Here is a 122566-nt window from a genome sequence, read left to right as displayed (position 1 = left end):
GGGCAGATCAGGAGGGTTCCACACAGACATTCCTGCTGAGGCCTGAAGAATGAGGAAGCACGTAGCAGGCAGATGAGTGGAGACGGTGTTCCTGGTATGTTGTTGTCAGGTTGCCAGACCAACACCCAAATGTCAATTTAACACCTACTTAAACTGCCAGTGGCACAGCACTCTGTCAAAGATAGAAATCAAATAGGCTTTTGCAGGCAGCCCAATCTGTTAGTGTTAAGAGATTCATCTAAGACCTTCAATAAGACAGAGTTGGCTCTGGGCTCATGTCAATACACACACACACACACACACACACACACACACACACACACACACACACTGCCATTACCACCACTCACTGGGGCAAAGAAGCAATTCAGCATTAGGAGGAACAATTCTTGTGCTTTCACTTTCTTGCAAAGCACTAGCTGATCCTGTGAATATAAGGTCATGAGCACACAAGATAGGTGTACACCCCAAGGAGCGTAACAGCTAGCTGTGTAGGCAAGATTGGTGCATTTAAAATAACCAAGAGCCCAAGGCAGTAACTGCCAAAAGAATGACACATACTACAAGAACTATGCTCCTAACCATGGCTGCTTTGTTCAGAAGATAACTCAGTTTAGTTCAACGAGTGTTTTACATTAAATGCCCACTTCAGGTCTACTGATGATGTAAGGCAGCATTCTGCATTTCATAAGGCAGTGTCCACCAAATTCTGTAAATGCAAGTAAGTTGTCCTCCTAAATGTATTAGATTCAGTCAACTCTAGAAGGACTCTGGGGGTGAGGGTGCTAATGAATAGAAATTCTGATTTACTCAGTATGGGAAACACATCAACACTGAATAGGTATGAGAAAGAATTTCCCACCAGTCAGAGCTGTCCAAATTACAATGAACTGCCTTGGGGGTAATAAGTTTCCCATCAGGCTAGATAATTACTTGGCTGTGATTTTGTAGGGGTGACGCAAGCATTCAATGACCAGTAGGCTCCCTTCCAATCCTGTGATTGTAAACTTCTAAAGCCCCCTTAATAGACGAATCTGGGAAGTCACCCTCCAGACTGTCATGATGCTAAGATAAGCCATGAGTTAGGCTCATTCAGGATACCCAAGCCCAGTCTGAATGGTGGTGAGGAGCAGAGGATGGGAAGATACAACTTCTACCAAGAGCATGACCAAGCTCCCAGGTGTAAGAGTGTCTGGGGAGAGCATCAGAATGCCAAACTCACTAGGGCTCAAAGAGCACCATGGTCATTAGACAAAGGCCACCACAAGACAAAAACCTAACAAAAATGTAGCCCCCCTCCCCCCAAAGACAAGATCTGTAGGATTCTACAGTATTTTGAAAGGCTTTTCTGATGCCAGTTGTCCTAGTCCCCATCACAAGGGTCCTTTGTGGATGTTACATTAAGATTCTTGGGGAACTTCAAGCAAGGGTATTGTCAAGATGTCCCAAGAAGAGTGCCTCCAAAGGTAAACAAGCTACAGGTGAACAAACCAAAGTCACATGGGTCTTCTGAGTATAAGATGCAGTCACAGGGATGGTAAGTATAAAAGAAGGCCATAGCCTGTGGGTCCTGGAAAGCCAAGGAACAAGATGTTTCAAATCCTGACATTACTGGGTACATAGAATAAACTACGAAGGATATAATTCACTGAGCTGTAGGTTTCCTGTGCCTAAAACAATGTCACTGCACTGATGTACACCAGGTATGTCTGTTGAAACACAATCAAGTAAAAAAAGGAGCCCACAGTCTGCTCAACCAATTCTTAGTTCAGTAACTTAGGCAGATTTTTTGTGGGGAGGAGGTGTTTTAACTCTTATTAGCTTCAAAGAACAGGGGACTGAACCAGAAAATTTTCACCAAGTCCTTTCCAACTCAAATGCACAAGTGAGAACATCTTACAGGAGAAGAAAGCGGTTAGCAACATGCCATCTCAAATCAGGCTGGAAGAAACTAAATAAAGCAAAAAAAAATTGATTCCTATATTTCCATCTCTGACTTCTCCTTTTTTCCTTTTTTTTTTTTTGACTAAATTGGATTTAAGTAGTTAATCCAAGAGAATGGAAGTGAAACCAATACACAGCACACCAGCAGTATTCTTATTTTGTGGAGAAAGAAGGCAAATGTGTGCTATTTGATCATGTAAGGGAAATAAATCTACTAAGCATCCATAGGCAAAACCCCATTAAATCAATAGAGGTTCTGCCCAGTGCCCAGGGAAACCCATCGAGAGGAGCCAAATTAATTCTTTTTTAAAAAGCTATTGATTTAACATCACAAATCATTTGCTACTCTCAAGAGAATTGCCTAATATTGCAAAACTTGATAATTACTGATTCATGAGTAATTTAGGAAAAACATGGGCTTAAGTAATCAGGCCAGAGCACTGCTGCTGACCACAGGGCTGGCAGGAAGCGAGCCTTTCTTTCATTATTCCTTTCATAAATGTTTAACGTTCTACAAGATTGAGCTTTTAGCATATCACTAATGGTTGGCCTTTTCAAAAACTCAGAACATACCAGTTATGTGTTCTCAAGCACCTGCATTTTCTCTGATCTTTCTTCAAGTATCGCTAACCTGAAACCCAGGAAGTTATTGAGGTGATTCCAGAAATCAGGGTCGGTAATTAATGCAAGGATTGTTTTCTGTAAAATATCAGATCTCAGACTCTTTGAAAGGGCACTACAAACACACAACATCTCTTCTTTAAACTGACAGTATGTTCTGTATAAGTGATCAGGAAGAATTTAATTTCTGTTCTATGTTAACCCTACACACCACAGCCACACACACCTGCATTAGAGCATGGCAGGCATCTCTCACAGAAGCTTTGATGGGTCCACTTCATTTGGCCAGCAGACAGCAAGCACATCAGGTGTTCTTCTGCACATGCTCCTGGGGAAATGTATTCTATAAGGTTATGTAAATCCCCTATCTGCAAGTAAGGAAACCATTCCCTCGCTGCTGGAATTGTTTTTCTACTTAAAATTAAGAAATTAAGAATATTTTCCTATCATTCAGAGGAATTACAGAGAAATGCTGCCAGGAACTATCTCACAGATTCAAAGAGACTGCCTCTAAGACCATATCAAGTCTTCCTTGCTGACATTCTACTTCCAAGTAAACATGCTTTTGCTAGAAAAAGGCACTCTTGTCATCAACTCAGTTTCTACCATCAGTCCTTAATATGTATGTATCACAAAAATATCTAAATTGTAATCTGTTTTCTATAACACACCATTAATATTCCTTTAGAAAACAACAGTCAAGTATTTAAGGCGTGGGAAAATTTAAGTAAGAATTTTAGCAGGGCTGTGGTAAAAACAGATCATTGATGTATAATTTAGTAGAATCTTGTCACAAGCAATTTGACAACATAAGATTTTAAGTATTTAGACCTTAGTGCCAAAAAGTCCACTTTGAGGAATTTATTATTGAAATTTTAAGTAATTTAGATTAACAAAAATCGTTGTCTCCAAAGATATTTACTACAGTACTGTTTATAATGGAAAACCAGAGAAGCAAAATTTACTTTGAACAATAGGAAAAAAGTTAAGGAAAATATTATGTAACCTCTCAACAGAATACTATATGGCCATGAAAAATATCTATGAACATAGGTAATAACATAAAAATGCTTAAATTATTACATTAAAAATCAGAAGATAAGCATTTATTGTATATATACACACATGTAAAATACTTGCTTATCACTATTCTTATATTCTTAGTTTCTTATAAAACTAAGCAATTTCTCCATATTAAATTTATAAAAGAAAATATTGGGCAATTTTTTCCACCTTTTTTTCTGTATATTCTTCTGAATTTTCTTCAATGAGCTCCTTAAAGAAACATTTAAAATAGAATAAGAGGAATTCTAAACAGACATGGATTAGAATAAAGCTCAATATTCCTGACCAAAATTAGATAAGACATGAGGGAGCTCACATGTGAAGAAAGCAGTTAATAGAATTAATTCACCTAAAGAATAGTTACATAACCTGTCTGAAGGAGAGAGGGAATCACAGAAGAAGTCCTGAAACCAAGAAAGTCTTCTGTGCACAATATGCAGCAGCAGGAAGGATACACCCTGGGGAGACTGCGATGTAACTTAAGAACTGGAATAATATAGTGCCAAAGAACTCAGACGAAGAGAAACTTTCAACAAGGCAGAGAGGAGCAGAAATGTGAGTGCTGCAGAGGCACATTGAGGTGGAGGAAAACAGAGAGAGACAAAAGAGCACTGAACTTTGCAAGTGTGTGTGTGTCTATGTCTCTGTTTTCTCTTATAAAGACACCAGTCATTAGATTAGGTCCCACCCTAATCCAATCAGTATGAGTTCATTTTAATTACAACTGCAAAGATTCTATTTCCAAATAAGGCAGGAGTGTCACGTTCTGGGTAGATACGAAATCTGAGGAAACACATTCAGTATAATTCTCATCCATTCCCTGCAGAGGCCATTTCCATGTGGCCTCATCTACACCCAATCCATCTCCTCTTCTCATGACCCTGAAATCTATGTCCCCAACCCCAATCTCAGATCCACTCTCCAGATCCATAGTTCCCACTGCCCACTGGACATAGTTTCAGTGGAAATCCACAAGCCCTTTAAACAAAACAATCACTTCCAAAAGAAAACCCAAATTCCATTGTCCCTTGTGTATTTTCCGTCTTAATTCATGATAAATCCATCTGGTCTCCCAACTTAGAAGAGTCAGCATTATCTTTAGCTTTCTCTTTTTCCTAATTACCTCTCATTACATGGGATCAGACAATAGGCCCGATGAATTCCATCTTACACCCCTCACTCACATATGGCCTCTTGTTTCCACCTCTATAGCTAAGGCCTGAGTTTGAGCTCACACCCTTTCCTTGGACTATTCAAACAACAAAAACTTCAATTCAGGAAAATATTCTAGCGCATTATAGGTACCTATAGTGGCATACCAAAGGGAATTACACACAATCTTGTCCTTGTGTGACTAGTTGCTCTCCTGCCACCAGACTTAAATGCATTTTCTTATAAGAAAAAAAAATCTCTTAAAATCGTGGTGTGGCTGCCAGCTCTCTTTTGACTCCCCTTTTCCTATGAGAAGAAGTGCAAACTGTCTCCTAAACATGAAAGACAGTTCACAATCTCCTTACATACACACACACACCATACCCCGATTTGCTCAGCCTTTTGTCACTATCATGGTGGGCTTCTTGCCTTTTCCAGACCCAGCCTGGGAGGAGTGCTTTCTTTAAAACACCCTTTCTCCCTAGTAAGCCCTTGCCTATTTTTAAAGTGCAGCTTAAATGGTCCATTCTTGCTTCCCTTCAAAATCCAACAGGGTTCCTCCATGCTCTGTACCCCACAGGACTTTGTTTAAATGTCTTTAAATTGAAGACATTGCATTATCTTTTTCCCATCTAGCTCCATTACTCACAGCTCACAGAAGGCCAGTACCAGGTAGTGTGCATGTATCCCTGACTGACTATGTACACTGCCTGCTATATGGGAATCCTACCCATCCTTCCATTCAGTCCCCTTCCTGAGCCTTGTCAGGCCACTCGCTCCAGGAGGGCCAAGCATGTACCCTCTATCCCACCAGCGTGGAGCTTATAACATAGTACTTTGAGCTGCTGAAGGTCCCTGTTTTCCTTTTGATCTGCTTCAAAGCTTCTTCTCCAAAGCTTAGTCCAATACTTTGCATCATACTTGGTGCTCTGTAAATATTTGTGAATTGACTGATGGAGTCCTAGAGGAAATGAGAAGCGGTGATCCCAGGATGGATGGTGGTTGTATGAAACAGGGAGGGTATATTTCTTCCCATGAAACTAAAAAGATGAAAAGGAAAATATAAGTAAATGATAGAGGGCAATACCAAAGTCCTAAATAAGGTAGCCTCAATCTTAAAAAAGGAAAACTAACATGCTGAACTAAATATACTGCACAAATGTCAAATACAGCCAAATAAATGAGCAATTACTGTTCATGAAGAAATAGAAAAGAGGAGGCAAGAGAACGTGTAACTTAGCGAAACACATCACACACACTTATGTTACTTATGTAAACCTGCTTAATGGAAAGGGTGAGAGAAAAACAACTACAAAGTGTGGCCAATTCTTCTCTCTGTTCCACTGAAGGAGCATTCACTCCCCAGATCCCCTCACAGTACAAGCAGCTACTTATACTGAGGCTGATTGTCAGGCTTCAAAATAAACTCAAGCCAATTTCTTCAGTGATACATTTCTACAGAAAGGAAAACACTAATGGTACAGAAACTGTTAAGAGAGAGACATGTGTCTGTCCAGTGTAGCACATATTTGTGACTTTATATACCAAAATTTATGAGCAGTTTAATAGACTTCCAATTTACTTGACTTCACGTAACTATTATTCACGTATAAACTATACCACCTAACCTCTTAGTAAGATGCAATTCCACTGTCCAGGTTAAATGCCCTCTACAGACACTTAACCCCTGTAAGGAGCTCTGATGGTACTTGGTACTTACATTACTCATATCTGGCATTTAGTCATAAACTGTCTTCCATTGTTATTTAATTGGATGTTTGCATGTAAATATGATCATGATCATATACACTGCCACCTCATAAGTTGGTGGCAGAAATGACATCTTAAGCATTTATACCCTATCATACATAGGGTATAAATACAATGCCCAGGACAAAAATATTCTATTTTTTTTCTTGGTACTGGGATTTAAACTCAGGGCATTATGCTTGCTAGGCAGGTGCTACCACTTGAGCCACTCTACCAGCCCATTTTTGGTGTTGGGTATTTTCGAAATAGGGTCTCAAGAACTATTTGCCCAGGTTGGCTTCCTGTTCTCTGCTTCCCAAGGTCACTAAGATTATAGGCATAGGTCACTGGCGCCTGACCAAAAGGGCTTCGTTATTAAAGGGCCAGTTTTTTATGTCATTGTCTTCACAGTCAAACTCATCATCTGAAGTGAACACCTCAATTAAGGTTTAGTACGTTTTCTCCAGTACATTTGCAGCTGCAGGATGAATGGCCAAAAGAGAGAGGCTTTTGTTTGACCCCAAATTACTCATTAAATATTAAACAACTGAGTGTTATTATATTCAATTGAGAAGGGATGGACACTCAATTTAAAGGGTAATAAAAAAAAAGATAGTGTCATCGTATTCTTCTGCAAAGATAATAAAAAGTCACTTGAGAAAGAGGCCTGTCTTTATCAATGGCCTGCGAGGTAACATGATATCAGGCAGAGACCCACCTACTCCTCTAGAGAAAATAGAAAACAAGAGAGCAACTCTCCCCGGATTAATCAACGAAATATAGATATGAGAGGAGATTAAGCAGGATTTCTTCATGTTTAGCTAAATTATCATATATCATCTTTAACTTTTACAACATTTTTAAGTAAAATGAGCCTTCCACTGCTGATTCCCAACTCACCATTTCCTTAACTCTTTTTATTTCATTCATTTAACTCAATCCACAAGGCAGCAGGGGTCAGGGGAAACCTGAGCAATTACTGGATGTCATGGAATTATCAAGATCAGCTATTTGCATAACATAACCAAAACAAAACAAAAAAACACCACTCTTTTTGCCTCCAGGGTAGGCTCAGGGAGCTGTATTACTCAGATAATTTGTCCAGCTTACACCTGGCATTAGCAGAGAAGACATCCTAAATGTGCTTCTGACACTAGGAAATTATTTCAAACTGTTTCAACATGCTCCATGATGGAGAGATGTAAGGTTAAATACCATCCCAGTTAAAAGTTAAGTTTGCTGCTATTTTTACCTTATTGGTCAGCTTAGCTCTTTTTAACTCCTGGGTCAAAGTTTTTGAACATTAAAACAAATAAATTCACTCTGTTTTTTCAAGCATAAATGATATGCAATAAGTCTCTGAGAACAGAGGTTCCTCATTCTGGTTATGTTTTACTTTCTTGCAAACACATACTCATGCTTAATTGAACTGCCTCCAAGTGATTTTTAAGTACTAAAGGTGAACACAGTCCTCCTTTTTCAAGGCTATTTTTGGGCAGCTGTTGTAAAACAAAATGCAAATCAGTTTTTAAAAAGGCTGATGTAAAATTAAAAAAGCACTGGTCAAGAAATCACCCAAAGTTGAAGCTCACATACAAACAAACTAAAATGAATGATGAGTGAACTCCTCGCAATGCTGAACAAGAAAGGTCTTTAAAACACTTGACAGCAGACTCAGACTTCCTGACCTAGACCGAGTCCCTTTTCCACATCTTTTCTAAATGCCATCAGATCCTGTTTTCCCTCTACAATAAACTGTCATTTACCTACAATGTAATCTACCAGAAAGTTGAAATAGAAAGGGTGATGTTTTCCCATCCACTCCTTTCCATTAATTCACAGGTGTTTATTGAATGCCTACTCTGTCCCTAATACTGTGTTGGAAATGGGGGCATATGAAAGATATCACAAACAGTGACATTATGAGAATAAAAAGCACAGGAAAACAAGCTTCCAGAAATACAGTCCATAAAGCAACTTCCAACATATCTATAAAAGCTATCTGCCTGTTTGTGTATAACTACAGGGCTAGGCAGCAACAGCCAAACCTCTAAATGTAAGTGAAAAATGGTATGAAATCCAGTAGCACCAGAGAAGGTCAAGTCTCTTCCATATACTTTCAGCTTCAAATATATTTCTATGTTTGCACTCCTTTTAAATATGAGTAATAATTCTTATGTTCTATTAATAAATCTAACCCTAACTTATTCCTCCACATTGTAAATAAAGGAAGACTGAATTCTCTTTCTATCCAATGCAACACCCAGCATGGAATTTCAAAGGGTCAACAAATAATTGCTGAATGGCTGAGATTGTTTCCCTTATGCAAAACCTACATTATTCCCAGCTAGGTCTGTGGCCATGTAAGCTACAGGTTTCAATTGCAAATTTAATTTTACTTCTTAGTGAAGTGAATTTCTACTTAGCATGGAAATAATTCCATAGAGAAAAGAAATCTTGGTTAGAGAGCACGAATTTAATCCATGAAGAAGAGCCTTATTGCCTTCCATGAAGGTTATCCACATACCTCTCTCTCCATACTCATGGCCTCCATCTCTAGAGAAATAAATAAGTCCAATGTTCCCCTTGCAAATTAATGTGTGCCTGTTTCCAATTCTCTACTAGGCCACCAATAATTATGTCACAAGGGGGAAATTCAATAAATGCAAGATTGTGATTTTAGAAAAACAGAAAGAATATATACACAAGGTCAGCAAAAATCTTTAGCTCCATGCAGTCTCCTATTTTCATACCCCATTTTTACAGTATCCTGGGAATTTTTTGGAAAAAAGATATCTTCCACAGTAGATGCTGGCAAATAACCCAAGGAATTAAATGCCTGTCCTCTTTCAAAGAGTGCAAAGGATATTAAAATACTTTTAAAAACTAAACACTATTCATTCTTTGTTTTCCATATTATGCAATGAAAAATTATACTTATAACTTCTGCTCATACACAATGCTTTTCATTGGTAGTAATGTTAGCCTTTGTTATTTTACATTTGTATTTTTTTGACAAACTACCCAGGTGTTGGGACAACTTAATTATGTGAGCAATAAATAAATTAGATTCCTACTTCTTATGTTTCATCAAGATAAATTCCAAATGAATTAAATATTTAAACATTTAAAACATGAAACCATAAAATTACAAAAAAAGAAAATATATGTGAACATTTGAATGTTCTTGTAGTAGAGTAGGACTTCCTAAGCTTAACACAAAAATTAAATGCATAAGAGAAAATGCATTCAAATTCTTAAATATCTAGATTTATAATTCCAACAATATGGCATAGTCCAAGGAATGTTTCTATACAGGACAACTAAAAATTCTGAATAAAGCATCTTAAAACCTTTTTAGAAGCATATCTTACATACCAATAAATAAATGAATAAATAAAACAAAGTAATTCTTCAAAAATGACTTAAAAGCTAGAATCCATAAAAAATAACCAAGCACTAAACTGTGCAATTGCTAAAATGTGCATTTTAAAGTTTGCTTATTTCTGAAACTTTGGAGATTTCTCTTTTAATGTGGAACAAGAGACAGAGTCAACAGAAGTTAAGGCTGCCATACTTTCATACAGCTGAAATCATGAAAGAAGATACTCTCAAGTGAAAAGGTTTATTTTTAAAAATTAAGCTATTCCCTTCTCCACCAAGTAAGGGTTCTAGATTCTGGATTCTGCTAAAGGAAAAAGAGAAGAAAATACTTGAGAATTCATAGTCTCAGGAACTTTCACTTGTCTTGGAAACAGAAGTCAAATTATCCATATGGCCTGGAAAAAAATATTAAAATAGATTAAAGTGGTTCTTGATTTTGTAGTGTCACAACTTTCTTACAGAAGCAAATTACAATTCTCTCTATAGAAGCTACCTTTAACTCAGGCCTCATAGACTTCCATGGATAGAATTATAATAATTGGATGCTCACAAACAAAAATAATAAAAAATATGGAGACAAGTCACTATGAGCAAGAGACAACAAAATAACCAAGCCACTCAATCAGAACTCAGGAATTACTGATATTGGAATTACTAGATACTAAATTAAAACATATATGAACTTAAGCATTTAATGAAAATGATGAAGAAATAAACTACAAAAGTAGAAAGGATTAAAAAGAGAAAATATTAGTTCTAGCAGAGGAAATCATCATAATTAAGATCAGAAGAAATGAATCACCAATCTGACCTGAAGAGAGAACCAGTGAACCCAAGAATAAATCTGAGTCTCCATATGCAGCAAGGGGAATTAAAGATTGACATATGAAAGAGAAGTCAAGAAGCATGGAGGAGAGAGCTAGAAGACACAGGTACATCTAACAGCACAGACAACATAGTAAACAGAGAGGAAATGCAACACAATTGCTAAAATTATAGAAAGACATAAAACCTCAGATTCAGGGGGTATAACACTGGCAAGAGGAATAAATAAAAGTAAACCCATACCTATAAACATTATGAGAAACTATAGCATTCCTTAGTTTAAGAAGTCTTAAAAGAACCCCAAAAGATTATTTACAGTCAGTGAAAATGACTGCTGACAAGTTAGAGTAGCAGTTGAAGCTGGCAGATTATGGAGCAATATTTTCAAAATGCCACATGGCAATGCCTTCAACCAGGAATTATACACAGCAAAAGGAACATTCAAGGTAAGCATGATGGAGATATTCTCAGATATCCCAAAATGGAGAGTTTACCTCCTACATGTCCTTACTAGAAGAACTTCAAAAGGAAATACTCTAGAACAAAACCCCAAAGAAAGATCTGATATGCAGGGGAAAATATAAAGAGAAAATAAAATAAACATGTGAGCAAAATTAAGAAAACATTCACTGCAATGAAAATAATGACTGTCTTATGGGATTCTTTTTGAAAAATAAAATCAAAAGAAAACAAAACAATAGTACAGAAGATGGTTTTCAAAATTAAAGTGTTGTAGCCAATTGCCAATGGCTCACACCAGTAATACCACTATTTCAGAGGCTGAGATCAAGAGGATCATAGTTCAAGGCCAGTCAGAGCAAACAAAGTTTATGAGACCCCCATCTCAACAGAAAAAACCTTGGTGTGGTGGTTCATGCTTGTCATGCCAGACACAGCCAGAAGCTTAAAATAGGAGGACTGAGGTCCAGGCTGGTCTGGACATAAATGAAGACCTTGTCTCCAAATAACCAGAGAAAAAGGGACTGGAGGCATGGCTCAAGTGGTAGAGTGCTTCATGCCTAGCAAGCATGAAGTCCTGAGTTCAAGCCACTAACTTAAAAAAAAGAGTTAAAGTTTAAAATACTTATTCAGGAAGAGAGTGAAGATAGTGATACCTTTGAACATTTTAAGTGAAATATGTCTAATATAAACTTGAGGATCACCACAAAATTAATGCAAATGATACACACAATGAAAAAAACTAAAAAAAATGTAAAATGAAGAAAGAAAATTGCATAATAACATGCCAAGCCAAAAGAAGCATAAAAAAAAGGAGGAGAAAATAAACATAGGAAAAAGTCAAACAGAAATTGAAAGTTAAAGCAATAAGAATGAACTCAAAATCAGCAATAATCAATATACATAAAAACGACTTAACTTTCTCTTTCAAAGAAATACCAGGCAATTATTACCCAAAGACTAGAGACATTACTACACTACTGGTCGATAAGAAAGACAAGTGGTTTTCATACAGGAAGAAAATGAAACTGTATCAGAGTATCAGTTAACTACTGTCACAGAAGAAACCCCCTCAAACTCAGCCCTTAAACTACTGTCAAGACTACAAGTCATCTGTAATTCAGTTGAGATCAACTGAGTTCAATGTAGGCTGCTTGGTAGGACAGCTCTCCTCCTCTTGGGACTGGTAGAGAGGCTCACAGTACTCTCCTCATAGTACCCCAGCACTGGGGGAATCTGCTGATTCTCACAGCAGTTGAAGAAACAGAAACATGTAAGACCTCTAAAGACTGGGATTCAAAACTGATGTCTTTCCTGATCATTTAGTTGTTCAAAACAAGTCACATGACAAATGTGGGGAAATACCATCTAATTTTATGGGATAAATTTGAAACCACAAGTTTATCAGGAATATGGATCCAGGGAGTGACAGAGAATTGGGATTGATGATGCAATTGCCAGGCCACACAAAACTATTCATAAAATTTCAGACGAGTGGAAAACATAAATATGAGAGCCAAATGTCATGTTTTTTAGGAAAAAACAGAGAAGAATATATTTATGTCTTCAAGGTAGAAGAGACTTCAAACAAAAAAAAAAGCAAAAATAATGAAGTGAAGCTTTATAAAATTATGACATAAAAAAAAATAAGATGTCACATGATATGTGCCTATCATCTCAGCTATTTGGGAAAACACAAACAGGAGCATCACAATTCAGACTAGCCCAGACATAAAGAGAGACTCTATTTCAAAACTAACCAAAGCAAAAAGGACTGGCTCAGTGGCTCAAGAGGTAGAGTGTCCACTTAGCAAGTGCAAGGCCCTGAGTTCAAAGTCTAGTTGCACCAAAAAAAAAAGTCACAAACTGAAGAGAAGGCATTTTTATAGATAAACTCACTTCAAATTACTATCCAAAATATATGAAGAATACCTCTGATCGAAAAAAAAAAAAGACAGCCCAGTACACAAAATTCCTGAGATGGGGATTTACAAATGACCAGTAAATATATGAAAAAAAAATGTTCACCTTATTGGTAATCAGAGAAATGAAAAGTTAAAATTAAACCACAAGATAATATTTCATAGCCATCACTGACTTTTTATACTTACACTGACAGTGTTTATGAGTGCATTGTTACACATTCTTGTGAGTATTCACATATCTAAACAGATCTACACTCTGGAAAGCTACAGTACAATAGTAGATGATAGGAATTTTCCAACTCCATTTTCAACATCATTCAACCACTAGATACGATCCATCACTGACCAGAGTATTACAATTGCCTACAATATGGACAATTCCTAAACAATGTATTCAATTTTGCACATTTGAAGCTATGTAGAAGTAGAATTGTACTTTATGAATTCTTTCATGACCTCATTTTTTCAAAACTAAACATTATTCATTGAGAGTCATCTATGTTTATTTTAATGCTTGAGTGCTATTAGACTATATAGTCAAAATTCCTCCTGCTGAAAGATCACTCATATTCAGCAGGAGGGATTATTTATTATTTATTTATTTTGAATCTTAGGAAATTGTTATGTATTTACACTTCTTTTTTTGTTTTTGTTGTCCTGGGGGTACATTGTTGCATTTACAAAAGTTATTATAATAGATCAAACATATCATAGTTGAATTCACTCCCTCCATTATTCTCCTTTATTCCCCTTCCCCCATTCCTGGAATAGTTTCAAGAGGTCTCATTTTTTCCATTTTCATACATGTGTACACAATATTTGCACTATATTCACCTTCCTACACCCTTTCCCCAACATCTTCCCATCTCCCACTGGTACAACTCTCCCCAGGCAGGACCTATTCTGCCCTTTTATTCTCCAAAATGACATTGTTGTTTGTTTAAGATAGCTATACAGGGAGTTTCATTATGACATGTCCATGAATGTATGTATTATAACCCGATTTGGTTCATATTCTCTGTTTTTCTCCTTTCTACCTTAGTTATCTTCTTATGGTGATCTCAACAGGTTTAAAAATTCTATATCCATTCTTGTATAGGGAATATATCAGCCATATTTGCCTTCTCAACTTCCTTCTTTTACCCTCTCCCTCTCTAGTATGTGACTTCCCCTGAGCATGAAGGAGGAATTATTTATTCTTTTAATATTTCTGAGGAATTATTTGGCAACAGATATCAAAGTCTTAATTTGTGCTTAATAACCTGGGAATATGATTCTAGAAACTCACTGTAAAAAGTAGTCAAATGAACAATATTTATGCATAAGGACACTGATTAGAAAACCATCTATATCAATATAAAGTTGGAAACAATTTAAATGATCAGTCATTAGGGATTGGCTAAATTATGGAAACCTACACAACACTGCATTATACGAACATTGAATGATAGTATAGATACCTAATTGTGGAAAGGAAATTAACAATAATGTTAAGTGGAGAAAAAAGTTACAATGTAAGTATGCATATTGTGACTCTAAGTAACAACACATGTATGTATAAACAGAAAGCTATTAAAATGCTGACATCAAAATGTTAACACTTGTCACCTCTAAATGTTTAAATTTGAGATGATTTTTAATTTATATCTTTTGGCTTATTATTTTTACAATTATGTATAGTGAATAATACAAAAGAAAAAAATCAAATATAGTACTCAGAAAAATAATATTATGTGTAAACCACATCAGATAATACAGCTTTTATAAACTTTATACTTTTATTTATGGAAAATCTGGCGCTTTTCAATAAGAAGAACTTAAGGCTTGAGGAACGTGGAGTCCAATGCAAGAACATTCAACCATAAGAGAAGATGGAGGTCACTAGTGAAATGATTTTTAAATGCCCTAAAAAATGTGGCCATAGATTTAATATAAAAGAGCCAGAAAGTCATAAAAATTAAAATTCAGCATCAGGAGAAAATCTGCAGAAACTTAACAAATTAAGAAAAAGTTATCCAGAGTTCAATGATAGCACATATTAAGTATGAGTACCCTACAATATAAGATGAGGAATTTTTAGGATATAATTCATTTATACAGTGTGCCTCCATTATGGGAATATGACATATCCCCTGACAATACATAGTTAATAATGTAATAAGAAGAAAAACAAAAGGAACCTAAGAGGCCATGGAGATTAGTAATAGGACCTAGGGACTTTCACCACTAGTTCATTGTTTGGAATTTAGCCCAGATCAACAATGACTAAGAATTATAACCTACACTGTATTCTCACCAGTTGCATGATCCACTTGCCTGGAGAAAAAGTATTTAATCCAAAGAGCTACCTACCAAGGAGGTGCTTCTACCAAATCTTGCAAATGCTGTAGAAATGAAAGATCAGTTCTGACTTTTCCCTTTCTCTAAATACCAAGATGGGCAAAAAAAAAGAGGAAGTGGGGGACAAAAACTTCCAGAATGCAGGTGGCTTAAATGCCAAGTCCTACCATTGTTTCTACCTTTTCCACAAGTGCTGGAAGTTTTCACTGGACATCCTGAAATTAGAGGGCAAACTTGATCAGTCCAAAGATACTTCAAATGTCTTTTTAAATTTGATGCACTAGCCTAAAAAGTTCAAGTTTCTGTTACATCCTAAAGTAGGGCTTATACCTTCCAATGAATGCCTATCGATGAGTACCCTACACTCACACATTTTATGTTTCCTAGCAAAACACTTCCCCTTACAAGTTAAAAGTTTTATCACCAGATAATGAACAATTACACTGCAACTTGCTAACAAACGTTGGTTACAGCTCTTTAGGGTGAAGACCCCGTTAGTTGTGCCTGGTTGACTCATGCTGGCTTCCAGTCAGAGACCGAATTTGAGCAGCAAGACCTGTTCTTTCCCAGAGATATGATTTTGAATGGTGATTGAATAATGCTAAGTACATGGCAAGGATCCCAAAATCTGACAAATTAAGATGATTGCTTATAAAAATTTAAATTCCATTTGAGAGCATCTCATAGTTCCCAAGGGCCATCACAAACTGTTATTTATTCATAACTAAATAAGACAAAATTAGTAGGTAGGGGATGAGGGGATTGGGGTGGGAGGTTAGGGGAAGGATAAATCTGCCAGCTATTCAGGGGAAACAACATTCAGAAGCAGTTCTTTCAGCTATAGATGATTTGGTAAATTTTTAACAGGAGACTTTTTGTTTTTTGGTAATTTACCACATGCAAAGTTCTAAAAATAAGAAAGAAAGAAAACACTATGGAGTAATATAGAGTGTTAAGAGCCCTTAAGATTCCTTTGTTTTTAAGGGAGGGGGTGGGGGCAGGGGGGAGAAATGAACCAAGCCTTGTATGCACATATGACTAATAAAAGAAAAATGAAAAAAAAAAAAAGATTCCTTTGTTTCAAACCTCTTTTTTACCAAACTTCTCAAGAAAATTTATAATCAGAGAGAATAAGAAAAAAAAAGAGAAAACTAACCAAAGCTATTTAAAAGAAAGATGATATTAAAAATGACCCCAGATGTTGACTTTCTATTTTTTCTCAGAATCAGAGCTCAGATTTAAAATATGGGAATAAACTATGTTTGGAGCACCAGGTGCTTTTTAAAAATAAAATATTGCTGTGGAGAATATAGGAGGGACATTAATAGTCTGGAAAAAGCCTATGGTAAAAAGCTAAATCCTTTCCAGGCTTCTAGAAAGAATTCTGAAGACTAGGGACTAGCCTGAAAACACAATCATCACAAGGATTCAATTAAATACACTCTGAGTTTTGCAGAATAACATGATTCCAACAGGGTAATATAAATGCTTTGTCAGTTGGGCAAAGAAGTTGGATGAACTATTAATACAACTACTGGTATATGACTTTAGAATAATAGTGTCAGGTATGGTAGTCACACCTGTAATCCCAGTCACAGAGGAGGCATAAGTAGGAGGATCACAGTCCAAGGCCAGCCCTGGGCAAAAAGCACAGGACCCTGCCTAAAAATTAACCTATAGCAAAAAGGATTGGAGTGGCTCAAGTGGTAGCGTGCATGCTTACCTAGAAAGTTCAAGGCACTGTGTCCAAACCCCAGTACCACCAATAAATAAATAAATAGCGTTCCCAATTTTGACTATGTCTACCTCAAGCTTATGCACACTACTTAAGTGACAAAAAATGGGCTATTTTATGACAACAGGTATCTGTATCATTAAATAAAAACTATTGAAGGAGTTTATCGGATAGTTCATTTTCCTCTTTTTCCTGTGACCATAGTTTATGTAAGCTTATCTCTTTCCTTGTGTTTTGTCAGAAAACTTTAGCTTTTCTCTTTCTCTAGAAAAACAACTAATCAATAACCATTGATATGTATTTAAAAGATTTTGATTTTTGACAAACAGTGGATTTTCAGTGTTTTGATGCATAAACAAAATAATAAAATTCCTTAGGTAGAAAAACCATTATCTAAAAATACAGAAAAATCCGAAATCGTCATTTGTTATATGCCAGTAGCTCCAAGACAAACTGACTCAAAGAAACATAGGTTTAGACTATTCCTGCACACGAACCACCACAGCCTCTAAGGGTTCCATAGGACCAGCAGCATTTGGCATGAGATCCATTTCTCTAGGAAGCGTAGGTTTATTCAGGTGTCAAACAGACAACACTTACTACTTTAACAGAGTGTGTTGACCATGTGAACACACACAGCAAAGTTAAACATACGCTTAACAGGCAGGCCCTGGCTTCATCATCTGTATAACGTTTACAGTAATAGATCCTACTGCAAAACATCACCATGATAAAGTGAAACCTCGCTCACAGTAAACTCCAAAATTTGTCGCCTGTTACCAGATATCAAAGGAACACAATGTTAAAATACCTTAGTTGTAGCAACTTCTTGCTTCGCTGGTCTTCAAGAATATTCTCTACTGATTAGCACCTTTTTAAAATTGAAGTGTGTTTCTCCCTTTCTCTCTTCACTAGTTTACTTCTGGTTTCTTAATAAAGTTCAAAACAGAAGCTTTAATAACTACCTTGAGATTCTTTAAGGATTATCTATTATAGAGAAATCACAGGCAGACCTAGATTTTTATAGGTTTGAAACCTAAACAACTCAGAGAACATTTTAAAAAATGGAATATGGTATAACTAAAATTAAGTTGCAGAGCCTTAGAAATTTGAAATGTAAAATTAGGTAGGAAGCTGTGCAAATATGTGCCATGAAGTTCCATCACTTCATGGTAAATCCACTCTGGGCAGCAGCTGTAACTTCAGAAGCAAGGTCTGAATTTCATTTTTAGCATTTATAGCCTGAAAAAGACAATTTATATTGAAAAGTAGACAGCACAGTATTCATAATAGAAATTGGATGCTTTATACATTATTATGCAAAGCATAATTACAAAACTCTTAATTAAATAATGTTTATGTATAGGAGAACCAAAGAATTCCTAGAGCCAGTATTTGTTATAATGTCAGTAATTCTTGAATGAAATTAGTAATCCATTTTTCAAAATTAGATTCCTGTGACCTGTTTGGTTTATGGCAGTAACCATAACCCACCTTATTTTTTTTTTCTTTTTTGGTTGTACTGGGGTTTGAACACTGGACCTCACACTTCCTAAGCAGGCGCTCCACCACTTGAGCCATCCCTCCAGCCCTACTTTTTAAATTCTTTCAATTAGTCACTATGAGACAGAACTTGTCCTATCTCACATGTACCATGATACATAAATGGAAGCCATTAGCCTTGATCATAAAAAGACACTTCTTTATGGAGGAAACATTTTTTATCTCCTAGCATAATTATTTTCCTCATAAATAGTCTTAGCAAACAAAAGTCACATATGTTAAGAGAGAGATTTGATCTCCTTCTGTAGCAGCCATAAACCCCAAGCACATTTACTCCGGCTCAGAATCCTCCATCCTTATGCAGTTAGGAAAACAATTAAAATTAATACCTGACAGGAAGTTAACACAAACTATTGTATGCAATGGTAAACCTATCATTTGTTACTATAGTAAATCTATTATTTCATGCTAATACTTTATATATAATAACGTATACACTTGAAATGTTTCATAAAACAAATAACTTCTTCACAATGACCACTGTTCTTTATCATTTTTTATTCAGTCTTCAATATACGGCAGGCAGTCTCTTTTCCATTTCCACTCATACACACACACAACTGTTCTCTTCAAGGTCAAAAATTACCTTTTTGAGAGTTCATGCCTGCAATAATAGCATTCAGGAGGCTGAAGCAGGAGGATCTCAAGTTCAAGGGCAGCCTGGTCTACACAGAAAGACCCTGTCTCCTGAAAAAAAAAATGCCTCTGTTTCTAAAGCTAGCCTATAGTTTTCAATTGAAAACAAATCTACTCAAAGCCCACTTAGACAGTACCATGCAGCCCAGTTTGTCTAGTTTGGCAAACAAGTGTCCTCATTACCCAAACCCAGCTAACTGCTCCAGTCTTCCCTCCTTTTTCCCACTCCTGATCGCTCAACTCCATTCATTCTGAAAGGCACAAAGATGCTGCAAAGGCTCCCTGAGTCTTTGTAAAGCTGCTTCCTCCCTTGCCCTGGCTAAGTCATGCCAGACTCACATCAGATGTTCTTCCTGGGAAGCACCATTTCCTGACTTCCCAAGGTTGAGACAGTCCCTTCTTCCTGCACTCTCTGTTCCTTCCCCCATGGCATACACCATAATTGCCTGCTTAAATAGATGTTTGAGCCTCCATCCAGAATGTAATATCTTAAAAACAAGGTGGCAAACCCAATGGTTGGTGCATAGTTTGTGTTGTACAAATATTTGTAGAAAATCTAAGGGACCAATAAAATCTTATTAAAATAAATGAATAACTTTAGATATAAATAAGTAACATTCAAAATGACTAGCAGAGAGGACTTTGAATGTTACCAACACAAGGAAATGATAAATGTTTGAGTTGGTAAGTATATCAATTACCCTAATATGATCATTATGTATTGTATGTGCATATTGAAATATACTATATACAATAAATGCCTAGATTATGTGCTGATAAAAAATTTTAAATATTAACACATATGCACAAATCATTCATATGAATTTACATACTTGACTAAGTTTTATTTTCTATCCATGAAGCTCAGTTATAGCAACCAAAATGTATTTAATAAAATCAAGTAAAATGCACTAGCAGTTAGCCAGCACATACTTAATTAAATCCAATCACCATATTAAACACTGGTATAGTAGTAACACTGATAATTTAGTCCACACTACTGCCCTAAACAATTTGATTATTAGGTTTTATTTTTTTTCACAGAATTTACTGGCTTAATGGGATGCTTGAAGACCATAAAGAGCTTTCAAATGATTGTGTAACTTAGGAATGCTCTATGAATGAGTTTCAAATATATAAGATCCATCTCATATAAATGTCATTTTCACAAATTGGAGGCTAGTCCAACTTAAAGTAAGTACAAGTGATATTAGAATTACAAGTTCACTTTAATTTGCAAAAAAATTGGGGTTTGAGTGTACCTTAAATATTCTTAAAATCTTACCAGTGTCCAAATGAAATAGGAACTCAAAATAATAAAGCATATTTAGAAATGTTCATTTTAAGAAATTGGACTGAGGCATGGGTATGGTGGCTCATGCCTGTAATCCCAACTACTCCAGAGATAAACATCAGGAAAATTGTGGTTTGAGACCAGGTTAGGCAAAAAGTTAGCAAGACCTCATCTCAACCAACAAGCTGGGCTTGGTACTCATTGCTGTGGTCCCAGCTAAGCAGAAGGCAAAGGTAGAAAGACTATGGCATGAGGCTGACACAGGCCAAAAAAACTTGAGATGCTACCTGAAAAATAAATAAATAATTTTACTGGTAAAGAATAATACAGAAAAAAAAAACAAAATTAGAAAGAAAAAAAAACAAGCAAAATGGGTTTATGAAAAGAAACTGATGAGCACTATTGAGCTAATCACTCTGGAAAGGGGAAAAGGGTGTAGGCAAACTCCTTGACAGTGTCCTCATAGTGTGTGTTCAGTGAGATTCTGCAACTGAACCTCAGCTCCCAACACAAACCTCACTATTCATTCAGCGATTCACCCAACACATTTTTGTTGAGAATGTCTTCCATGACAAGCAGTAACTTAGAAGCAGCAACCCCCCTATGTGGAGTTCAGAGTCCACTGTAATGAATGTTTGATACAAGCTCATTGTTGAAAAAAGCTAATAAACTAAAAGCTAAATCTCTTGACTCTTACCCCAATAATGTGCCTCTTCAATAATGAGCCTCTTCACTTTACTCTGTTATAAACTATTATCCATGCCTGGATAACTACCTTTCAAATCTGTATTATGAGTCTTGGAAGATAATAGCCAGTATTTCAGATCCAGTTCCATTTGGGGGAATAAATAGTCCTCAAGACTCAGGAAACTTCATCAGCTTCTCTCTTCTTTTTCCATTCCCCATCCTCAATCCTTATTCTTTCCATTCTATTTCTTCCTTTACCAATTACACCACCATCCACCTTTCTCCCAAGAAAGAAACCCAGGAGGCATCTAAGTTTTCTTCCACTATCATCATGTCCTGAACAGCCCACCTCCTTAACACCCTTAGCTCTGGCATCTTCTCTCTACCCATGACCCAAAAATTCAAATAGGTTTCCAACTGCCTGGAACCTCACACTATCCCTTAAAAATTCATCCACTATCCTTTCTACCACCTATGCAATATTTGTAACATTTAATTCTGAGCCATCATCCCCTTCCTAAATGCTTAACCAGTGCCCATCTATCACAGGGCAAATCCAAGCAACTCCTTAGGTCTCTGGAGATCCACCCTTTCCTGGATTTTCAACTTTATCTCCCACCATCTTGCTCTACTTTGTACCCATAGTTAAGCAAAACTCGAGTGTTCATGAGTTCCAGAAATAAAAAAAATATGATGTGCCTTTGTATACACTGTTTCCTCCCTCTGACACATCCAGCCTTTCAGTACTTGCTTGGTCAAACCATATCTTCCTGTGAAATCTACTTCAAGCATCAGTGGCTCTAGTAACCTTGACTCCTCAGACAGAATTAAGCCTGTCTGACTACTCTTTCAGATAAGGGTGAGTCAGAGACTGGGTCTTTTTTGTTGTTGTTTTTGTACTCCCCACACCCAACCCAGGGCCTTGAACATAGCAGACATAAATAGTCTTTAATAGTGAGTGGAAGAATGAATATTACATGGGATAAGACTCAAGAAAACAGAATTCTCTAATCCTAGCACTTGGAATGCTGAAGAACAAGGTTCAAGGGAGGGAGGGAGGAAAGGAGGAAGGAATGAAGGAGGGAAGAAGGAAGGAAGAAAAGAAGGGTGGGAGGGAGGGAGGAAGAGAAGCAGGGAGAGAAGGAGATGTGTGATGAAGTAGCAGGGTGGGCTTGCAAAGGTGATTTGTACTGGAGAACTGAGGAGTTTCCTAAGGAAAAACCCAAGCTTGATCCCATAACAAATATGGTCATTGGGAAGAAAGAGAGAAGGCTGCATCATGGACTGAGCAAAGTGCTGTCATGCAGATTTAACCCCTTGTCAAAGCCTTAAGCATTGCTTCTTAAAGAAAGGTGCTTCTGTGGATAGACTGGAGAAGTTGTTTCTGCTATTTACTGTATAAACACCGATCCCCACTTCAATGCCATGCTAGCATCCATGTAACAAACTATAGCTCAGGAGGGAGCAAGAGACATTTCTGTCACTTCTGCATGGAACCAGAGCAGTTTCAGATTACTGGGGACTCTGGAAAATAGCATCACTTCAGAACCTCCAGAGCTGCTGCAGCCCAACTATGGGAGCCACGGTGCTCAGTGAAATACCTCACACTTTGCCTAGGGAGATATGCCATTTTGCAGGCTCAGCAGCAATTAATTAGCTGTCAGAAATTCATGAGTCCATGTGACCCTCAAGGCTATTGTACTCAGAAGGAGACACTTTAGGACAGAAGTCTGATGGTAAAAAACAAGTACGAAAGCCAGAAAACACTATTATTCTCAATGTTGGACTCTCTGCCACCTGAAGTAACTATAGTAACAAGGAAATTAGTGGGCCAGGCCTGCAAGAGGCCTAGGCTCCTCCTGTATCAGACCACTCACTTGGTATCCATTTCTTAATGTCTCTTTAACAGTTAGGGTGTAGGTGGAGCAACAACTAGAACCACCCTGCCAAGAGTTGAGGATTAATATGACCTGGTCCATCCAGGAGCTTTTGGCAGTGGGAACACAGACACACAGACCCACATATACGTGGAAATTATGGACTATAGGTTAATATTTTAAAAAGGAAATACATGTGGTGCTATCATGGTAAAGACACATATTTAACTCAATCTGGAAGAGTCAGAAAATGGGAGGAGGCAGAAATGGTGGCACATATCTTTAATCCCAACATTTGGGAGGTAAGGCAGGAGGATTTCAAGTTTGAAGCAACCAAATTGGGCTACATAGTGAGATCTTGTCTCTACGATCGAGAGAGAGAGAGAGAGAGAGAGAGAGAGAGAGAGAAAAGAAGAAGAAGAAGAAGAAGAAGAAGAAGAAGAAGAAGAAGAAGAAGAAGAAGAAGAAGAAGAAGAAGAAAAAAGGAAAGAAAGAAAGAGAGAGAAAGGAAGGAAGGAAGAAGAAAAAGAAAGAAACAAAGAAAGAAAGAAAATCTGAAGAATAATTTTCCCACAAAAGCCAGATTTTCGATCAACTAAAGTAGAGCCTGGTTATTATCCAGGAAATTATAGCAGTCTAATTTTGTGATGAACAAAACCTAGAGCTGTAGATTGTTCATAGAGAAAACCAAATATGAACTTTACAAAACATTACACAATGTGCGGAAATGTTTGAAGTAATACATTGTCGAGCAAGAATAAAACAACATATAAAATCTTATAAACAGGTATGATCCATGTGCTCCAAAATGACAGTGTTACCTATATTTGCATATATACCTACAATATATATGAAGAGAATGTGTACATATAGACAAGTCTGGAAAGAAAGAAATACAGTCCTTTTAACAGAAGTTGGTTCATAGGTTGATAATATTTAAGTCATTTTTATACTTGATCTTAATTTGTGTCTTTTTATTTTTCTATTTTACAAAATGTCTACATTGAGCAAGTACTACTTTTATAACCAGTGCTTGACTGTGCTGTAACACAATAATACCTGAGACTTGGTAATTCATAAAAGAATAGATGTTTATTTAGCTTACTGTTCTAGAGACTGGGAAGTCCAGAGCACAGTGCCAGCTTCTGCTTGATGTCTGTTGAGAGCTTCTTGCTGTATCACAGCATAACAGGGAGCATCACATGATGAGAGAGCACACGTGCCAGAGATTCACTTTGATAACAAAAGCACTCCCTCAATAACTATTAATCCACTCCTCCATGGAGATCCATCACCTCCCTAAGGTCCTACCTCCAAATGCCATCAACATACGAATTTGGAGATTAAGTTTCCAACACATAAACATGGAGGACAACCCAAATCCTAGCAATCAGGAAAAAACACATACAACTGCTAAAAAGTCATTCGGAAGAAGGAATCTATAGAACGATTGGAAAGACGATAAATTGATTGTTAGACATTGGCAAACCACTGAAAATGAGGTTGTCAATTTTAAGCCTGTTGTGATATCCCTTCTACAGAAGGAAAATAGGTATAATTTTGTCTAAAATGTAGTTTATTCATACATTAATTTTAAATTGGCAGTCTTTTGCTATCAATTAGCTCCAGCCCAGGATTTCTGAAAATGTTCGAAAGACTAAGTGGTAGAAACTCAGTGTGTACACACAGCACATCTCTGTTTTCTTCACTGAATAAATAGTTACTTGGAGAAAAAAGAAAATAACTCCTAAGTCATAAACTTATACTCAAACTAAGTCTTTACAACACACAAAGGAGGAGAGAAAAGTGGTTTTTCATATGATTTGCCAGATATTTAAACCAGCTCTCTAGAAGTTCAAGACTAAGAGTATCTTAGTTTTCTGTGGCTAGCACAGAATGCCTGAGTTTGGGTAATTTATAAAGAAAAAAATTATCTCTTAGAATTCTAGAGGTTGGGATGTCCAAGGCCTAGGGGCTGCATCTGCTGAGGGAACTTTTCCTGGTGGAGACTCTCTGCAGAGTCCTAAGGCAGTGCAGGAAATCACATGATAAGGGAACATACAAGAGATAAAGCCAAACTGGCATTTATACCAGACCTGCCCAAGAAATAATCCATTACCCTTTCATCCATTGTGGTTTCATTTATTCAGGAGGCAGAGCCCTCATGAGCTAACCACCCCTTAAAGTTCCCATCTGTTCCCATCCCTTACTCTCTTACAATGAGGATTAAACTGCTACATGAATTTTGGTGGAGATGTTCAAAACATAGCAAAGACTAAGCATATGTATCTAAGTGTGATTCATGTTTCCTGTAGGCTGGAGACATGCCTCAGTCAGATGCTCAATGTGTGTTGCATGGTTAGATGATGATAATGAAGATTAGTTATGTCAAATAGACAAAGGAGCTGTAAATTAAAAGAGGGGGCAGGAAAGTGGGGAGATGGAATGCTCCAACTGTGAAGAGCAACATGTGGTCCTAGTCCTTGACTCTGCCACTAACTACTGTTAACTTAAGCAAATCGGCTAAGTTGCAAATTCCATGAGGAAGTGGAAGCAAATGGTTGCTAGTATCCCCTTTTTCTTCTCTCTCCTTTTCACTATAAAATGAATTCTGTGTTCTAAAATCAGACTGGAAAGTCCTTTCCGATCCTGCCATTCTTCCAACTACATTGAACAAATTCAAGTGTTTTTATAACTCTTGGCCCTTTAAAAAATCAACTATAATGAGAGCATCTGCTTGAACAGAGATCTTAAAGAAAAAGAAAAAACTTAAATTCCAGCAATGTCCTTGAGATATCTCTCTTGTGGATATGTAAACTTATAACCTCTTACCTTGAATAGCATTTCCACATTTTCCCTATTCAATCAACAACAAAAGTCAGATATGTCATTCCTTACATTTTATCCATTAGCAGCTACTATAAATTCAAAATAGAAGGGTTTTGTTTGGCCTTTCCACATTCTACAGTGAGAAAGAAGTTAATGCTAGTTTATCAAAATAATTTATGTTTTAAAATTCCTCAAAGAGCGAGAGAAAATAATAATGTCTGTTTTTAGGCCTTGGTCTCAGGAGTTCCATTGTTATAGGATATGACATACTCAAGGAGAAATCATAAATTCATCTTATTAATGCTATTACACATATCTTAACTTGTAGATGTCAACATACACAAAGTCTTTATGATTTTATTTGAACCATTGTGCCCTAAAATTTTAAATATTTTCAAAGCAATTTCATAAACCCATTTTGTTACCTAAAATTAATATTAATATATGATTAAATATTCACTAAAGGACACATGAGGAGTGTCTCTATTGTAATAAAAATGCACAACGTGGAGGAAAAAATAATTCAAGTAAGGTAAAATAAAGTCACAAACACGTTGAAAACACTAAAAAATCAACAAATATAATGGAAAGGTTCCAACCCAGCAAAAGTGGAAGAGTGATGATCCACTTCTTTAAATTGCATATTGAAATAAAATTACTAATTTCCAGAGGGTTTCATTTCTAATTTCATTCTTTGTAATTCAATCATCTTGAGCCCACTATCAGCCTTGATTAGCCAAATGAAGATGCTGGAAAAGCTAAGTTTGAAAGGCGGAAGGGGGGAACTTGTGCCAAAAACAAAAGAAAACTTCCCATCTGTGTCAGCCTCTGAGGTTGCTCTGTAAGGTCTGATAACTTGTTAGAAAGCAATCTTTTTTGCAAGGCAATGGATTTACATCATATGTTTTTATCTCTCCAAGGAAATTCTAATTACTGGTTCCAATCATTTCAGATCGATTTGACTTTTTTCATCCAAGGTATTTTTTGCTCTATGATGAAATCAAGTACCTAATAAAATTCCAAATATTTCTGAACAATTTACAAGCTCCAGATGACCGAAAGTTTTCTCATGTTCAGTTGGTATTCAGAAAGAGTTCAGTGAATATATTTGGAAGAATGATATATCTGGAGATCACTAAAACAAAGAACTCACCAATGACATACTTGAAGCCAATTAATGTTGCATAAATGCAAATTTGTCAATATTCTTTGAGGCTCATGCTTACATACAACCATAAATATTTTAATGAATCCTCTTCTAAAACACAGGCCACCAGGCACATGGGTTTGTGTTTGGAGGACAATTTAGCAATCAATTAAAAAAATACACATTATCCTCTGTGTACAAGTTTATGATTACTTATATATGTTATACATTCATATATATATGAATATTTGTTTTGTTTTATTTGTTTTTTTGAGACAGGGTCTCTACATAGCCCAGGCTGGCCTTGAACTCATATACTCCTGGTAATTAAAGGAAAAACCAAAGAACTATTAATTAAACAACTCAAGACCTGTGAAAAGAAAATGCAAGAACTCACAGACTCCATCAAAAGACCAAACTTGAGAATCATGGGCATTGAAGAAGGAGAAGAGGTGCAAGCGAAGGGAATGCGTAATAAATTCAACAAAATAATAATGGAAAATTTCCCAAATCTAGAGAAAGATATTCCCATGCAGATCCAAGAGGCCTCCAGGACACCAAACAGACCAGATCAAAATAAAACTACTCCACGACATATCATCATTAAAACAACAAGTTCAGAAACTAGGGAAAGAATATTGAAGGCTGTAAGAGAGAAAAAACAAGTAACATACCAAGGTAAACCTATCAAAATCACAGCAGACTTCTCAACAGAAACATTAAAAGCAAGAAGAGCGTGGGGTGAGATCTTCCGGGCACTGAATGAAAATAACTTCAACCCCAGGATACTCTACCCAGCAAAGCTATCATTCAAAATAGATGGAGCAATAAAAGTCTTCCATGATAAGCAGAAACTAAAACAATATGTGACCACAAAGCCACCACTACAAAAGATTCTGCAAGGGATTCTGCACACAGAAAGTGAAACCCAACTTAACCATGAAAAGACAGGCAGCACCAAACCACAGGAAAAGAAAAAGCAAGACAGTAGAGAGTAACCTCAACTTAGGTACACACAATCAAACCTTCAAACAACTAAGACAACTAAATGACAGGAATCACCACATACCTATCAGTACTAACACGTAATGTTAATGGACTTAATTCACCCATCAAAAGGCACCACTTGACAAAATGTATTAAAAGGGAAGATCCAACAATTTGTTGCTTACAGGAGACCCATCTCACTGACAGAAATAAGCATAGGCTTAGGATGAAAGGCTGGAAGAAGATTTGCCAAGCAATGGCCCCCGAAAATAAGCAAGAGTAGCAATATTTACCTCTGACAAAGTAGACTTCAAACCTACATTGATCAAACGAGATAAAGAAGGACATTCCATACTAATAAAAGGGGAAATAGACCAAATGGAAATAATAATCATCAACCTGTATGCACCCAATGTAAACGCACCCAATTTCATCAAACATACCCCAAAAGACCTAAAAGCATATATTAAGAACAACACAGTGGTTGTGGGAGACTTTAACACCCCATTATCATCAATAAATAGGTCATCCAAACAAAAAATCAATAAAGAAATCCAAGATCTAAAATATGCAATAGATCAAATGGACCTTCTTGATGTCTACAGAACATTTCATCCAACCTCTATACAATATACATTCGTCTCAGCAGCCCATGGAACCTTCTCCAAAATAGATCATATCCTAGGGCACAAAGCAAGTCTCAGCAAATATAAGAAAATAGAAATTATACCGTGCATACTATCTGATCACAATGCAGTAAAAGTAGAACTCAACAACAAAAGTAAAAACAAAAAACATGCAAACAGCTGGAAACTAAATAACTCATTACTTAATGAACAATGGATCATCGATGAAATAAAAGAGGAAATTAAAAAGTTCCTGGAAGTCAATGAAAATGAAAACACAACCTACCAGAACCTATAGGACACAGCTAAGGCAGTCCTGAGAGGAAAGTTTATAGCCATGAGTGCATATATTAAAAAGACTGAAAGATCCCAAATCAATGACCTAATGATACATCTCAAACTCCTAGAAAAACAAGAACAAGCAAATCCCAAAACAAACAGAAGGAGAGAAATAATAAAAATAAGAGCTGAAATCAATGAAATAGAAACCAAAAAAACCATACAAAGAATTAATGAAACAAAAAGTTGGTTCTTTGAAAAAATAAACAAGATTGATAGACCCATGGCAAACCTGACTAAAATGAGGACAGAAAAAACCCAAATTAGTAGATTCAGGAATGCAAAAGGGGAGATAACAACAAACACCATGGAAGTCCAGAAAATCATCAGAGACTACTTTGAGAACCTATATTCAAATAAATTTGAAAATCTTAAAGAAATGGACAGATTTCTAGATACATATGATCATCCAAAACTGAACCAAGAGGAAATTAATCACCTGAATAGATCTATAACACAAAATGAAATTGAAGCAGCAATCAAGCATCTCCCCAAAAAGAAAAGTCCAGGACCTGATGGATTCTCTGCTCAATTCTATCAGACCTTTAAAGAAGAACTGATACCAACCCTCCTTAAACTGTTCCACGAAATAGAAAGGGAAGGAAAACTGCCAAACACATTTTATGAAACCAGTATTACACTTATCCCAAAACCAGGAAGACACCTCCAAAAAGGAGACCTATAGGTCAATCTCCTTAATGAACATTGACACAAAAATCCTCAACAAAATAATGGCAAACCGAATTCAACAACACATCAAAAAGATTATTCACCACGACCAAGTAGGCTTCATCCCAGGGATGCAGGGGTGATTCAACATACGAAAATCAATAAACGTAATAAACCACATTAACAGAAGCAAAGACAAAAACCACTTGATCATCTCAATAGATGCAGAAAAAGCCTTTGATAAGATCCAACATCATTTCATGATAAAAGCTCTAAGAAAACTAGGAATAGAAGGAAAGTTCCTCAACATTATAAAAGCTATATATGACAAACCTACAGCCAGCATTATACTTAACGGAGAAAAACTGAAACCATTCCCTCTAAAAGCAGGAACCAGACAAGGATGCCCACTATCTCCACTCCTATTCAACATAGTCCTGGAATTCCTAGCCAGAGCAATTAGGCAAGAAGAAGGAATAAAAGGAATACAAATAGGTAAAGAAACTGTCAAAATATCCCTATTTGCAGACGACATGATCCTACACCTTAAAGACCCAAAAAACTCTACTCAGAAGCTTCTAGACATCAGCAATAGCTATAGCAAGGTAGCAGGATATAAAACCAACATAGAAAAATCATTAGCATTTCTATACACTAACAATGAGCAAACTGAAAAAGAATATATGAAAACAATTCCATTTACAATAGCCTCAAAAAAAATCAAATACCTAGGTGCAAACCTAACAAAAGATGTGAATGACCTCTACAAGGAAAACTACAAACTTCTGAAGAAGGAGATTGAGGAAGACTATAGAAAGTGTAGCGATCTCCCATGCTTTGGATTGATAGAATCAACATAGTAAAAATGTCTATACTCCCCAAAGTAATCTACATGTTTAATGCAATTCCCATCAAAATTCCAATGACATTCATTAAAGAGATTGAAAAATCTACTGTGAAATTTATATAAATAGCCAAGGCAATACTCAGTCAAAAGAACAATGCAGGAGGTATCACGATACCTGACTTCAAACTATATTACAAAGCAATAACAATAAAAACAGCATGGTACTGACACAAAAACAGACACGAAGACCAGTGGAACAGAATAGAGGACCCAGATATGAAGCCACACAACTATAACCAACCTGTCTTTGACAAAGGAGCTAAAAATATACGATGGAGAAATAGCAGCCTCTTCAACAAAAACTGCTGGGAAAACTGATTAGCAGTCTGCAAAAATCTGAAACTACATCCATGTATATCACCCTATACCAATATTAACTCAAAATGGATCAAGGATCTTAATATCAGACCTCAAACTCTAAAGCTGATACAGGAAAGAGTAGGAAATACTCTGGAGTTAGTAGGTATAGGTAAGAACTTTCTCAATGAAACCTCAGCAGCACAGCAGCTAAGAGAGAGCATAGATAAACAGGAACTTATAAAACTAAAAAGCTTCTGTTCATCAAAAGAAATGGTCTCTAAACTGAAGAGAACACCCACAGAGTGGGAGAAAATGTTTGCCAGCTACACATCAGACAAAGGACTGATAACCAGAATATATAGGGAACTTAAAAAACTAAATTCTCCCAAAACTAATGAACCAATAAAGAAATGGGCAAGTGAACTAAACAGAACTTTCTCAAAAGAAGAAATTCAAATGGCCAAAAAACACATGAAAAAATGCTCACCATCTCTAGCAATAAAGGAAATGCAAACTAAAACCACACTAAGATTCCACCTCACCCCTGTTAGTATAGCCATCATTAGCAACACCACCAACAACAGGTGTTGGTGAGGATATGGGGAAAAAGGAACCCTCTTACACTGTTGGTGAGAATGTAAACTAGTACAACCACTCTGGAAAAAAATTCAGAGGCTACTTAAAAAGCTAAACCTTGATCTACCTTTTGATCCAGCAATACCACTCTTGGGGATATACCCAAAAGACTGTGACACAGGTTACTCCAGAGGCACCTGCACATCCATGTTTATTGCAGCACTATTCACAATAGCCAAGTTATGGAAACAGCCAAGATGCCCCACCACTGATGAATGGATTAAGAAAATGTGGTATCTATACACAATGGAGTTTTATGCAGCCATGAAGAAGAACGAAATGTTATCATTCGCTGGTAAAGTGGTATCTATACACAATGGAGTTTTATGCAGCCATGAAGAAGAACGAAATGTTATCATTCGCTGGTAAATGGATGGAATTGGAGAACATCATTCTGAGTGAGTTTAGCCTGGCCCAAAAGACCAAAAATCATATGTTCTCCCTCATATGTGGACACTAGATCAAGGGCAAACACAACAATGGGATTGGACTTTGAGCACATGATAAAAGCGAGAGCACACAAGGGAGGGGTGAGGATAGGTAAGACACCTAAAAAATTAGCTAGCATTTGTTGCCCTTAATGCAGAGAAACTAAAGCAGATACCTTAAAAGCAACTGAGGCCAATAGGGAAAGGGGACCAGGAACTAGAGAAAAGGTTAGATCAAAAAGAATTAACCTAGAAGGTAACACACGTGCACAGGAAATTAATGTGAGTCAACTCCCTGTATAGCTATCCTTATTTCAACCAGCAAAACCCCTTGTTCCTTCCTATTATTGCTTATACTCTCTCTACAACAAAATTAGAGATAAGGGCAAAATAGTTTCTGCTGGGTATTGAGGGGGTGGGGGGAGAGGGAGGGAGCCGAGTGGGTGGTAAGGGAGGGGGTGAGGGCAGGGGATGATCCTAGCCTTGTATGCACATATGAATAATAAAATTTAAAAAAATCAATAGACTAGAAATTGAAAGCTAGATTCTGAACCTTGACATGCTTGTTCTGGTGGCACTGGCTCTTCTACCCTTACTTATATTTTTGTGCCTAGAGGTTTCCCTTTTGTGTAGGCTTAGGGGCACTCAATAGACAGACCTGGTCAAGACCTATGACTATAGGAATTGATTTCCAAATGACAACCAGAATACTATTACTAGAAGAAGTAAGAACAAATGAGAAACAGGCAAAAACAATGTGATGACTATAGAAAGTAGGATATGATAACAACAGGCAAATATAAATCATGAGTACAGGTCACTGTTGTCAAAATACATGCAGGACTGAATCCAAGAACTTGGGTGAGTGCCATGGTTAGCATGGCAAAGTCCAGGCAAGAACGCCTGGCTACATGTCCTGTTTTCTTTGCACTATACCTTTCCACTACTGGAACCTTTTAGTTTGCTTAGGACTGAGATCTTTCCCAGGATACAGAACTTTCAGTACAAAACCCAGGAAATTCCTGAGAAAACCAGAACAAGCAGATCACCCTATAAGACCCCATGTAACTGTTTCATCTTTACTGCCTTCTTTCTGAATTCCTTATTCTCACTGACTTCACTTTTCCACATACCAGTGAATATTCTTTTTTTAATTTTTAAATTTTTATTATTATATAATAGCTGTACAGGGGGAAATACTGTGATATTTATATATGTGCTTATAGTCTATCTTATTTAGACTCACCTCCTCCATCATCCTCCTTCATTCTCCTTCTCCCTTCTCAGAACAATCTCAACAGATTTCGTTCTTCAGTTTTCATATATCATCTTTCCCTTATGCCCATGCCCCCCACTGGTCCTCTCCCCTGGAAAAGACCTGTTTTACCCTCTTGCCCTTTTTTTTTTTTAAAGTCCAAGGGGGTTTTGCCTTGGTACTTCAGGCCTGTCTATATCATGCTTTAATCAAATTAATCCCCCATTACTCACTCTATCACCATGCTCCCCTGATACTAGAGAATATTCTTGATAAGGTTTTAAACAAAAGACTTATTGACTCTATGACTCAATTAATTAAAGACCATGTGGGGTCTTGAGACTTCTAATTATTTTCAGTGGATTTTTTTTAAAAAGGTAAGTATTAGCTGGGCACAGTGGCTCATGGCTGTACTATCAGATACTAAGGAGACAGATATTTAGAGAATTGCAGTTCAATCTCAATCCTTAATCAAAAGTTAGTAAGACCTCATTTCAGGCCTATCATGCCAGCTACATGGGAAGCATAAATAGGAGGATCAGAGTCCAGTTCAGCCTGGGCATAAACATGAGACCCTATCTCTTCCACCAAAAATTAACTAAAAGAAGAAAGGGCCGGGGGTGTTGCTCAAGTGGTAGGGCACCTGCCTAGCAAGTACGAGGCTCTGAGTTCAACCCTTTCTACCACTAAAAAGAAAAGGTAAATATTAAAGAATATACTCTAATACATTATCTTTTGGGCTATGTGTATATAATATCTGTCAAACTGGGAGCACAAGGATCCCTTATTAAAGGTGTTCATTAGTTACTTTTCAAATCCCATTAAGCCAGAACTGCCTTCCTGAGGCAGTGACTACTAAAGGAGGAAGTCATATCTTAAATCTTTAAAAATCACACACACACATTACCCAATACAGAAGCTGATCTAAGCTGCAAGTCTCTCCTGAGAAACACCCAAGTTGTATCACTTCAGAGTGCCAGATCTAGACACATCCCAAAGGCCAGAGCTCCCTGAATAGATGATATTCTCAGCTAACAGTGAGTACATTCTTTTCCTGAAAGAACTGAATAACTGACTGAGACTGACATGAACCATAAGGGAGTATAAGCTCTCACAAAACTAGAGTATAGTGGTAAGACAAAGGCTATATTTGGCTGAGTCAGAACCTTAACAGTCACAGCTTCATAATGGCTTCCATAGTGCCAAGTTACCTCTGTCTTCATGGGTCCCTTACATCATAAAAAATTATATTTTACAACTGCAATAGTACAAAGACAAACATGATCTAGACAGAATATTTTTTCTTATGATTTTTTTAAATTAAAACTTCATGGAGAATCACTAAAAGTATCATGTATGCTGGGATAAGTGGGACCCAGATTCTTTCCATCTGTTGACCATGTACAGTGTATATCAACTGTGGCCTCAGGCTGGTGATAGAGCTCTTGCCTAATGCATGCAAGGCCCTGAGTTCAATCCCTAGCACACACACACAAAAAAAAAAACTAAAGAGAGGAGAGGAGAGGAGAGAAGAGAGGAAAGAACGAAGGAAGGAAGGGAAGGGGGAAGGGAGGGAAGGGGGAAGGGAGAGAAGAAGGAAGGAAATACTCAAAAATATATAACTAACAAAAGACTTGCAGGAAAACTATTTTTTAAAAATCTTACAACTAATAATAATAATTGGTTTTTACTGGACAAAAACCAATAAGGAAACAATGAGAGATTTGAATGGGCACTTCAAAAAGAAAGATATATCAATGGACAATAAGCATACAAAAAATGTCCAGCAGTAGATATGAGAGAAATGTAAAACAAAACTACAATAAGATACCACTTACTTGGCCACAGAAGGGCTCACATTATAAACATTTGATGACACCAGGTGTCAGCAAGGATGTAGAGCAAATGTAATTTCACATACTGCTGGTGGGAATGTGAAATGATACATCCACTTTGTAAAATACCTTAGCACTTTCTTATAAAGTTAAGCATACCTCTACCACATGACACAGCAATTCCATTCCTGAAGTATTTACATAGGAAAAAAGAAAATATATATCCCCACACAAATATTTCTACATGAATGTCCATAAAAGATTTATTCATCAAGAATCCCAAATATGGATCAACAAGTGAGCAGATAAGCAAATCAAGGTACAGCTACACAATGGAATGCCACACAGAAATAAAGAATAGACTTCTAATACATCCAACCACAAGGATGCATCTCAAAAACATGCTAAGTGAAGGAAGCCAGACTCAAAAGTGGGTATACTCTAAGATTTTATTCACATGAACTGCTGAGATAAGCTGGCCGGGGAACAAGGATGTGAGCAGGGAGACCAACTAGAAGGCTATTGCAATAATCCAGGTGGAAAATGGCAGTGTCTTGGGCAGGATGGCTGCAAAGAAGGTGATAAGTGGTCTAGTTCAGGATTCATTTTGAAGGTGAAGTCAATAGAGCTTTTTTCAAGGCATGAATGCAGAATGCATGAGAAAAAAAGAAGTCGAGAATGTCTCCCTGGTCCTGGATCTGAGCAAATAGAAAGCTGAAATTTCTGTTAATTGAAATGGTGAAGCAGTTGGGTGGGGTAGGTTGGAGGCAAGGATGAAACAGCAGATGTGCTCAGTCTGAAATGTCCACTCCATGTCTAAAGGAAGAGAACAAGTCAGCAGTTGTATGTACCCAAAGAGATTCAGCCTAGCAATAGAAATTTGTGAGTTTTCACCTGATTTTTCTAGAGAAGGGTCTAAGAATAGGTAGAAAGAGTTCAAATGAAACAGAAGCAATCACCTGGATAGATCTTTCTACTGTACAAAAAGCAAAGATCCATTTTCAAAAAGTTTGGAAGTCATTAATGACCTGGGTGGGATGAAACTCTATAAATTACCTAGTAAAAAATCTTTACTACAACTAGCAAAACCTGTATACTCAAAATAAGGTTCAGAGAGGATCTTGTGCAGTATCTTATGGCTTGCTACCTCACTGGCAAGGTCTGGGCAACCCACTGGATATCCTGGAGATAAGGGGAGCAGCTTCCACCTGACAAGTTCTCTCTCTTGCAATCTCTACCACCTTCCCACCTCTGGTCAAACCTCTGCCTTCTGCTCCTGGCCAATTAAATCCTTAACCCCTTCAGTTTGCTGGTTATTTCACCAGTGAGATTGTAGTTGGCAGTTTGGTTCTTAAAAGGCACAGCTGCTGTGGAAGCAAGCCATTAATCTGGCATTTGAGTTGGAGTTCTCAGAGATAACTGCAATCTGTGTGGTATGATTTGACCAAGCCAGGGGGGTGGGGGTAGTTATTTTTCTCTCTCCACATTCCTGAAATTCCTATGAAAGGTGGAAGTGAAATGCCCAATTTTGAATGAGCAGAACTGGAGACTCCAGCAAGTGAACCAGTGGAGAAAACAGAAACTGTAGATGAGAAAGGAAACCAAAAACAACCCCACCCCACCTCCGCCGCCCCTCCACACACACATACAGGATTTTTGTTAGCGTGAGTTCCACTTTGCCCGTTCTCAATTCCCCGCACATAGTAGGCCACAATTGACTTCATTAAGGTTTGTTTTTTTTCATCTGAGGAAGCAGAATTCATTCCCTTCAAAAATAATCAGAATAAGTGAAAGGACTAGCTTTATGAATAACTCCCTCTCCTAGGATTCACTTGTTGGGGAGAGGGGAGGATTTTTACGCAATTTCTGGGGTCCGCAGAAGCTCTCTAAAGGAAGAGATGTTTGCCTCCAGTGGGACGCTTGAGTAGCCCTGAGGCCGGGGCATCACCGAGGCTGATTCAAACCTAGGACATCCCATCTCAACATGCCCTCTGTGGCCTGGGATCGGGTGAGCTGGGGAACCGAGGGGATGACAGGGGAGGGCGGGTCCTTCCGGGCGGTGCAGATGGCCTCAGAGTCTGGGCCGGCGCGGACCCAGCTGCACCGCGCTTTCCCCGGGCTTGCAGCATGGCTCAGCGATCGCGCCTCCCTCGGCTCTCTCCTCCGCCTCCCTCCACCCTCCCATTTCCCTCCCTTTCTCCTCCTCCTCCTCCTCCTCCTGCAGCCGCGCGGCTGCCAGACCTCGCCAGTTCAGACCCACGGGGGCTGCCCTCTCCTGCGCACTGCCCTCGCCCAGAGCGCCGCGGCCGCGCAGGTAGGAACGTAGGAACTAGCCGGGACCCAGGGTGGCCCCAAGCGCGCCCTGAGCCTGCGGGGAGAAGGTGGGGCGAGCTGCAGAGCACCCGGGAAATGCTCAGGGTCTCTCCAACCCGGAGGGAGGTGGAGGTGTGCAGTCTCGGAATGCGATCTGTCAGCGTGTACGAGTATTTGGGTGACATTTGTTGAGATGGGCATGTGTGTGCGCGCCGACCACCTACTGGCAGGATTTTGCCGGTAAACGTGGTTTTCAAGGTTTCGGGGAACCATGTGCAAATGGAAGCCGCACCTGGATTTCACAGGAGCTGCTTAGAAACTGGAGCGCTGAGCAGTCCGAAGGACAGATGCCTGTTTAACGTACAGTTAAGAAAGGGGGTCTCTCTGGCAGGCGCCGGGTCTACCACCTCAAAACCGGTACCCCAGGTTGCAGAACTGGTATCCCAAGCTGCCATCGGCAGCCGGGATCCTGAAGGTCAGAGACCAAGGGATTGATAAGATTCTAGAGAATCAGTCTTTGGGCTGCTCGTATGCACAACCTGGAGCTTCCAAACAGTGGTGCTCAGGAAGCAGCATGGAAATGCAACTTTCAGAGTTTTGCGGGAGGGTGTGAGAAGCTCTAGTGTTCTAGTGGAAGGAGATTGCTCTCAGAGTTTTTGTTCTTTTTTTTAAGTTCAAAGCCATGTAGTTCATATTGTTTCGCAGGTATTTTTGCTGAGCTGTGAGTGTGCAAGGAGCTTCACTAGCTTGGAGTTGGGCATATAGGAAATCTTTCAAGTTCAAGGGAACAGAGATTTGCTATCCTACTTCCACCCCCAAAGAAAAAAATTTGCACCATAGCTTTTGAAATTGACTACATCTTATTTTTCCTTTTAAACACCCCTTTCCTGAAGCCTGCGGCTAGGAGTGGTGTAAAATACACGCTAAATGTCCTTTGTATATGTTTGGGATGGAGTAAAGTGAAATGCTGTTCTGTGGAGAGTTTTTTAGGTCTTTCATGCATGGTTGGAAGGTTGAGGAGCGGGAAAGGAGATGAGAAAGTAAATTGGATATTGGGTATCTTGGAAGCTAGGCCTCCCCACTCTCCCTTTCTTTTTTACTTCCCTGTAAAGTTTTCTTTCCCTGCAGCGATAATAAACATGGATTTGTCCTGTGTTCTCTTTGAGATTCACAATGTTGAAAGTCGTTTTCCTAACCATGCTGATTTTGGCACTGGTCAAGTCACAGGACACAGAAGAAACCATCACTTATACGGTAAGGGGTGATGGAATTTGAAATAAGTGCACTCAGCAGATTCTATGACACAAGAAAGACTTTACCCACCCCTGCCAGTGTATGTAGGCTTTACTATGTTAAGGTAATAAATTAAACACTTTCCTATGGTTTGCATTTAAGATTTGTTGTAAATTTCCCTCCATCCATTGAAAAGTTCATTTAGACCATCAATTGACATGGGGACCAACATGTAATGATTTGAGCAAGGCCCCAAAAGGGGACTCTCTTAAAACTAAAATTAAAGTCAAGAACATGTTCTCAATACATTCAATAAATTAACGGGTGTAAAGAATTGGGAAGCCTTGATTCCTATGTAGGTACAGGATAACACTCAAGGCAAATAAGAATGTTAAACATCACATAAGTACAACACCCCATGGTCCATGTGACTTATATTCTCATGGAAGTGGCCTCTATCGAATTTATAAAGGCTGTTCTTCCTTTATAGTACAAGTCACATAAGTACCCTTCAGATAAGTTAGATTTAAAATGAAGGGTGTACTCAGTTTTCCATTTTCTGTTAATATCTCTGATATTTCCAAGTAATATTCGATTAGTTTGTTAATTGCATGAGCATAACCAATACTTAATTGAATATTTAAAATATCATCTGACCACTTCCACTGCCAAAATTAGATGAGGTAAGGACAGAGCAAGGGAGTACTTACCTCACCTGGGCTGAGTTTCTTTGCACCCTGTGTTTTCTAGTTTTCAGTGTGACATTTGTCCAGGATCATGATATGAAAACTACATTTTTTCCTTGCTCTCAATTTTAAAAATCTAAGTAATCTTACTCAAAGGAATGTGAATATTTTTAGAAATAAAACTCTTAAAAGTGAGCTAATGTCAATTACTGATTAATAAACATTATCTCACTTTTTGGTGCCACATTATCCTTCAATGTTAGTATACATCTGGCAAGTATTCCTTTCTGTTGTTAATATCAACTATAAATAAAATAGTTTAATGTAAATATTTTGCTAACTTAATGTTACATGCAGTTGCTTCCTCTGTTGAAGATAAATAAAGCAAGAGAAATGAATGCATGTGCTGTTTATGTTCAAATGAAAATGTTTTGTTACTCAGGGTAAACTCACTACCTTCTCAGGGAGCTAAAATTAAATTTGCAATCTGCTTTTATAATCATCAAATAAAAGATTTTATTTCTTTTAAAATTGCTTATCTTATACTCTTTTCCCTTTGCTAGTCACTTAAATCTTACTCATTTTTAACAGAAAATGTTTGCTGTGCATTAGTCACTATAGTTTTAAGTCTACTAACTAGGGTTCACTTATTATTGCAACAGGTTTCCCAGATATGATACCCTTTTGTGCTAAGATTAGGTCTATTGTCTTTTGAGTTATGTATGACTAAATGCACAGTTAAAGAACAAGATATAACTGTTCTCCTCGGGTACCTCATTGTAGAGACACTCAGCATCCTTTCAGCAAAGTTTAAGGTGAGTAGCATTGGCCTTCTACTGGTGGCATAGCTGAAGAGGAGATAGGGGCCTGCCTTGCTTCAGGCTACACAGCCAGCAAGTGATGAAGCTGAGTTCAATCTAGGCTTGTTGACTAGCAGACCCATCCCTGAGGTAATGAGTAAATACCAACAACTACAAGTCATTCCAGTTTACCATGCAAATTATTCAAATTAACTGCCATTTTTGCATGGTTTGAGAGGCACTCTCCAGAAGGATAGGTTTATATACACAAGACAGCCTCACATTCCCTTTCCATAGTAAAGATAGGGTTCCTTCAGCTCCTTCCTGGACAAGAATCTGCATAAGCAACTCTCATCACTATCAAAAGAATTTTAAGTGTATTTGTTTCCTGAGAAATTCAGCCTTCTAATTCAGGATGTTTACCCTGGGAAGACACTGTTGAACACTACAAAGTTCCTAAGCAAGTACAAATAATAATATTATACAGATGATACAAATCGCTAAAGAAATAGAAAAGCAAAGAGGTGATTAATGTTGGTGCTGGCATATTAAAGAAAATTGAACTCTGTGTTGGTTCTTGATGGAGATTATGACCTCAGATTGATCTAGAAAAGCCAAAGAGGCATCTGAGTCAGAGAGTGTGACATAATCAAATGCTGTGGGTGAAAACAACCAAGACAAGTCCAGGAGGCGATCAGGTCAGAATAGTTGGAGTGGGTGCTGGAAAGACCTGGAGACTGGAAACGGTGATAATGAGAGATGAGAGGTTTGTGACTGCATGAGCTCTTAGATGGAGGAACACTTAACCAAGAAAACAAAAACAACAACAACAACAAAAAAGAATGTCATGGGTGCTGTGTACAGGATATAGACATAAAGGGCCTTGCCTCCCCATGAGGGCAGGAAGGCTATAATAATAGATATAGAAATAGACACAAGTAAGCAGAGCTTGAAGAAAATAACAAAAAGTCAGAGAATATGTTCCTGAATCCTGAGACAGGTGATAGTACCTTGGATGGTGTTGGGAATTAGTCAAGGAGATAACGTGAGTTTAGTTTTCACCAGGGGAAGTTTCAAACATCAGTAAAATAGCTAAAGTGATCTCCCTGCCTCAGTTCAGCTAGTTACTTGCCAAGCATCTGTTGCTTGCATAAGCAATTCTCAGTTCTATTAAAAGAATTTAAGTTTGTTTGTTTACTCCACTTTTGTGCAATCCATCCTGAAGCATCTTCTTCACAGTGACTCTCAAATAAGCATCTGATAAAATTGCTTCCTGAGCTAAAAGGTCTGCAAGGATTTCTTATCACCCATAGCAATGTTTCTCAAAGGGATGCCATAGACAACCTATATGGGAATCATTTGGGTTAACTGTTAAGGAATTCAGATTCCAGGCTTCCTATCTAAACCTTCAGAACCTACTCCTTTGGAGATCCTAAAATGCATAGGAATCTGCATTTTAACAAGCACCCTGGATCATTCTAAGGCATTAAGAGCTTGAGATTCACTTACTTTTGGGGTAGAATTTAGTCCTTCCCTGTCCCAAGGAAAGACTTCCTAGATTTGGCCCTGCCTACCTTGCTAACTTCATTGCCCACCCAGAACTACATGCATCTTGTTTCCTCTTCAACAGTTTTGTGCGTTTGCTCACAATGGTCCCCCTTTCTAGAATTTTCACATCTCCCCGGAAAAATCCTGCTCATTCTGTAAGGCCCAATTCACTTGTCACCTACTCTGTATAACCTTTCCTTCTGCCTTGTCACACCCACACCAGAGTCCCTCACCTCACCACTTGTACTCATACACTTGTGCTGCACTGCTGACATCTTGTTCCAACTTGTCCACCTGTCCATCTCCTCTTCTGGCCCACGGATAGCTTGACGGATACAAGGTCTTCACCATCTTTACATCCATAGGGCCTGGAGCAATGCCTGGTGCGAGAAGGTGCTGGATAGAAGGGTTATTCAGTGAGTGAACTGGAGAGGACCCATGGGACATGAACCTGGAGGAGGCAGGTCAGGGCATGAAAGGAAGGTCAGAATGGTGAAGGAAAGCCAGGAGTTTAGATGTTCAAGAGGATTTAGGGAGAGAGCAAAACATTCAGGGATAGAAAAAAAAAAGAACTTGGTTGAATTTTCTTTCAATATGGAACAAGAGGGCAAATAAAAAGAGAGGTTGGAGACATCTCAAGACAGAGAGAAAAAACTCTAAAAACTGGTGATAGGAACTGTACAAAACCCAACAGAGAAATGGAGGCAGCTGACTGACGATTGAGAATGGACTCCTGAAGCTACCAAGCACAGACTTGTCTTAAAGGAGAGAAGGCTAGAGAATGCATAGACCCATCTCATCACCTAGCTAGGGCTCTAGCACAAAATCATTGCAAGAAGAATGGCGCTTTTAGAGTGGCTTCTTAGGGAAACAACTTCTCCTGCTCATCTGTGATTTTTGTTTTACAGCAATGCACTGATGGATATGAGTGGGACCCTATAAGACAGCAGTGCAAAGGTAAGCCTGCTTCTAAGACTTCCATTTGAACATAGCTTTCGTCTTCACCTCCTGTGTCACTCTTCTTGTTCTGTTTTTATTATACCAAAAAGTTGTGTGCACATATTTGCATGTCCATTTTCCCTCTAAGATAGCTGACTTGTTTTATTACTGACCACAGATATTGATGAATGTGACATTGTCCCAGATGCTTGCAAAGGTGGAATGAAATGTGTCAACCACTATGGAGGATACCTCTGCCTTCCTAAAACTGCCCAGATTATTGTGAATAATGAACAACCTCAGCAAGAAACACCAGCAGCAGAAGCATCCTCGGGTGCCAGCACTGGGGGTGTAGCTGCCAGTAGCGTGGCAACCAGTGGCATGGTGCCTGGGGGTGGTTTTGTGGCCAGTGCTGCTGCAGTCGCTGGCCCTGAAGTGCAGACAGGCCGAAATAACTTTGTCATCAGGCGGAACCCAGCTGATCTTCAGCGCATTCCCTCCAACCCTTCACACCGGATCCAGTGCGCAGCAGGCTATGAGCAGAGTGAGCACAACGTGTGCCAAGGTGAGCATGACTTATTATACTAACAAGAAAGTTCTTGACCAAGTCCACCTCCTGCTGAGGATGATAATAATAACTCACATCTATCAAGGGCTTCCCATGGGTTGGACATTGTGCTAAACTAAGCTCTTTGTATTCATTAGCATATTTAATCATTTCAATAATCCTAAAAGGTAGTTACTGTCAATGTCATTATCATTTTACAAATGAGGAAATTGTGGCTCAGAAAGTTCATCAGTGTTTCCCAACCTTAGATGCCCCTATTTATTGTCCCTTAGGAGCCTTTAAAACTTCTCAATGGCCAAGCCACACCCTAGCACAATTAAATAACAGTCTCTGGGGGTGAATTCCAGGCATCAGTATTTTTTAAAGTTCCCAGCATGGTTCCAGCATGCAGCCAAGTTTGAGAATCAGAGGTTACACAGGTGGTAAGTGCAGAGCTGGCTTTCAAACCCAGGCAGGAGGGTGCCATTACAGCTGTCAGAAGTAAAAGTCAGATTATTCATTTGGAATTTGAAATTATGCTGTCCAACTACTCCATAAATGTTCCCCTTTGTTTTCCTAAGCTTTCTGTCATTGAACTTGCCACTCATTTTCCTCATTCAGGAATAAAGAAATGGGACTCCTTCATTATCTTTACCTTGGAGGGAGGCTCTGCTCCTCACATTTCTCTCTCTTTTAAAAACTCTCATCTGAGCACATTTCGCTTGCATCACTTGCACAATGGCACTGTCTGCCTTGGCGTCTCTGTTTATTTTCACAAAGAGTACACATCACTGTGTATTCTAGAAACAGCTGTAGAGTCATGCTAGCAACGTGATAAGAATCTCAGACTTTGAAGACATGTAAGATATTAGCTAACTGGACTATGCTAAGGGATTTTGTTTCCCCTTCCTCTTTACCAAACCCTTTCAGAGATGCATGGGATGAAGATCATGTTACTGAGATGGGGTAATAGGAATCCGTAGACTCCTTTCACACTGCCGGTAGCTGACTGGGTAGACCCCAGATGATGGGGCTTCCTGTCACCACCACACAATCACCTGGTAATGGAAAGGGTCCAGAAACTCTAACCTTCTAACTGATCCTGGGGTTAGGTTAGGTGAGTGAGGAAGATAGCACACTCCTCCCTCACACAGTTGGGAACTTCAAGCTGCTGCATTAGTGGAAGATGCATCTCCTAGTGCCCTGGAATCTCTTCCTTCTCACCAATGCTTCATTTTTTATCTTCTGTGTAAGCAACATTAGGCTTTAAATGGCTTATAAATGAAGTCAGGAAACTAGCATGCTCTGGCTTTTATTATTTCATGTTTTGTGTGCAAATTTTAAGTTACCCCACATCAAGAGCTGACCCGTGTGGTGATGGTGTCACTTTTCAGAGGGAGCATCATATGAGCATCTGTTTTGTGTTACTGTCATGAGTCAGAATTCCAATATTGATGATGAATGTTTCAGCATCTGCTTGATATTCTGATATTTAATTTAAGGATTATGTCAAGGAGATAAACTGGTGAGGTTATTCTTATACATGTATTTGGGTGAATAGTGATGAAAATGCTTGAGTTTATTTAGGATATACCAACTTTAATTGTGTTATTTAAATATTAATATTAAAGATTTAAATATTCCAACTTAGGTTGGAAAGTTTGGTGATAATTTTTCTGAAATTAAAAAAATTGCTGAAATATTTTTAAGTATTGACTTTTATATTCTGAGTCATTTTTAACCCTTCAGACATTGTATATTTTAATGGTACTTGGGAGGGAAAGAAACAGATAAATGAATGGGGTCATTTCCCAGAGTAGTTTATAGTCCATCATTGACCATTGTGGTTGACTTTAAGAACAATGCCTAAAGCAGAATGAAGAAGAATAAAATATAGCAAAACTTATAACACCCTTTTTTACGGTAGAAACTATACTATGAATAATGAAAATCAAATCCTTCTTTAAAATGTCCAGACTACCTTACAGTTATTTTTCATACATTAAAACGTATTAGCCTCATTTCCTTGGGAATTTCTTTTAGTTATAAACTAAAATTATTAAGTACTTTGCTTATGGAGGAGGTAAATACTTACTGGTTCATTGTGTGCACACAGGGAAGTTCCAACCTAAACTGTTCTGTCTATAATTTAGCCAATTTCTAAAATTTGGGATTGGGGTCTATACCACCGACAGCAGGGTTAAAAGTTTTTTGGATGACTTAAGGCTTCAGTTGGATTTCTTCCCACCAGACAATTTTGCAAAGTGCCCATAAATGTGGATTTACTTAATTGTTGATAAAAGGGGTTTATTTCATATGATAACAACAGGATAATCTGTCTAGGGAATCTGACTAATATAAGTCGAGTCACACTTGTGCCCGTTTATTATTGAGCCAATCAAACATGCAGCCCAGCTTCTTCTAATTGCCTGCAGATGTATGACATTCTCACTCCAGGCCAGCAGCACAAAATAATGTTTTATAACCAATGTGAAAGTGTGGGGACCTCCGCTTAAAACAATAATGTGCTCCGAGGACCCATATTCCTGACATCATCACGCTATTTGAGGAGCCTTCTGTTTTAATAAAGATCTCCACTCCCTTTTAAATGTTGCATACTTATGCCCAGTAAAACCAAGCACATTCACCATGGTCAGCTGGCTTAAAATAAATGAATGCCTACACGTGAGTTATATTTATATAAAAATTATTTCTTTTTTCCACATATATTTTTCACCAGGTACACTTTGTCATTACATAACCTAAAGCTGAGAACATTTTTTATGTAAGGGCTGCCCGGTGGCTCAGTCTTTAAACCAACTGTGCCTTTGAACACACCGTATAATCACAGACAGCTCCTAATAATGAAAATACCGTTAGGTTTTCTTAAATTCACACTTTTTAAGTGCATGTCTTTTAAGCAGCTGTGTCTTAACAGTTTAATGAAAACATGGTGGTTTTACTCCTTTTCATATATTTATCCAGGGTTTTTAGTTGTGCAAAAACAAGAGGTTTGAAATACAACATAATATCCAAGGATCAAGTCATCGTCTGCAGGGTTTTTTTCAGGTAATTTTTGCCAAGTGAGGGTGACAATGGAAGTGCCAATCACACTGAACATTTCACATGACTGGTGTTACCCCTGAAAGCTATAAAATTACATATGGATTACTTTAGTATTACATACCTGGAGTCACGTGGCGATAAGGTTTTAGAATTGTTTCCATGAGATACCATCTCCCTCAAAGACAACAAATATTCATCTATGCCAAAAGAAAGTTGGATGAATAGGGTGTATATTATAACCCATTTGTGGCTCATATTTAGTTTCCACATAGTCTCTCTGTGATCCTCCTCAAAGGAAAAGAAGTTAGAAATCCTAGTGCAAGCGAGAACAGATTTTTTAAATCATATATAACTTTCTAACAGTCTCATTTTTGTAGGTAAAAATCATTTGGGAACTGGTAAGAAAAAAGTATCAATTGCCCAATTTGAAGAAATTTAGCTTCTTTATTGGACTTTCAAAAAATGAGACATAGGATATTTTACATAGTAATTATTAACTTGGTCAAGATTTGCAAGTATGACTGCTAACTTGCTAAAGAAACTGTGCCTTCAAGAAATGAACTCAGTTCAAATGCTTAATGAAGCTGAAAATAGAGCCAAGTTCAAGTCAAGAGCGCAGTACCCAGCTTGTATTATATAAGATGTCACCAAGAGATATGAAAACATACTCTAGGGTTTCCAACCATCTCAGTCTGCCAGGATTATCCAATTTTAAAACTGCGAGTATCATTTCACTGGAAACATCTCTGACCAAGGCAAATAAGCATTGACCACCTTAGCACACCCCTATAACCAAGTCCCATGCACCTCAAGTCAAGAGTGAGAAAGTCCTAACATTAGAGCCATTTGTTCGGGTGAAGGCACTGTCCATCCAAAGAGACTATTTTTCAAATTTGTTTTAAACTTTCAAAAGCCAAAACCAAACTGCACTGATTTTTAAGTACTTGGACAGAGTTTTTGTTTTCAGTTGTTGAGATCCACTTACCTGTCTGCCAGGGAGCAGGTCTCTGAATTGTTTTAGACTGCACAGGTAGGACACCTTGGCATTAACACCTACACACCCAGGTGTAAGTCATGCCATTACTAGATCATTTTCTCATATTTCCATATGATCAAATTAAGTACCAACTTAAATTATAAAGTTTTTGCTTTGTTAAGGTTTTTATTTTTGTCAACTTTCAACTATATTTTTAGTGATTTTATTTTATTTTTGTTATTCTTACCCTGATACAACAGCAACTAAAACGCTAAAGAATTTTTTTTTTTGCCTCTTATAAAGTCTAAATGAATAGCAAATCATACTCAGGCTTTAGTTTAAAAAGAAACTATTATCTCAGGCATGATCTATTACCTTCTACACATTTCTTCATAACAGGAGGATCACTAAAGTAGTATTTTGAAAAGAAAAGAAGTAATTATCTATACATGGGCTTTGAAAAAAAAGAAATTTGAACCAGCATGTTCAGCTTCCCAGATGCTAAGGACATCTTTCTTTGACTGTTTTCATTTTAAAATGATCTCAGATCCAAAAGAAGATTTATAAATTACAGTGTAATGAAGTGGTACCGCATACCTGGCATTGTCCTCAGCAAACAGCTTTCAAACACTGTCCTTTTGTTGATTTGACTGATGTTATTAGGGTCTCTGGCAGGTGGGGTTAGTTTTGTGAGGAAATGACTAATTTTTGTTTCATATAATTATATAGCCCAGTGAAGAGCTTTGATCTAAGAGAATAGATATTTTGCAAAAGGAAGACTGCAATTGAGTAAATTATGATATTACTTCTGCTTGAAGTAAAAATACTTCAAGCAGAAAGTAAGATGGGCATTTAGTCTGCTTATAGTTCTTTATTGTTTTTAGTTGTAAATAAAGAGCTGGGTTTATAAGGAAAGTTAATTAGATTTTAGACAAGCTGATGCAAAGTAACAGAAGTGATTAGTTTCCTCCTGAAAAATCATACATCATTTCATAATTTACTTTTCAAATATTGTAGACATTGAATTTCTAGTCAATTTAAACATTTTAATATGCATTTGTGAAGAATATGTTTGTGTAGCTGATTCATACACAAAAAGTATCCTTATAATTCATTCATAAACACTGAATGACAGCATTTGAGATAAAAAGATGGAAGAGATCATTATGACCACTCTTCTGCACAAAAGATTGTGCTACAAAACTCCACAATTAAGTGGTTCTCAAAGTCTGCCTAGACCAGAAGCATCAATGACATCTGATAACTTGATGAGAAATGCAGATTCCTGGGCCCCACCCCACACCTACTGAATCAGTGATCGGTGTTTTAACAATCCCATGATTCTGATGTTTGCTGCAGTCTGAGAAACAATACCTAACTTAATCTTTACTTTAGAAAGCTGCATCCATTGTGATCAGAGGGCAGGGTCAGGATACTTTACATGGGATATGGGATATGATGAGAATGTTTAAAAAACATATGCAGAGTAAAATCATATATTATTTTCCTTCTTTTACCTTTCTTACCGATGTCACCAGCCCTCTGATCTCTAAACATGTGGTAATGAGTCCTGTATAGTACTATAACCCTAAATCAAGGATATGATATGTGCAATCTCAAGGAAAGGGAGCATCTGAAGACAACAGGAAGGCCTTGGCTCTCTCTGTAAAACCTACAGAGATGAACTAATACAACTATTCTTAAATTGCCAGGAGGTGAAACTCCAGTGCTCTGGCTATGGTAATGATCAGTACTCGGTGATACTATATCTTCTATAAGGATTCCCATTAAGTTTATGCCATAAACTTGTGATATGAAGCATGCTGTTTCAAAGATCAGTTTGTGTAGAGTCACAAAAGGGAAGGAGATTGACTCTGGCTTTGGCCTTGAAGCATCTTTCAGTTCCCAAAGCAATAGGTGACCTTTCCAATATCAAATGCACAGACGACTAACCATCTCATTCCATTCAGACTCTGTGAGTCAGTTAGTTGAAGAGTATTAACATTAGCATCTTCTATTCAATTTAAAGATTTATGTCCCATCAATGATGAGAAGATTCTTATTAAGACTAGCTTACACTTACACTGTGGAATGAATTTCCTTCTTCCCATACAAGCACAAAGAAGCAGATTAGAGTAGAATTGCAAGCCTGAGTAACTTTAGGAATGTGCATTCGTACTGGCTCATTATTTCCTTCTCCAGCAAAAAATCTCAAGCTATATTCTCTAAAATTAACAAATTCCTCTTTTGTAAGGATTGCCTTTGCACTTGTTGGATTACTGGCACAATTTTATTCTTTGAAACCAAAGAGTAAACAAAAGTTATCCCAAATGTGTTTGATTTTGCATGAATGTACAAATAAGTTATTCATACCACATCTGAAATTCATTAGCACATGCTTTTTTCCAGGCAGTAACTGCAAATTGTACACTCAAAACTAAAACTGATCAAGAAAACTGTGTTCAAACATTGTCAGAACAAAACACGGACATTATAAGAATTTAGACACAATTGCAAGTTTGTAGTTTAAACCTAAATGATGTGTAAAAATTTAATAAAGATGAAGTGAAAAAATTGACATGAAAGGAAGGCTACAGGCCAAGATATTGGCAGAAGGATGGATAGTTTATTGCTGTCAATTTTATATGAACAGAGATTGAAAGGAGGGAGAGGCAGTGAATCTATGTTATATAAAAAATTACAGACTTTTTACTTAATCAAATTCTAAAACTTCAACTGCCTTTCAAATAGTTATACATTTAGGCTAGCACATGATAAGTAGGCAATCTTTCAAGTGAAATTGATCAAACAGAACATAAAACCATTCATTTGCTATTTAACAAACTCAAGTTTGAGAACCACTCACTGTTGTGGTTTGATAGAGTCAAGGTAGATGGAAGGCACAGTGATAGAGTGAAAGTAGGAGGAAAGGAAGGTCACAGTCTGTAGGGAGCTTGGTATAACCAACCCATGAGTTATCAAAAAACAATTAAACAATTATCAGTTCAGTAGAGTAATGCATGGGACATCACAAGAAGTACATAATAAATTACTCAAAGTAGAAGTCAGTCTAGTTTGTGACAGAGGTAGCCCCACCATTTACTACAATACATATTTAGACAGAAAAAGAAAACACACCCCCAGAATTGTAGTTAAGGAAAATCTCTGTTTCCTCCTTGGAATGGAACATTTAGGAGAGAATGATGAGAAGTTGGGAGGACTTAGAAATTAAGATCCAAACATCAGAGGAAATAACTATTCTGTAGCCAAGCAAAATAAGTGAGAAGCATTGTGTCCATGTCCCTTCTGTCCCAGAACTAGCTCCCAGGAGAAGTCCCAGGGGCAGCTGCTTCTGATAGGAATGCTAACAAGGAAAGGTAAGGACAAAGACCAAATCAGAAAGGACAAGTAATGCACAGCATACATCTGTGACAGGTTCCATCCTCAGTAACTCTCCCCAACCAAATACTGGTGACTTCATCTAGCCCTGATTGAATGCATCCAGAATGGTCTTGTCTTATTTAGTGTTGAAAAGGCACTCAAAACTGTTTTCTGTTTGTTTATACAAATGGATGGTTTTTAATCATAGGACAACTCACACTTAAACCATCCTTGAAAATGAACTAGAGTACTATGTGTGGATAAGGTATATTTCCCAACATGTCCATGAGTAGTTATTGAAAGAGACATTCTATCCCTTTAATAGAGAAGATCTTAGGTACTTTGGTCCTGTTTTAAACTTAAGCTATTTGAAAGAAGAATCCATTCTTTATATCCTGGATTATTAGGCTTTTAACATTGATAACTAAAAAGGTTGCCATTATTCCTAGAGAGAGACTGAACTGGAAACACTGAAGTTCTATTTTCTGAAAAGCCATTTATCCATGTATCTCTGAATCAAATATATCCTTCCTCAGAAGTCTATAGTGATAAATCAAATTACCCTGGGGTTGGGGAAATGCTAATATTTATGATGTTTACAATAAGATAGTCACAAGGCTGGAATTTTTTTCATTTTTTTTTAAATTAAAAAAAATTGCAGTGCTGGGGATTGAATCCAAGGTCTCACAAATGCTAGGCAAGTGCTCTACCACTGAGCTACATCCCCAGCCCTTAATTTTCTTTTAAATTGATAAATAATAACTGTATATATTTATGGGGTATAATGTGATTTTTGATAAATGTATACATTATGTAATGATTAAATCAAGCCAATTAATGTCTCCATCACCTCACATCCTTTTTTTCATGGTATGAATAGTTCAAGTCCACCCTCTTAGCAATTTTGAAATATACATTAAATTATTATTAACTATAGTTGCCAGTATGTGCAATAGATCTCAAAAACTTACTCCTCCAATCTAACTGAAATTTTGTACCCTTTGACAAAAACCTCCCTGTTCTTCCTCACCCCCCAACCCCACCATCTCCAGCTTCTGATAACCACATTCCTTCCTTTGTTTCTATGTCTTGACTTTTTTAGATTCCACATATAAGTGAGATTATGCAGTATTTCTTTCTATAAGGCTCAAAAATACTGATCTGAGCTCACTGATATTCTAATGAAACTCAAGGCTCTTGATGAAGGTCTGTGAAATAAAAGAAAGATAGATCAGAGCAATTCATCTTATCTTGAACATTTTCTTGGACTAGAAGCCAAAAATTATTCTCTTTAGATGTGCTTTTACACTCCAGGAAGGTCACTTAGTTGAGTGTAGGTGAGTTAAGGAAGAGTAATTCTGATCTGGTCCCAGAGTAGAAAGAACTGAATTGTGAAGGATGTGAGAAGGAAAGCACAGATCTCAAAGGCCCAGGAAGAAAGAACCTGGCTTACTGAGGGCCCCTTGAATAAGGAATGAAATTAGACTACCACAAAAACTATATAGGTAGGCCAGGTGTGGTGGTGTACACCTGTAATCCCAGCTACATAGAAGACATAGGTAGGAGGACCATGGTTGGAAGTTGGCCCCAGGCAAAAACAGAAGACCCTATCTGAAAAATAACTAAACAAAAAATGGCTCAAGTGGTAGAGCGCATGCCTAACAAGCACAAAGTCCTGAATCAAACCATAGTAACACACACACACACACACACACACACACACACACAAAACCCAAGGAGGTAGCTTTATGTGTACCCAGCTAATGCAAGAATCAAAAATCATGACAGCAGATATAACTGCTTCATACATATAGTTAAATCTTAAAAGGCTATAGAGACTGTAATGAAATAAGTTTTTACTCTCAACAGTTGTGTGTGTTGCAACAAATTGCATCCTGCCTCCTGAGTGGAGCCATGGAACACAACCAAAATGGGAAACACATCAAAGAGTCCTATTCAGTGCCCTTCCAGGGCACCAGGTCCATCACAACCTGAATTAGGGGAGAGTTTTAAATATGACAATTAGATTTTGCTTGTGAAATATTTTGCAGTAAAGTCCTCCTGTTGTACATGCATCCACATGAGTATGCCATTAAGCTGTTAAGTTTTACTATTCAGTGAAAACTTAAGTATCCCAATATTTCCTAGTATGCAAAAATTACAAAGAGCAGTGCAAATCTGCTTTTCAGTTGCTGTTGAATCCTTAGAATTGTTGATTTGAAGAGGCTTCTTAGAGAGTTAGTTCAACTTAAATCATTCTTCTAAAATATGGGAGCAATCTGGGTAGCTGGCATCATTCAGCTTTACAAACCTCAACAAAGAACTTTTTTCTAATCACTGCTTTTCATATTTGAGGCCTAAAGAGATACTGTAATATAAAACGGCTTTCTCTCTTCATCCATGCTCTTTCCTGTGGAGTTTGTGATATCAGAAGACCCTTCCTCTAAAAACAAAACAACATCCCAGGAGAAACTTAGAAACTTGCCTCTGCAGGCTAAATGCCCCTTTCTTGCCTAGAGTTGGTATATTCCAGCTACTTATAGTCACACGTGTGTGCACAGACATATACCTGCTCACATACGTACCTATACACATCCATATGCACAAACATACACACACACCAGCTTTTGTAGTAGGGAAGTAGCATGCCAAAATGAAACCCATCAAAGCCAACGATGCTTCTGCAGTAGTTCAGAATGCAGTTCTGTTCTCATTGTTCCTAGAAAATTAATACTGGAAACTGTTTTATAAATGCAAGAGAATGGAGCACCTTGAATAGGTACTACTCTATTTCCTCAATAAAGAATTTTGTTATACAGAACATAGAGAAAGGGTCAACAAGATAAGAATGAAGCTACCATGCCGTAATCTCTAAGACTTTGTTATCTTACATTTCTGAAGCACTGTGGTCATTTCTAATCTTTCTGAGAGATTTACCTGGATTCCAGCCTGACCACAACTGAATTATCAGCAAAATTAACATTTTGAGAGACCAGTCTAGAGTAGATTAGAAAATAACAACATCTAGGACTAGCACCAAATTTCCAAGCTCTTTCATTCTTCAGACTTTGGTAAACTATATAGTCATAAGGAAGGTTGGAATAAAACTCCACTCAGCAAGCAAGACCAAAAATTCTAGTCATTCATGATAAGTTTTACTTCGCAATAAAATCTGTGGGCCTTTTTGTAAAAACAGTTCATGATATGGTATGTCACAAGAACCCTAATCCAGGGAGGAAGCCAGAAGACAAAAGTCTTTTCAGGCAGGCTGGTAAGATAGAAGGTTTCATTCTGAAATTCAGTTATAAGTCTTCCTTCTTTGGTGACTTAGGCTATTGGGGAGAGGCTAATGATAAAAAAGAAGCTAAATGAAAGATGGAAATTTAGTCATAGTGCAATTTAAACTGTTAATGAGAATCCTGAAAAGAGCAAGAAAGTTTATTTGGTGAATAGCTCATTCCAAAACAAAACAAAAAAAATGTTAAATAGAAAAACCATCATAAATCAAAACTCAACTCTAAGCAAACTGAAAAATCTTTTCATTGATTTTTTAAATTGAGCAGAAAAATGAATAGTGTAAACATGCCAGAAAGGTAGCTCCCAGTGAACCAGCCTGTCACAGATGGTTAATATACACAAAAGACCCTCAGAATATTAGTGTACTAGAAAAAGAACCCGGGCATTGTGTTTAAAAACCCAGACACAAATAGTAGTAGGATTCTAACAGATAGGATTAGTAGATAGCTTTAAAGAAGTATTGGAAAATCTGGTTAGAACATGAAAATCATACACATTTCCAAAAGTACTATGAATCTATTACAAAATATTTTAGTCATATTATTCTTCATAAAATATAGTTTCTGGTCTCAGGTTTATAGTGATGAGAGTACAGTTTCTACTGACAAGAGAAAATAAGAAAGATCACATAAATAATTTGATCTAAAATGATGTTTGGAATCTTCTCCAAAGCTTAGAAATGCCAAGTGAAAAATCTTGACAAATGGGTCAAACTAATTGGAAGGGGCCTGCCTCTTCTTCACTGTGAATCTTTAATTAGAAGAAGAATCAGAACAGATTCAAATCAGAATAGACCAAGCCTCTGCAGTATGTTTTAATTATTCCAATGGATGACATGTCACTCTTATGTCAAAGCAATTTCTCAGCAAAAAGAAAATGTCACGTTACCTTAAATGAGAAGACTTTCTCCTCTCTCTGTCACAGTTTAGGTTAACCTCTTAGGACTATCAGAGAAATAGACACAATAGACGAGCGAGAGAACAAGATTCATTAGTATGTGATTATGGAGGTCAGAAAGTCCCAGATATACCATCTATAAGCTGGAGAACCAGGAAAGCAGTGTGGCAATCCAGTTGATCCAAAGGACTGAGAAGGCAGTGAGAGGTAGATGGCCACCAGTGTAAGTCCCAGAGTTCAAACACCTAGAACCAGAGCTCTAATGTCTAAGAGAGATGAAATGAATGCTCCAGCTCAAGAAGAAAGAATGAATTTGCCTTTCCTCTGCCTTTTTGTTCTACTTGGGTGCTAAGTGGATTAGATATCTATCCGCATTGGTAATAGCCATCTGCTTTATTCACTCTGCTGATTCAAATACTGTCTCTTTCAGCAACATTTTCACAAACACATCCAGAAATCATATTTCACTAGCTATCTGGGCAACACTAGCCCAGTCAAACTGACACTAAACAAAATTAACTATCACAATTTCTTAACCACAACCATCATCACACCTGGGTAACTATTGTCTCTGAAAATGCATGACTTACATGCTGTTGCCCATTGATCAATTAAAAAAATAATTACCACATATTATTAGAATGAAATGATGAAGTCACTCATGGAACTTCCCTAACTTCTCTACTAAGTGACTCAGACACCTAAATAATATCTGCTAGAAGAGTCTTCTAGCATGATAGACCAATGCCCCTCACACTTTAATGAATACCGAGATTACCTGGGGATCTTGTTAAAATGTAATTCTGTCTGGGTTAAGATCTGATATTACACATTTCTAACAAGTTCTTTGGTTTTTGTTGATATATACAGAGTGCTTCTTCCCCTGGCTGGCAATGTACTTCCCACCAAGAAGCTGAGATGTTCAATCACTCTTTATGCTCCATCTTTTGCAGTAGCAAAATGTGGTATAATCTGATTAGAATCAGATTTGCATGTGGTTATTTTTCAAAAAGATTTTTCTCCTTTGGTTAGATACTTAGCTTCTCCAACAAAAATTATAATAGCTACAGCTACAAAACACAGATATTTCCCTTGCTTACTAATTAATAGAATTTTCTCCTATAGTGGAATGTTTTTATGCTTGAGTGCTCAGAAGGATTCCAGAAAGTAGTCTTTGGCAGAAAAGAGTGGTAGAAAACTCCATGAATCTAAGCAAGAGACAAAGATTTCCATTCGGGTCCTCCCCTTAAGTGCTTTGTTGACTGTGTTAAATCAGTCCCTCTGGCCTTTCATTTTCTCAGATATTAAATCGAGCTGTCCTTTCCAACTCTTACTCAAATTAATTGAGGGCTGAGGGGAGAATACACTGTGTAGGTTATAAGCCTGTGGAAGCATGGTAATGACATGGTTCTTGACTGATATTTGGCTGCCACTTAAACTGCCCCTATTGACAGCAGTTCTTCTTTGCCTCTTGGATGGCATTTTTATCAGAAAAACATAGCAGGGCAAGTTAAAATCTGCCCTGAAAAGAATGCAGGTTCATTCTGTGGTTATCATAGTATTAATGACTCAAAAACAGACAATGAGACAGTTCTAATGACCTGAAACTTTATTGACAAAACAGTTCACACCTGGTACTGGTTGTTTGCTGAAAGTCTGGACCAAATCACTGGAGTCTCAGATAGATCACTGTGGTCTTCTCACCAGCACTGATAGGAGTAGTTGCTATGGTTCACAGCACAGCCCAAGACTCCATTTCAATCATAGCTTGTAAAGGAGTTATTTTAATTTTGATGCATAGTAAGTATACATTTTGCATGTATTAATATAAACACCTTTAAAATTTAAAGGTGTTGGAACTAAATGTGACTTTATTTTTACTTTTTTTTTGAGTTAAGATTTTTGATTTCTTGATTTTCGAGTTAAGATTTCTCATCTTCACTGGGGACAGGAGTGCATTTCAGCAAAGAACATTCTATTTAAAATCTGTAAGTCTGTTCATTTGATATTTTGGAATTTTTTTCAGTCTTGGACTCAAACCAGACTCATGACCAAAACAGCATATCTTGCTTGAGCTCATGCATTATTATTCATCATATATGAACCATAAGAAAGGCTAAGTACTAGTTATTCATTGCTGCACAAAAAAGTATCCCCAAAACTTAGCAGCTTAAAACAATAAACATTCATTACTCACACTTCTCTGGGTCTCAATTTGAGGTGTGACTTGGCTGGGTCCTTAGACTTTGAGTCTTTCATAGGCTACAGTCATCTCAACACTTAACTGGGAAGGATTCACTTCCTAGCTCACTCACTAGTTGTTGTGGGCAGAACTCCCTGCCTCAGTTCCTCATGAATTCTTCTACCTATAATTCCTTATCAACACTTCTCCATAAAGCATCTCCCAAAAAGCAATTTCCCACATCAGAGTAAGTAAGGGAAGGACCAAAGAGGGCCAGAAAGAGAGTTAATTACACTGAAGTCACAGTCTTTGATAACCCAACTAAAGGAATGATAGCCCATCACTTTTGTCATATTCTGTTCATTAGAGACAGGTGATTAGATCCAGCTATACTCAAGAGTGTGAACAGTAGGAGACTGGCATCTTTGGGAGCCAGGTTAGAAGCTGCCTACTGCAACCTGCAATTAAAATTCTCCCTGAGTTGATTGCAGCCAAAACTTTACAGTTAAATCTAGAATTTTAAATGGTTCTAAAAATCAAAATACGAGTTAAAAGCAAAATTTATGTTCTCCTTCCATACAGTACCAGAGACAGGATAATTCATTCAGATACACAACCTGATGGGTGTGGTCAGCAGTATGGGCAAAGTCCTGTCCAATAGAAGAACCTGGTTGCTTCTAACAGCTCCTTTTGAATAAGTGCACCCTTTTCTTCTTCGCTGACCTGAGACTTCTAAAATGCTACCAATCTCCCCCAAATCCACTCCTAAATAATTCTTCTTTTATTTGAAAACTTTCCTTTTTATTATAATCCCCTTGTACTTCACTCTACAAACAAACAATAACCATGAGACAACTTTATGAGCAAGCACAAAAATTCCCTTGGGTTTTGCAGATTAGCATGTTCTCACATGCCTGTTACATAAAAGAAATTTAATAAACACTGTTCTTACTTTATAACTTTCATTCTAGACATTGTGATAATTGTGTGTTTCTTAAGAGAATCACGGAAAAACACTGTCAAGTTCTCCAATAGAAATCCCTGTTTTGTTTTGGTCACATTTTTCTTCCAATAGGCTATTTAAAAGCCTGCTCCTACAATCACCATATGTATGTTTAAATCATTTCTTCTCTCTCAAAACTTTACTGGGCGACATGCACTCAGCATAGCCGAAAGTTACAATAATTAGTTTGTGGAAGAGTTAAAAATTCAGAAACAACAATATCCAACACAACCTTTCTTGTGGTCCTAAGGAGTAACAAGAGGGCACTAATGAAGTCAAATAATACTCAAAGGGAGAAAGAAAAAAATGTAACCAAAAAGCTGAAAATTCAGTGAAGGTAGAGACCAAGAAATTGAAAAGGACCAAAAAAATCATTTGGTGACATGAAGTAAAGGCCACCAGCCACATCTGGTCTCTCCCAACAGAATAGTCTAGTAGCCAGATTGTGAATTGACCAGAGATAAGGAATACAGAAGAGGTTAATGCAGGTATTAAGAAGAATAATTAAATTCAAAGGAAGGTATTTTTTGGTAAAGAAGATAGAAATGGACAAATATTCTTAAATTGCTTGTAAAGTATATAGCACAGCTCTGCATGAAGTATAATACATTTTCCCCTTAGTTCAGTCTCCCCCAGATTTTTTTTCCAAATTTGTCCAGGTGTCTCTGATGCCAATAATAAAAACCTCCATGGTCCTTTTGAGTGGGTGGTGGAATAAGTAGGGGCCTCACAGTCAGGAAGAGGCCAGAATTGGGCCTCAGGCTTGGAGCATCCCAGGGAGGCTCATCTGGTCCATAAAACAGGCAGTGAGAGCTGAGGTGCGAGGCAGCCTTCAGGGGTGCTCCCAGTCAGATCTGGTTTCCTTTACCATGAAGTCCAGGGGGTAAAAAAGCATTATGCTCATAGGAGTTCCTCATATGCAGCCATCCATTTGCTAATACATTCTCTTGACATAAGTAGGCCCCTAAACTCCTCTTTCCTCATCACTAACTCTAAAATGACAGGCTAAGGATTATCTTTTCTGCCACTTACCATGAAACACAGCTCCAAACCAGTTTGTTGTAGGTTTCTGAGCTTAACCACATAGCTCACAACTGAGTGGATAATCAATCATTCTATGACTAAATCCATCTGGAACAAATTTGAAGAAGTGGTCATGTAAGTTTCTTTTGAAAAAAAACTAAACTGAAACCAGAGTTGATCTTTTCAAAGGTTCAGAAGGAAAAAAAAATAAAACTCAGCAATGATTTTCCCCCCAGAACTCAGGCAAGCTCACTAAGTAAAGTTTGTTCTGTCTTGCCCCCATTTTGCATTGCATTTAATCCTTCAGAGAGGTGGTCTACAAATGCACTGGGGAGAGTTTACTTTCCAAAGAATGAGATCATGATCTTCTCCTAGGGAAGAAAAGAAGGGAATGTGGTGTCACTAGATTGTCACCATAACTTCATGCTGCTCTTAAATTCCCAATCATGAAGGGTTCAACTGAGGGATTATGGGACCAAAAGAGCCTCTGTTTCCAGCACATTCTTTGCTGAATCACTACTTTTTTTCTTTGTAGGCATTAAAGAAAATTTAAATATAGAAAGCCTTGGTTTTTAAGGACAGCATCTTTCCCTGCCAGACCCCAAATTGTTAGAGTAAATTTAGGTCATATTTCTCCATGGATAGCCTCAAAGCTATACCATTCATGTGTTTGCTTGCTCAATTTGTAGTCCTTTATTTGTAGACTCATGTATTGATGCATTCAGTATGTTTAAACTATACTAAATGCCTAGGCCACTGCCTTTCTTCCAAGAGCTTTTCATCTATCCAAAAAAGTAAGATAAATTCAGATTTTTAAAAATTAAATGATACAAATAACTTATCGTAATGAGCTAAGTCAACAAATGTAGTTGAGACCCTACATTCCCATTTAGTCAATGGTAAATGGTGGTTACCAAACAACCTTGAAGGAGTCAGTGGAGGGATCGGTTGTTGCAACCATGTGGCCAATTCACAGACAGTGGATGTCATAAAGGATGACATATGGTTAAATATGTTAAATCATCCTACAAGAACTGAAGTGGGAGGGTGGGGGGTGGAAAAAGGCATATGTCAGTCTGATTTATAGACAAGTGAGTGAATTTCTCAAGAAAAAAGTTGCATTACTTTCAAGTATTGTACATATAGTAACAATGCTTGTAAAAGGCATAAAAGAGACCAATGGGTATTTTCAGGATCATAATAATTAACTCAAAACTATTTCTGATAATCATAGTTATTATTTTTGCATGTAAGTGCTTCTCCTGAGTCAAGCAGTTGTTTAAACAAGTTCAGCTCCAAGTAGGGTAAATGGTTTATAATATTCTTTAACAATATAGTTATTCATAGTTATTGTAAAGATAATCAATTACAAATTAATAAGATGCAATTTCATCTCCCACACCTCATGAAATAATCAATTAAGAGGTAACTAAGTCTTTAAATGATCTTTTGAACAATCAGCCTTTCTGGCTCATGCCTACAAACCTTAAACTATAAAATGTTCATTAGCTGTATGTTTGGCTAGAGGAATATGGAGCAACTCTCCAACTATAAACTGTGCCTACACATAGACTGTTAACAGCAATTACTCTTATTTTAATATTAAGACTGTGACCCTTTAAAATGAAATGAACTCAACATAAACAAAGTCATGCCTGGAATATTAGATTTTTGCAATTATCAGAAATTATGGCAAGAGACAATTATCATAGGCCCACTCCCTCCCAGCACCCTCCTACCACCCATTCTGAAAATTAATCACTATCCATTTGGCAAATATGCATGAATAAAGAGTAATCTTCTTACAGATCAAGAAGAGCAATGAGTTCTCCTGATGTATCTAGGGTAAATGCATCCTCCAATTAAAATTATTTCCACTTAAAAATAAGAATCTAAGGGGTACAGAACCACCGCCTACCACCCATTCTGAAAATTAACCCTCCTACCACCCATTCTGCAAATAAGCATGAATAAGAAGTAATCTTCATGTAGATCTGATATATCTAGGGTAAATACATTTTCCAATTAAAATTATTTCCACTTAAAAATAAGAATCTGAAGGGTAAAGGAAGGGAAATTGTGGTTTGAGAGTAGGGGTGAGACTGGACTGCTAAGCTAATAAAGCAAGAGTTTATGGACATAAGAAAATATAGTTGGAGCACTAAGATTCCAACTCACCCGTTAGAATAACTATCATCAAAAGCACCACCAACAACAAATGTTGGCTAGAATACAGGGAAAAAGTAACCCTCATACACTGCTGGTGGGCATGTAAGCTAGTACAACCACCTTGAAAACAATATGGAGGCTTCTTAAAAAACTAAACATAGATCTGCCATATGATCCAGCAATCCCACTCCTAGAAATAAAGGAATGTGACTCAGGTTATTACAAAGGCACATGCACACCCATGTTTATTGCAGCACTATTTACAACAGCCAAATTATGGAAACAGCCAAGATGCCCCACTACTAATGAATGGATTAAGAAAATGTGGTATTTATATATAATGGAATTTTACTCAGCCACAAAAAAGAATGAAATTTTGTCATTCACAAGTAAATGAATGGAACTGGAGAACATCATCTTAAGCAAAGTTATCCAGGCTCAGAAGGCCAAAAATTGTATGTTCTCCTCATATGCAGACTTTAGACCTAAAACAAATGCAGTAATATTATTGAACATGGTTCACATGCTAAGGGGAGAACACATACAGGAGGAATAGGAAAAGGTAGGAATCCCAAAACTTGAAAGTGTTTGATGTGCCCACTGTAGAGGAGTGAATAAAGTAATCTTAAACTGACAGAAGCCACCATGGGAAGGTGACCGGGAATTAGTGAAGAGGTCTGGTAGAGATGAACCAATTTGGGTTGTAATACACATAAGCATGGAAGCAATGCTAGGAATCTCTCTGTATAGCTGTCTTTATCTCAAACTAGCAAAAACGCTGTATCTTTCTTATTATTGCTTATGTCTTCTCTTCAACAAAATTGGAGAAAAGGGCAGAACAAGTTCTGCCTGGAAGCGAAGGGGGTAGGGAGGAGAGAGGGGGGTGGGGCAGGGGGGAGAGATGGCCCAAACAACATATGCGCATATGAATAAATGAATAAACAATAAAAAATTAAAAATAAAAAAGAATACATAGTTGGGGGTACGATATGATCAAAGTACTTCATATGCGTGTATGAAAATAAAATAATGAAACCTGTTAAAATTGTTTTTAAAAACAGAGGGGAAATAAGAGTAATAGAGGAGGTGGATTTAGTCAAAGTATATTATATGCATATGTGGAAATATCACAATGATACCCTAGTGTACAATTAATATGTGCTAATAAAAAAGAGAGAAAAAGAATATATAGTTTAATTCATGACTTAATTCAAAGGAATTTTAGCTGAATTTAGATCTTACTTTACTGTCTTTTTTTCTTCACTAAGTCTTGACTAATTTTTTCATCTTTGATCTATATGACCAACCCACAGCTAGTTTGCAAAGGTAAAAACACCTGGTTTGTCCATTTGTTGACCTGTTTTGAGTTTCCATTCTGAAACACTTAATAAACAATAGTCATGCCTGTATTTTTCCTCTCAAGGGCAGCAGTCTGCTGGAGATGATGTGTTAGTTGTCTGGATTTACTTTTTTATTTTGTATTGAGTTTGGGAGTAATATTGGAGAGGGATTTAACATTGCTTTGTTATTTACAGCTGGGGAAACAGCACAAAACCATGGGGTATATAAAGTGCTGAGTATATAAAGATAAAAACTTCTGGGACCTGCCCTCAAAGAGCTCACAGTCTATGAGGAAGCAGACAGTAATTACAATGTGATGTTTTGAGTTCAACTTTAGAGACTTCCTAGATAAGATTGACAGCAGGTCTCAGTCTTACAGAGTTGTGGGAATTAGACTTTAGATAATTGGAGGAAGGGGGAGGAGAAAGAATGTTCCAGGCAGAATGAGAAACATTTGTTAAGATTGTAAGTAGAAGACATAAGAAGAAAACAACAGATTGTTTAGTATAGCTTTAGACTCTAGTGTGTGAGAGTAGGAAGGAGTCAAATCACAAAGGGCCTTGTACGTCATGTTAGAAAGTTTGAGTTTCAGCCTGAAGATGGTGAAAAGTACTCTAAACCCTTGCTGGAACACTATAGGTGATTCCACTCACAACATTGTCTTCCTTGGGTTCCATCTTATATGAACCTCCACGTCAGCCCAACTACCTACAGCCAAATGCAATTCACTCTTGCCACTTGTCTGCCTCTACGAGCCTTCCTCTACCCTTCTACTTTACCAGCACAGATTCCCCTTCAAATTGGCAGCAACTTTACTATCTCTGGGAAGTCAACTTACTTGGCGAGGCTGCCCCCCCATCCATCTCTCTTTAACTGAAGTCAATCTAAAGATGAAGGAGTGTCTCAGGGTACTTTTTACAGCCCAGGGCCCTATTTAAGTTTGTTCTGACTAAAGAATTCTGGCATTCTTCATTATGATAATCCTAGGCACATATCAGTGGCTTATAACAATGTGATAGCCTCAATTAGTTGAAGGTAGCAATTGATCTCTCCATTAGATCTGATGTATAAATTCTAGCATTGTTATAAACAAGCAAAACACTGAAAAGAAATAATATTTTATAAAGTTTCCATAGTCCTTTACAATTAAACTACTACTGCAACTAAAACTTTTTATGTAATTAGAGGACTATGCCAAGTAAGGTAACGATATAGAATTTCTTTATAGCCTCCACAAAGCCTGAATTTCAATTTTGTTTTCAAAACAGTGTTCCAGTAAGTTTTAGTACAAGCTCTAAAATAGTAAAAATCCTTTAAAACTTGAGTTAGAGTCAATGTGGAGAAAAATTCAAAATGACCTAAAACCATACACTAAAAGCTGAGTGGATTTCTAAGGCCTGCTTGACTTCTGCAGCTTTTTCTTAAACTAAGATATTTTCTTCACCATATTATTTTATAAAACTTAAACTTACAAATAGACTTTTGCTGTTTTTACTATGAAATCCATGCTTATTTTTCCATGTAGCATTATTATAAGTGAAAAATATAACTAGTTCTAATTAATTATAATAAAATTGTATAAACCAATTAATAAATTATAATTTAGAAAAAGTAAATGATGTATTTCATGACTCTAAAACCCATGATCTTATGCACTTTTTTGTCTCAGTCATGTTTATGTTGTGAGCTACATAAGAAAACAAATTTACTCTGCAGTTGCCAAACTTTTTAAAAAGATCAAGTCTTCCCTTAAATTCTAATTCATGGTATAATAAATTATGTATAAGCATTCATTCTTATTATTACAAGATCAGAATAAAAGCTAGCATAAGCAACTACAGAAAGATACAATCTCAAATAAAATAACTTAGAATTAAAAAAAAAAAAACTAGCAGTGAGAGCATAGCCTGATTCCTCTACTTCTGAAAATTCAAAGAGATCAGTAACTGGAAGCCTCGCTCAGTGGACCTCCTTACACCTATCTGGCATCCTCACAGTCATCTACATAAGCTACAAATGTGCCTGAAGCCAAAGGCTTTCATTCAGAGCTTTTCATTCAAAGGTTTTCATAAACAAATTATTACATTTATAGGGAAAAATCATTCTTGGCTACTTTTAAAATTAACAATATGAATTGCCCAATTCTTCCATTTTCTTCCCAAGTGAAACTTGGAATATGATACATTGCATTGGATGTACTGCATACAGTAACCTTTTAAAGGATATATATATATAATCTCCTTCAAGAGGAGAAATGCCAAGAAATTCTCTTTAGGACTGGCTTAGTTTGGCATCTACCTGAATAATTGGCACTGATCCATCAGCCTTTGTACTCTGCCAACAGAGAAACCATGTACAGGGTGTGTTTGCCCATGAGATTTTTTTCAGTTCATATTGCCAAACAGACATTAAGCTACTCTGAATTCCTGACAAATATGTAACTTTGCAGGTACACAATAATGCATTTAAACATTGAAGAGAACTTTCTATTTATCACACTCTCCTTAACAAAGACATTTAATCATTTCCAAAAGGATGAGTCCAATTTTAGACTGTCCTTTGGCCTTACAGATTAAAAGAAGGGAGAACTTTGCTAAAAAAGTAAAAAAAGAGGAAAGAAAAAATAGAGACCAGTGACACTGGCCCAAAGAAAGCAAGAACAGGTTATTCAGATTTCCCAAGAGCCAACAATTTAAGTTAAAGAGGGGAAAAGAGATTAGAGCTAGAGAATGAACACTTTTTCAAACAATACTCAGGAATTCATTCAAAGTAACCATTATTTCAGATTCCTAAAACTGAAAGAGATCTCAGAGAATAGACAGTCCAAATTTACCAAACCCACCAAGGAAATGTAAGATAAAATGGTAGCTGTTGGATAGCTTTAGATTTGAAATCTTCAGAGTCAGTAGTTTTACTGAACAGGATTTTCCTTTGTCCCCTATCACCTTTAGGCACTCCTTCAACTAATACTCAGGAGTTAGTTGAATACTCTCCTTTACAATTCTGAAAGAATTTTAACACAGCAGAAAAATCCCAATCTACATCAACATGGCTTATCAGAAAATTACATTTAAGTTTGTGGGATAATTCATGGATAACTTGGGGAAAATGGTAACTATAGTATGAATTTGGAACAAAACCAAGGAATCCAATCTCTCTTGGCTTAATGGCACATTATGAAAGATTCAGGCACAATCTTATAGTAGCTCACACTTAACATTTTGATCACTGAATAATCGTATGCCCCAACATTAAAAAGGTAAAGAGCATTTCTCCTAAAAATCCTTATATATTACAAAGCATAATAAGTCAAAGACTTCTTAACTTTTTTTCTGCTCAAAGAGGAAGAAAGGAATAAATACCCCCCCCCCCAAGATGAGGTCTTTCCTTGATCAAGCAAGTTTGTCAGATGTTAGAGGATAAATTATGAAAGTTAACTTCACAACTATGTGAAGATACACATACATGTACCATGTGTCACAATCCTCTATATTAGGGTAGATACAGTATCTATTTTTTAATTATTTATTGTCAGCATTATCAAGCTTAGAGAAAAGTTAATTGTACAGAACAATGAACATTGGACACCAACCATCAAGATTAAAAAATTATTAACACTCTGTCACATTTGTATTTTACACCAAATTCCCCATCCACTGTGTGTATCTCCAGAGGTAGGAAGCTCATTACTTCCTGACACATTAAAACATCTAATGACCAGACATCTTTTCTTACGATGAAGTAAAATCTACCTTCCTTGAATACATTGATTCTAGTTGTGCCTTTGGGAAATAACATAGAAAAGATCATTTCCTTCTCTAAGCAGCCTTGCAAACCCATGAAGTCCACTCTCATAGTTGACTATGACTCTTGTCGGAGAAAGATAAGAATGAAGGGAGGGGCTCTAAGGTCTTCTGGACTAGCATTTTCTCCCACAAATTTTTATGTGTAATATTCTCCAGTTTTAGAGAAATAATATATGAAAACAATTCCATTTACAATAGCCTCAAAAAAAATCAAATACCTAGGAGTAAACTTAACAAAGGATGTGAACGACCTCTACAAGGAAAACTACAAACCCCTGAAGAAAGAGATCAAGAAAGACTACAGAAGGTGGAGAGATCTCCCGTGCTCATGGATTGCTAGAATCAACATAGTAAAATTGGCTATACTACCAAAAGCAATCTACATGTTTAATGTAGTTCCCATCAAAATCCCAATGACATTCATTACAGAGATTGAAAAATCTACCCTAAAATTCATTTGGAAACACAAGAGACCGCAAATAGCCAAGGCAATACTCAGCAAAAAGAACACTGGAGGTATCACAATACCCAACTTCAAACTACATTACAAAGCAATAGCAATAAAAACAGCATGGTACTGGCACAAAAACAGACATGAAGACCAGTGGAACAGGATAGAGGACCCAGATATGAATCCACACAACTGTACCCACCTTATTTTTGACAAAGATGCCAAAAACATACAATTGAGAAAAAGACAGCCTCTTCAACAAATGTTGTTGGGAAAAGTGGTTATCTGTCTGCAAGAAACTGAAACTAGATCCATGTTTATTACCCTGTACTAGTATCAACTCAAAATGGATCAAGAACCTTAATATCAGACTCCAAACTCTAAAGTTGATACAGGAAAGAGCAGGAAACACTCTGGAGGTAATAGGTGCAGGCAAGGACTTCCTCAATAGAACCCTAGCAGCTCAGCAACTAAGAGAAAGTATAGACAAATGGGACTTCATAAAATTGAAAAGCTCCTGCACAACAAAAGAAATAGTCTCTAAACTGAAGAGACCACCCACAGAGTGGGAAAAAAATATTTGTCAGCTATACATTAGACAAAGGACTGATAACCACAGTATATAAGGAATTCAAAAAACTAAACTCTCCCAAAATTGATGAACCAATAAAGAAATGGGCAACTGAACTAAACAGAACTTTCTCAAAAGAAGAAATTCAAATGGCCAAAAAACACATGCAAAAATGCTCACCATCTCTAGCCATAAAGGAAATGCAAATCAAAACCATACTAAGATTCCACCTCACCCCTGTTAGAATAGCCATCATTAAAAACACCACTAACAACAGGTATTGGCTAGGATGTGGGGAAAAAGGAACCCTCTTACACTGCTGGTGGGAATGCAAACTAGTGCAACCACTCTGGAAAAAAATATGGAGGCTTCTTAAAAATCTAAACATAGACCTGCCATATGATCCAGCAATCCCACTCCTGGGGATATACCCAAAGGTATGCGACACGGGTTACTCCAGAGGCATCTGCACACCCATGTTTATTGCAGTGCTATTCACAATAGCCAAGTTATGGAAACAGCCAAGATGCCTCACTACTGATGAATGGATTAAGAAAATGTGGTATTTGTACACAATGGAATTCTACTCAGCCATGAAGAAGAATGAAATCTTATCATTCTCAAGTAAATGGATGGAACTGGAGAACATCATTCTGAGGGAGGTTAGCCAGGCTCAGAGACCAAAAATTGTATGTTCTCCCTCATATGTGGACTTTAGATCTAGGGCAAATACAGCAATGTGATTGGACTTGGGTTACATGATAAGGTGAGAGCACTCACGGGAGGTATGGGTAAGATAGGAAACCCAAAAAACATTATAGTATTTGATGTCCTCACTGCAGAGGAACTAATACAGAAACTTTAAAGCGACAGAGGTCAATATGAGAAGGGGATCAGGAACTAGAAAAAAGGTCAGTTAGAGATGAATCAACTTAGAATGTAACACATTTATACGTGGAAGCAATACTAGGAATCTCCCTGTATAGCTATCCTTATCTCAACTAGCAAAAATGCTTTGTCTTTCTTATTGTTTATACTCTCGCTTCAACAAAATGAGAAATAAGGGCAGAACAGATTCTGGCTGAAAGCGAGGGGAGGCGCAGGGGTGGGGGGGTAGAAATGGCCCAGACAATGTATGCACATATGAATAAATGAGAAAAAATTATTCTCCAGTTTCAATTTTGTCATTTTTAAAGTATGGGCTGTTTTGAAGTATATGCCTTCTTCTCCAAACAAGGGGTTTTTTCCCCCTGTTTTGTTACTATTATCATTGTTCTTTGTTTTTATCTTAATTGTATTGTATGTACAGAGTATAATTTATATTTTCAATTCTTTGAAATTTATTTAGACCTGACCTAAGGCCAGCACACATTTTCTTTTAATGTTTCCTCGGTACTTAAAAAGTTTATATATCTACATAGTGTCTCCTACATATGTATATTTTATACATAATAATATAATGTGTGTATATATATGCATATGTATCAATTCGTTCAAATTTTTTAATCATGCTATTTGTATTTTCTCTTCATTTCTGCAAATGTATGCTGATTCTTTCAGCTCCTGGCAGAGATGTGTTAAAATCTTCCCATAATTATGCTTTGTTTTTCCTTTTACTTTTATTCACTTTTGTTTCATCTATGCTCATTCTATTTGGATAAATGTATTTATTTAGAATTTCTACATTCTCCTGGTGAACTAAAAGTTGTTATTATGTAGTATTCCTTATGGTTCTCTAATGATCTTTTTCCCTTTAAAGTCAATTTTTTCTGGTGTTAAAATTGTGAAGGTAACTTACTTCTGGTAGTTTTTGAATGATATGTTTTTCATTATTTTTCTTTTAATCTCTGTGTCTTTATATTCAAATTGTCACTTAAAACAGCATATTTGAGCTTCACTTTTTAATCAATCTGATAACTTCTGGTTTTTTAGTGAGAGCATACTGTCCATTTAGCCTTAATATCACTACTGGTGCATATAGGCTCAAAAATACCATTCTACTACTTGCCTTCTATTTGTTCTACATATTTGAGTTTCATTTTCTCCCCTTCTTGCCTTCTCTCTAAATTGATGGAGTATTTTGTATGATTTTGTTTTCCCCTCAATTAGTTTTCTAGTTTTATGTTCTCTCTCTACTCCTTCAGTGTTAGCCCTAGGGATTACTTGAACATGCATCCATGACTTACCAAAATCTAAAATAAATTGGAGTTTTATCCCTTCCTAGGTAGAGCAAGGACCTTAAAATATGCAAACTCCATTTACCCTCCTGCCAACCTGTATGCTATTATTCTCATGTGTTTTTATTGTAAACATTTTACAAATTCCCCTCAAGCCTTACTATTACTGTTTTACATAGTCTGTATTCATTTAGATTTGTTTACCCATGTAGTTATCCTTTCCAGTGCTTCTCATTGTGCTGGATTTTACATCAAAAAGAGAAAAGAAACAGAATTTAATACAAATTTGGTGAGTTCATTGGCACCACCTTCATTCTACCACTCTGCTCCATTTGGAATTCAGAAAAATATGTGGGAACATTGTGCAGAGATAGTATGAGTACGATGGGATGAAATGGGCAAGAAATATACACGAGAAGGTAACTGTCTGAAGGCAAGAGGCACAAAGATACTTTATTTTTAAAAACTTCAGGCAGTTCATGAGTTGGAGAAGTATGGCCAAGTTACACTCACCAAATTTAGTAGTATGACTCAATTTAGTGGGCACAAAAGCTGCTTATTGTTGAATGAATAACAAGTATAATGTAATTGGTCTCATATAATTAGGACGTCACCAAGCTATGCTTGTTATAATTGGCATAGCCATAGCCAGGGGCTTTTGTGACCTCAAGTGATGATTTGCCTAAAGGAGTAAGCCAGGAATTATATATGCTTTGGGCTGGGCAGACTGGCTAACCTGGCTGTAAAGCTTCAGAGGCAGGCCAAGAACCAAATCACAGTGCTCATGTAGGGTTCGATGGTTCAGTTGAACCTAGTTTGCTCTCCATTCAGTTCATCAACCTCCAGGGTTTGATTTGGGGCCCAAGAGGCTGGAGGATGAGGGAGAAGGTGAAGTAGCGGGACACCAAGAAAACACGACTGAAATGGCAGTACAAAAGCTTCCTATAGTAAAGTAAGATCATAATCCCTCCGAAGGTCGTCCATGTTGAAACAGATTGCTAGGCTGTATAGAATATACTTCAACCTTCACACACAAGGTCTTTAATTCCTAATACTGAGCCACCCTGGAACAAAGACTGATGGTACTGATTTGTTCAAAGCACAATCTTATTCCTCAAGGTTATATATTGATGATTGGTTATAGCATCCTAAATTTCAGGGCTTTTTTACTAAACATCTTTCATGGCTAAGAGTTTAGTTGGATATGACATATTCACAGAAAGTATTCCCCTAACCCTAAAGAACCATTTATCCATAGAAAAATGTTTCCTTAAAGTTCTGAAAGCAATAGGCTTCACTTTGACAGTGTGTGAAATGAGTTGAAGAATGAGCATGAAAGCTTTGTTTCCTTGCTTGTTCTTCTGTGATGGATCCATTCAGATTATGCATAATGCAATGAGTCACAGATTTATCATTCACACACACCAGTTGGTTTTCTTCCCACATTCATGAACAATATGTCTAACTTCACCCAATCATCTTGTAAATGAATACTATTATCCACAAAGGAAACTAGACAAGCGAGGGTCCATTTTCTGTGCAAAATTCATCATCATTTTTGCAAAAGCAGCTACAGTACATGTAGCATGATTTTTCCATATGGGAACAGCATATTGCAAGATTCTAACAGAACACAGTGCAATGTAAAGGACTTCCAGAACAATTGATTCCTCACTCTAAAACAAAGAAAATGAATTATCAAGGGGGCTGATATTTGTTAAGTTTGGTGATATTTTTGTTTATCATCTAAAGCACACTAAATTATTAACAATGTGCTTTTCCAGAACTGATAAGAATCTAGAACTATAAATCTACTGCTGCCATGGATGAAGACAGTTCTCTTGTTACTTAGTATCAGTATTTATTTTCTCCACTAGAACTGCTTAGCTTGGGTGAATTCTAGCTGATAATTTCAGAAGGGTGAAAAGCTAACTAGAACTGGGCATTTGGCCCAGATAAATCTGATTCCAGTACTATGAAAGAAGCAGCAAAGGAACCAGAAAGTCTTTGACAAAAATTATTGATAACTGGCTAAGCAATGGGGAAGGAAACAGAAAACTTGGAGAGCTATGAATGTTATTCTAAGTAAAAGAAAGACTCAAGGGAAGAATCAAGGTGCTATAAGATTAACAACCCTCTCTTTAATACTAACAAAATTAAATATTTATGACTATGGCAAAAACCTCTGCTATCCAGAACTCTTTGGAAATAACTCTTTCTGAAGACCTAATTTGCAGAAGCAAACTGGAAATTTTGGATTTAAATCTCTGCTTTGTGTGGCCTTAGGCAATTTACCTCAGAGTCTACACTTCAATAATGTCCTCATTCCTCATCTGTAAATTGTGGACCATGTGATCACCTATTCCACAGGGCTGTTATTAGGATTAAATTGGAGACTGTAAATCTGACTTTCTAGTCAAATAATAGATCTTTTCATATTGCTAGGCATTTATCTACTTGTACCAATTTATTTTAGAATTTTAACAAATTTGCATATAAAGTTATAAAAACTATTATATACCTTCTTCTTAATAAGATTTCAATCAACATAATTAAATGTGTTGACTACTTGAGGTTATAATTACCAATAGCATAGATAATATAGTGAAACAGTAACCCCAACTTTTGTAAAGATAGTTCCTACCTTCCAGGATTATTTTGAAAAAAGTAAGATGAATACTCCAAATCTATAATCTCTTCATCCAATGAGTCATATTTTTCCTTTAAAAATTTCAGTGGTATCATGGCCCTAGATCACATAGGCAGTGACAGAATCAAAATAACTGCTATCTCTTTTACTCCTGTTTCAGTGATCCCCCTTTACTAGTCCACAGTGGCTTACTCAAAAAGTAGTTCTGAATTATTTCTTAAACCTAAAGCAGCAAAAAATTAGAAAAGTCTAAATTGTACAGCATTCAAGATGCAGATAATTGTTGCCTATAAAACACACTGAAGTGACTCCATGTCGTGGTAAGTTATCAAATTATGGAAAGAACATTGCAGAGATTAAAATGTTGCATAAGAGAGAGAAAGCAGCATGAGTCAGGGGTTTGGGAAATATGAGTCAGACTAAAAGGAAGGAGCCAAAAACATAGAGAACCAAGGCCTAGGCAGGGACTGAATGGACACCACAGTGATGTGGACATCATTGCCTCCATTAGCTTTGAGAGAAAACCAAATTTGTGGTTCCATCAACCAGAGGTCAGTGTGATAAAGAGACTAGAAATAAGAGCTAAGCAAAGATTAGACTGGATTACTTAAATCAACTAAATTTGCCAAAGTCAGCAAGAGAGGGACCTACAACAGTATAAATCACTAGGAGCAAGACCGTGGACACATTTTTGAAAAATGAGGATATCACCAAATATTGCCATAGCTATTCTTAATATATTAGAATGATGAAATGTGTTGTGATATTTTGGGAAGCACATTCTATTATTTTGTTCTTTGGTAATGTTAACATTGGGCCGTGACTGTTTAATTCAGAACTGCTTACTATGGTATTCAATACAAACTCTCTAATCCCACCTTTAAAGCCCTGACTTTTGCTGATGACTTGTGCCAGCATTTTATGTGCACATCTGCCAGGCACTGCCACCATTCCCCTCACATACAACCCCTGCAGCAATGCTGTCTCCAGCTCTCCTCCATTTATCTTCTGCAAAGTAGCTAGGCCTTCTCAACGTTTACTTAACATAACCTGCCTTCTTAGAAACAACCTTCTTTCTCCAACTCATGCATCTCACCTTTAAACTGCATATCTGAGTCCACCTTCTCTGGCAAATCTTCCATGGCTGCTTACCTTCGATGCTGCTTCATCCCTTACTAGCTCTACACTTCTGCACTCAGTTGCTCTGCGTTATTCCCACTGACTGACATCTTGCTGATGATGCTATGTTTCTCAGATCTTGCCTATTACTCTGCCTTACAAATTTTAGTTCTCTCAGATAAAACACTAATTCTACTTTACTTAAACTTTCACCAATTCTCAGCAAATAGTAATACTCATTCATTCATTTATTGAGCAAATACTTATTTTTTAAAAAACCACCATGTTTTATGCACTATACTAGACACTAGGAACAAAGGAAAAAAGAAAACAGATTTCACCTTCAGGAAGCTTGGGTCCAGAGCACAGGTCATATGTTAATTGCTTATAAAAAGAATGACAAGTGAGCTTAATTGTCAAAGATAAATGATAGATAATTAAAAACAAAACAAAAATTCCTCTCCCCAGAGTACTTGTTCCTAGATTGTCAGGACAATCATGGCTGACCTGAGTCTATTAAATAAAGCCTTGCTTTTGCTCATGCAGGTAGCTCCTATATAAATGTAGGAAACTTATCTTGCTAACACATCATAGAGGTGCTTTTCCGAGTTAGCAATTTTTGTATCAGATTGAATTTTAGGATATTTGAGACATATAGAAATGCATACCAGTAGAAAAGATGAACATAAAAGTTTAACAATGTATACTGACATTAATATGACTTTGTATAGATGTGAAAACAAGCAATAACAGAATCTCAATGTATAATTTTCAAAATAATAGAACTATGTTATTTAAAGAAATGGACATTATAATTGAAGATAGTTCAAAGAATTACAGTCTATTAATAGCTTTAAGTGTTAGATAAACTGCTAAAAGTGAGGGAGAGGGAAGAAATATTCTAAACTGTAGTCAGAAAAACTCTAAGTGGAAATGTAATTAGTAGTCACTTCCTGGTCACCAAGTTTATTTCTTGACTATTTCGTAAGTACAAGTAAGTAGAAAATAAAATCACCAGTCAACTCCAGGTGAGACAAGTCCTGGTGCAGCTTTTTGGTTTGGAGTAAAGAATGGAAAATAACACTGGCAGTGGAGGTAGTGGTATTTATTAAATTACTTTAACTCTCCAAATATAAAATATTTCTTATCAGAAGCTAAGTAGACCTGCTTCTTAAGGAGTAGCTCAGGTCTGCATGTTTAAAACCTATTTAATGATAGATTGATCCCACTGGAAATGTTAGCCTATTTATCAAAGAGACTTCAGAATGAAGAATGAGAAAATAGGAAGGAAATTGCAGGACATCAGAAATGTAATGGGGTGGAGGCACTTTGCAAAGAAATGTCTCAGGAAGAAAAGCCTCAGTCACTGGTGAGGCCTCCCTTGGAAATGCAGCAGCCAGCCCAAGCCCTTGATCTCCCGCCAACAAGGATGGAGGAAACTTGCCACATTTGAGTCTAACGTAGCTGTATCTCTCAGGGCTGTTATCACTGCAAATGCTGGCAAATGTTCTTGACATAAAACAATAGGAATTCTGCTGTCATTTCTGCATTAGCAAGTCATAAAACTCTGAAGAAACCCCAGTAGAAAGGTTTTCATCAAGTGTGTATGAGAAAATAATAAAAGACACAAAAGGGAGCAGATCATTTCACAGCAAGATCATTGTGTCATTGCATCGTACCTAAAAAGGACAGTTTGTGATCACTGACTTGAAAATAGTAGTAATAGTACTAATAAATTTCAAAAAATACCAAAAATATAACAAAGACAGCTAAAACTTTAAAACCAGGATTAAAGAATTACATTAGAAGGTGCTTGGCTAGGTCATTCTCCATGCATTGTTCAAGTGTGTTTTATCTCCTCTCCCCTTTCCACTGGAAAGAGTCTCTCATCATTTCCACACTCAGCCAAGTGAAGTTGTTATCTCAGGACAACCTTCTTACAACCTCAGGCTTCTTGCATTATTACATTGTGTAGCATAAATGGAACAGTTCTCCTTGAAAATACGGACAAATGAAATACAAAACAACATAAAAGGCCATTCTCTGAGCTTAAAGGGAAGGCAGGAATGGAGTAAATTCTAATTGCTAATGGCTCTTTTTTTTAACTGATTTCTTGGCTCAGTATTTCTTTCAAAGCACCACTCTGGATCTTCCAGAGTGATGAACTGAGACCCCTTCAGTCCTTCTTGGTTTCACACAAAATTTGTCAACTAGGAATTACAAATTTTATGACCTTTTTAATGAAGCTTGGTCTTCCCTTGCTGGAGAATGGCAAAATTGTGAAATGCTTTTATTTGCTCTATTTAACATCATGGTATGGGAGAGTTGAATGAATACAAGGTAATATAGATAAGGAAAAAATGCACTTCACTGTAACTCTCTGTATATATACAAATTCATATCACATTTTTATTCGTTTTTGGAGGTACTGGGATTTGAACTCGGGGCCCCATGTTTGCTAGGCCAGCTCTCTGCCAGTTGAGCGACACCCCAGCCAGATCACATTTTCATCCAAAATGAATTTTTTAAGTTGGCTTTTTATGTTATTATTGAGCTTTTTTCACTTTTCTGGAACTGTGACCTGCCTTTCCTTAAGCCACGTTTGGTAAATTATTCCCAGAAGTAAAATGCTTTGGGAAAATACATATTTTAAACTATACCAGCTTATCTGTCCTAGAGAAATATGTTCAAATTGAATCCTTTACATTTTGAAATTTGCAGTGAAAGGTTTATGCATACATGTTACTCTACCATCTGCAGAAAAATTAAAAACCAGCAACAGGAAATATATGATATTAAAGCTTAGTTGTACTAAGCTTTTATTGGGTAGTTAGCGATTTGTCAACAGAAATTATCCAAATGTAATACATTGGATGGCAAAAAGCATGTATCATACAACTTATTTAAATTTCAAAACAATACCATAAATTCTAATGAGTACATCCTTATATAATAAAAGTATAAACCCAGTATACTTCTATAAAAGTATAAAAGTAGGTGGTGGATAGAGAGAAAAGGATGGACTGAGGCTTTAACCACATCTGAAGTGTTTCATTTCTTAACAGAACAGATGGAGCAGAAACAAGTACAGCAAAAGTTCGCATTTGTTAAATCTGAGGGGTACATACTGTTGTCTGAAATTATTGTATGAACACTTGAAATAATTTCTAATTTTAAGCATTCCCAATATAACAATATCATAATGCTTTCAAGAATAAAGTTAAAATTCACTTTATTAAAACTATAATGGTACTTGGCCCAATGGTGGTACCCGTCTATAATTCTAGCACTTGGGAGGCTGAGGCAGGAGGATCACAAGCTTAAGGCCAGCTTGGGCTATATAATAAGACTCTGTCTCAAAACAAACAAACAAACAAAAGTATAATGGCAAAATGAAGGGAATATTCGCGTCTTCACAAGCAACTAAAACTATGATTCGTGTCTTTGACAGATATTGATGAGTGCACTGCAGGGACGCACAACTGTAGAGCAGACCAAGTCTGCATCAATTTACGAGGCTCCTTCACATGCCAGTGCCCTCCTGGGTATCAGAAGCGAGGCGAGCAGTGTGTAGGTAAGTTCCATGGTGTGGTAAGCAAGGTCCCATCTTGAGCATCTTCAGGCATTCAAAGCAAAGCACTCCTACTTATTTGGAGAATAATAACTAACACCTGCTTCCTCTTCCTGGACTACCAATCTATTTTCCAACTAACAAGCATTAACATTAAAGGTTGAGTTGAGCCTATTCTGAGTATAAAAAGGCTGTAGACTAAGTTATAATAGAAATCTGGCTATGAATGGAATCATAAAGACAACCAAGAAAATAATTTTTATTAGGGGGCATAGCACTAACACACTGGCAACATGGGCTTCATTCACTGACACCTAGCATGGAACATGGGGCAAATGGTGAGGTAAAATTCCAGCTCCACCCCTACGTCATTTTGAGAATTTGGTCAAGGTCCTTAAATTCTCTGTGTTGCCTTGTCCATTTGTCCTGTGGAGATGCCATCAATCCCTATATCAGGAGCTCACATATGGCAGTGCTTAGAACAGCAACTGGACCTGTGCTGTATGGCTGGGTGCTATCATCACAGAGTAAGGCTCTTTACACTGCAAGTTTCTGCTGAACCTAGTACAAAGTCAAGTACAAGCTTGACTTGAGAGTCTACGAGTATCAGCTTTCTGAATGCAAGGGCTGGGTCCATGTGTCACAGCTGACTCTCCAGTCCCAGAAGAGGGTCCTCCACTCGGTGGATGTTCTAAACATGATTTTTTTTCTTTTTCTTTTATTATTCATATGTGCATACAAGGCTTGGTTCATTTCTCCCCCTGCCCCCACCCCCTCCCTTACCACCCACTCCGCCCCCTCCCTCTCCCCCCCACCCCCTCAATACTCAGCAGAAACTATTTTGCCCTTATTTCTAATTTTGTTGTAGAGAGAGTATAAGCAATTAACAGGAAGGAACAAGGGTTTTTGCTGGTTGAGATAAGGATAGCTATACAGGGCATTGACTCACATTGATTTCCTGTGTGTGGGTGTTACCTTCTAGGTTAATTCTTTTTGATCTAACCTTTTCTCTAGTTCCTGGTCTCCTTTTCCTATTGTCCTCAGTTGCTTTTAAGGTATCTGCTTTAGTTTCTCTGCGTTAAGGGCAACAAATGCTAGCTAATTTTTTAGGTGTCTTACCTATCCTCACCCCTCCCTTGTGTGCTCTCGCTTTTATCATGTGCTCATAGTCTAATCCCATTGTTGTGTTTGCCCTTGATCTAATGTCCACATATGAGGGAGAACATATGATTTTTGGTCTTTTGGGCCAGGCTAACCTCACTCAGAATGATGTTCTCCAATTCCATCCATTTACCAGTGAATGATAACATTTCGTTCTTCTTAATGGCTGCATAAAATTCCATTGTGTATAGATACCACATTTCCTTAATCCATTCATCAGTGGTGGGGCATCTTGGCTGTTTCCATAACTTGGCTATTGTGAATGGTGCTGCATAAACATGGGTGTGCAGGTGCCTCTGGAGTAACCTGTGTCACAGTCTTTTGGGTATATCCCCAAGAGTGGTATTGCTGGATCAAATGGTAGATCAATGTCTAGCTTTTTAAGTAGCCTCCAAATTTTTTTCCAGAGTGATTGTACTGGTCTACATTCCCACCAACAGTATAAGAGGGTTCCTTTTTCCCCACATCCTCACCAACTCCTGTTGTTGGTGGTGTTGCTGATGATGGCTATTCTAACAGGGGTGAGGTGGAATCTTAGCGTGGTTTTAATTTGCATTTCCTTTATTGCTAGAGATGGTGAGCATTTTTTCATGTGTTTTTTGGCCATTTGAATTTCTTCTTTTGAGAAAGTTCTGTTTAGTTCACTTGCCCATTTCTTTATTGGTTCATTATTTTTGGGAGAATTTAGTTTTTTAAGTTCCCTATATATTCTGGTTATCAGTCCTTTGTCTGATGTGTAGCTGGCAAATATTTTCTCCCACTCTGTGGGTGTTCTCTTCAGTTTAGAGACCATTTCTTTTGATGAACAGAAGCTTTTCAGTTTTATGAGGTCCCATTTATCTATGCTATCTCTTAGTTGCTGTGCTGCTGGGGTTTCGTTGAGAAAGTTCTTACCTATACCTATTAACTCCAGAGTATTTCCTACTCTTTCCTGTATCAACTTTAGAGTTTGAGGTCTGATATTAAGATCCTTGATCCATTTTGAGTTAATCTTGGTATAGGGTGATATACATGGATCTAGTTTCAGTTTTTTGCAGACTGCTAACCAGTTTTCCCAACAGTTTTTGTTGAAGAGGCTGCTATTTCTCCATCGTATATTTTTAGCTCCTTTGTCAAAGACAAGTTGGTTATAGTTGTGTGGCTTCATACCTGGGTCCTCTATTCTGTTCCACTGGTCTTCATGTCTGTTTTTGTGCCAGTACCATGCTGTTTTTATTGTTATTGCTTTGTAATATAGTTTGAAGTCAGGTATTGTGATACCTCCTGCATTGTTCTTTTGACTGAGTATTGCCTTGGCTATTCGTGGCCTCTTGTGTTTCCATATAAATTTCACAGTAGATTTTTCAATCTCTTTGATGAATGTCATTGGAATTTTGATGGGAATTGCATTAAACATGTAGATTACTTTTGGGAGTATAGACATTTTTACTATGTTGATTTTACCAATCCATGAGCATGGGAGATCTCTCCACTTTCTATAGTCTTCCTCAATCTCTTTCTTCAGAAGTGTATAGTTTTCCTTGTAGAGGTCTTTTACATCTTTTGTTAGGTTTACACCTAGGTATTTGATTTTTTTTGAGGCTATTGTAAATGGAATTATTTTCATACATTCTTTTTCCGTTTGCTCATTGTTAGTGTATAGAAATGCTAATGATTTTTCTATGTTGATTTTATATCCTGCTACCTTGCTATAGCTATTGCTGATGTCTAGAAGCTTCTGAGTAGAATTTTTTGGGTCTTTAAGGTATAGGATCATAAACATGAATTTTGAATGTATAGAAGAACACAGGATGAGAAGGCCAATTAACAAACAGTGATGTTAAACAGCACATTCTGGCTCATTCACAAGGCCTGGCAGTGGACACAAAACTGTGTAATTGACTGGCTCTGTCCATTTATGTACATACCACCTCTTACCACAGACCAGCAGAGAGGCCTTATTTTCTCTTAGAAACAGAGGGTGAAGACTTGAAGACAGGCAAGCAGAATCAATTTTCGTCTGAGAATGTGAGCTGTTGACATTAGGATGTCAACACTGTGCTCCTTGTGGGCCCTGGCACAGTTCTGCCTGCCACAGGTTGTGCCCAAATGCTGGCATAGGTGCCCAGCCTCAAGGAAGGTCTGGAGTTTGCAGGGACAGAAGCCATGATTTAGGACAAGAGTGTGTGGAAAACTCCAGGAACACCAAGTTTTGTCCCTTCTATTAGTCAGAAAAATAAGCATTTGAAGTCCTAAAAAGTACAGAAAAAAGGACTAACCAATCCAACTGAACCAAGGAGAAAGGAAAATATGGTGGAATCCATTTATGAGAATATTGGAAGAGACCTTCTTAAACTCCCATCCTATCATGTGTCTGTCATGATATCCGTTCCCCTCAGTCACAGAATCCATGCCTGAGGAGAGCAGAAGAGACCTTCCTCATTCTGATCCTCACCCAGCTCTGTTGATCAACACTCCCCCCTCCCTAAAGAAAGTTACACTCCAGCTCTAGCCCACTAATTATAGTTCCCCATGTACAGTACCACAGTTTGGTGCTTCTACACAAGTTCTTTCTAGTACCAAAAACATTCCCTTTTAGCAAATTCATTCTACTACCAAATCCTAGTTCAGAATTACCTCCTCTGGGAAGCCTTCCATGAGCAACCAAAATTTAGTTACTCCTTCTTCATCAAATTATGGCAAAGTATCCTTTTTGTAAATTTACAATCTTACAGACAAATATTTCTTTAAAGTATAAAGATGTTATGAAGATGTCAAATTGTTGTTCGGAAACATGTACTCTCAATTTCTGTATTTTGTTCTTGTAGACTGGTCCAAATAGTCCATCCACCAGAAGCAGTCAGCAAGTCACACTTTGAGGTAGTACAGTGCTCCCTCTGCCCCTTGTACACTTTCTGTGATAGGTCATATCCCCATGAAGTAAGTTGTTTCATGCCTGTCTTCCATACTAGACAGATGCAGAATTATGTGTATTGTCATTATAAACCTGCAGTGACAAGCACAGCACTAGCAGATAACAATGGTCTATTGGATGGATATCTGCTGGTTGAAAACATTAATTAAGGGCTGACTTGTGCCATGCACTACTCTTGGTGCTTGGCTAGTAAACAGGTTGTACAAAATCATGGCTCTCATAGGGCTATTAGAATTTACCATTTATACAAACTAGGTATCGATAGTGGCACCTGGCTATAACACAAGGTCAGGTACATGTCCCACACCTCACTATCTTAGATCTTTTTTAATAATGGTTCCCATTTATTTTCATGTACTGTGTTCCAGGAATTTTGTCTGCATCATGAAATCTTCCCAACTATTCTATCACATTGTTGCATTATTGCTTACAAAAGAGGAAATGGAAGCCTGAGAAGTTAAGACCAAAAGAGAAACTACCAGAACAGAGATTCAAACACAGGTTACCCTAAGGCCTCTTGAGCACACTGCCTCTCATTTTAAAAAGTACCAAAAGAACTCAGCACAGTTTTGCTTTTTGTTTTGTTTTACTATAAGGCATGGTAACTATAGAGTGGTACATGTATTACGTTACACAGGCAAAATTATTGGTTTAAATTGCACGTCATGTTGGAGTTGTCACAAAGTCATGAATTAATGACATTTTAGATTTTATGCTTCTAAGCTAGTCCTACTCTGCAAGTTCTCAATTGAGCATTTTATGGCTGAAAATATTTATCAGAGAAGGACACAGGCTGGAACACTTCATCAAAATGTCAGAAGGGCCTTCTCAAGAGGTCACTTGTTAGCATCCTTTCCTTCCACAGTGTTCTTTCAGTTGACCCTCACAAAAACTTCCTAAGATACACATGGCAAGCCTTCCTATCACATCTTGCAGAACAAACACTAACTGTGAACATTTAAATGACTTAGCTACAGTCACCAGCTGAGCTCAGCCCACAACTCCTGCCTCTCGGTCTTGTGCTACACCTCTCCATTCTTCAGCAATTCTTTCTAATCTCTCTCATTTTAAATAATCTTTTGGCTCCCCAGACTGACATTCTCATATTCATGTGAGATGGTCGTCATTGCTTTTCCCTTTTTAAGTCTCAGTTTATTTAACACTGAATGGGTATGTGGTCAGTCTTTGTTCGTAACAGCTTTCTTAACTCCACAATGGCGGCCAAAGTATATTTAAAACACACATACCCCTAATTTTAATAGGAGAGAGAGAGAGATAATGAGAGAGAGAGAGAGAGAGAGAGAGAGAGGAGAGTGTTGATTTTTAAATAAGGTCCTCCCTAGCTACATTTTCTATATATCTCTCCTGAGTACTTGGCAAGTGAATAATTTGGTTCTCTGTGTGTGTGCCTGGTCACCCAGACATAGATGAATGCTCCGTGCCTCCATATTGCCATCAAAGATGTGTAAACACACCAGGCTCGTTTTATTGCCAGTGCAGTCCCGGGTTTCAGTTGGCGGCAAACAACTACACCTGTGTAGGTAAGCCTTTTGGGAACTATCATCCTGACTAACTGATTCTATGTTCAAGAAAAGGATAGGGGGTTGAATAAGATCAAAGTACTTTATATGCAAGTATGAAAATCCATTGAAAATTGTAAAAAATAAATAAATGGGGGAGGAGAAAGATTAATGGGGGGGGACATCTGATCAAATCACATTATATGCATACATGGACATATTGCAATTAAACCCCTTTGTACAATTAATATATACTAATTTTAAAAAGAAAGAAAGGAAAGGAAACCCATCAGGCATGATGATGCATGTCTGTAATCCCAGCTACTAGGGAGGCAGAGGCAGGAGGCTCATGAGTTAGAGGCCAGCCCAGGAAAGGAAAAAAAATTGTCTCAAAAACAAATTTAAAAGGGGCAGGGGATGTAGCTCAAGTGGCAGAACACTTGCCGAGCATGAGGCCCTAAATCCAATCCCCAGTACTAAAAAAATAAAATAAAATGTAACCCCATGCCATGATCCAGTATCCAGTTTTTCTATGTTCCATGAATGAAATGCTTTCCATCAGCTTCCCTAAAGCAATCATAAAGTTGAAAAACAATAGCAAATCTGTTTTTCAAAACACATCAAAATGTGAATGGAAAACTTTTTTAACCTTGGTTTTAGTTTTCCTCTGTGGGTGTATCAAAAAAAATTTTTTAAGTAGAGATCAATCGATGTACACACACCAATTAGTCAACAGTGTGCGATAAATGCTGAAGGTGCCAAAGGGGTTACTGGAAGTTCAAGTACATAAACTTTCCACTGAATGCGCATCTGATTTTCACATGCTTCTTCTCTCCTTTCAGAATGCAATGTCACGGCCCACAATTATAAGATTGGCATGACATGGAAAGAACCTAGTGCCGGAAAAATGCCTTTTCACAATATTTTCAGTGCCTTAGAGCATTGCAAAACTCAGTATGGGTCTCAAAGGCTTATGTTATAATTGTAATGGAATTTAACAGAAACCATTTAAAAAGTAATAAATAGCACAAATAAATCTACACCACAGCATGCTGAGAGACTGTATCAGTATGAGTGTCTTATAACAATTATTTATAGATCTGGCATTTTGAATCTGAACAACAGAAGAAAAGAAATACTAGAATGTATATTTATTGGACGCATTAAATTATTTTGGGAAGATTTATCAAAAATCAAACTAACTGTCATTCTTAGAAAAAACTATTCTGGTTTTTCTAAAAGAAGTACATGACAGACCTTTGAAGTTGTTCCAACAAATATGAAACTAAATGGATGTTCTCCAGTGAGCTTCTGCAGGGAAAAGAATTCAGCTGGGGAATTACTCACTTATCAACAAATGATACATACAGGTACAAAAGAACAAGGATATACCTAAAAGCATTTACATATTTAAAACTTTTCCTTGCAGATATAAATGAATGTGATGCCAGCAACCAATGTGCTCAACAATGCTACAACGTTCTCGGCTCATTCATCTGTCAGTGTAATCAAGGATATGAACTGAGCAGTGACAGGATCAACTGTGAAGGTAAAATATTTTCTGAGTAATGTGTAATAAGAGTCCATTCTTATAACTGATGTTGTTTTATCTGATTGTATACCTGTTGACAAAAACAATTTTTACTCCCAGAAATTCTGTTCTAAAATCTAATTAATGCAGTTCAATAACAACCTTGGATTTTCAATGTGTTACCAAGAGGAAAAACAAAATAACTGAAATATTAGATGCATGCTTGGTCTAATGGTTAGAAAGGGAGCTCTGGTGTTTACAGTGTGACCCTATAGCATCAGCACTTCCTGGGAGCTTGTGAGAGATTCGGTCTCAGACCCCAGCCAGACTTTCTGAGTCAGAATCTCCATTTAACAAAAATGTCAGTTGGTTGGTGTGCAGAGTTAGGTTTGAGAAGAGCTGAGTGTATGTCAAAAACACTGCAATAAAACCTAAGAAACTTGGCCCCTAGCTTTATTCTTGCCACTCTGTGACTTGGGCATATTTCTTTAAATGCCTGGGATGCAATTTCCTCTAAGTAAAAGGAGGTCATTCAGCTGGATGGACAACCTTCAGAGTGTATTGCACATGCATGTCCCATTGCATAATTCAAAAGGCTTAAAACTTCATGACATCTTAAGTGTTGATGCCATCAACACCTGATGTCTTTAACTTCTTCATGGGCCACAAAGGTCATTACTCAGCCTCACATCCTACCATTGTTCTCAAAACCATAAGTGGGGCATGGCCTATGCTCAAGAGTTAAAGTGCCTGCCTACCAAGCATGAAGCCCTGAGTTCAAACCCCAGTGCCATCAAAAAAAAAAAAAGGAAGGAAAAAATAAAGAAAAGAAGAGAAGGAAGGATGGAGGGAAGGAGGAAAGATTAGAGAAGATAAAATCATAGCAATGAAGACACAAAATGAAACACACAGAGAAAACTATAAAGAGCTGTCTCAGGACTGCTGCCTCTGCCCCCCAGAGCAAAGTACAGGGATATCCCTATTCAGAAATGTGAGGCATTTTCCCCTGAAGAACAGATCCTGCCAAGATGTCACCTCTGGACACTTGCACAGGGATAGAATTTGGAGTTCAAAACCCACATGAACTCAGCAGTAGAGTCACTCATGCATCTTAACACTGGAAGGTAAATCCGAATCTGCTTCCTGGATGGGGTCTGCACAGCTCAAAGTGCAGGGTGTCAGCCACAAGCCAGTTAACTCAGTCTGCTCAGCTGGAATAGTTTAGGCCCAGGGTTAGCTACACTGTCAGCAATGATTCAGTGAAAGTGATGATAAAGAGTATGTCTTTATGCTGCAAAGTCAGAGAAATGAGCTGATACCATTAAATTTGACCCTTGAGCTTCTGATAAAACCTTGTATTCTACTGTACAATTCATACTATTTTTACTCTCTTTAGCTCATCAAAGAAATATAATAGCATAATACCATGAAAGCTTTTCAATGCTGTGTCCTTGCTTTTTTCTGACATTCCACAGACATTGATGAATGCAGAACCTCAAGCTACCTGTGTCAATATCAGTGTGTCAATGAACCTGGGAAATTCTCATGTATGTGCCCCCAGGGATACCAAGTGGTGAGAAGTAGAACATGTCAAGGTAAGTTCATTTGTTTTTATACATGTGAAATGTTCAGTTTTAGCCAAGAAGAACATGGAGGAAGTTAAAGGATTCTCTCTCACAGACTTTCATTTTTCCCACAAGTATACAGTTTGAGCTCTTTCCCTGCTAATGAGATAATGCACTGCTCCTGGAGAGGAGATTTGGTGTTAACCTTGACTGTCTTTAAAATTTAGACTAATAGCTTTTCTTTTTGAAAATGTAAATAATTGTAATAAAATTTTAATATCCCTACCAAATGGCCTATATAATCTTTAAATCATCTATCAGAAAAGATTCAGTTATTAAAATGTATTTCCATGCATCTGAGTTTAGAGCCTAAGTTTAATTTGTGGGTTACACATACTTCAAGCTAGTCTCAATTCTCTAAATCACCAAGACTATAAATTATGTAGTTTTTTCATTTTGGCTTTTTGAAATAGGGTCTTGCTGTGTGGCCCAAGCTGGCCTCAAACCCCAGGATCTTCCTGCCTCCCTTTCCCAAGAGCTAGGATTAAAAACACATGCCACTGTGCCTGGAAAATTATGTGGTATTCTAGGTGCTAAGAAAAAAAAATCTTAATATATATTAAGATGATTAAAATTAAATTAATTAAAATATGAATTAAATTAATTAAAATATTAATTATTCAGAAAAAAACTACTGATCCTAAAGCTAGCGACTTTGGACCCAGTTTCAAAATGAATACTCAGGTGTGGTCCTCCCACCTACACGTAGATGGAAGAGGCATTTCTCTACAATAGTATGATTTCAGAGTCTCTCCAAAAGATTTAAAAATATGTTCCCTCTTCCCCCTCCCTCCAATGCTTCATGTAATTTCAAATTTCTTTACAATTCTTTTTCTGTGTGTGGCGGGGCTGGAGGGAGGCCTGGGGTCTGAACTCAGGGCTTTGCACTTGTCAGGTAGGTGCTATACAGCTTGAGCCATGCCATCGGTCCTAGTTTCAAATATTTAACAGGAAAAAAGACTGACAGATAAAGCCAAAAATGTGACCAGTTCTGAAAAGTTAGTATAAACACTTAAATTTACTCAAAACAGTGAGAGAAGTGAGGAAATGACTGACTTTGAGGACAGGAAACTTACTTGAGTCTAATTCTACCACATTTTATCTGTACAATCTTGAACAAATCCTAAACTTCAGCCTTCTCTTTTGGAAAAGGGAGATGTGAGACTGAAAAAATGTAATATGAACAATTTGAAAACTATAAATCCTGCACAATTCAAGGTGTCTTTATGAAGTTTACTTAGCAATGTAAATGACTAATAGTAAATCTCCTCTAGAGTCCAATTACAATTGGAAAGTGTGGACACAAGATAGTAAAGATCTTGTTAAGAAAGGAAAAGATCAAAGAGATCAGGCACTGGAGAATCTTGGTCTATAGCATGATTATACAGGGGAAATAACTCAGAGGAACATCCATGAACTTGGATCATGTAGTGGGCAACTAAACTCCAACCAGTATGTAATACATAATCAGAATGTCATTCATTGCAAAATGGACATCTTTATAACTCTTTCCAGGTTAGTAGAGGCTATAAATGCATGGCATTCCAGTGATCTTACTTACTGAACCCTAATTGAGACTTTTAATGTGAATATTACATGCAGTGGGATATTTTAACCATTTTCTCTGGAGTCCTTCAAACAAATGTCTGTGTGTTTCTGATCATAAATGAATTTGATGCTATGCAAAGACAGAGCAAATAAATGTAAAATAAGACCTTAATTGCCTGATTTAAATATCCAGAAACATTTATATCTATGGTAATTAAAGAAGGAAATGCACTGGATTGCAAGTGGGGGTTTGCGAGTGTTTTTATGTTGAAGGTATGCAGCGTCAGAATATTTGGTTAAGCCAAAACATTTTTTGTGAAAGACTTACATTCTTTTAAAGTATAAAGGAATTGCTTTCCTCCACTGAAACCATCCTTCCTGAGCCTCTTCCATAAGAACGAAGTAAAATTGAATAGGTCTGGATTCTTGCCTTCCTCCAAAAGGCTTATTTGGGGTATGAAATAACTGTTCTCTTTTCCATAGGCTTGCAAAAATGAAGTGGGAGGGGGTGGAGACACATGCTTATCAAATATTTCAATATTATGAATTTCTGAAAAAAAATCTTCCAGAATGATTAAGATGTCAATTATGCTAGGCTCTATATTACTGGCAGTAATAAATGAAGTTTATTGCATAAGGTTTCCTTATGCCACTGTTGGAATCCATATTACAAACCAGTCTTAGTTTTCCCTATCTCTAAACACCACCTTTATTTTTCAAAAAGATGAAAATGTTGAAAGATCAAGTCAACTGTGACTCTGAAGAATCCAGGTTTTCTGTCCTCAGCCATAGCCCGTCCAAGAAGAGACTTCTTATAATTGACTCTAGGAAAATGCATAGTTTTTCCAGTCTCCTGGATTACAGATAACTTAAGCCAGTTGGAAGCTAAAAGAATTTGTTCCTTTAAATACAAGTCATGGAACTATATTCTTATTTAGAGTGCCTTGCAATGGGAAGATGCCTGTCACTAATTATGAGAACTTGAACCAGCCACTTAACCCTTGTTTTTCCTCCATATTAAATGGAGATAATATCTTCCTTGCCTATCTCCACAGTTTGTGTAAGGAGCAATTTAACTTAATATTCATCAAAGCTAGGTGCCCCGTGCATAATACTAGGTGATGAAAAGATTAAGAGGTGAGTAGAGTAGCCCTCACCCTCAAGGAGTTAGTAAGCTAATAGAGGGAGTAAAACAAATGCATGGATACTAACAATGCAAAGCAGAAAGTAACAATGCCCCTAAAAGGGGAACACAAGACATGAGAGTTCAAAACAGATCATATCCCAGTGCCTACCCCATATACGACTTGCAGCAAGGTCTCAGTGAATTACTTACAGAATAAGTAAGCCCATACTCATTACTAAATGCAATCACTGAAATGACTGAATTAAAATATCCAATTGTAGGGAAGCCATGATTCTGAAAGGCTTATGTTGGATAAAATACAAATCACCACTCAAATGTAAAAGGAGATAGACTGAGATAAGGATGTGGGTGTTAATTTAATTGCTGATATTTTTATAAAAGTATGGCTTTCTAGCAAAACTCTTCCTCCAAATGTCATCTGAGATTTCCTTATAGCCAAATCTAAAACCAGTCCTTGTCCAGCCTGGTTTACCCACAGCCTCCCTCCCAGGACTCTCTCCATCACTCCCTTTGACACTGCCTTTTCCTTATTTCCCTATTTGCCTCAACAGCCCCTTCTTCTTCCACACAGTTCTTAAATAGCCATGCTGCACAAGATGGAACACTTTGTAACTCCACTTCTGCTGTGCTTCCTATGGACAGGACAATCCCCTCCCAGAGAATCAAGTATCCCTTGCACTCTACTGCTTACTGAAACTGCCTTTCTAGTATTTTTCTCTCTTCCAGGCTTCTGAGGCAGCTGGCAAGCTGCCCTCTCTGTAGTTTTTGTTTGCTCCTTTCTCATCTTAGACAGCCTTCCGCACCCTAGCTGTGAAAATTCCATCTAACCAACACCCTCCAAGTCCAAGTGGAGATGCCTACTCCCTCCTTCAGACTTCCCTAACCCTCCAAGCAGAATTAACCAATTTTACTTTAAATCCCCCAGTCCACGTCTCTATCTCTTTCTAAATTCCATTTTACTTCATAAGTAATTTTTGACACATCTGTATTCCCAACTAAATTATCGTCTTCCTGGGAGCAGGAACTAGTGTTTTTTTGTTTGTTCATTTATTTTTGTTTTACTTTTACATAAGCAGAGTCAGTGATTAGCATTTGGCTTTAAATTCAACAGATGAAAAAGTGGTGTTTGATAACATATCATGAGATGACACAAATTAAGCATTCCAGAGTAGCTCAGCTATGTCTGTCCTGATTTCAACACAGTAAACTCAAGTTCCACCCAGTCTGGTATCTAACAGCAGATTGAATACAGTCTAGATTCCCACATACCTCCCTTGCAAACCAGAGTCTACCACTTACACAGTTTTCTTAGATCAATAAATTCTTTAACCCTATGTCTCTACAGATATAAATGAGTGTGAGACTACCAATGAATGCCGAGAGGATGAAATGTGTTGGAATTATCATGGTGGCTTCCGTTGTTACCCACGAAATCCTTGTCAAGATCCCTATATTCTAACATCAGAAAAGTAAGAAACATCAGAACTTTGAAGGTGGGAATATTCTGGTCCTCCCAAGCCAAACCAGTGAATGCTTTTTTGTGCATCTCTGCAGCCGATGTGTTTGTCCAGTATCAAATGCTATGTGCCGAGAACTTCCCCAGTCCATAGTCTACAAATACATGAGCATCCGATCTGACAGGACTGTGCCATCAGACATCTTCCAGATACAAGCCACAACTATCTATGCCAACACCATCAATACTTTTCGGATTAAATCTGGAAACGAAAATGGAGAGTTCTACCTACGAGTAAGTATCATGAAGGCAGCATTAGCTATTGAAAAAGGTGGAAGTTTGTCATTGTTGTGTAGCATTCATGTGGGAAAAAAAGTGAATAGTTAAGGAGATTGATGTGTGGACATGGTATAAGGACTTCCAGTGTACACTGTCTCATTTGATCTCTTGGTAACAGTCAGATAAATATTAGTGTTGATCTCCATTTTTTACAGAAGAAAAAAAGTGAGACTCAGAGAGATTAAGAAACTTCACTAAAGTCATTCCACTTCCAAGCTGCAGACTCTCATAGAGTTGTGTGTGACTGCCAAAACACAAGCCTACACCACACACACACACACACACACACACACACACACACACACACACACACACACACACCAAGCAGGTATCACAAATTGGTGATATTTAGTTGTACATAGAAAAAAATTCGTGGATTGCTTTTCAAAATTCATGAATTCCTTAGTACTATGTTTGCTCTAAAATTAAACCAGTCCACCTCTGAGAATGCTCTGCCTAGTGTACATCAGTAGTTGTACTCTTTGTGCAAACTTCAGGCAGACGGTGTGAGCTCACCAATGTCTTGTCCCTGCTTTTCACCAAAATCTCACTTCTGAATTCTGCCATTTCTCTGACAGTGTCTCCTGGATTATCATTGCTTCCTTGCCCCTGCCTCTCCTCTTTTAAATTGCTCCCTTTACCTTCCCAGCCCATCCATAGCTGTCCAAGCTGGTCTTCCTTACTCCATTGCCTCAGCCTTCCAGGCTCTCCTATAAAATGTCAGCAAGTTCATTGTAGGTTAAAATTGTGACACATTTTAAATATGGCTCACCACTTCATTGGAACATTATGGCACCCCACCAAACAGTTTTCAGGGTCACAATAATTGTTTCATGCAAAGGATGTTATTCATCCAGTTACAATTTTCTGAAAACTCCTTTGAGCACTCTTCATTTTTAATCAAATCTTAAAGTCAGTATTTCATTTTGAGAATATGAAAGTAAATCGGGAAATTCATCCTCATGGCAAAGTTTACACATTTTTAACGTTTACACATTTATCCTGTTCTTTGATATATTAACTTCCCTTCCAGCTCCAGGATAATGTGATTCTGTTTCTTTGCCAATAAATTGAAATGATTAATTTCTCATGACCAACTTCTGAAGAGAAAAACTCAACTCAAAATATGATCTATTACTTTTATTTTTTTCTAATACAAAAAATAAACTTCTTTAACTCAGGTATTTATAAGAAGTTTCCTTTAAATGAGTTTTACCAGCAGGGGAGAGGGGGGAGAAATGACCAAACATTGTATGCACATATGAATTAAAAAAAAATGAAGAGGAAGAGAAAAAAATTAAAAATAAATGAGTTTTACCCAGTTCAGATGATACCAATTAAATGATTCTAGCTTGGATATTACCAATAATCCCATGGTAATAATAAAATAGACTTATCTCAAAATATTCTTTAAAAATAACTTTCTGTAAAATTTCCTAGCAGAATCATTAAAAAATTAAATGAAGTTCTGACACCTTTTTTTTCTCTGCAGTAAACATGGCACTTTGAAAGCTGTTTTTTATTCATATCTGCATTTATTGACTTGATTTTTCAAATATGCTCATGTTTTTCTCAAGTGAAATTCTTTTTCTCGTGAATAATATAAGATATTGGCAATTTTGATAATTCCAACATAAAACAATTTTAAATTATTTGAATTTTAAAAACGATTTACAATAATAAAAATAGATACTTCAAAATTATTTCTCACCTAATTAAAAAAATACTTGGATCAAACGCTACAAAATTTCTTCACTGAAATTCCACTTATACAGACCAAATTTAATGCATAAGAATCAACCAGCAGGCTTTAATTAAGCACCTACTTCCCACGCCCCAAGCTTCATGCTTGCTGCTGTGAGAAACTAAAAAGACATGTATCACTGTTAATTGATTTCAAAGAGGTTTAAACATGCTGTGCAGCAAAAGTTAACTCCTATGAATAAAAAAGGGGCCAATTTTGCATTTAGTTCTGTGGTCCCAAGACATCAAAAATTTATAAATAAAAGAGAGTTCTTGACAGTAATGGAGTTCACCTAATCCTTGAAAGGATCGTGGTCCAGGTCAACCCAGGCATAAAGTGAGACCCTATTTAAAAAATAACCAGGACAGAAAGAGCTGGCAGTGTGGCTCAAGTGGTAGAGCACCAGCCTAGCAAGTGCAAGTTCAAACCCCAGTGCCATCAAAAAAAAACCAGAAGCAGCAGCCACAAGAACCATGGAAGGTCCTAGAGACACAACAATGAATAAAATCAAGCCAACTCCTGCCTCATTGCAGCTTAAAGTTGAGACATTGAATAAATCCTTAAAATGATGCTGAACACCACAACAGAGAATTGCGAGTTGTTCATGAGTGTATAAGAAGTGGTCCTAACCAAGATAGCAGTGGTCTGGGAGCCTCCTGGAAGAAGTGGATTTAATTCCCAGGATGAATTAGAAAATAATAATAATAAATTAAAGGAATGTAAAGTCCAGTTGGTCTGGAACTCCAAGTGCTAGAGGCAGAGTGGCCTGAGAGGAACCTGGGGAAATGAATCAGGATTAGTTCATACAAAACCTTACAGATTTTAAGACTTTCAAGTAGGGGAGTCTACTGGATTTCCATGACAAAATGAAGCCCGTGTGTTATTTATAAGGGACAGGGGTGAGGCAAGAATGGAAATGGAGAGATCAATTAGAAATTCAAGATATGGGGGATTCAGGTGGTGGCAATGAGTTTTAAAAATAAGATATATTAAAATACTGGAAAAACTACATTACTTGGTAATGTAATTTGGTCCCATTTGCTATTGGAAGGTTAGAGGAGAAAGAAGACAAACTCCTTCTTTTTTCTGTCTTGAACAGGAAATGGTGGTGCCATGTACTGAGTTAGAGAAGAAAAAGGTGCCAGTGTAGAGGGGAAGGTGTAGGGTTCATTTTGGATGGATTAAGTTCTAGTCCCCAGGGGACATTCAAGTAAAGATATGAAGGGAATTGGATATGTGGATATGGAACATAAAATACAGATTCTCAAGTCACTAGCAAGTATACGATTACTTGAAGCCGTAGTTTTGGTTAAGATTACTCAGGGAGAGTTGGTGAGATTACTCAGAAGAGAAGACGGCCTGGAATAATGAAGGGCTTAGATTATGAAGTTTTCCGTTCTATAACCTGATCATCATTAGAATTGTCCAGTACCCCAGCCTACCCTGGCTGTCTCATCCCCCATGACCTTCAATGTCATGCCACTCTGCCACCAACCCCCTCACTATACTCTGGAGTTTGTTATCATTTAGAACAATTCCACATGAGAATCTTGGTCCCCAGTGGCCCACTCGCTGACCCTCCTCCTTACATATCACTCTCTGTGCTCTTCACTTTCAAAGTGATGATAGTCCCCTGATCCCTAACCCCTATTCTCTTCCAGTCTATCAACAACTTGGTATACACTTGAACCACTGTGTCACCAACACGTCAGCCCTCCATCCAGCAACTCAGATCAGCCCTGTAGTTCATACATATTTTCATACCCATCTTGTAAGCACAGGTTGGTAATATTATAAAATCTTATTCTCTAATTTAGATGGCTCCTCAGTGTACCCAACAATCCCATAACCTTTTCTTATTTCTTTCATTCCATTCTCTCCAGTTCCTAATCTCAAATGACCCCATACTTGTTAAGCTCTTACATCCTTCATTTTCAGTAGGCGATCTTACCTGTACTCCTCTGAAATCACTGACACCAAGGCATGAACTTCCCATCCCACCTCACTGCAAACTTAAGTCTCTGTCCTCCATCCAGTTTCTAAAGACAAAGTTTAACTCCTGCCAACTAAGACCAGCTCAGCACCTGTACTCTTCATTCCATCTCACCTGGAACCCTAATTCCATCAGATTCCCTGCTATATCTCCTACATTTTTGATACGTTTCTCCCTCTAGATTTTGCCCCATCCCTCCCCTCTCTTGCCAGACTAGGTTCTTCAAAATCAACCCATTGCCATGATCTGTGCTTCCTTACTTCCTAGTCACTTCTCTGTCCTCCCTCCCCACCATCTTACTATGGAGAAAAAGCCACCAATGACATCCAAACTGTTAAATCCAGAGGGCACTGCTGGCCACTCATCTCCACTTAATCATTTCTCTTCTCAGCTTCCTTTGATTTCTCCTCTGCATGCTCCCAGAACGCCCCCATTACCACATATACAATCTCCCTCTTGATTTAGTGTTCGCCCATTGCAGTGATTGCTAAATTTTCATTCATGTTTCTATCCCTTGGAATTCGGATTCATAAATCCATTTAGTGGTCCTTCCAACCTCATCTCCCTCCATTCCCCAGCACCCATCACATTCTTCATCAGAACTAAACTGTCCAATTTTTCTGAATATGCTACTTTATAGAACTTTTGTTGATTACCGAGATTCACCTCAGGCATCCAAGAGACTTACAAAGTTTCAGGATTCCTCCTCCTTTTTTCCTATGTGTATGCTCCTGAATGCTCAGACCCTGCATATCCCCAAATATCTTAACATTTGCCACATTCTATTAAAATTAACTATTCACCTATCTGTTCATCCACTAAAATGTAAACAGACACACAATGTTAAGAAAATGAAAAATGACAACTTTGCTTACCAGTTCAAAAATTATCAGATTCTCATCTGAACTATAGTCTCTGGAAAGGCTGGAACTGCTCAATACAGAGGTAGAGAAATGTTAACAAAGAAAAAATGATCTGAAATGTTAAGTACTAACAAACATTGACAAATATTAATGAGAAATGTTTACAAAAATTATTTGAAAAGCAAGTCCTTGTAATTTGGAGCAAGTGACACGGATGGACAAGGGATAAGAATGAAATAGGAATAAAAATAAGGAATAAGAATGAATAATTTCCCCTAATTATTATGGGAGGTACAATAAAGAGTAATAGGAACTCTAATCCAAGAAAAATTATTCTCTGCACTCCTCTTTTTTTCTTTTATTTTAGCAAACAAGTCCTGTAAGTGCAATGCTTGTGCTTGTGAAGTCGCTGACGGGACCAAGAGAATATATCGTGGATCTGGAGATGCTGACAGTCAACAGTATAGGGACCTTCCACACAAGCTCAGTGTTAAGACTGACAATCATAGTGGGGCCATTTTCATTTTAGCCTTTTATAAGAGTCTACCACAGGCATTTAAATCAGCCAAAGAATATTGTTACCTTAAAGCACTATTTTATTTATAGACATATCTAGTACATCTACATCTATAGTCTGTACACTCACCCATAATTCAAGCAATACACCATGGTATAAAGTGGGCATCTAATCTGTAAAGATTCAAAGTTTATCTTTATTACTGTGTGTAAATTAGACATTAATTTTCACTAAAAACTTATCTTCTTCAAGAGATCTAAGCATACATTATCTGCTGAAACTTGGATTCTTGCCTGTAAAAATGGAGCCACACAATGATGCTCTTCTGTGGTGCTTAAGGAAACTTATCAGCTCCACTGACAGTCTTGTAAGGAGGCAGCCATCATAACAATGAATAGCATGCAAAGGCAAGAATGAGTTTCTTAACTGCTTTATGAGAAAATTTAAAAAGTCAATAAAGATATATTTCTTTAGAAAATTAGGATCTACCATATTTGTGTTGGTTTTTATTTTCACAATCAGTTTAAAGGTAGTTGTGCACTAAATCACAATTGTACAGTATACTGGTTTATCTAGGGTATTTTATATTTTATCAGAAATCTTGTATTAAAAATAAGCAAATATTCTTCCAAATTCCCAAAATGAATCAACTAACCCCTAAAAATTATTCAACTGAGAAATCTATGGGGAGCAGATCAGAAAATTCTGGAGTTGACCTGAAGAAGCAAATTCAGTAAATGTTAATAACATCCCTGCAGTCAGGGTTTCCCCAAGATTACCACAAAATGAAGAAAAGGTATTTTACTGGAGAATTTTTAACTTCTAAATAAGATTTGGGTCCTAAAACTTCTTGAATTTATAAACAAAATCTCCTTATTTGAATTTGATGCTCACAAAGGAAGAAAATGGTGATGGCTTTTATTGCTGGCCTTCAGGGTAACGACGAACTAAAGCAAATCACTCCATCCCAAGTCTATGAAAAGGTTTTTATGTCTTCTTATTTGTTTAAAATATAACTGCTTCACTTCAATGTGTCAAATTTTTAAATAAAAATAAATATTCTTTTAGAAGTTCACTTAATCTTTGGATTTTTTTTAATGTGGCAAATAATACCCAACATAATTTTTATATTTTAGGAAAAATCAGTTATAGCTGTCAGATCAAAAACAACCATTATATATACATTTTATATATAGATAATAAACTAGATGAAGATACAAAAAGACTATTAAAATCATACCACAAAAATATGTACAGCCAATTTTTTTCTTACATCCAATTTCAAAACACAAATGAATAACCTCTGTCACCAAGTAACCTGGCTGTTAAAACAAATGCTTCTCAAACAGTTGACTAAATGTGTAAAAATTGTCAAAAAGAATGTTCACCAAGAGACTAAGGAACAAAACATAAACTCCTGTGTGTGAATGGGGGATGAGCTTTTCAGGGCTCAAGGGGCACAGAAACAGTGGAGAAAAAACAGGTCAGACCAAAACAGCCCAGTGCAGCAGGACTGTGGAGTGCATTCCTCTCTCCTGTGCAAATTACCTACAGCTCACATAAATCAAGGCTTGGTTTAAACCTCTCCATTTTAAATCAGTCTAGTGATTTTCCTACATATGGACACAGCTCTCAAGTGAGAGCTGAGAATGGTAACATTTTAAAAAAAATAGCCTCTGACCTTCCAAGATTCTTCACTCTTAAAAGTAAAGGATCATTTTAGTGTATACACTTTTAAAACATTTCAGTGATACACAGCACCCTCCAGAAGTTGTACAACTATTATAAGTATCTAGTTCCATACCATTTTCTTCACTGAAAATTAGCAGTCACCCCTGCTCACTTGTCACAAACTCCAGTGGGAGCTACCATTGGTCTGCTTTCCGTCTGTATGGATCTACCTGTCTGGACATTTCATATTATTCATATAATCATCTAATATGTGGCCTTTTATCTAGCTTCTTTTACTCAGCATAATCATTTCAAGGTTTAACAACACAGCATCTATCAGTAGTTTATTTCTTTTGTGACTGAATAATACTCCATTATATCGATATGCCACATTTTATTGACCCATTCATCAGCTGATGGACATTGATTGATTGCTTCCACTATAAGTCCTTTTTATCTTAACTATCAAAAAGAATCCGATTCCTATACTCTCGGTCACTAATTTCCAGCCTAAATTCATCCATTTTTAGTTTTATTTTTTACTAAAAAGAATAGCAAGTAAACACAAAACTTCTTTAATTCATGGGAATATGTTCCCGTGAATTAGAAAGAACTTTGAGAAGCTAATGCACATTGTACCTTTACAGGTACAACCATCCTCAGTAAAGATAAAAGTCCCATGCTCTTTTTCAATGTAATTTGAAATTCAAACTAAAATATGATATCCAAAAGCAAACCAAAATAGTAAGACAAAGCCCCTATTTCTTTTCAAACTTCATATGACTCCCTCCATCTGTCCTTGAAAATCATTGATCTAAACCAGCTCCCATAGATAGGAATTATAAGAACAATTCATTGTCAGAATCATTATTGTCCTTTTCTCTTGGCAAACATTTACTGAGAAATTTCTACGGTAATGCTTTCCGACATCTAACGCTGTGATGTAACATACACAGAAAAACCAGGATTCTAGTTTGCATTCTAGCATCAGCCAAGCTGAGCAATCATAGCAAGTCAAGTAGACTTTCAGGATCTCCATTTCTTCATCTATGAAATAGGGAGATTGAAAGGAAATGTTTTCTAGCTTGAAAAAACTATACTAGCAGAGTGGCTCAAGCATCACATTTGTCTACCTAGGAAGCATGAAGCCCTGAGTTCAAACCCCAGTGCTACCAAAAAAAAAAAAAAGGAAATTATACCTAACCCCCCCTCCCCACCCCAGGGATACAATGAGAAAAGAGAAAGTCAATTTGCCAAATCTTTGAAAGCATCTGAGTACTCTTTGAATGCAGTGGCTGTTAGGAAGCATTGAACATTGGTAGAAGAAAAAAAAATAACAGTTCTGACCCCAAAATAGATCTTCATAATGTGGGTTCATTATCTGAGGACATGAGAAATAATCCAATTTGGCTCTAAGTTTTTTTTTAATTACAATACAAAACACATTTCTTTTAGTATTCACTCTGCGAAATTATGTTTTTGTTCCTTCCCACCGATACTGAAATACAATTACTCATGTTAAATTGAGTCATTTTACCTTACTTCACCATTGGAAGCAAAGGCCAGTCATGGGTTCCCACACTTCCAATATGCTTCCAAGGAAATGCCTGTGTTTTTCCTCAGTGAGGTTTAGTAATGAGGACTGGCCTAGTCATACCCACCACGTCACAATTCTAATGTCTGTGGCCAGGACTGAGACTTCTGTGCTCTCTGACTGAATGGAGAGGGTTTCTGATATTGGTTAGGAAAGACCCCTTGATGGTTAAGTCCTCTCAAGGAAAGGATGACTTCCCTTCAACTGCCAAATTTCTTCTCCCCTCCTCCCCCACCCAAGCAGTTTCTTTGACAATTTGCAATCTCCAGTTCTTCTAAACATAAAAAATTTCTACTGTTACATAACTTCATTTTTTAGTAATAATAGGATTCTAGAACTTAGATACCATCTTGTCAAACCCTCTTGTTTTTTAAGACTTATTCAAGGTCACTGTATCGAGTAAGAACACTGTGCCTAGAATGCAGGTCATAAGACTTAGATGAGAGCTTTTTTCCTTGGCCGTATTCCAAATTTCAACACCACTGTCAATTCCTTTCTTTCCAACCTTCTTCCTAAGCTGTGGTCCACTCCCAATCTTGGTCCAATCATCTTGCTGATTGAAATAACATTGATACCAACCTGATACTGATTTTCTCCTTGAGCTGAAGCTGACTTGTTCTCTTTAATTCCAGAGAGGCAGGAGTGTGTTACACAAAATACCCCTAATCTTACAAATGGAAATGCAAGGACCAGTCATGTAGTCCTTACTATACTTGAGAGAACAACAATTTCCAAAAGAAAAAGCCCAAATGGAGCATACTGCATGGGGGAGCTTTGAGAGGCAGAGTGGATCTAATGTTCTACTAGTCCATTTGCTAAATGAAAAGGCTTATAGAGCCCTTCCTATCATAAGGATTAGTGGAAGGTAAAGGGTTAACGTAAAGAATTCTCCCATTCCTTGACAATGCATAATATTCCTTAAGTTATCATTGAAGGAGAAAATATGTACAAAGAATATCATCACAGGCCTGGAGTAAGACATCACACTTAACAGCTCAGTCATCAATGGAGCCTTTAAATCTTTCACAATATGTCCAAGACAAAACCAAGAAGGTTTTGTAAAATAATTATGATTTTTAAAATATACATATTGGAGAGTAGAAAATCAGCTAGAAACCAATTTCCATACCTAATAAATGCAGTCATCTCCATCATGCTATAAGGAAGATGTTTTAGAGAATCCAAGCGATGGACTAGAAATACCTGAACATAGCCCAGTGGGGTTATTATTTTTGGGGAAGCTTCACAAATAAAAGGTTATTGTCAAATCTTGTTTCCATGACTTCAAGCAGTTGCTTATGTTTTGAATAGCTATGTATGCCTCTAACTTTTTGACTCTGTTTTTAAAATATAGAACAGCTGCTGGTCTGCTCATATGTTATGTATAAGCAGCCCACAAGGGACAAAGCCCTCCATTAATATGTCGAATTATTTTTAACATGCTTATATTTCTATCCTGAATCATCATCCCTGAAAGATGGCAAGTTTCCATCTTCCCAGCTGGGGGGGGGAGCACCTGCAAAATACAAACCTAAACTGTGACACATCTGGAAACAAAATCCAATCTTGTTTCATCTGGCCCACAGACTAAAATATCAAGATCATTGAACAGAAACGAGGCAAAAAGTTAACTGCCTCTCATATGTAGTCAACGCAGATGTCTAGTTAAGCTGTTTATATTGTAAGCACATGTGTATGTGAACGGACCACAGAACCCTTTAATAAACCAGCATTGGCATATAAACCCAAGAGAATTTTAAGGACCCAAATGCAATATTTTAGTTCTTTTTTATCTTCTCATAGAAATTAAATTAGTTTCTACAGATCAGCATTGTCCTTAAACAGATACACATAACACAGATAAATGATTTATTTAGGTGTCTCCAAATTGTTTATTTCCTCTACAAACTGTATTCTATGTTTTTGTACTTTAATATTTAGATGTTTCTTAAATGGTAAATTATTCACACATGGCTTACACTAGGTGTCTTGGTTTGCATTGTCCCAAAAGCAGACCCTGACACAAGAACTGAATGCGGTTAGTTTGACAATTTATCTCAGGAAGTAGGGAAAGTGAGCCAGGGAAGGGAGAGATTCCAATAAATGAGTTAGTAAGTGGATCACCTCTGCAGGCAACTGGAGCTCACTTCTTCTGATGACATCTGTGGTACTCACCTCAGATGTGTTCCACCAGAGGCTGAATAGGCTGGAGTATTTACCTCCAACTTCCATCCCTGTGTAAAGAGCAGCCCACAGGCACAGAGCTGCCTGCAGCTGGGTCAGCTCTCCACTGCTGGAAGAAGCCCTCAGGTAGTGGGGACGAGAGGCCCAGCCTTCATACTGAACACAGTCAAAAAGCTACAAACTACTGCAGGCCCCGGTACACTTATATGGCTGAGGAGAGGTGGGCAGGACATCAGTGTCCACTGAAGGAGACCAGCCACAATGCTTGATGATTGACAGCTGAAGTTTCTGTTACTCACTGGCTTAATGCCTCTTTCTTTACCTTTTACTAATCATTCTCCCATCTTCTTGTACTCTCTTCCCCTGTCTTGCTCTTCTTCCACTAAAGTTTTTTTCTCCTTCAAGTATCATTCAACTAGCAAACCAGGTACTACCATGTCTAAGACACACAGTACTCAATTAAATACAAGAACATATATAACAGTCTATGCAAGCCAGGCATGCGTAATCCCAGCACACAAGAGGCTTGAAGAGGGATACAAGTTTGAGGCTAGCCTCAGCTACTTAGTGAGTTCCAGTCCAACCTGGACTACACAGTGAGACCATGCAAAGTATGGAATCTTATAATGAACACCAGGAGCCTATCTGATGTAGAGGGTATCACAAGTCAGACTACAGAGTACTATACAAGATGGATTACTATTCAGGAATGGATTTTTCAGGGACGCTAATGAAGCTAAACATTCAAGTCCCTTTCCTTATACCATTCTCTTCCCAGGCCCTGGAAAAGACCCTAGCTATGGGTTCACATGATCATATATTTTGTAGAATTTGCAAAAGTAACATATTTTAGCTGAAATGTACAATGTCTCTTTCTTCTTAGGTTTTCCTGTCATACTTTTCTCATGATACATGGCACTGTGTAGGTTACAAGCATTTGAGAGAATATAGCCTGGGGAAGTTGCTATAGGCAGGTACATTCAGTTTGGGTATAGTAGGATGCATTTACATAGTTAATAATCATGTTTGTGTATTGCTAATTTGAGCTCCTGTCTGGTATAAGAATAGCTTCTAGAAATATTCCTACTACTCTCTGTGTTGACTTTACTTGACAATAGGCTCAAAAAATTCAGGGACAGAAGTCCGATCACAATATAAGGTCCTATAGCATCTAGTATCAGCTATAAATAGTAGAGGAAAAACAAGTTTTGAAATATTCAGGCTGGGGTTGTAGCTCAGCAGTAAAGCACTTGCCTACTATATGCAAGGCTCCTGGGTTTGTTCCCAAAACCACACAAAAAGGAAGAAATATTCAGAACCAAAAGCTAATCCGTAGAAAATATCTTCTTTCGCCAGAGGTGTACAATGGTAAGCAAAGGATATGCTTCTTAACCTTGGTCATGAAGATGCTTTGTGTAGCATGAACAAAAAAAAATGCATCCTTCAGTAAAGGTGTTTCTCACATTTCTATAAGATCTCACTAGGAGCTACTATGACAATGAGAAGTGAATTGTAACCAAAAAAAGTGTTTTCAAATAATACCAAAAGCTGTACTTTATTGAAGGAAAGAAAGAAATTTCAAATACAAGTAATGAATAAAGCCTTCAATTGATTGATAATCAAATTAATGAAGAGGAATGAATCCTGGGAACACACTGGGAAAGATTTAAAGGTCTTGATATTTTGAGAGGGAACACTAGAATCAGTGAAAAAATACAAAACTAATAATTAGACCATTCACTGGCTAGCAAATGTGGTCATCTCAAAGAGTATTAAGATTAGTTTCTATATAAGAAAATTTAGTTATTCAAATTCAGACAGATCTTACATAATAGAAACTTGCTAAGAGGTTTCTCAAATTTGGCAATTTTAAAATTTTCCATGACATGACAGTTATTTATGAAGCCAAAGAATCTTCCATAAACTGTCAATTTTAAAAAAAAAAAACTCAACCATATGAGAGGATAGACTTGATTATCTTCAATTCTATCTATAGGTAATGATAGAAAATTGTTGTCATGTGCAATCATAGTATACAGTCAAAACTGTAGGGAAAAGGAGTGCTAGCAGAACCAGGGATGCCTAAAATACTAGCTACTCAGCAGGCAGAGATCAGAGGATCACAATTTCATGCCAGCCTGGGGAAAAAGTCAGTGAGATCCTATCTCAACCAAAAATCTGGCTGTAGTGGTTCACACCTGTACTTGGGAGGCATAGGTAGAAGGCTCTCAGTCCAAGGCCAGTCCCAGGCAAAATGTGCAAGACCATATCCAAAAACTAAAGCAGAAAAGGACTGGGGACATTATACTAGGCCCCAAGTTCAAATACCAGTACTGCTGAAAAAAGAAGTGTTAAACAGCTAGTTAACGTAAACATGTTATTTTCCCAAACTTTGTGATCTTTTCCATATTTGTCAGTTTTTAAATGTTATAATTTATTGTGATTTCTTTTTCATTCCAAATAAAAATTTATTTTATGCCTAATTTTGCACTTATAATTTTGCATTGTTTCTCTTAAAGTGAGACCTCAAATATGAATAAACTTGCACAAGACCTGGATATGTCCCTAGTAATAAGAGTACAAAAGTACCCTGCTGCTGACATGCATAGTGCTTAAAGGTATAGGAGGTGAATATGGTGAAATATTATGTACTCATGTATGTAAAATGGAAACATGAGACATGTTGAAACTGTTCCAGGAATGATAGAGGAGTGAATTCAGTTACGATATATTATAAGACCTTTCATAAATATCATTGTAAAGGCATTAATCCCTTTACAAGGGTGTTCTTGGCCCAGTCTCCTCCTACTGGGACCCTGTCCTAAAGCTACCTTTCAACACCATTCAATATCATTACATTCATACCATTATATTGGGGACATTTTCAGTACCATCACTTTAGGGAACCAAACTTCAAATGAGTTTTAGAAAAGACAACTCCCAAAATATAGCAGACACTTAATCTGGGCCTTGGAATATTTTAAAAGGCTTACATGGGTAGAGGAGAAGTCCTTTTATTTCATACTTCTACCACCACCTCTAAGTATCATTTAGTCTTTAGTCCATTTTCCTGAATGGACTTCTTTACAGCTGAATAAAACTCTATTATTTACACACATACGTGTGTGTATATAGAGAGTTCTTTTTACATATTTCAAATATATATCATATATATGTATATCACATTTTCTGTATCCACTCATCAGTTGATGGTCACCAAGGCTTCTTCTGTAACTTGGTTATTGTTAATAGTTCAGCAATAAACATGGATATGTAGATATCACTATTGTATGCTGACTTTGATTCCTTTAGGTATATACCCAGGGATGGTGTAGCTGAATCATACAGTATTTCCATTTTTAGTGTTCTGAGAGCCCTCCATACTGATTTCCAGAGTGGCTGCACTAATTTACATTGCTTCCAATAGTGTATAAAGATTCTGTTGTCCCCGTGTGCTGGCCAGCATTTATTATTCTTCGTTTTCTTGATACAAGCCATTCTGACCACAGTTAAATGGAATCTCAATGTCATTTTGCTGTCCATTTCCCTGATGGCTAAAGATGTTGAGCTTTTCTTCATGTGCTTATTGGCCATTTGTGTTTCTTCTTTTCAGAAGTGTCTGTCCAATTCATTTGCCCATTTGTTGAATTATTTACTTGTTCTTTGTTGTTCAATTTTTTGAGTTCTTTGTATACTCTAGATATTAATCTTTTGTCAGATGAATAGTTGGCAAATATTTTCTCCCACTTGTAGTCTGTCTTTTCACTCTGGTAATTTTTTCCTTTGATATATAAAGGCTTTTTAATTTGATGCAATTCCATTTGTCAATTCTTGCTATTATTTCTTGAGCTATTGGAGTCCTAGTCAGAAAATCATTGTATGCTATTCCAGTGGTAGCAAACATACAAGTCAAAGGGTGTACCCTGAGTGTGTCAGAATGGGTGAAGCAAACAGAGCACTGAGTTCTCCACTGGATGGAGAGAACCAGGCTCTTTATCTGCCAATCTCACCATTTCGGTCCCTCACCAGCAGTAAATCACCCTGTAGGAGAGAGAAGGCTGTAGAAATGGACTGATCTGCAGAAACTGGGCTCAGAGTTCTCAGTCCTACCCAGCAGCAAACCATGGGCAAAGCAATGCCCCCGCCTTGAGCTCAGAGCTCTCAGACTCTAGTTATCCACAGGTGACAGGGCTTGTTCCTCATCACCAAGGGTAGGGCAACCAGCCACCACACACTCCATAGGCCAGGCTCCTACGGCCTAAATGTCTCATCAGGTCTGTGTCTGACTCTTACCTTCTCCACAACTGTCTCCTGTGGCTGTCTACCACTGAGATACTGCAGCTGCTCACCCCAGGGTCCCTGGCTTGTGATTGTTCCTTGTTTTCAGGTCCCCAGAGGAGCTCAGCCTCAAGCAAGAAACCCTGTCTCAAGATGACACTTGCCAATAGAATTCCAAGATATAAGGGGCAATGAAAGGGGTTTCTTCTCCAGTGCTGGCCTGCCATTGTCACATAACCCCACCACCACCACCACAACCACCATCCCCTCTCTAAGTAGAGGCTATGGAATGCAGGCTCCTTCCTTGTGGAGCTCAACAGGTGGCTTCTAAGGTCAACCTGCTCATCAAGAGGTGGGCAGGAAAAAGCATGAGGGCTGAATGTAAGAAACTTGTCATAAGGCCGACCTGAAACTGGTTTATACCACTCTTCTCATCCTCCTTTGACTTCACTTCACTCTGAGGAAAACTAGGAAATGCAGTCTGACTACACGTCCAGGAAGAAAAGCAAAGACGAGTGGTTACTAACTAGCAAGCTTTGCCCCAATAGGCAAGGTCGAAATGAGCATATTCTTTAATTATGGTACTAAGATCAGCGAATAATTTTCTTATCCCCAGACTTATTTCCAGCTTCCATCATATTTATGCTTATCTCTATGTGTGTTCTTTTTTTATTATTTCTTTTATTCATATGTGCATACAATGTTTGGGTCATTTCTCTCCCCTTCCCTCCGCCCCCTCCCTAGTGTGTTCTCTTTAATGTACTTCTAGTATTCAAGTTAAGCAGAGCTCTTACTGTGTGCCACACTTGCAAATCAGCTTCTTGACACTATTTATTTAGTAAGAAGATATTTAGTTGCTCCACACACAAGGATGGAAGAACAAAGAAACTAATCTTTTTTTTCCTTTTTTATTAAATTAAATTTAACTGATATATGAAAGATGTATATATTAATGGGCTATCATGTGATATTTCAATACATGTATACATTATGTAGTGTTATAAAGTAATCTTGTATTCTTAAAAAGGATATTAAAGTGGGTTTTTAACTTATGAGAAAAAAATTATGTACAAGCATGATCATATTAGTGTAGTTTGTAATAACTGAACAAATGAAAACAGTTTAAATGTACAATTGAGAACAGGTAAATTAAAATATGGCATATCTGTATGAAGAATATTAGGAGTGATTAAAATCCTGTTTATAAAGGCAATTTTATGAAGTAGAGGATGTTTATGATATGGAGTTAAGTAGAAAATACATAACTTACTATCTTAATCACATAAATATATGTGTAGAAAGAATGCTCACTACAGTTACTTCTGCAGTAGGATCAAAGGAACATTGTATTCTCTTGTCTGTACTTTCCTATGTATGCAATTTTTTACAATGAGTTTCATATCAGATTTAAAAGTTCTTTTTTAAAAATTCAAAATAAACTCAAGGAAGCCATTGGAGACTTGGAAATATGACATTATATTTCAGTGTTCTCAGTACAATGGCACTAAACTAAAGCTAGAAGCTCAGTCCAAAATCCAGGGGCAGTGCTGTGGTTTGAATATTTTTGTGGTCCCCAAAGGCTCATTGTGATTACAGGTCCCCAGGGTGGTACAGTTGCCAGGTAGTGGAAACTGAGAGCTAAGACTTAGTAAGAGTCCCTCAGGTCACTGGGAGCTTGAGGTTATCTCTCATGTGAATCCTTTGGTAGTTCTCAAGAGAGAGCTGTTATAAGAGGAAAAGCCCAAGCCTCTCCCATTCTCCCTACATCCTGGTTTGAGATGTAATCACTTACTTATTCCCACAGAAGCGCCCACCGTTACCATCCATGACATGATGCATGGCTGAGGGACATCCTTTGCCAAGGCTGTGCTATGCTATTTGGACTTTCAGCCTCCAAAACTGTGGGCTAAATAAACCTCTTTATAACAAGTTAGCTGTGTCACGTATTTCAAAAAGCATGTTACCAGAATCTTCAATATTATTTTAGTATAAGTCCTAACTGTTTCATTAACTATAGACTTTAACAACTTGGTGTCATGTACATAGCCCAAGACTGGGTTCATCAATGCTGACAAAGCCAGCAAAGCAAAAAAATAAAGCATTCATGCCAAAGGGGCAGGACTGGGTGGATAAGGTGGAGTAACAAAACTCCTGGGAAGAGATAACAATGGGGGAGGCAGAGGGTGGCAGCCACAGCAGGAGATGCAGGAGGTTCCACATGTCAAACAAATAGATGCAAGAGGCAAAAGCTGTGGAGGCAAATTGGATTCAGAAATGTTCCAGGAGGGACAACAAAAGGGTTCAGGTGCTGGGCTGTTCACATGAGTGTCCCAGGATGAGATTTAAATGAATGCCTTACCTGAAAATCTAAGTCCCATTTCTTCTGGAATGTCTTCAAACAGCTTACCAATGTCAGAAAATCTGTTAACATTTTTCAATAAAGGCATATTTAAGGCCTAGATATTTGAATAGTAATAATGATAGCAAACATTTACTCAGCACCTCTTATATACCGTACACCATGGCCTCACATTGTGTTACATGCTTTATGTACTTCACAAATATCTCATTTTATAACCTGAGCACTTCCTTTCCACTTGTCATTGGGTTTTTTTTTTTTTGTCATAACTGACTTTTTAATAATACTTTCATGCAGGAATTTGAATAGCAACAGATACTACCTATTAAAGACACTTGACATACATTGCTGTTTTTCATTGTTTCAATGTAATTGCATTTTAAATCCAGCCATAATCTGTAATGAAATAAAATGGACTGTATTCTTTTAGGTGAACTGGCTACATGTTTTTTGAAAAATGTAGTTTGGTTGTACATTTCCCTTTGGGATTTTTTTTTAAATCACATTTATTGTTGTACTGGGGGTACCCAGTGACATTTACTAAAGTTCTTACAACATATCATAATTAAATTCACCCTCTTCATCATCCTTTTTTATCCTCCTTTTCCCCCCATTCCTGGAACAACTTCAATACTCTCATTTTTCCATTTTCATACATGAGTAAATAATATTTCCACTACATTCACCTTTCTACATTCTTTCCTTATATCCTCCCCCACACACACACACTGGTACCAACTCAGACAAAACCTATTTTACCTTTCTGTTCTCTGTTTTTTGAAAAAAAAAAAGACATTTTCGTTTGTTTAGGATAGCTATACAGAGAGTTTCACTGTGACAGTTCCATGTATCTATGTATTATAATATGAATTGGTTCATCCCCTCCATTTTTCTCCTTCTTATGCCTTCCCATTTTAAAAATGAAGAACTGAGCATCAGAGAAAGAAGAAACCACCCAATCACACAACGAAAAAGTGATGGAGCCAGATCTTTTAGCACACGTTAGTTTGACTCCAAAATCTATAGTCCTAAGTACCTCATGACTGCTTAGTGGCTAATTTTATATGGTCATTGGTATTTTTGGTAAAACAAAAGCAGGGTTAGGGCTGGCAGACACCATGTCTTAGTAAATTACATTAAGTTCTTTATTCCTTGCTGAAAGAATATACTAATAAAAACTGTAAGAGTTAACTTAGGAAATAAGAATGTCCTCTTAGTATCCCTAATATCACACAATGTGAACTGGAGGTGACTCTTTTCTCCATCTTTAGCCAAGATACATGAGGAAGAAATGAAAATTTTATACCAAAGATATCTAAGGCAGCCATGAAAATTAGTCTGAATTCAGGAAAGACCAAAATGGAGTGGATAAGGTATTATGGCAATAAAGATTTCTAATTAAAGTTGAAAACATAACACATAACCCTTCCATGGTGCTTCTTTGGATTACTGAAGTATACCTTTTTAGATCAAATAGCCAATGACATGCTAAATATGAGATATAAATATTAAAACCTCCTAAGTTAAGCAATGTGGTACATGCCTGTATTTCCAGCACCCAGGAGGCCAGGAAGATCCTGAGTTTGAGGCTAGCCGGGGTTGCATACTGAAATCCTGTTTCAAAAAAATACAAAATCTTGCCAGGCACTGGTGGTTCATGCCTATAATCCTAGGGTCTCAGCAGGCAGAGATCAGGAGGATCATGGTTTTTGGTTTGGTTTTGTTTTGTTTTTTCCCCTTTATTGCTGTGCTGTGTGGGGTACATTGTAGCATTTACAAAAGTTCTTACAATAGATCACACATGAATTCACCGCCCCTATTACCTCCTTTATTCCCCCCTCCCCCATTCCTGGAACACTTTCAACAGTATCATTTTTGCATTTACATGCATGTGAACACATTTTTTTTAACCATATTTACCCTCCTACCCCCTTTCCTCCCTGCCTTACCCCTCCTACTGGTACCAACACCCACCTCACCCAGGACCTGTTCTGGCCCTTCTGTTCTCTGATTTTGTAAAATAAAACAAGAAAAAGAAAAAAATGAATTTTTTGCTTATTTGAGATAGAGGTAGCTACACAGGAAATTTGTATATATATGTATATATATGCATTATGACCCTAGTTTGAGGTCAGCCCAGGTAAATAATTTGTGGGACCCTATCTCAAAAGTATCCAACACAAAAGAGGTCTGGCAGAGTGGTTCAAGTGGTAGAGCGTATGCCTAGCATGAGGCCTTGAGTTCAAACCCAAGTACTGCCACACACACAAAAAAAAATTTTATACTGCAGTAAACATCTCTGTGGACTGGAGAATATTATTTAGCTGTGCAAGACCGAACAATGGATAAAAACAGTAAATACTCCTTTGTTTGCTTCTTAGAGATTAAGTAGAGCTGTCATTGAATATCAGTTGAAACTTAACATGCTCAAATTTTTGTGTGTGCGTGTTTTTAATTGCTCAAGGTTTGGCACATTTTCTTCTGGTGAGTGAAAACTCATGCAATTAACTGTGAGAAAAGCTACAGACACGCTAGGACCACTTTACCTTACCAGAAGTAACTGTTCACACATCATCAATGGCATAGCCTCCTTGGCTGGTCCTAAATCTATCAGGCCATTCCAAAAGTAGCTATGAGGACTCTGACACATATCTTTTGCTTCCTGTTTCAAAAAATAGGAAAGGAAAAGGGATGTTAATCTCTTAAGCAATAATTGTCATCTTTTTTCCCAAGAAATGTTTCAGACGCTCTCTGATGAAATTATAGGAAGCAAACAAAACAAGTGATTTTGTGAATGTCCCAAAATGGCAGTGGGAAGTCTTGTAGCAGTCCATGAGGAGGGTGGAAAAGGGTGAAATTAAACATCTGCTCAAAGATGACACTAAAGAAATTTTGTTGTTGTTTTTGTTGGTTGATTCCATTTTCAAGTCCCTGATGTTAAATCAAGATACCCTTTTTATTCAATGAGAGTGCTCAGAGGAAGGTGGGGCAAGTTTCCATGTCAAATTAATCAAGTGGATGATAAATAAAAAGCAAGAAATGAAAAATGATGCAATATAAAGTTATTTGGCTCTGCCAGATGCTTCTGTAGCAAACAAGGAATCCCAGCAAGTCAAATGCACATCTTGTTATCTTCCCAATTGCTTCAATAACGAGTTATTTGGTGTGGAAGCAGACTTAGGCCTCAGCTCTTGACAGTTTTATAGTCTTTGGTCAAACTTTTCAACAGTGTTTGGGGCAGGCATGACTAGGCAGCTAGATTATACATACTGACTTTCCACTTGCAGATACACAATATTTACTTTTCAGGGTAAGCCAGTAAACCATCTGACAAATTAAGCCACAGTTTCTTTGGGCTTCATGAAAGCTAAGCAAAGACTGCATGTAAAAGTCTTAAAAACACATGCAGGCTGGAACTTCATCTCATGTGTCTTCATATAATCTCCATGAGAAGGACTGCCAATGACCAGTAGCCTACTACATCACAGCCACTTAAGTGCAAACTCACTGAGCACGTCTTTCAAGTGGAGAGTTTAGTGGGTTTATAGAGACCCATATACAGGTGGTAGATAGGGCAAACTTCAGAAACACAAGCAAAGTTTTGCAAAATGCCTCCTAAATTCTTCTACACTCTTCAATCCATCATTCAATTCCTCCACAATCAATTTTCCAACTTTTTAAACCAGTATTTCCTAAAATGGTCCTCTAGCCAAATTGATTTTCTCATGCTCTCCTGAACAGGTAGTGTATATTCCTTCCTCTCTGCCTCTGCTCAAACCACTGGCCCAATTAGAACACCATCATTCTGCCCTCCCTATTTCTCCTTCCTCATCATAAATCCTAGGCCTCCATCTAATTCACACTTAAATCCTACTCTCTATGAACATTTCTTGGTCACAGTAATTTCTCCCTTCTCTGGCCTCTAGCATTAACTATTTTTATGCTCATTTGACACTCGTACTGCTACACAACCATTCTTATATCATTACATAACTTTTCATGTATGTGTGTTTTCCCTTCCCCCCAAATTTCTCAGCCACCAGTTAACCATGTAGATGGTTACCATACTGTAAACTGAACAAATCTACCCACCAGCCTGTCTTTCTTAAATTTCTCTTATCCAGAACCATCATCCTTATAATCCATCCAAGCTCAAAACTGTGGAATCACTTTGATTTTCCTTCCTTCCATATTTCCCATATTCAGTCCCAGGGCTTGTGAATTCTAGCATTGTTGTATCTCTTGCAACCACCCACCTTTTCCATTTCTACTGCCAACACCCTTGTTTAGGACTTTATTTCCTTGCCTGGACTATTTCAAAAGTCTCCCACTGGCCTCTCTGACTCCAGTTTCCCTACCTCCAATCCAATCTAAACACCCCAGCCTGATTAATCTTCCTAATACAGCTCTGACTCACATTACTTTTCTGTGCAAACACCTTCCACAGCATCCCAAAGCCTATCAAGTAAAGTATAAATTCCTCAGTCTGGAATGAACAAGACATAGTGCATAGATGTTGTGGTGTGCCACACAGATCCCCCATATCAGAATACTTTTCCCCAAGATATCACCAATGGCGGCTGCTGACAGGTCAGGGTTGAATCCCTTTCCAGAAATTGTCCTCAGCAATGGAAGCTATTCATCCCAATATCAGAATACTTTTCCCCAAGATATCACCAATGGCGGCTGCTGACAGGTCAGGGTTGAATCCCTTTCCAGAAATTGTCCTCAGCAATGGAAGCTATTCATCCCAAGTTTTGTTGCCTTGGGTAGGGTGGCCCACAACCAATGGTTGCTTGCTGTGAAGATACAAAGACCCAGCACCCTTGCCTCAATTCAGTACAACTTTGTAATGCTGTGTTAGATTCTAAGTGCCACATGACATCATCTGAGAGCTCTCATACAGCTTCACTTCAGTTCAACTTTTCCCTCTATCATATACTGCTCCCTCACTTTCTCAGGTATTGAGCCCAAGAGCATTCCCCAATAAATGTCCTGCACTAGAGTCTTCATCTCAGAATTCGTATTAAGGAACTACAGTATAAGACACCAACCACCTTTCTCTCACATCATTTACTTACTTCTGTCTTTCATATATCTTATTTCCTGTCAAACTGGGTGACCTGCCATTCCTTAAAGACACTTCATGCATTACCACTCACTTATTCACCCAAAAAAAACTATTGATTATCTAAACTGTTCTAGATCTTAAAAAAGATATAGACAATTAAACCAGCCACTAGAATATAATAGGAATAGTTGCTATGGTTCAGATGTGGTTTGAATGTGTCCCCCTAAGGTTCATGTGTCAGAAGTTTGATCCCCAATGTGACAGTATTGAGGAGTGGTAGAACCTGTGAGAGATGAAGCTTAGTGTAAGGTAATGAGGTCACTAGGAGCATTGTCCTTGAAAGAGATTAATATAATTCTTGTGGGATCCCAATTAGTTCACACAGCATGCTTTATTATAAAAAGAGCAAGACTGACTCCTCCCTAGTCTCTGACTTCCTGTCTCCCCATGTGATCTCTCCCTCTCACATGCACTCCCACCATGATGCCATCCACCATATTGTGATGTATGCAAGGAGGCTCTCACCAGAATCCAACAGATAAGACTACCCAACCCTGGACTTCCAGCTATCAAAACTGTGAGCTAAATAATCCTCTTTTCTTTACAAATACCTAGCTTTAAGTATTTTGTAACAGTGACAGAAAAAGGAATAATACATCAGTGATTTCCAAGATGAGATCAGAGGAAGAATAAAGGAGGAGGGTGTACTCTAACAGGGAAGAGCATAGCCCTAGTCCTGACAGTATGAAAACTCACCTGGTGAGTCGATGAACTGTAAGTTCAAAATTTCAGGTGCTGGTGGTGGCAGAAGTCCACAGGACCAGAACAAGAAAGGCAAGTAAGTCCTGAGTGGGGATGTGGACACCATCCTTAAAGCAAAGGGGAGATACCACAAGGATTTAAAGATAGAAACAACACAATGATCAAACTCGTACTTTAGAAAAATTTCTCTGTCTACTATGTAGAAAAAATTTAGCTAGAGGAAAGATTGAAGGCAGATGGCTACTTCAGTTATCCAAGCAAAAGATAATGGTGAGCTGACCAAGGAGATAACAAAGGAGCTAGAAAGACTTGACAGATTTAGGAAAATTAAGAAAGTAAAATATAAAAGATACTATGGTGTATCATATGGAGAGTGATAAGAAAGAATGAATCAAAATCATACCACATTTCTGATGTGTTTTGTAAATAGCTAGATGGATTTTATTCACTGAGGTAAGAAACAGAGAAAGGTGCAGATCTGGACTTAAGATGTTTAGATAAGAGTTGGATATATGGATGTGAACAGCAGACAGTTAACTATACAGCTTGAACGTCAGGACTGCAGCCTGGCTTGGAGGCATAAGCAAAGCAGCCTCAGCATATATAGTCATGGAAAACTGGAAGTACAAGTGAAAAAGAATCATCAGAAAAGCAGGAGGAAACTCAGCAGAATGTGGGGCCACAGAAGCCAAAAGACACTTCAAGATGAACCAAGTGGTCAACAGTATCAAATACTGCTCAGGACAAATAGAAAGTGTTCACTCTCAGAAACAACCCTGTACCTCTGTTCAAACTATCCCCCAGTTTGGAATGTTCTTTCCCACAACCGGAGACCACAGAAACATTCCCATCTTTCAAAGATGAGTTCAAATTACCTCACATTTGCATGGTGATTTACCCAACATCATCACATGTTACCTCATTTACTGGCTGTAAGATTTCGAGGGTTAAAACCAACTATGTATCTTGGCATCCCTTTCAGCTCATTAAAATACGGATGCTGTAAGTTCAGAAAAGAAGCTAATTTGGGGGGAAAGCTTCATGAAAGAACAGAATGCTATTCTGTAGCACAGAACTCTTGCTTGCCCTTGTCAGCCTGAGGTATAAGCAGGACAGGCATATATGAGATAGTCAGTCCTTATATGTAAATGTAGTAAATTAAATGACAATGACAAAGCCATGCTGGCTTTTCATTATAATATTAATTTTGTGAATCAGTTTAGTGCTAGATCTGAAGCAAAATGCCCCATCTTCCAGAGCATGGCTCACCTCACTTACCCCAAAAGGGAGGCCAGGAATAGCCAGTGACATTCAGACATTCGTCTTCTGTTTGGTTTTGTTGCTGTTTTTCCTGAAGTATAAACATCTAAAGAAGAAAGCCTATTTGAATAGCTACAACTGCCAACTTCACTTACCCTCTTGGCATTTAATGAGCCTATTTCGCTTTATGGGTGCTTCAAAAGAGCTGACAGAAAGAAGGCAGCTAGGAACAGAAAACGTGAAGCAACGTCAAAGGCTTGCTTTGTGGCACACTCACAGACCTACTGTTCTCATGACTCCTTTGTTTTCAAACACAGATGGAAGCACAAACTAGAAAAGGAGAATTCTTCCTCTTCTCCAAAGGGTCAACATGAAAGAGTATATCAAGTCAACTTGAGGGAGATGCAGTCGCCAACACAGTAACAACTGAAGCGGTGGAAATGGACAATTTTTGGAGACATTCAATCCAGACCTCCAAAATTTGTGACACAGCTACAGGGACTGCCCTTCCCCCATCCTTGCTTAAGCCACATTCTTCTTAAGTCCTCAACAGGCCTTGGCATTGAGAACACTAGCAAATATTTACTCAATGCCCAGCAGAGCGCCTTGAATGTGATGGGTCATTGGTGGTGGGATGCTCAACACTGGTAACAAATAGCCCTTCAAACAGTAGCTTTCTCTAAATGAAGGAATACAGGACAGTGAAAATAAATGTTTCTGCAGGATAAAAATTTCCAGCAGCGTGAACCTGGACTACGTTGCCTAAAGAATTTCAGGTCAGGTCAGTGAGAAGTTAGTAAATACCTATTAACACTAAATACTAAAGGAGTTTAGGTGACCCCTTTATTCATCACCTCGTAATGTTATCTCAGGGCTGCCTCTGTATTGATATTGCCTATAATACTGCAGACTTCACTTCCAGAGGCCTTGACAACCCTGAGCAGATAAAAAGAGATGAACTTTGTGCTAACCTGGACACGAGGCAATATAGAAGTGGAACCAGAGGCATTTCACACAGGACAAAGAGCCATATAACTCTGAAGCTCAGGAAAGAAATTAAACAGTTCAATGCATATTTGCATTATTAATTAATTAATAATTACTTATTTGCATTATTTAAAAAATTGTAGACAAGCTGAAACATGAGAGCCTTACCAGATCACATAATTTTATGTACCCACTCAGAATTAAGTTTGTTCTCTGTGTGTTCTATTTTTTAATACCTGAATATTAGAATCCTGTTTCATGCTATACTTTGTAATCTGTATCCCCCATCGCCCTACACACACACACACACACACACACACACACACACAGATCTCACAGCTTTGTTCGACACCTTCAGGAGGACAAAGGATATAGAGGTTAAACAGCTTAGGCAGGAAAAAGTATTCTCCAAACACCAACTATATATTAAAAATGAAGAAAGCTACATGGATTAAGCCAGTAAATTCTCTCCTACACCTAGATAAAAGGTAGAATTTTTCGGATGACTTGTGACATCTAATCCTAACAGTAATTCAATTAAATAGACTGTTATTACCCCATTTTAGAAATAAAGAAACCAGGGCTTGAAGAGATTAGGTAATTTTCCCAAGGTCCTGGAGGTCCTATAACCAGTAAATGGGGAAGCAAGGCTTTGAGTCTAAGATGTCAGGCTCCAGAGACTCTCCCTCATTACAACTATGCCGTACTGTCTAGATAAAGGCTTAACATACAGAAATACACAACATACACAGGATTGATTCACTAACATATTTCCCAGAGTTTAAAAAAATAATTTTGCCAGGCACAGTGATTCACAACTATAATCCCAGCTACTAGAGAGGTGGAAATTGATAGGATCATAGTACCAGGCCAGCCTGGGCAGAAGTTAGTGAGACCCCCATCTCAACCAATAAAACTAGGCATGGTAATGCATACCTGTCACCCCAGCTACTCAGGAGGTGTAAACAGAAGGATTTCAGTCTAGGCTATCCAAGCAAAAACATGAGATCCTAGTAGGGAAAATAACTAAAAGCAAAAAGAGCTGTGGTCATGTGGCTCAAGTGGGAGAGTGCTTGCCTAGCAAGTCCAAGGCCCTGAGTTCAAACAAACACCAATAGCACCAAAAAATAAAAATAAAAAAAGACTTTCATTCTAAAAGCCCAGATGTGGTAGTACACATCTGTAATCTCAGCACTCTGGAAGCAAAGGCAAGAAGATAGAGAGTTTGAAGCCAGTCTGGGCTAGAAAGTGAGTTCAAGACCCTCTGGGCTAGAGACAGCCAGACTCTGTCTCAAAGAAATAAATGAACAAAAACTTTTCATTTTATACAAAAAATCTTGGGTTTCTTTTTTATGGATAGCATGAAAGTACTGATCTAAAACAGAATAAGTCAATGTTTTGGCTTTCAGGATCCCCTTTCCACTTAAATATTGCATTTTATTTCACTAGCTAATTTTACAACTAATTAACATGATTGCTTCAGTTTGAGAACAATAACTGTGCAATTGTGTCACTATTTTTCAAGAATTTGGATTTTCACTAGAAGATTTCTTTTAAAACTTTAGCATATACACCTTTTGGTTATCACTCATAATTTGTTCTATTTCTTATAATTTATTAGTGGAAATTATATTTGGTTTGGAATAAGCCAGGCAGATTAGAAGTGGAGTCACTTTCCACTGAAATTAAATGAAAAATTCCAGTAGCAACCACTTCTTTACCAGTGGGAAATTAACTATGACTTCAGGTGAACCCTAAAAATCAAATTTGGATATTTTTAATGGTCAAAATAAGAGATGACTGTCAAATACTTAACTCATACTTTTAAGCTAATCAGAATTCTCCCAAACTATCAAATTATAAATCACTGTCATAAATTAAAAATTAAATTCACTGTCAAATTACAAAATATTTGCGTGATTACAATACAATAGAATTTATTAAATAATACTTGCAGAATCTAGACCTTTAGAAAAATGAATGACACCAGTGTAAAGTAGAGGGACAGATCGGGGTGGGAACCAGCAGGAGGGGAAAGGGTTAAAGAAGAGGGTGAGAGGATGAATATGATCAAAGTACTTCACACACACATATAAAAACAGAATAATAAAACTTGTTAAAAAGCTTTAAAAAGGAGGGAGAAGTAATAAGAAAGTAATGATTGAGGTAAATTTGATGAAAGTACATTATACGTATGTATGGGAGTATCATAGTGAACACATACGTTAGTATATACTAACATGCATTTAGAATATGCTATCAAAAAAGAGATTTAAAAAATTATTAGATAATAAAATATGACTAAGTAATGAGTAGCAGTCCAAAATAAGAATATTATTTACATGCAGGAAATAAAAAGGTTTTTTACTGATTAAATATTAAACATCAACTTCTTTTTAGCTCTTCTTCTCAAAATGACATGTGGACCCCAAGAGTTTTCACTATTTTCCAAATAAGATAAAATAAAAATTTGATTTAAAGAAAAAAAATGAAACTAAGGAATGCCAGTTAGTAATATACTCATGGTGACCAGGAACCCATATTAGATGCTAATAAAATATACCAAAATTGTCAAAAACAGATCCTAGACAATATTACCACTGTTTCAGTATTTGTTATTTCTTATGTTGCCTTTTATCTTTTTTCTTCCTTTTTTATTAAGGAATAATTGAATAATTAAAACTTTATATGTTTAAAGTGTAAAGCTTGATATTTTGATATATATTATGAAATAATCACTATAATCAAGTAACTAATATATCCACATCTCATAGACCTTCATGTGTGTTTGTGTGTGTGGTAAGAACACTTAAGATTTATCCTCTTGCAATTTCAAGTACACAAAAATGAAATATATTTTAACAATACTAACTGTAGATTAGATCTCCAAAACTTTTTCATCTTACATAACCAAAACTTGGTACCCTTTGGCCACCATCTCCCCAATTCTTCCTCCCCCCAGGCCCTGGCAACCACCATTCTACCCTCTGCTTGTACAAATGTGACTAGCTTAGATTCCATACTCAGTAGAATCACGCAGTATTGTCTACGTCTGGCTTCTTTCTCTAAGCATAATGTCCTCCAGTTTTATACATGTTATTGAAAATGACAGGATTACCTCCATTTTTAAGGTTTGATAATATTCCACTGTATATTACTTATACCACATTTTCTTTATGCCTGCATCAGCAGACATTTACTTTGTTTCCACATGTTGGCAATTGTTAGTAATGCTGAAATGAGCATGGGAGTGCAAATGTCTCTTCCAGATACAGAATTTCAATTCCTTTGTAAGTTTACCCAGTAGTGAGATTGCTAAATCATATAGTAGTTATGTTTTTAATTTCTTTTGGAGACAGAGTCTTGGTATCTTGCCCAGGATGGTCTCAGATCTATGGTCTTAAGTGATCCTTTCACTTCAGCCTCCAGAATACATGGGATTACAGGCATGTACTACCATACTGTCTTCTATAATGACTGCCCTAATTTACCTTCCTTTCATCAGAGCATACTGATTTTCCCTTCTCTCCACATCCTTCCGAAAACTTGCTATCTTTGTCATTTGGTAATAGCCATTCTAACATATGTGAGGTGGTACCTCATGGTTTTCCTTACCATTTACCTGATGATTAACAATGGTGAGCATTTTTCATACATCTGTTGGCTGGTCCTAAGTCTTCTTGGGAGCTAGGTCTGGTCAGGTCCTTCACATTTCTAACTAGGTCATTTGTTTCCTTGCTATTTAGTTGTAGGAGGTCCTTATATGCTTTGGAAAATAACCACTTACAAGATATGCAGTGTGCAAATATTTCCCACCATTCTATAGGTTGCCTTTGCTGTAAGGAACATTTTTCTTTTTGTTTAGTTTGATGTAATCACACGTGTCTGGTTTTGCTTTTATTGCTTTGCTGCTGGTGTCATATCCAAAAAAATCATTGCTTACCAAGAAGCCAAGAAGTCTTTTATCTAAGGTTTGTTTTTTTGTTTTTGTTTTTCAATGTCTCTTTTGTTTTATTCATTTATTCACATGTGCATACATTGTTTGGGTCATTTCTCCCCACTGCCACCTACCCCCACCCTCTCCCCCAACACCCCTGGCTTCCAGGCAGAACCTGTTCTGCCCTTATCTCTAATTTTATTGAAGAGAAGACATAAGCATAATGAGAAAGAAAGTGTTTTTCCTAGTTGAATTAAGGATAGCTATACAGAGATATTCCTAGCATTGCTTCCATGTACAAATGTGTTACAACACAATATGATTCATCTCTTAACTAATCTTTCCACCGGTTCCTGATCCCCTTCTCGTGTTGACCTCTGTCGCTTTAAGGTTTCTGTATTAGTTCCTCTGGAGTGGGGACACAAAACGCTTTCATGTTTTAAGGTTTCTACTATCACCATACCTCCCATATGTGCTCTCCACTTGTCATGTGACCCAAATCCAACAACATAGCTGTATTTACCCTAGATCTAAAGTCCGCATATGAGGGAGAACATACGATTTTTGGTCTTCTGAGCCTGGCTAACCTTGCTCAGAATGATGTTCTCCAGTTCCATCCATTTACTTGTGAATGATAAGATTTCATTCCTCTTCATGGCTGAGTAAAATTCCATTGTGTATAAATACCACATTTTCTTGATCCATTCATCAATAGTGGGGCATCTTGGCTGTTTCTATTACTTAGCTATTGCAAATAGTGCTGCAATAAACATAGGTGTGCAGGTGCCTTTGGAGTAACCTGTGTCATATTCCTTTGGGTATATCCCCAGGAGTGGGATTGATGGATCATATGGCAGATCTATGTAGGCGCTCTGCCACTTGAGCCACTCCACCAGCACTTATATGGCAGATCTATGTTTAGATTTTTAAGAAGTCTCCAAATTTTTTCCCAGAGTGGTTGACTAGCTTGCATTCCCACCAGCTGTATACCAAGGTTCCTTTTTCCCCACATCCTCACCAACACTTGTTGGTGGTGGTGTTTTTGATGATGGCAATTCTAACGGGGGTGAGGTGAAATCTTAGTGTGGTTTTGATTTGCATTTCCTTTATGGCTAGAGATGAGATGGTGAGCATTTTTTCATGTGTTTTTTGGTCATGTGAATTTCTTCCTTTGAGAAAGTTCTGTTTAGTTCAGTTGCCCATTTCTTTATTGGTTCATTAACTTTAGGAGAGTTTAGTTTCTTAAGTTCCCTGTATATTCTGGTTATCAATCCTTTGTCTGATTTCTACCACTCTGGGGGTGATCTCTTCAGTTTAGAGAACATTTCTTTTGTTGTGTGGAAGCTTTTTAATTTTATGAAGTCCAATTTGTCCATTCTTTCTCTTAGTTGCTGAGCTGCTAGGGTACTATTGAGGAAGTTCTCTCCTATACCTATTACTTCCAGAGTATTTCCTGCTACTTCCTATACTAACTTCAGAGTTTTGGGTCTGATATTAAGGTCCTTGATCCATTTTGAGTTGATTCTAGCACAGGGTGATAAACATGGATCTAGTTTCAGTTTCTTGCAGGTGACTAACCACTTTTCCCAGCAACATTTGTTGAAGAGGCTGCCATTTCTCCACCGTATATTTTTGGTACATTTGTCAAAAATGAAGTGGGAATAGTTGTATGGACTCATATCTGGGTCCTCTATTCTGTTCCACTGCTCTTCATGTCTGTTTTTGTGCCAGTACCATGCTGTTTTTATTGCTATTGCTTTGTAATATAGTTTGAAGTTGGGTATTGTGATACCTCCAGTATTGCTCTTTTTGCTGAGTATTGCCTTGGCTATTCGCTGTCTCCTATGTTTCCAAATGAACTTTAGGGTAGATTTTTCAATCTCTGTGATGAAAGTCATTAGGATTTTGATGGGAATTGCATTAAATATGTAGATTGCTTTTGGTAGTATAGCCATTTTTACTATGTTGATTCTACCAATCTATGAGCATGGGAGATCTTTCTATCTTCTGTTGTCTTCCTCAATCTCTTTCTTCAGGGGTTTGTAGTTCTCCTTGTAGAGGTCATTCACATCCTTTATTGAGTTTACTCCTAGGTATTTGATTTTTTTTTTGAGGCTATTGTAAATGGAATTGTTTCCATATATTCCTTCTCAGTTTGTTCGTTCTTGGTGTATAGAAAAGCTAATGATTTTTGTAAGTAGATTTGTATCCTGCCACCTTGCTATAGCTGTTTTTGGGTAGAGTTTTTTGGGTCTTTAAGGTATAGGATCATATCATCTGCAAATAGGGATATTTTAACAGTTTCTTTACCTATGTATTCCTTTTATTTCTTCTTCTTGCCTGATTGCTCTGGATAGGAATTCCAGTACTATGCTGAATAGGAGTGGGGATAGTGGGCACCCTTGTCTAGTTCTTGATTTTAGGGGAAATGATTTCAGTTGTTCACCATTAAGTATGATATTGGCTGTAGGTTTGTCATATATAGCCTTTATAATGTTGAGGTACTTTCCTTCTATTCCTAGTTTTCTTAGAGCTTTTATCATGAAATGGTGTTGGATCAATCAAAGGCTTTTTCTGCATCTATTGAGATAATCAAGTGGTTTTTGTCTTTGCTTCTATTAATGTTCTGTATTATATTTATAGATTTGCATATGTTGAACCACACCTGCAACTCTAGGATGAAACCAACTTGGTCATGGTGGATGATCTTTCTAATGTGTTGTTGGATTCAGTTTGCCATTACTTTATTAAAGATTTTTGCATCAATGTTCATTAAGGAAATTGGCCTATAGTTCTCTTTTTTAGAGGTATCTTTGTCTGGTTTTGGGATGAAGGTAATATTGGTTTCATAAAATAAGTTAGACAGTGTTCCTTCCCTTTCTGTTTTGTGGAACAGTTTAAGGAGGGTTGGTATTAGTTCTTTAAAGGTCTGATAGAATTCAGCAGAGAATCCATCAGGTCCTGGACTTTTCTTTTTTGGGAGAATCTATTGCTGCTTCAGTTTCATTTTGTGTTATAGATCTATTCAGGTGATTGATATCCTCTTGGTTCAGTTTTGGATGGTCATAAGTATCTAGAAATCTGTCAATTTCTTCAAGATTCTCAAATTTACTAGAATATAGGTTCTCAAAGTACGCTGTGATGA

The 122566-nt window shown here is 37.4% G+C and overlaps 1 protein-coding gene across 3 annotated transcripts; it reads left to right on the top strand.

The window, feature by feature from the left end:
- Positions 1-37097: 37097 nt before the first annotated feature.
- Positions 37098-96393, top strand: Efemp1 (EGF containing fibulin extracellular matrix protein 1). 3 transcript variants are annotated; one of them, XM_074049753.1, is made up of 11 exons: positions 37098-37222; positions 38694-38781; positions 42703-42751; positions 42912-43298; positions 76841-76963; positions 82457-82576; positions 83985-84104; positions 85562-85681; positions 89752-89875; positions 89961-90156; positions 95169-96393. In XM_074049753.1, exons 2-11 carry the CDS (start codon positions 38701-38703, stop codon positions 95328-95330), a joined length of 1482 nt encoding a protein of 493 aa, XP_073905854.1. In that variant the 5' UTR covers positions 37098-37222; positions 38694-38700; the 3' UTR covers positions 95331-96393. The 3 variants fall into 3 exon arrangements, with proteins under 3 accessions (XP_073905854.1, XP_020037913.1, XP_073905855.1); XM_020182324.2 differs by lacking the exon at positions 37098-37222 and adding an exon at positions 37389-37528; XM_074049754.1 differs by lacking the exons at positions 37098-37222; positions 82457-82576 and adding an exon at positions 37389-37528.
- Positions 96394-122566: the final 26173 nt, after the last annotated feature.

The sequence above is a fragment of the Castor canadensis genome, chromosome 12 (genome assembly GCF_047511655.1).
Source record: "Castor canadensis chromosome 12, mCasCan1.hap1v2, whole genome shotgun sequence".
NCBI lineage: Eukaryota > Metazoa > Chordata > Mammalia > Rodentia > Castoridae > Castor > Castor canadensis.
This window is presented reverse-complemented; position numbering and strand designations above follow the sequence as displayed.

Excerpts from the sequence above, each read along its gene's own strand:
- Efemp1 (XM_074049753.1), top strand. The coding sequence starts at position 38,701 with ATGTTGAAAGTCGTTTTCCTAACCATGCTGATTTTGGCACTGGTCAAG. Across the intron at positions 82,577-83,984 it reads AAACAACTACACCTGTGTAG|ATATAAATGAATGTGATGCC; the intron begins GTAAGCCTTTTG and ends TTTTCCTTGCAG. Across the intron at positions 85,682-89,751 it reads GAGAAGTAGAACATGTCAAG|ATATAAATGAGTGTGAGACT; the intron begins GTAAGTTCATTT and ends ATGTCTCTACAG.